Genomic DNA, 142,828 nt, shown 5'->3' with positions numbered 1-142,828 from the left:
ACAATTAACCGACCTTGATGAGTCGCTGCAAAGGCCGCCGCTACGAAGGCTGTGTAGAACGTTTTGCGAATTAAAAGAAATGCTATGAAAGTGAGACGGCGGGGGTTTTTTTGTTTGTTTTTTAAGTACGACACGAACCTTGTAAGGACTCCCATCTCAAATTGTACCAAGCGCTGAAATGATTAAATTATTGCTTAACTCAACATTCTTAGCTCTCAGACAAGCTCACCGTGGTTAACCCCAGGAGACGAATCTCGTTTTTGAGGTTGCCAACCCCCAGGTAGGGCCTGGTGGTCTCCCAGAATTGCAAATGTTCTCCAAGCGAATGTGATCAGTTCCCCTGGAGAAAATAGTTTGCTTTGGATGGTGCCCCAGGCATTTTACCCTACTGTCCACAAAACCCATCCTCCTCGGGGTCAAACCCCAAGCCTTCGGGAATTTCCTAACCTGGAGTTGACAACCCTATTTCTCAGCGAATGAAATTTTATATAAGGAGCCTTCTATTCTACTCACCTTTGGTGTGTGAGGGGAGAAAACCTAAGCTGGAAGGAAGTACATATTTTCATTGCAGGTAGAAAATTAACCTTTATGCTCAATATGCGCAGAAGGACTTAAGCCACGGGGGCAGGTGCATTTCCCCTTCTTCTAGCAAAACTTTCAGGCAGAGAACGATGAAGAATGGGCTCTAGCCATGATTTTCTAACCACTAATTCAGCAACCCGATGATATTTGGCTCTATTATTTCACCATGAGCTGAAAAGTTGGAGGCAGGCTCTCGCCCCCTGGTGGCCAGTTAAAAATTCTGCACAGCAAACACCCTTTGTGTGTGGGGGGGGAGACATTATTATGCGAGGAAATTTTATCATTTTTAATACAGGTCGGGAGGGCTATAAGCCCTAAGCGTCTGAAAACATCAATTTCTTCTTGGAAACAAGCCTTTCCGAATGACTTAGTTGCGTAACTGTGTTTTTCTTAGGGAAACAATATTCATTTTATTTAAAAGGCAGGATTAGGCAGTGAGCGTTAATTACTGCTCATTTTTACAATATCTAACACAGTTATTATTCCTGTTCACATCTGTAGTTTTTACAGTTGCATCGGTGAGTTCACAGCGCTTTGTGCATGTCTTATGCACCGTCGAGTAGCTTGTGACATTCGACAACGCTATGAATTCATTACATCCAAAATGGTGCCTTACCCAGTATAAAATCCCAGGACAGATGGAGTCCCATTTCCTCGCCATGGGAGGATCCAGATCTGAGAGCCAGTTTGGTGTAGCGGTTAAGAGCAGAGGACTCTAATTTGGGAGAACCAGGTTTGATTCCCCTCTCCTCTTCCACATGCGCCTGCTGGGTGATCTTACGCAAGCCGCAGTTCTCTCAGAGCTGTTCTCTCAAGAACAATTCTCTCAGAGCTCTCTCAGCCCCACCTACTTCATAGGGTGTCTCTTGTGGGGAGAGGAAAGGATGGAGATTGTAAGCCACTCTGAGACTCCAAGTAAAGGGCAGGTATAAATCCAATTCTCTTCTTCTCCTCCTCCTCCTCCTCCTCCAGGGTATGTTATTAATTATCATTATTAGATTATTATTTTTAACATTTTCTATGCCTCCTTTCCACATGATGAGGATCCACGAGGCCACAAACAGGAGAAAGATTAAAACATTCCAGCAATGCAAAATACCATTAAAATGATAAAATAATAGTCAAATATATGTAACTCTGGAAAGAGGGCTAATAATGGTTATTGCCAATAAGATCTGTTGATGAGATTTGGCAAAATAACAACAAAAATCCTAAAAGGGAGCCATTTTGTATAACAGCTTGTTGGAAACAATATTTGTGCTGACGGACCCTGCAAAACACACACACACAAAACCCCTTTCCTTTTTTGAGAAAGGGTAACATTGCCTGGCTTTTAGCCCTCTGGTGGGACTCTACCATTAAGAGGGCAAATACCGGTAACTGGATAAATGGGTGACACTGTTCAAAATACAGGTGCTTAAGAAAGCAATAGTCCCTCGGGACTGGCCTTGTACATTAGGCAACGGTTTATTTAAGCCAATTATACTACTGATCTGGGAATAAGAGCTCCAAACTGCTAGCTAAGTGCTTCCAGCAGAATCGAAGAAGAAAATTCGCCAGGCGCAGAATCTCCGAGAGAGCAGATGGCGGGCGATTGCATAACTCCGAAGACATTCGCAAGGAAAGCGTGAATTCCCACAAGCGCTTGTATATTGCTGACCCTGCCGAAGAATCCCACAGAAATTTTTGCTCCACTGAATGAAAGGAGCCTGAGGGGGGAGAGGATCCAAAAGGAAAGGGAGGGGGCATCAGGGAAAAAGAAACCTCCGAAGGGGAGAGAGAACCAAAGATGAAATCAAACGTTATTAAGCTAAAGAGCTATAAAGCTGCCAGGCGGGGATGGCTTTTACTGGAGAGTTTCAGAGACAATTTAATAGCTCCCTGTTGCTTTATTGAATATCTCTTTTGAATAATACACTTTAGGGCAGCTGTGTCCTTGGAGGGAGACGGGCGAGCCAGACCCACCGAGCCACGGGTTCCAATTGCGTCTCGGCCGCCCACTCACTCCCCCTTGCCCACAATATGGGATGATAATGCATGCCTGTATTTATCCATTTGTCTGTCTGAACACAAGCAAGGTTCCCCAAAGTGGGGTTCGTGGGTACCAGGGCTCTCACTGACACCGTTTCTAGACCATGGGTGGGGCCAGGTGGAGCTTCTGATAGGGTTGCCAGCCTCCAGGTGGGTCCTGGAGATCTCCCACTTTTACAATTGATCTCCAGCTGGCAGAGATCAGCTCCCATGGAGAAAATGGCTGCTTTGGAGAGTGGGCTCTAGAGCATTGGACCATGCTGAGGCCCTCCCCTCCCCAAACCCCACCCTCTCCCACCTCCACCCCAAAGCCTCCAGGTATTTTCCAACACAGACCTGGCAATCCTAGCTTTCGCTCAGTAAGATTTCTGATCGGCTATTGGAGATTTCATTCTGAAAAAACATCGGGTTTTTTGCGGCAGCTGCCACCACAGCACATGGCTCTTTACTGCGTGACCGAAGAGAAGCGGGGGCAGCCATTTTGTGGCTGGCTCCGCCTCCACAAGCAACCATTTTCTAGCAGCCGCTTTATGGCTGTGCCCATCTGAAAACACTTGGCAGGCAATAGGAAAGGGGTCGGTGGGCACCACGTTGGTAAGGAGCCACTTTGGTGTAGCGGTTAAGTGTGCCGACTCTAATCTGGGAGAACCGGGTTCGATTCCCCACTCCTCTTCCACACGCAGCCAGCTGGGCGATCTTGTTTCAGTCACAGTTCTCTCAGAGCTGTTCTCTCCAGAGCAGTTTCCTCTGAGCTCTCTCAGCCCCACCTCCCTCACCAGGTGACTGCTGCAGGGAGAGGAAGGAAAGGAGATTGTAAGCCGCTCTGAGACTCTGAGTGAAGGACAGAGTAAAAATCCAATCTCTTCTGTTCTTCTTCTTCAGGAGGCACCTGGAGACCTCCAGCTATTACAGCTGATCTTCAGATAACCGAGATCAGTTCCCCTGGTGAAAATGGCTGCGTTGGAGAGTGGACTCGATGGCATTATATCCTCCTGCTGTCCCTCCCCTCCCCAAACCCCACCCTCCCCAGGCTCAACCCCCAAAACCTCAAAATATTTCCCAACCCAGAGCTGGCAACCAACACTCCCTCTAAGTCAGGGGTGTCAAACATCTGGTCTGGGGGCTGAATCAGGCCCCCGGAAGGCACCTATCAGGCCCCCGAGCAACTGGTTGTCATCTGCTTCCTTCTCCCTCTCTCTTGCTTCCTTCTCCCTCTCTCTTGCTTCCTTCTGCATCTCAGCTTGCTTTGCCAAGCTTGCTCCATCACACAGGAGCTACAGAGCAAAACCTCTATTTTCTTCATTGGCTGAGGCTCCTCCTTTGGGGAGGAAGGGGGGGAGGGAGATCTTGCTTCGCCAGGCTCTCTCAATTGCACAGCAGAGCTACTGAGCCAAGCCTCTCTTACTTCTATTGGCTGAGGCTCCTCCCCCTCCTGGTCCCCTGGGGAAGGAAGGAAATTGCCAGAGCTTCCTTTGCCCAGTCCCCTGGATCCCGTGGGAGAAATACAAGGAAAGCATCTTTAAGACCAATGAGTGCTAATGTTTTAAGCATGTTTTACACTTAAAAAAAATGTTTGTGTTTGTCTGTCTCCTTTATACGGTTTATATCTCCGCGACCTAATCTTAAATAGGTACACACATCGCCCAGCCCGACACGGCCTGGCCCAACAAAGGTCTCATTTATGTCAGATCCGGCCCTCGTAACAAATGAGTTCGACATCCCTGCTCTAAGCTGCGTAGTCTCGTGAGCAAAAATTCTACTTTGTGAGCTCCTGGCGTGAAAGTTGGGAGCTGCTGCATGAAGGAGTTTGCTCTGGGGCCGTTTTCCCTGAGCTGAAACTGAGGCTAAAGAAACTGAGCTAGCTCACATTAACTCAGCTCAGAGGGAACACTGCTGGCAACCTATGGGGAACCGTGTACTAAAATATGGGAGCATGGAAGCACCAAGCACAGTTACTCATAGGGTTGCCAAGTCCAATTTAAGAAATATCTGGGGACTTTGGAGGTGGAGCCAGGAGACTTTGGGGGTGGAGCCAGGAGACTTTGGGGGTGGAGCCAGGAGACATTAGGGGTGGAGCCAAGATCAAGGCTGTGACAAGCATAACTGAACTCCAAAGGGAGTTCTGGCCATCACATTTAAAGGGACGGCACACCTTTTCAATGCCTTCCTTCCATAGGAAATAATGAAGGACGGGGCACCTTCTTTTGGGGCTCATAGAATTGGACCCCCTGGTCCAATCGTTTCGGAACTTGGGGGGGTATTTTGAGGAGAGGCACTAGATGCTATACTGAAAATTTGGTGCCTCTACCTCAAAAAGAAGCCCGCCCCCCCAGAGCCCCAGATACCCGTGGATCAATTCTCCATGATTTTCTACGGGAATAAATCTCCCTAGGGAATAACAGAGTTCCCAGCTGACATTTCCCTCCCCTCCCCCCGCTTTCTGATGACCCTGAAGCGGGGGGAGGGCCTCCAAACCGGGGGATCCCCTGCCCCCACCTGGGGATTGGCAACCCTAGTTACTCAGCATATGGTCGGCGGGTGGCCAGGAAACTGGTTGACTGGCACCATTTCCTTCCCTCCTGGGCTGACGGTTTCTTCTTTCTACCGAGCCTCTTTTCTGCTCCCTTCCCCTTTCCTCTGCCTTTCGGCTGCAGCCTCCCGGCCCTGCCTGCTCTCCTACAATATTTTTTGGCAGATCAGCCCCATCCGGCACCTTCCAAAACGACGTGCCCCCAGGGCCGCCACTTCCCACACGACCCACGAAAGGCGCGCCTTCCCAATTAAGCGAGTTCACCCGCCAGAACTGTCGCTCAAAGGCGCCGAGATGCCCCAGAGCCATCCGAAGTTCTCCAAAGCCGGCTGGAACAAATGAAATCATATATCTGCATAAAGCGAGGGGATGACGCAAGGTCAGAAAAATGGGGAGAGCGTCAGAAGCTGGATGAAAGTCACGCAAGATCTCCCGGCGCTTGACGTCTTCCACCAACCTCCAGCTGACCTTGTTTTCCTTGCGGGATCTCTTGCACAATTCTGGCCCAGTATGGCTAACAAAGGGCGAACCGCAGGGCTTTTTTGGGGGTAGCAGGAACTCCTTTGCATATTAGGCCACACACCCCTGATGTAGCCAATCCACCAAGAGCTTACAGCAGGCCCTGTAAGAAGAGCCCTGTAAGCTCTTGGAGGATTGGCTACGTCAGGGGCAGGCCTCAGATTCAGCAGGAGCTCACAGCAGCACAGCTCCTGAACCTTTCTGAGGGTTCCCCCTCCTCCTCCCCACCTCCCTTGTCCATTGAATAGGAGGTGCAATCCCTGGATTAGGTGAGCAGGCAGCCAGCCAGCCACCAGGAGCTTTGCCAAACCCCCAGCAGCCCTCATTAACCTCTGGAGAAGCCCACACCACCCTTTCTCCACTTCTTATGTTATTTTGGGTGGTGGGTGACTTGCTGGCCTTTTCACTGGGGGGGAGGGCAGGAGAGTCCCAGGAGAGTGAGGTCTGCTTGGGCTGGCTGGATCTCTAGCCAGTCCAAGCAGGCCTCGCTCGCTCGGGGCTCTCCTTTCTTGCGTCGGATTGCTGTTGGCTGTGGGGGGGGAAGGCATATGCTAATCAGTTATGCTAATGAGATCCACCACCTATTTTTTTTTTTTTACAAAATGACCCCTGATCAGGGGTGTGTTAAGGCTGGATCTGTTGAGGCTGGGTGAGTGGGCGTCAACGTGGCAGATGAGGTTCAACGTGGCCAAGTGCAAAGTAATGCACATTGGGGCCAAGAATCCCAGCTACAAATACAAGTTGATGGGGTGTGAACTGGCAGAGACTGACCAAGAGAGAGATAACTCACTGAAAATGTCAAGTCAGTGTGCGATTGCAATAAAAAAGGCCAACGCCATGCTGGGAATTATTAGGAAGGGAAATGAAAACAAATCAACCAGTATCATAATGCCCCTGTATAAATCGATGGTGCGGTCTTATTTGGAATACTGTGTGCAATTCTGGTCACCGCACCTCAAAAAGGATATTATAGCATTGGAAAAAGTGCAGAAAAGGGCAACTAGAATGATTACAGGTTTGGAACACTTTCCCTATGAAGAAAGGTTAAAACGCTTGGGGCTCTTTAGTTTGGAGAAACGTCGACTGCGGGGTGACATGATAGAGGTTTACAAGATTATGCATGGGATGGAGAAGGTAGAGAAAGAAGTACTTTTCTCCCTTTCTCACAATACAAGAACTCGTGGGCATTCAATGAAATTGCTGAGCAGTCGGGTTAGAACAGATAAAAGGAGGTACTTCTTCACCCAAAGGGTGATTAACATGTGGAATTCACTGCCACAGGAGGTGGCGGCGGCTACAAGCATAGCCAGCTTCAAGAGGGGGTTAGGTAAAAATATGGAGCAGAGGTCCATCAGTGGCTATTAGCCACAGTGTGTGTGTATATATATATATAAATTTTTGGCCACTGTGTGATACAGAGTGTTGGACTGGATGGGCCATTGGCCTGATCCAACATGGCTTCTCTTATGTTCTTATGTGTGGCCTAATATGCAAAGAAGTTCCTGCTACACAAAAAGCCTGGGGGGGGATACTGCTGCTTTTCTCAGCCCCTTCTGTCTTCATACACCACCCTCCAGCACGTGCAAAGCCAACAGACCATGCCCTCCCCTCCCCCCCTGATGCAACTCAACGCTTCTGCAAAACACTGTGCTTCATAAGCAAAGCAGAATGACAGATCTTCTTTGCCTTTCCTGCCGCCCAGGTTTGCCCTTGTCAAGTTCCTGTTTACCAAGAGCTGCCTCCGTCAGCCTGCCAGGCCTGGCCGCCGCTCCGCTGGAGCAGACAGGGGTAGCCTCCAGTGTTCCCTCTAAGCCAGGCGTGGCCAAACCTGCTTAACGTAAGAGCCACAGAGAATAAATATCAGATGTTTGAGAGTCACAAGACATGAGCCTCAGATGTTTCAGAGAAGGAAGGCAAATAGATTGGGGGGGAGGGAGAGGTAGAAAGAAAGCAACTTGAACATTAATACCTTCTCCAAGCTGTCAGCTGGCTTGGCTTGGAGAGGTGATTTAAAGAGAGAAATGCCTTCTCCAAGCTGGCCAACGGGGCGGTGGGCTCTTCGAGAGCCACACAGTATGTGTGAAAGACCCACACGTGGCTCCTGAGCCATAGTTTGGCCACCCCTGCTCTGAGCCACGGAGTCTTGCGAGCAAAAATTCTACTTTGTGAGCTACTGGCATTAAAGTTGTGAGCTGCTGCAGAAATTAGTTTGGTCCGGGGCTATTTTTCCTGAGCTAAGACAAAAAGGTGTGAGCCGGAGGCCAAAAATCTGTGAGCTAGCTCACACTAACTCAGTTTAGAGGGAACACTGGTAGCTCACAGTTCACTGCAGGGCAGGACGATAGACCCATTACCAGGCTGCCGCTGCTCCAATCAGGGATGGGTTACAATGCCCCTAGTGGTGGACAAGTGTCTTTGCAAGGCAGGGATGCAGATGCACAACCCAGCTGCCGCTGCTCCAATCAGGGAGGAGTCACAGTGCTTCCTAGTGGTGGACAAGTTCAGGACAGGGATGCAGACCTATTTCCAGGCTGCCAGTGCTCCGATCGGGGAGGAATTACAGCACACCCCAGTGGCTGGCAAGTGTCATTGCAGGCAGGGATGTAGACGCATGATCCGGCTGCTTCTGTTCCAATCAGATATGAGTGACAGTGCCCCCAGTGGGGGACAAGTGTATCTGCAAGGCAGGATGCAGACTTATGTGCCACTGCTCTTGGCAGGGTGGGGCTGTGGCTATGACACCAATAATGGAGGGATTACAGTGCCCCCAGTGGCGGAGAGGAGCCTCTACAGGGCACGAGTGCGGACCCTTTACCAGGCTGCTGTTGCTGAAATAAAGAAGGAAGGGATAATAATCAACCCATGGCGTTGATGACGAAACTCTTTCAATTGCTAAAGACAGAACAGTAGCAAAAGGTGACCGAAATAGAATCAGAAGTCTAAAGGCAACGTTCCAGCGACTGTCACATAAGGCCAAAGAGAACTGCTATAATAACCAGCATAAAGAAATAGAAGAGAACAGCAGAGAAAGGAAGAACAATAGATCTTAAAGCACGGTTAGGCATGCTGAAAGATCAGTGTGGAAATACATTAACCAAACAGGACAATTTAAAAAAAAAAAAAGAATGGGAACAATACACTGAGGAACTATGCAGAAGAGATAAAAGGATGCCGGATTCTTTCCAAGAATAATCTTTTGAAGGAGAACTTTTAAAAAGCTAAAGCAACGCTCAAAGCATTTGGCTGAAACAAATTGCCGGGAGTAGATGGGATATCAAAAGAGCTGTTTTAAGCCACAGAAATGGAGTCCATTAAAATCTTAACAAGAATATGCCAACAAATATGGAAAACAAATCAATGGCCCTTGGACCGGAAATGCTCTACGTACCCTTTTTTTTAAAGGAGATGTCAAAGACTGCAGCAACTATAAGACCATTGTGTTAATTTCTCACATGAGTAAAAGGACACCCAAAATCTTGCAACAAAGACAAGAATGCTAGGAAAAGTGAAGGCAGGAGGAAAAATGGAAGACCCATCAGGACAGATTACCCCCCCCCCCAAAAAAAAAGGAAAAGCAGTAACCACCCAATCTTGCATTGCTCTGTGTCAGAGGTGTCAAACTGATGACCCATGAAAGAAAAAACCTAGGTCTCAATTCAGTCCAGGAGGATGCAGTGCCTTGAACTTCATTATCAGTTGAAATTCAGCAGTCTCTCATTCTAATCTCCCTTTGAAATTCCTTTGTAAGAGAACTGCTACTCTTAGATCAGCAGCTGAATGTCCTGGGAGGTTAAAATGTCCCCCTGCTGGTTGTTGAATGCTGTGGTTTCTAAAGGCAGTCAAAAGAGTAAGAGTCCAAAAGCACCTTAAAGACCAACAAAAGTTGTGGTACGATATGAGCTTTTGTGAGTCACTGCTCATAAGAACATAAGAGAAGCCATGCTGGATCAGGCCAATGACCCACCCAGTCCAACACTCTGTGTCACATAAGAACATAAGAGAAGCCCTGTTGGATCAGGCCAGTGGCCCATCCAGTCCAACACTCTGTCACATAAGAACATAAGAGAAGCCCTGTTGGATCAGGCCAATGGCCCATCCAGTCCAACACTCTGTCACATAAGAACATAAGAGAAGCCCTCTTGGATCAGGCCAAAGGCCCATCCAGTCCAACACTCTGAGTCACATAAGAACATAAGAGAAGCCATGTTGGGTCAGGCCAATGGCCCCTCCAGTCCAACACTCTGAGTCACATAAGAACATATGAGAAGCCCTGTTGGATCAGGCCAGTGGCCCATCCAGTCCAACACTCTGTGTCACACAGTGGCACAAAAATCCAGGTGCTATCAGGAGGTCATCCTCTGGCACTATTCACGGGCATGAATTTGGGGGCTGGTGTTCTAACCACTGCACAATACTGCTTGGAGGAAAAATATAGGTATAAATCACACCATGAAACCCACAGGATTCAGGGACAAAAAACCCCACTCTGTGTTGAAACAGTTAAATGCAGAGGAGACCAACATAATGCATTTAAAGTTAGGGCTGTGGTCACCTGAGTGTAGGGTCGTTAGGTCTGTGTCGGAAAATACCTGGAGACATTTGGGGTGAATCCGGGAGAGGGTGGGGTTTGGGAGGGGCAGAAGAAGAAGAGAAGATATCGGATTTATATCCCGCCCTATGCTCTGAATCTCAGAGCGGTCACAATCTCTTTTACCTCCCCCCTGCCCCACAACAGACACCCTGTGAGGTAGGTGAGGCTGAGAGAGCTCTGACAGAAGCTGCCCTTTTAAGGACAACTCCTACGAGAGCTATGGCGGACCCAAGGCCATTCCAGCAGCTGCAAGTGGAGGAGGGGGGAATCAAACCTGGTCCACACCAAACAGGACCTCAGCACGGTCCAGTGCCCCAGAATCCACCCTCCCAAGCAGCCATTTTCTCCAGGGGAGCTGATCTCTGCCAGCTGGAGCTCAATTGGAAAAGCAGGAGATCTCCAGGCTTCACCTGGAGGCTGGCAACCTTACGAGTGGCACAGTTGCTGGCAGTAGTCTGGAGGGTCTAGAACGGGGTGTGGGGAAAGCCAGCTTGGTCTTCCTGTCATTGCCAGAGCCCTGGAAGTGTGTCTCCTAGACTCCTTCCTCGCTTGCAGTTCTTGGCAGAAGAAGACGAGAATGACAGATCTGCCCGACGGCTTTCCAGGGAAGCAGCGCTGATGAAACAGCGGGATGGGTGTCTGGGCCTTCCTGGAGGCAAACGGGTGTGGATATAAATAGCAACCACACCCGGGACGCTGGGGGAGAGGAACCGGCTTGGCAAAACAGCCTCAGGAAGGTGGGCGTCGCGGCTTGGAGGAAGTCACCAAGCGGCATTACGCTGCATTGGCTTATCCTGTGCAGCAGTGCCTAGCCTGGGGGTGTTGAACTCATTTGTTTTGAGGGCTGGATCTGACAGAAATGAGACCTTGTTGGGCCGGGCCATGTCAGGTTGGGCCGAGCCATGTCAGGTCGGCCCATGTGTGTACCTATTTAAGATTAGGTAGCAGAGATATAAATTTTATAAAGAACACAGACAGACGCAAATATATATATTAAAAAACTCAAAACATGCTTAAAACGTTAGCACTCATTGGTCTTAAAGATGCTTTCTTTGTATTTCTCCCACGGGATCCAGGGAACTGGGCAAAGGAAGCTCTGGCTCTTTCCTTCCTTCCCCAAGCACTGGGGGGGAGCCTCAGCCAATATAAGGAAGAGAGGCTTGGCCCAGTAGCTCTGTTGTGCAATTGAGAGAACTTGGCAAAGCAAACTATCCCCCTCTTCCTCCCCAAGGGAGGAGTCTCAGCCAATGGAGAAAATAGAGACTCTGCTCTGCAGCTCCTGTGTGATTGCGCAAGCCTTCTAAAGCAAGCTGTGATGCAGAAGGAAGCAAGAGAGAGGGAGAAGGAAGCAGATGACAGCCAGTGCTTAGGGGCCTGATAGGAGCCCTCCGGGGGCCTGATTCAGCCCCCAAACTGCATGTTTGACACCCCCGGTCTAGCCCAGGGTGGTTGAACTGGCTCGGGAGCCACATGTGGCTCTTTCACACGTATTGTGTGGCTCTTGATGCCCCCATTGCCCTGTCAGCTGGCTTGGAGAAGGCATTTGTCTCTTTAAATCACTTCTCCAAGCCAAGAATGCATTTAAAGTTAAAGTTGCTTCTTTCCCTCCTTCCTCCCATCTATTTTCCTTCCTTCCTTGCGGCTCTCAGACTTCTGACATTCATCTTTTGCGGCTCTCAGGCATCTGATGTTTATTCCATGCGGCTCTTTCATTAAGCAAGTTTGGCCACTCCTGCTTTAGCTCCAGCGAGAAGAGCGGTTCTCTGGGACAGCAGAAAGATCTCCCCTTTGCCCGCTTCCAACTAGGGAGACACGAGTTGTCAACTTTTGCACTGGGCTCTGCTACTGTGTATTTCTCAGGAGCACAATCCTAGCGGCAGTTGGAGGCGGTGACGCTCATCTCCGCTTTGCAACGAGCAGCGTTGAGGGCCCAGGAGCAGTTCCTTTTGGCAACCGCATGAGCAAATCCAGCATCTTTGGCTTGCCAGCGACACGCTCTGCCTCTGAACTGCCTCTGGCCACAAGCGCGTGGCAAAAGCACGGTACCCAAATAAGCGACGTGCGCTGCCTGACACATATGGTAATCATACGTTCTGCCAGATAGAAATTAAGCATCGATGACATTTACATGAAGAAGAAGAAGACTGCAGATTTATACCCCACCCTTCTCCCTGAATCAGAGACTCACAGCGGCTCACAAGCTTCTATATCTTCTCTCCCCACAACAGACACCCTGTGAGGTAGATGAAGATATTGGATTTATATCCCGCCCTCCACTCCAAAGAGTCTCAGAGGGGCTCACAATCACCTTTCCCTTCCTCCCCCACAACAGACACCCTGTGAGGTAGATGAAGATATTGGATTTATATCCTGCCTTCCACTCCAAAGAGTCTCAGAGGGGCTCACAATCTCCTTTCCCTTCCTCCCCCACAACAGGCACCCTGTGAGGTGGGTGGGGCTGGAGAGGGCTCTCACAGCAGCTGCCCTTTCAAGGACAACCTCTGCCAGAGCTATGGCTGACCCAAGGCCATTCCAGCAGGTGCAAGTGGAGGAGTGGGGAATCAAACCCGGTTCTCCCAGATAAGAGGCCGCACACTTAACCACGACACCAAACTGGCTCTCTGAAGTTTGCATTGCCAGAATAATGCCCCCCCCCCAATTTCTGTCTTCTTCGTTCTCTTGGCCCATACTAGCCTGATCTTGTTTGAACTTGGAAGCTATACATGGTTGGTCCTGGTGAGGGTTTGGATGGGAGACCACCAAGGAAGTCTAGGGTTGCTACGTGGAGGGAGGCAATGGCAAAACACCTCTGAATATCTTTTGCCTTCACCTGGAGGCCTTTTTCCCCCCACCCACCCCCCTCTCTCACACACACACAGACACACACAAAGGAGGAGTACAATCTCCATCTTTGGCACCATGAATGCTGGACGTCATTTTGCGTCTGCATCCACCCTAGCTAGTTAGATTAGATCCTATCTGTATCGCTGTCTAGAATGGAGTTCCCTAAATAAAGGACTCTTTTTAGCCTGAAACTGACAAAAGGCTCAGTGTAACTCTGCAACTCTGCTAGCTGCTGCCACATGTAAGCCTCTTGCACCCTTCAACGGTATACCATACCAGTGAATCTAACACTCTCATGATGGAGTTCGGGCTGGACTCGTACCTTCTGGGGCTATTTCCCCCAGAGACCCCACCCAAGGGAGTGGGCTCTACCACTCAGCTACAGCCCCTCCCTAATTTCTCCTTCACCATAACTGCCGATTCTCCTCTGCGCAGTCCAGTTTCTCGTCTCCCGCGAGCACACCCGGATCTGTTGAAACCCAAAACTCCATTAATCAGAATGTGTGTGTTCTCTTGGGTGAAAAGGATACTTGTGATTTCAACACAGGCCACACACCCTTGGCCAGAGGCCAGGGCAAGACAGATTGTGTGAAAGGTCAAGGTAGTCCCCTGTGCAAGCACCAGTCGTTTCCGACTCTGGGGTGACGTTGCTTTCACAACGTTTTCATGGCAGATTTTTTACAGGGTGGTTTGCCATTGCCTTCCCCAGTCATCTACGCTTTCCCCCCGCAGCAAGCTGGGGACTCATTTTACCGATCTCAAAAGGATGGAAGGCTGAGTCAACCTCGAACCGGCTACCTGAACCAGCTTCCGCTGGAATCGAACTCAGGTCATGAGCAGAGGGCTCCGACTGCAGTACTGCAGCTTTACCACTCTGCGCCACGAGGCTCTTCAGAATGTATTAGAGCACCATGCAAGGAAAAGAAGCAAGGAAGGAATGGTTTTGTTTCAAGTACCGACATAGGTACCCAAGAAGGAGCACAGAAAGGCATTGGTGAAAGCTGGTTGAAGCATCTGGGAGGCAGGGTTGCCAACTCTGAGTTGAGAAATACCTGGAGATTTGGGGGGTGGAGCCTTGTGCAGCAGGTTTGGGGAGGAAGGGACCTTTGTGGGGCAGAATCCCATACAGTCCATGCTTTAGTGCAGCCGATTTAGGGAGGGGAACTGATCTCTGTTATCTGGAGATCAGTTGTGATCTTGGAAGATCTCCAGGCCCTCCCTGGAGACTGGAAACCTCCTTCTGGGTTGCCAGGTCCTCCATGGCCACCAGTGCAGGGGTGGGGGGTAAAGTTGCTAGATCCAGGTTGGGAAACTGCTGGAGATTTGGGGATGGAGCCTGGGGAAGACAGAGACCTCTGTGGGGCACAAGGCCACAGAGTTTCCACCCTCCAAACTCTCCAAACCTGAGAGACAAGCTGTAATTCTGGGGGTCTCCAGGTCCCACAAAGAGGTTGGTCTCCCTCGCTCCCATACGCTGCACCATAACAATGTCGCAATCTGTGTTCTGTTAACAGGGTTGCCAACTACAGGTTGGAAAATTCCTGCATATTCCTGGAGAGCCAGTTTGGTGTAGTGGTTAAGTGTGCGGACTCTTATCTGGGAGAACCGGGTTTGATTCCCCACTCCTCCACTTGCACCTGCTGGAATGGCCTTGGGTCAGCCATAGCTCTGGCAGAGGTTGTCCTTGAAAGGGCAGCTGCTCTGAGAGCCCTCTCCAGCCCCACCCACCTCACAGGGTGTCTGTTGTGGGGGAGGAAGGGAAAGGAGATTGTGAGCCGCTCTGAGACTCTTCGGAGTGGAGGGTGGGATATAAATCCAGTATCTTCATCTACCTCACAGGGTGTCTGTTGTGGGGGAGGAAGGGAAAGGAGATTGTGAGCCGCTCTGAGACTCTTCGGAGTGGAGGGCGGGATATAAATCCAATATCTTCATCTACCTCACAGGGTGTCCGTTGTGGGGGAGGAAGGGAAAGGAGATTGTGAGCCGCTCTGAGACTCTTCGGAGTGGAGGGCGGGATATAAATCCAATATCTTCATCTACCTCACAGGGTGTCTGTTGTGGGGGAGGAAGGGAAAGGAGATTGTGAGCCGCTCTGAGACTCTTTGGAGTGGAGGGTGGGATATAAATCCAATATCTTTTTCTTCTTCTTCTATTTGTGAGCGGTGACTGGGGAAGGTGGGGAGGGACCTCTGTGGGGTACAAGGCCTTAGAGTCCCCCCTCCAAAGCAGCCCTTTCCTCCAGGGGAAACGGATCTTTGTTGTCTGGTGATCGCTGTAATTCTGGCAGAAGTCCAGGTCCGGCCAGGCAGCTAGCAACCTTATCTGCTGTTCCATATGTAAATAAAGCCACAACCACAAAAACACTATAAATGACCAGTGCTTGCTCTTGCTTCTTCCAAGAGAACCCTCCACAATCAGTGAGCTAGATTCAAATCCAGTAGCACCAGGGGTCATTTCATAGAAAAAGAGGTTCCAGAGAAGAAGAAGAAGAGGAATTATAGATTTATACCCCACCCTTCTCTCTGAATCAGAGACTCAGAGCAGCTTACAATCTCCTATATCTTCCCCCCCACCCACAACAGACACCCTGTGAGGTGGGTGGGGCTGAGAGAGCTCTGACAGAAGCTGCCCCTTCAAGGACAACTCCTACGAGAGCTCTGGCTGACCCAGGGCCATTCCAGCAGCTGCAAGTGGAGGAGTGGGGAATCAAACCCGGTTCTCCCAGATTAGAGTCCATTCACTTAACCACTACACCAAACTGGCTCTCTAGAGCTCACCAGTACAACTCATTCACATCTGGCACAGACCCTTTGACATCACCGGAAGGTGGACTCAATTATATCAGCTCAGCATCTACCTTAAAATGAATTATAACTGTCATCATCAAACTTTCTTCTCAGGCGGCCACAGCGGCAGGATGACGATTTTCATTTGTCAGCTGGATATGTTTTGATTATTTTTACATGTTTTTTGTGGGGGAAAATATGAGAAAGTTTGTCAGATCTTAGAGTTACAGCAAAATTCTCACAGGGGGTTTGAACGCTGGAGCCCAGAAGCAAGTATGGGGGGGGGGGGGCGAAGGGTGTGTTAAGAAGGAAAGAGCACATTAAAATTTAAAGGTTCTGGAGCTCTGCTCCTGTGAGCTCCTGCCCAAAATGAGGCCTGAGTAGCACCATAGGAATGGACTAGAATTTCCAGGTGTCAGTTTATGAGAGTCAATGCTCCTTTCGTCAGATCCAAGTCGGATGGGAGATCCCTGGGTCCTTCTATCACAAGTCAGAAGGAGCATTGCAAAGAACAATAAGGCTTCTTTTTTGTAGCAGGAACTCCTTTGCATATTAAGCCACACCTTCCTGATGTAGCCAATCCTCCCGGAGCTTACAGTAGGCCCTATACTAAGAGCCCTGTCAGCTCTAGGAGGATTGGCTACAACCGAGCTGTGTGGACTAATATGCAAAGGAGTTCCTGCTACAAAAAAAAGCCCAGAGAATAAAAATAATTATTGTATTATTGTATTGTGCATAGAATATATATAGACAGAGTACATGGCTGCAGTACAGAGTACAGAACAGAGTACAGTGCAGAGTACATGGCTGCAGGCTATTCACCCTGGTGATACAATCTAATGATATGGGTAGTTTATTGTAGGAAAACGAGCATTCATATATTTCACAGCATCAGGGAGAATATTTCATAGCATCAGGGAGAAAGCCCTAAAATAGGAACGATTCTGATTCACCAATCTGTATGTAGCTGAAGATGAGCAAAGCAGCAAGAAATCTTATTCACAACTCAGCCTTGTAAGCTCTTGGAGGATTGGCTACATCAGGGGCGTGTGGCCTAACAGGCAAAGGAGTCCCTGCTAAAAAGAAGCCCTGCTCTTCTCTTACAATACCCATTAAAGTGCCTTTGACGCCCGGTCAAACCAGTTCAATATGTGTTTCTGCATCTGTTTGTGGCTGGGAGACTGGGTTTTTTTTTATTGTTAATTGTGTGTAGAATAGCTGGGAGATCCTGATTGCCTGGCAGCTTGAAGTTCTAGCTCTTTTAGAGCTATTCGCCACTAGGTGGCGGGCTAGACTTCTTTTTAAGGCAAGAGATGTTTCAGAGGTCTTTTTGCCATTTCCTGCCTCTGCGCCACGACCCTAGGATGCCTTGGAGGCTGCCCTTCGGAATACTAGCTGAGGCTGACCCTGCATAGTTTCCAAGAGATGATGGGATCGGGCTAGCCTAGGGCGACCCAGGTCAGGTAACGTTTGCAAAGAAAGGAGTCAGGATGCAAAGGGACAACACAAAATATATCTACTGTTGAAGAAACACACGGAAGGGAGTGTGTTAGTATATGTCGGCTCAAGCCTGCGGGCACTTTGGAATTGTGACACGGGGTGGTGGGCATGGCCACAAAAAGGGCTGCCACGGAAGAGCCGCTGCAGGAGGCGGAGGCAGCCACCCAAATGGCTGCTTTGGGTTAACTTCAGTCGCACAGTGAAGATCCTAGTGACGTGGGGGGCAGCTGTTCCCAAAGCAACAATTTTACAAATCTGTACAACCAAGCACAAGAACATGAGCATACAAGAGAAGCCCTGTTGGATCAGGCCAATGGCCCATACAGTCCAACACTCTGTGTCACACAGTGGCCAAAACCCAGGGGCCATCAGGAGGCCCACCAGTGAGGCCAGGACACTAGAAGCCCTCCCACTGTTGCCCCCTGCAGAACCAAGAGGACAGAGCACCACTGCCTCAGACTTAAGAACATACGAGAAGCCATGTTGGATCAGGCCAATGGCCCATCCAGTCCAACACTCCGAGTCACCCAGTGGCCAAAGAAACCCAAGTGCCATCAGGAGGTCCACCAGTGGGGCCAGGACACTGGAAGACCTCCCACTGTTGCTCCCCCAAGCTCCAAGAATACAGAGCATCACTGCCCCAGACAGAGTTCCAACAATACGCTGTGGCTAGTAGCCACTGATGGACCTCTGCTCCATATTTTTATCCAATCCCCTCTTGAAGCTGGCTATGCCTCTAGCTGCCACCACCTCCTGTGGCAGTGAAATCCATGTGTGAATCATCCTTTGGGTGAAGAAGGACTTCCTTTTATCCGTTCTCACCCAATCAAATTTCCAGTAGCCAATCAGAAGCCTGCGGGCCAAATCCCCATCTTGCCTCACCCACTGGCTAAAACACTTGGTGGGCACCAAGAAAGATGTTGGCATGCACGGTCTAGCATTGCCAATCCCAGGTGGGGGCAGGGGATCTCCCAGTTTGGAGCCCCCCACTTCAGGGTCATCAGAAAGCGGGGGAGTGGGGAGGCAAATGTCTGCTGGGCACTCCACTATTCCCTATGGAGACTGATTCCCATAGGGTATAATGGAGAATTGATCTATAGGTATCTGGGACTCTGGAGAGGCTGTTTCTTGAGGTGGAGGCATCAAATTTTCAGCTTAACATCCAGTGCCTGTCCCCAAAATACCCTCCAAGTTTCAAAAGGATTGGACCAGGAGGTCCAGTTCTACGAGCCCCCAAAGAAGGTGACCCTATCCTTCATTATTTCCAGTGGAGGGAAGAGGTGTGCGATCCTTTTAAATGTGATGGCCACCATTCTGGGGAATTTGGTGTATCCTGTCACCTTGCCCAGCCACTTTACAAGCAGTTTTGCTTTGTGGTGTTTTTGCCTGAGGTAGAAGAAGAAGAAGAAGAAGAAGAAGAAGAAGAAGAAGAAGACATTGGATTTATATTCTGCCCTCCACTCAAGAGTCTCAGAGCGGCTCACAATCTCCTTTACCTTCCTCCCTAACAACAGACACCCTGTGAGGTGGGTGGGGCTGAGAGGACTCTCCCAGCAGCTGCCCTTTCAAGGACAACCTCTGCCAGAGCTATGGCTGACCCAAGGCCATTCCAGCAGATGCAAGTGGAGGAGTGTAAATCAAACCCGGTTCTCCCAGATAAGAGTCTGCACATTTAACCACTACACCAAACTGACTCTCAGTGAGTAGCCCCACATCCTCTCTCTTTCTACCACATACAAGCTGTGTGAGAAAAGAACTGCCCAATTACCCAGAATTCGGTACACAAAGGATCAAATTCTATCTTGTTGTTTACTGTTCCCATACATGGTTTTGCATAGCTGATCTCCCCATAAACGTATCCACAGATGTGCTGTCTAGAAAGCCATTCTCCAGATCTGTGACAGCCAGCTGGGTTCAGACGCAAACTCTACTTTTCCCATCAACGTACACACAAGCCACAAGCTAAGACGCCCGCAGCCAAAGGACAATCCGAATAATTTCTGCCACCTCGATGCTCAACCAACATTAGGAAGAACTTGCTGACAGTTTGGGTGGTTCCTCAGTGGAACAGGCTTCCTCAAGAGATGGTGGGCTCTCCTCGGGAGGTTTTTCAACAGAGGCTAAGATGGCCATCTGACAGCAATGAAGATCCTGTGATTTTAGGGAGAGGCATTTGTGAGTTTCCTGCATTGTGCAGGGGTTTGGACTAGATGACCCTGGAGGTCCCTTCCAACTATATGATTCTGTTCTATGATTCTATGTAAATAACTAAATGATGATGGTTATTGGGGCTTTTTTCGTAGAGAAAGCCAAGCAGGAACTTATTTAGATATTAGGCCACACCCCTAGATATCACCATTGTTTCTCACAGGGCTTTTTTGTAGGAAAAGCCTAGCAGGAACTCATTTGCATATTAGGTCACACACCTCCTGTTGCCAAGCCAGCCGGAACTGTGTTCCTGTGTGTTCCTGCTAAAAAAAACCCCTGATGACGACGATGATGATATTGGATTTACAACCCACCCTCCACTCTGAATCTCAGAATCTCAGAGTGGCTTACAATCTCCTCTTCCTTCCTTCCCCATAACAGACACCCTGTGACGTGGGTGAGGCTGAGAGAGCTCTCCCAGATGCTGCCCTTTCAAGGACAGCTCTGCAAGAGCTATGGCTGACCCAAGACCATTCCAGCAGCCGCAAGTGGAGGTGTGGGGAGCTATGGCTAACCCAAGGTAATTCCAGCAGCTATGGCTAACTCAAAGCCATTCCAACAGCCGCAAGTGGAGGGGTAAGGAATCAAACCCAGTCCAATCACTTAACCACTACACCAAACTGTGCCACACTGTGTTTACAAGGTGATGGTTCTTACATCCAGTGTCTCTCCTCAAAGAATCACTGTCCTGATTCAAATCTCTTTGCAAAAGTCGTGCCTTCTCAAATGCGCGCGCATGAACGCTAAGGCCCCAGGAAGGCTTCTGCTGTGCGCGCACTGCAACGCCTGAGCTATCTTTCCAGCTGTCAACAGCGGAGCATCGATCAATTATGCCTTAAGTACATTTCTAACCACCAGAACAAAACACCCTCTTTGCTTTTCAATCAGGGGAAGGCGGCAGATTGAAGACAGAAACAACTGTGGCATACAAAAGCTTGCGGCGGTGCGTGAATGTGTGCGCGAGCATGTGTGCGTGTCTGAGAAGCGGATGTGAGACCTGGGAGTGTTACAAGCGGCTCCCTATTTTGGGTGCTGCTGACATGCTGGAGGGGGTGACAAACACAACGCCAGCACAGAACCCTTTGGAAAGAGGCAGTCTCTGAAAGCAGGTGGAGGAATTGCTGATCCGACATCAGCTTTTAATGAGTTGCACACACACACACACACACACGCCGGCACGGCTACAATACACCTAGGGTGCCAGCCTCCAGGTGAGGCCTGGATATCTCCTGCTTTGTCCACAGGTCTCCAGCTGGCAGAGATCAGCTCTCCTGGAGAAAATAACTGCTTGGAAGGGTGGAGTCTATGGCATTGGACCCTGCTGAGGCCCCTCCCCTCCCAAACCCCGCCCTCTCCCAGATCCACCCCCAAAGTCTCCAGGCTTTTTCCAGCACAGACCTGGCAACCCTGCACACACCCCAGACTGAGCTCAGTCACCCCACAATCTCCCTGATTTTACCTGCCCCAGCTCAAACGGCAAGCAGATCAAACTGGGCCTGCTTTGACAAGGGTTGCCAGCCTCCAGGTGGAACCTGGAGATTCCCCTTCAGTACACCTGATCTCCAAGGGACCAAGATTGGTTCCCCTGGAGAAAACTGGCTGTTTTGGAGGGGGGATTTTATGGCATTGGACCCTGTGGAGGTCCCTCCCCTCCCCAAATCCCACAGCTACAAATCCAAAATCTTCAGGTATTTTCCAACTCAAAGGAAGTGGAGAAGATTTGGATCTATATCCCCCTCTTTACTTGGAGTCTCAGAGTGGCTTACCATCTCCTTTCCAGGGCTTTTTAAAAAAGAAAAGGCCCAGCAGGAACTCATTTGCATATTAGATCACACCCCTGATGTCACCATTGTTTCACACAGGGCTCTTTTGTAGAAAAAGGTCCATTAGAAGCTCTTTTGCATATTTGGCCATACCCCCTGATGTCACCATTGTTTCCTGCAGGGCTCTTTTATCGGAAAGCCCAGTAGAAGCTCATTTGCATATTAGGCCACACCCCCTGACGCCACCATTGTTTCATGCAGGGCTCTTTTATAGGAAAGCCCAGTAGAAGCTCATTTGCATATTAGGCCACGCCCTTTGATGTCGTCATTGCTTCACGCAGAGCTCTTTTGTGGGAAAGTCCAGTAGAATCTCATTTGCATATTAGGCCACGCCCCCTGATGTCACCATTGTTTCATGCAGGGCTGTTTTATAGGAAAGCCCAGCAGAAGCTCATTTGCATATTAGGCCACGCCCCTTGATGTCACCATTGTTTCATGCAGGGCTCTTTTGTGGGAAAGTCCAGTAGAAGCTCATTTGTATATTAGGCCACACCCCTGATGTCACCATTGTTTCACGCAGGGCTCTTTCATAGAAAAAGCCCAGCAGGAAATCATTTGCATATTAGGCCACTCCCCCTGACACCAAGCCAGTCAGAACTGCATTCTTGGGCATTCCTGCTAAAAAAAGAAGGTGGTGGTGGGGGGAGAGAAAGCCCTGATCGACGCCAGTGATTACATTTGCAAAAAACGGGGGGTGGGGTGGGAAGAAGGGTTGTTTAAAATAAACCCAGAAGAAAACAGTAAAGAACTGTCACCGAGCAGTCCTGGCTAAGTAGGAATTCGAACCCAGATCTTATCAGTCCAGGTTTGAACATGAATGTTGCTATACCACACTGACTGCATCCCAAGCAGTGCAAACCACAAAGCCACAGCACAGAGCATGTGTGCGTGTGGGGGATGTTATCAATGAACTAGCCAGCACTGACGGGTCATGTAAACGAGCCAAGCTGCATATTGGAAAGGAAGATTAACTCCCTGGACTCCTCCCCCCCCCCCGCCAAGTACCAATGGCTATTGGACCCAGGAAGGGTTTTTCTTTTCATGCTCCCAAATGGTTCCGGATTTCAAGGGGAAGTTGCTTCCAGGTACGTAGTCGAATTTGGAAAAGCACACCACGGTGTGTGAGCCCTCCCTGGATCCATTGCTCGCACTCGCAACCCTTACCGGTTTCATGATTGATGCGAGAGCAAAACACTGGCATGGGAAGCTGCAGAGAGAGACACAGAGAGAAAGAGCTCTACTGAAGAACGGGCACGTATTAGCAGTCGGAGAGCATCTGACTTGCTAAACGAGGGCCCAAAATAGAGCCTTCAGAAGGCGTGCGCCAGCTTTTTATAGCTGCATTGCAATTCATAGAGAAGAAGACGCTTCAGCCGCACTCGGCTCCCTCCCTGCAGGTTCAACAGAGGAGCGCTCTGAAGCTGGGCGGGGTAGGGGGGGATGCCAACTGACCAGATGATGCTGGCCTGGATTGCATGCATGTCTTTCAAGGGCTGGTAAAAAGCTAGCTGCTCCGGTGACCGACCCCAAACACATCAGCATCAAAATCAAGATTAATTTCTGTCCCTCCCTTCTGTCTATAACAGAGGTCCCCAACTTGGGCTTATGGGTACCGTGGTGCTGATGACACCTTTTTTGTTGCCCTCCAAGTGATTTTAGGAACTGGGTGGGGCCAGGGAGGGCGTTGGACCAGCCATGTTGGGGTTGCCAGCCACCAGGTGGGGTCTGGAGATCTCCCACTTTAACAACTGATCTCCAGTTGGCAGAGATTAGCTCCCTGGGAGGAAATGGCTGCTTGGAAGGGTGGAGTCTAGGGCATTGGACCCAGTTGAGGCCCCTCCCCTTCCCAATCCCCACCCCCTCCAGGCTCCACCCCCAAAGTCTCCAGGTATTTTCCCAACACAGACCTGGCAGCCCTAATGAATTCAGAGGCATGAGTCAGGAAGATCCATCCGAGCTATTTTCAGAAATTCTACAAGCTGTCGGATAGCACAGGGTTCATTATTCATGCCCTTTAGAGAGCAAAGGACTGAAACCTTTTTTTTTTTTTTTTTAAGAGCAGAGAAAAGCAAGGCCCAGAAGGGTCATTCTTCATTTCAGATGAAAACAGATTCCAAGGGTGTCAGGTTTAGAATGCAACCAGGCAAGCGGAACTGTTCAAATAACCACCGATCTGGAAGCGTTCGTATCCACAATGCGCTGCTGTGTTTCGGTGCCTCAGATCTGAGACCTTGGGCAAACACAAGCAGGCTGTGGGGGGGAAAAAAATGCTTGGCCCACGAAGACGACATTCGCCCAGTTGATTCCCTCCCAGAAAGACTTTTCCTTTGCCGCCTCCAGAAATTTCCGACAACGCACCACAGTTGCTTGATCAGATAACGCAGGCCAGCTCTCTCTGTTCCAAGATTAAATTTGCAATGCAAAACTCAAGCAGCAGATGAGAAAAAATGAAGCTTGGTACAAACAAATGATTGAGCTTTGGGATAACTAACCTCCCAGGGGAGGCAGACACCTGTGGAAGGACCAGGAAGGTGGGCTAGAAATCAAAGAATCATAGAGTTGGAAGGGACCTCCAGGGTCATCTAGTCCAACCCCCTGTACAGTGCACTCACAAAACTCACAAACACCCCCCCCCCCCCTAAATTCACAGGATCTGCATTGCTGTCAGATGGCCATCTAGCCTCTGTTTCAAAACCTCCAAGGAAGGAGAGCCCACCACCTCCTGAGGAAGCCTGTTCCTCTGAGGAACCGCTCTAACGGTCAGGAAGTTCTTCCTAATGTTGAGCCGGAAACTCTTCTGATTTAATTTCAACCCATTGGTTCTGGTCCTACCTTCTGGGGCCACAGAAAACAATTCCACGCCATCCTCTCTATGACAGCCCTTGAAGTACTTGAAGATGGTGATCAGATCACCTCTCAGCCGCCTCCTCTCCAGGCTAAACATGCCCAACTCCTTCAACCTTTCTTCATAGGACTTGGTCTCCAGACCTCTCACCATCTTCATCGCCCTCCTCTGTCTGGTTTGTATTCCCTCTTGTGTGCGTGTTTGTGCGTAAAGGACCGTCAAGTCATCTCCAACTACGGCAACCCCTTCGAGTTCCCAAGCCAAGAGATGAAGCGAGGTGGTTTGCCATTGCTTGTAACCAGGGCTTTTTCCGTAGCAGGAACTCCTTTGCATATTAAGCCACACACCCCAATGTAGCCAATCCTCCTGGAGCTTACAGTAGGCCCTGTACTAAGAGCTGTGTAAGCTCTTGGAGGATTGGCTACATCAGGGGGTGTGGCCTAATATGTAAAAGAGTTCCTGAAACCAGCAACCCTGGTCTTCCTTGGTGGTTTCCCATCCAAGTACTAATCGGGGAAGATCCTGCTGAGCTTCTGAGATCTGATGAGATCGGGCTAGTCTGGTCAGGGTGTGTTCCCTCTTCCCCAGTGAGAAAGAAACTTCTCTCAGAACTCACTTTCCTGCCCTCTTGCATCTGCTAGCGGAATGGCTCTGCTGTCATTGGGTACTGGGCATGGAACGTCAAAGGAGCAGCACTGATTGGCACCGACCTGTGTCAAGGTGTATACCTGGATGCCGCATTCTCTGTGCTCTCTTCTTCCTGATTCTCCCTTCCCCCAGACGGCATCCCCCGACACACAAAACGACACAGAAAACTTCTCCCTGAGCTAGAACAGCAAGGCTGGGGACTTATTCTTGTGCCATCCATCATTTGGCAGTTGGTGGCCTGGATTGGCGGATGTTGGTCAAACACAGCCCATCGCAGAAGATGTTACTCGTGTGGCATCTGACAAGGATTAGGGAGAACCAGTTCAAATCCCCTTTTCACCCCTGAAACTCACTAGTAGACTTGGACTGCTTGTACTCTTTCAGTTTTGTGTACCTTGCAGGGTATATGACAAAATTGAGAAAAGAACCATAAGAAGTGCCCCGGAGGAACACTGGGATAGAAAAGAGAGACCTTTGTACCTGCAGACCCCATGCAAAGGAGGTGTGAGCTGCCGACCTCCAGGTGAGGACTGGAGAGCATCCAAGCTGGAGTTGGCAACCTGGGAACTTGGAAGCAGGGCTCTCAAAGGGACACCAGATCCAATGATTTCTGTATCTGTGGTGGGAACGGCCAGAACAAGCATGGCCAAAATTGTTTAATATAAGAACTACATAGAATAAACATTAGATGTTTGAGAGCCACAAAGAAGGAAGGAAGGAAGGAAGGAAGGAAGGAAGGAAGGAAGGAAGGGAGGGAGGGAGGGAGGGAGGGAGGGAGGAAGGAAGGAAGGAAGGAAGGAAGGAAGGAAGGAAGGAAGGAAGGAAGGAAGGAAGGAAGGAAGGAAGGAAGGAAGGAAGGAAGGAAGGAAGGAAGGAAGGAAGGAAGGAAGATGGAGGAGGGAGAGATGGAAAGAAAGCAATTTTAACTTTAAATGCATTCTCCAAGTTGCAGGTTGGCTTGGCTTGGTGGAGTGATTTAAAGAGAGAAATGCCTTCTCCAAGCTGGCCAACAGGGCAGTGGAGGCTTTGAGAGACACACAATATGTGTGAAAGAGCCACATGTCGCTCCCGAGCCGCAGTTTGGCCACTCCTGCTCTAAGTTGAGTTAGTGTGAGCTAAGCACACAGATTTTTAGCCTCCAGCTCACACGTTTTTGTCTTAGCTCAGGAAGGATGACCCCAGAGCACACTAATTTATGCAGCAGCTCACAACTTTAATATAAATAGCTCGCAAGGTAGAATTTTTGCTCGCAAGACTCTGCAGCTTAGAGGGAACATTGGTTATAAAATGGGAAATCTACAGGATGCCAGCCTCCAGGTGGGATGAACATGAACATAAGAACATATGAAGCTTCCTTCGACTGAATCAGACCCTGGGTCCATCAAAGTCAGTATTGTCTTCTCAGACTGGCAGCGGCTCTCCAGGTCTCAAGCTGAGGTTTTTCACACCTATTTGCCTGGACCCTTTTTTGGAGATGCCAGGGATTGAACCTGGGACCTTCTGCTTGCCAAGCAGATGCTCTACCACTGAGCCACTGTCCCTCCCCAGAATTACAGCTCATCTCTGGACTATAGAGATCAGTTCTGCTGGAGAAAATGGCTGCTTTGGAGGGTGGGTTCTGTGTCACTGTCCCCCACTGAGGTCCATGTCTTCCCCAGGCTCCATCCTCAAATCTCCAGGAGTATCCCAACCTGGGTCTGGCAAACCTACCCCCCTCCCCTGCCAGCCCTAGGAGATTTCCAGGTGCAACCTGGAGGCTGGCAACCCTAGCTCTCCAGTAGATGAAGATTTCTGGTTTCAGAATTCAGGCTCTTGGAAACACTTGCTCATTTGTGCCCATCGCAAGTTTGCAGCTACACTTCCTTGGTGGAAAAACATGGCGAAGGAACGCCTCTCGCCCAGCGGCCTGCCAACCCGGCTTGCCAAACACAGCTCCGAGCGACGGACAGACCCACGGGAAGAAATGCTGAGGCACGAATCGTTGGGCTGAACGTTTGCCCAATCACGAGCCCCGTCCGAAGCGGAGGAGCACAGCAGTGACAGAGTCCTGGCCCTTATCCACCGGTTGTTCAGGATCATTGGGTTAGGCAGGAACGCAGCTTTGTGGGAGACAGGCAGTAACCATGGCGATGCAGTGCTGGAACACTGAAGGCTCACCATCCAGGTGCGATAATAATCTCTTTCCTTTTCCCGTCCCCTATTAGGCAATCAAATGCAGCAGAGGTTGTGTTTCGTTAGGCTCCTGAACGCGGCAGACGCGGCCGTTTGGACTCCGTGGACTTGGGACTTGGCTTGAAGGTGATACCGCTGCGCAACACAACACTGAAGCCGGTGGGGTGTTCTGGGAGGCCGGCGTTGTGTTTAAATAGAGGCACTTAGCACATCTGCCGGTCTTTGGTCCATGAGGAGCTGGAACATCACCAACCAATGAGTCCAGGTGGATGTGTCATGGTGGTGCTAAAACCAAAAACACATGGAGAAGGAGAAGGCAGAGGGCACCTTTTCAATGTTACCCGTGGCGTCGCATGCAAGACCCACACATTTAAGCAAGGGTCATTTTGTGGAAAAAGAGGTTCTGGAGCTCATTAGCATGACTCATTTGCACATGCCACAACCCGCCCCCCCCCCCTGACGGAAGGCGTGCTAAATTATATCAGCTCAGCCTATTGCCTTCAAATGCATCTTGAATTAGAATTGTCCTAAGCGAATGTTACTCCCCTTATACTTTTTACAGTCACTTTCTCCTGTGTGGCCACAGTGGCACGAGGAAGATTTCCAATCTGTCTGCTTGATATCTTTTGGTTATTTTCCCATTTCTTTGTGAGGGGAAAATATGAGCAAGGTTGTCGAATCTTAAAAGTTAAGCAAGGGTCTCCCAGGGGGTTTGAACAATGAAGCCCAGAAGCAAGTATTTTTTTTTTTGAGGGGGGGTGTTAAGAAAGACACAGAGTGTTGGACTGGATGGGCCATTGGCCTGATCCAACACGGCTTCTCTTATGTTCTTATGTGACACAGAGTGTTGGACTGGATGGGCCACTGGCCTGATCCAACATGGCTTCTCTTATGTTCTTATGTGACACAGAGTGTTGGACTGGATGGGCCACTGGCCTGATCCAACATGGCTTCTCTTACGTTCTTATGTGACTCAGAGTGTTGGACTTAACGGGCCCTTGGGCTGTTCCAACATGGCTTCTCTTACGTTCTTATGTGACTCAGAGTGTTGGACTGAATGGGCCATTGGGCTGATCCAACATGGCTTCTCTTATGTTCTTCTGTGACTCAGAGTGTTGGACTGAATGGGCCATTGGGCTGATCCAACATGGCTTCTCTTATGTTCTTCTGTGACACAGAGTGTTGGACTGGATGGGCCATTGGCCTGATCCAACATGGCTTCTCTTATGTTCTTATGGAAGTCCAGAGTTGCTACGCAGAGGAAAGCAATGGCATACCACCTTGGTGAGCCCTTGCCCTGGATGTTCCAGGCTAGCCGATCTTGGCAGATCTTGGGAACGAAGCAGGGTCTGCCTTGGTTTCTGACCGCTGAGGAATGGGTGACCGCTGAGGAAGTCCAGGGTTGCTGCGCAGAGGCAGGCAACGACAAGCCACCTCTGTCGGGAGCTGGGTAGCCCAGGCTAGCCCCAGCTCGTTAGCACTTGGAAGCTAAGCCGGGTCTGCCTTGGTTCGTACTTGGACAGGAGACCGCCAGGGGAGTGCAAGGTTGCTGTGCAGAGGGAGTGGCAAACTACCTCTGCTGATCCCTTGCTTGAAAATCTTCTGGGGTCACCGTAAGTCGGCAGTACTTTCTGCCGCCACCTGCTAACTGTAGGGAGTGGCCTGTGTCGAGGCAATCGCACTACCTAGAGGTAGTTCAATGAAACCATGCTTTTGCGCGATGTCTGAACTCAGCCCCTGAGGATGGTGGGAAGTTCCATCAAGTCACGGCTGACTTATGTCAACCCAATAGGGGTTTTAAGACAATAGAAGTTCAGAGGTCATTGCCTGCCTCTGCGTAACAACCCTGAACTTCCTTGGTGGTCTCCCATCCAAATATTAGCCCTGCCGGACCCTGCTGAGCTTCTCAGATCTGATGAGATCAGGGTAGCCTGAGCCGTCCAGCTCAGCTAGGAGGAAGCCTCATCTCCCCTCTCCCACAGTCCCCCCCATTCCATCACAGTAATACTCAGTGAACCTTTAATTCTCAGATGGACGGATTAGAACTGGTCCTTGCTGATTTAGCTGTAGCTTATCGATTTACTGATTAAAGCAGGGGTGTCAAACATCTGGCCTGGGGACTGAGTCAGGCCCCCTAAGGGCTCCTATCAGGCCCCTGAGCAACTGGTTGTCATCTGCTTCCTTCTCCCTCTCTCTTGCTTCCTTCTGCATAACAGCTTGCTTTGCAAGGCTTGCTCAGTCACACAGGAGTTACAAAGCAAAGCCTCTATTTTCTCCATTGGCTGAGGCTCCTCCCTTGGGGAGGAAGTGGTGGGGAAGGAAGAGCTTGCTTTGCCAGGCTATCACAATCACACAGCAGAGCTATTGAGCCAAGCCTCTCTTCCTTTTACTGGCTTTTGTGCCTGGCCCCACCTCCTGGTCCTCTGGGGAAGGAAGGAAAGCGCCAGAGTTTCCTTTGTCCTTGGAGCCCATGGGAGAAATATAAAAACCAGTGAGTGCTAATGTTTTAAGACTGTTTTTTTTTTAAAAAATCTTTAATTGTGTTTGTCTGTGTCCTTTATACAGTTTATATCTCTGTTATCTAAACTTACATAGGTACACATATGGCCCGGCCCAACATGGCCCAGCCACACAAGGTCTCATTTATATCAGATTCAGCCCTCATAACAAATGAGTTCGACACCCCAGGATGAAAGCAATTCCAACTGGCAGACAGCCCCAGTTAAAGCTTTGAAAAGATCAGTGGAGGGCAAATGAAACTTTTTGTATACTTCTATGTTTGCCTTAATGGACTTTTAGTGTGCAGATTTATAGACACTGAGCCTGAAATTTCAAGGAGGGAAGGGTGGAAAGAAAGGCTTTTTAACTCTTTCACCACCATCTAGGCTTCCCAACCCCCAGGTCCCAGCGGGGGATCACCTGGTTTTACAAGTTTCCCCCAGTCCCCCAGCCAGCTAGCTGGCGGGGGAAGCCCCACCCCTCACAGCCCCCACAGCTCTAGATCTCCGGCAGTTTTAGGGAATAATGGGGAATTGATCCGCGGATATCAGAGGCTCTAGGGGGGCTGTGTTTTGTGTTAGAGGCACCAAATTTTCAGTATAGCATCTAGTGCCTCTTCTCAAAATACCCCCCAAGTTTCAAAACGATTGGACCAGGGAGTCCAATTCTATGAGCCCCCAAAGAAGGTGCCCCTATCCTTCATTATTTCCTATGGAAGGAAGGCATCTAAAAAGGTGTGCTGTCCCTTTCAATGTGATGGCCAGAACTCCCTTGGAGTGCAATTATGCTTGTCACACCCTTGCTCCTGGCTCTGCCCCCAATGTCTCCTGGCTCCACCCCCAAAGTCTCCTGGCTCCATCCCCAAAGTCCCCAGATAGTTCTTGAATTGGACTTGGCAACCCTACCACCATCGCTATCTGTAAGGTGCTTTTAGTTCTGCTGCAGAGGAAAAACAATGCTATATTTTTAACGCACGCTAAAAGTAACCATTAGGGAAGGGGTCTGCAACAACTTTCTTGAGCCTGGGGGCATCCTTGGAACTCTGGCACAGAGTGGTGGGTGCAAGTGCAAAATGACTGCAGTGGGAGGCGGAGCCATTTGCAAAATGGCTGCCCCAGGAGGTGGAGCCAGGGACAAAATGTCAGGAAGGGAGGTTGTGCATAATAGTAACTCTTCAGCATTTGGGGGAGAAGCTCTGCTTAACCGGATGCTTTTAAAAATGAACATATTGCTTTAAAAAACATTTTCCGGCGTGAGAACTTAAGACTCACAGTGAATACCCCAGTGTTGTGGAAGCAACTGCTGCTGAAGCAATTTAAAAAAAAAAATCTTGGCAGCCAATCAGATCCCCAGTGGCCAATCAGAAGCCATGCTTAGGGTTGCCAAGTCCAATTCAAGAAATATCTGGGGACTTTGGGGGTGGAGCCAGGAGACTTTGGGGTTGGAACCAGGAGATATTATGGGCGGAGCCAGGAGCAAGGGTGTGACAAGCATAAATGAACTCCAAGGGAGTTCTGGCCATCACATTTAAAGGGACGGCACACCTTTTCAATTCCTTCCTTCCATAGGAAATAATGAAAGATACGGCTCCTTTTGGGGCTCATAGAATTGGACCCCCTAGTCCAATCTTTTTGAAACTTGGACGGTATTTTGGGAAGAGGCACTAGATGCTATACTGAAAATCTGGTGCCTCTACCCCAAAAAACAGCCCCCCAGAGCCCCAGATACTCGCAGATCAATTCTCCATGATTTTCTATGGGAATAAATCTCCATAGGGAATAATAGAGTTCCCAGCAGACATTTCCCTCCCCTCCCCCCGCTTTCTGACGACCCTGAAGCGGGGGGGAGGGCCTCCAAACCAGGGGATCCCCTGCCCCCACCTGGGGATTGGCAACCCTAGCCATGCTGGCCAAAAGCTCTACCTTGCCCCACCTACTTTCTAAGGATGTCGGAGGATCTCACAGTGCCCGGGGGCACACTAATGGGGAGCCCTGCGTTAGGGGGTTTCCATGACTGGTCAAGCGACAGTCATAGTAAGTTAAGGCTGTGCTGCTGTGTCCTCCTTCCAAACTAGCTGTTTTTACCAGGGAAGGAAATCTCACACCTCAACACCCATTATGTGGCACCACCTTCCTGAGGAGGGGGTAGGGTTGCCAATCCCCAGGTGGAGGCAGGGGATCCCCTACTTTGGAGGGGCCCCCCCCACTTCAGGGTCATCAGAAAGTGGGCAGGGGGAGGGAAATGTCTGCTGGGCGCTATGGAGACCGATTCCCATAGGGTATAATGGAGAATTGATCCACAGGTATCTGGGGCTCTGGGGCACTGTTTTCTGAGGCAGAGCATCCAGCACATCTCCTCAAAACACCATCCAAGTTTCAAAAAATATTGGACCAGGGGGTCCAATGTTAAGAACCCCCAAAGAAGGTGCCCCTATCCATTATTTCCAATGGAGGAAGGCATTGCTCTCCCTTTAAATGTGATGGCCGGAACTCCCTTTGGAGATCAATGCTTGTCACAGCCTTGCTCCTGGCTCCACCCCCAGTGTCTCCTGGCTCCACCCCCAAAGTTCCCATATATTTCTTGAATTGGATTTGGCAACCCTTGGCATAGATGTGTGTGTGTGGGGGGGAGGATATATTATATATCTACCTGAGTCCAAAGATTAACGACTCCTTTCACCCGCTCGGTTCCCGCATTCAAGGGTGGAAAGATTCGACTCCCTTTCTCAAGGGCCTTCTACGTCCCTTCCCCCAAAACGCTTCTCTTCGCCTCCTCTCTGGAGAATACTCTTTATTTTTATTATTTTTTTAAAAAAACAGTCTAATACAGAGAGCAGGTTTTTCCGGAATTCTTCCTCTTTCTCCCTGGAGCATTTGTGAGCACGCCCTGAAGCAATCTTCCAGCTCCCGATGACAACATCTGGGCAAGATTGACCCAAGCCGGGAGGCCGCCGTCTTGGGGACTCGCACGGGGCAATGAAACACCGTTCTGAGCCAGGGAGCAAAGAGGAGAAGAAGACTGCAGATTTATACCCCGCCCTTCTCTCTGAATCAGAGTCTCAGAGCGGCTCACAATCTCCTTTCCCTTCTTCCCCCACAACAGATACTCTGTGAGGTGGGTGGGGCTGAGAGAGCTCTGACAGAACCTGCCCTTTCAAGGACAACTCCTGTGAGCGCTAGGACTGACCCAAGGCCATTCCAGCAACTGCAAGTGGAAGAGTGGGGAATCAAACCCGGTTCTCCCAGATTAGAGTCCACACACTTAACCACTACACCAAACTCGCTTTCTAGCAAGGGGGGGGGGGGGGGAAGGCAAGGGAAACAAAGAAAGCAAAAACAAGATTAAAAGACCAGACTCCTCTCATCCACTTCCCCCAGCATCCAAGCAAGATGGTGAGGCATTTTTGTTTTTTAAAAATAATAACTGCGTTCTGAACAGGATCCCAAGTCAGGTTCACTCTACCCGGTGGAGTTTTTACGCCGGTGTGGTCACAAAGACCATCTTGGAGGAGTAGACAAGATCGACAATGTAGGCAATGAGGTTGAAGATGGTCAGGAAAGTCACTCCAAGACGATAGTCCCAGGTGCAGGGTTTCGAATTGCATACCTCTGTTCTTTGCAGGTTCTTGAAACCATAGATGGGCCACACAAAGGTGGCCGTGATGTACATCAGCACAGCCAGGACGTTGTAACCTACCATGAACTTCTCCAAGGGGAAAGGCAAAGAAGCGAGACAACGTCCCACGGTGAGGATGATGATGAGTGTCGTGATGATGAAGCAGATGCTGTAGACGGCCACGCACCACTGCAGGCCGGCATAGGACCGGTAGTCTGTCATGGAGAGCATGGAGAAAATAAGACAAGCCACGTAGGCCTCGAACACCTTCAGGAGGCCCGGAACGGTGGCCAGGAAGCCGCTGATCTCGCCGGGTTTGGCTCGGGTGAGTCCCACTTCGACGGCATAAGCGATGAAGCAGAGGATCGACATGGCGGTGGCGGCGCCTTTGTAGCCACACACCCTGCCGGAGCAGTTGTTGTGGATGAAGACCGACGGGTAGACCACGGAGGTGGTGAAGATCATGAGAGCGGCCAGCATGGAGAAGGCGGAGGTGAAGTCGTCCCACGAGATAGGCAGCGACTGGGCCAGGCCGATGAACTCCGCCAAGATGATGAGGACGGTGACGGCGAAGCAGAAACACCAGGTGAACATGCACCAGTCGCCGCTGGAGCCGGAGTAGCTGTGGTGGACGGCGACCAGGCTGAAGGCCGTGCAGGCGAAGAAGATCTCGCAGAAGCGGACGATGCCCAGCGGGGAGATCAGGGAGCGGGGGCTCACCTCAAAAACTGCCATGATGCCCCGGGCACAGCAGCGTCAAACTCCTTGGCACGGGGACGAGAGGGAGACCTAACCGGTTGCGGGAAGAGGAGCCGTAGTGAGGCTGGCTGGGTGTGGGGCACGGAGCTCAGGTGCTGCCCTGTGTGGCGGGAACACCCAGCCGGAGGGGGTACGATTGGCCTTCCTTTGATACCGGGAGGCGTGCCCTGGGGTTGGCACTCGGACACACCCTGGGCTGAGGCCCAGCAATGAAAGCAAAGTCTTTCCACCTGTCTACGAGAGCGGCAGACACGCCCTGTGGGACGCAACTGCCACTGCATTCCTTCTCCGGCGTTGCTCAACCCGGTTGCTCAATTTTTCCAAACTTGGTTGGGGCAGGGGCAGAGTTCCTGGGAATGTGTGGGTCAGAGCGAGAGGATGCACTGACCCCCCCACAAGGAGCATCTATGGGCGCATGCACCTGTGGATGCCCAAAGCCTGAATTTTTATGGGTCTCTCCTTTCAGGGCAGGCAACCTGGCCAGGAACCAAGAGGCAAGCTGATGATTAACCAGGCTTAAGGAGAGTACTTATGGCCCCGCCTGGGGAAGCCCCATCGGTGGATTGTGCGGACGTGTGGTTGCATGGAAATAGGCAATTGGGCGCTGCTGTAGCGAAACCAGGAACACGCGAGAGGCAGATGGGGGGGGGGAGATAAGCGGGGGGGGGGAGCGAGGGTCCGGTTGCCAACCTTTGGGTGAGGCAAGGAACACAAGCAGGAACAAATAAGTGCAAAAATGCAATTCATGCAGTACTTCAATAAATATTTGCAACAAAATCTTGTGTAAATTCAGGGGAGGGGGCTTCGAGCAGGAACTCACAGGAATGCAGTTCTGGCTGGCTTGGTGCCGGAGGATGTGGCCTAATATGCAAATGAGTTCCTGCTGGGCTTTTTCTGCAACAAAGCCCTGTGCGAAACAATGCTGATGTCAGGGGGGGTGGACTATTATGCAAATGAGTTCCTGCTGAACTTTTCCTACAAAAAGCCCTGTGTGAAACAATGGTGATGCCAGGGGGTGTGGCCTAATATGCAAACGAGGTCCTGCCGGGCTTTTTCTACAAAAAAGCCCTGTGTGAGTTAACGGTGATGTCAGGGGTGTGTGGCCTAATATGCAAACGAGTTCCCGCTTAACTTTTTATGCAAAAAAGCCCTGTGTGAGACAATGGTGATGTCAAGGGGTGTGGCCTAATATGCAAATGAGTTCCTGCTGAACTTTTTCTACAACAAAGCCCTGTGCGAAACAATGCTGATGTCGGGGGTGTGTGGCCTATTATGCAAATGAGTTCCTGCTGAACTTTTTCTACAAAAAGCCCTGTGTGAGACAATGGTGATGCCAGGGGGTGTGGCCTAATATGCAAACGAGGTCCTGCCGGGCTTTTTCTACAAAAAAGCCCTGTGAGTTAATGGTGATGTCAGGCGTGTGTGGCCTAATATGCAAACGAGTTCCTGCTTAACCTTTTCTGCAAAAAAGCCCTGTGTGAGACAATGGTGATGTCAAGGGGTGTGGGCTAATATGCAAATGAGTTCCTGCTGAGCTTTTTCTACAAAAAAGTCCTGTGTGAGACAATGGTGATGTCAGGGGGTAACCTACCAATAGGGGGACTGGAGTAATTGACAAGAACTCCCCCCACTACAAACGTTCAAGCCCTGGATTTGTCCCCCCTACCCGTGCCCAATTTCCCGCCAGCTATGCAACCTACCGATTGTGGGTGTTTGTAATTTTGGCAGGTGCGAGAATACAGATGGAATCTGTGTGTAGACCTTGGCTCCGGGCCATTCTCGATACAGTTCAGTCCAAAGGTATTTCCACCTTTTCCAAACAAAGCCTGACAACCTTTCTTTAGGCAATCCAGCCGAGCCCATAATAATCCAATTCAGCAATGACTGAGAAGGCCCCGGCCCGCTGCCCAAAGCTTCCTTTGTTCCCCCGAGCAAACAAGGCGCGACACAATAACCTGAACCGCCAGTGCCAGCAACGTCAAGCAAAGATGGCAGCTCGCGTTGTTATCGTGGAGTGATTGATTTAGCCCAGATTTCTGTTTTGTTCTGTTGCTCAAACTTCATGCCAACAAAAGGATCTCCAAGAGACTTTGCCTCTTCCTGAAAATTCTCTGCAGTTTTTTTTTTAAAAAATAATTGACTTGGAAACTACACAGATTCGGTTCAAATTCCGAGCCCACGGAAGCCAAATTTTGTAAACCGTGAACCATGCGTGCAGATTCATTAAAATACATGTATTTGACAGCCGGCTTCATTTTTGGCATTGAGAAGGGGATGGTGGGAAATGTTGCAAAAGTAGGGTTGTCAATCCCTTGGGGGGGGGTAGAGGATCCCACAGTTTAGAGGCCCTCCCCCCGCTTCAGGGTCATCATCATGCCTAGTAGCCATTGGTGATGAATCTATCTAATCCCCCTTTAAAAAAGACAGCCAGTTAGGTGTAGTGGTTAAGTGGGCAGACTCTTATCTGGGAGAACCGGGTTTGATTCCCCACTCCTCCACTTGCACCTGCTGGAATGATGATGATGATGATTTTGGATTTATATCCCGCCCTCCACTTCGAAGAGTCTCAGAGCGGCTCACAATCTCCTTTACCTTCCTCCCCCAAAACAGACACCCTGTGAGGTGGGTGGGGCTGGAGAGGGCTCTCACAGCAGCTGCCCTTTCAAGGACAACCTCTGCCAGAGCTATGGCTGACCCAAGGCCATTCCAGCAAGTGCAAGTGGAGGAGTGGGCAATCAAACCCGGTTCTCCCAGATAAGAGTCCGCACACTTAACCACTACACCAAACCGGCCTTGGGTCAGCCATAGTTCTCTTATCTGGTAGAACTGGGCTTGATTCCCCACTCCTCCACTTATACCTGCTGGAATGGCCTTGGGTCAGCCATAGCTCTCGCAGGAGTTGTCTTTGAAAGGGCAGCTTCTGTCAGAGCTCTCTCAGCCCCACCCACCTCACAGGGTGTCTGTTGTGGGGGGAGAAGATAAAGGAAGATTGTAAGCCGCTCTGAGACTCTGCTCAGAGAGAAGGGCGGGGTATAAAGCTGCGGTCTTCTTCTTCTTTTAAAGTTGCTTATTCCTGTGGCCGTCACTCCATCCTCTGCATTGGGAGTGTTGCAGAAGACTGATTGTAAGATGGAAGGTGACAGGAAAGTGAGGTTATAGATCAGGAGCATGAGTGGAAACTCTTGGACTTATGGATTCAACCACAGTAGAAACACATATATGGGGGGAAATCTCAACAGATGCACGCTTGCGTCAGCCCGGGATGTTTTTCAGAAGATGCTGCAAGGCACAGAACCTTTTTAAAAGTCTGGTTGGGGAGGAAAAAATGGGGACATGTTAATTAAAAGCAAACCTCTCATTTGGTTTGCATCCAGCCACGCTATAAAGGAAACTTTTCTCGGCAACCACAAAGTTCAGGCAGATCTGATCTCCATTAACTGCATCTGCAAACGCTTTACGGGGCCGGGATACAGGCTGTCTCCTTCCCCCGGAAAGCAATTTGTTCGGAAAAGGTTCTCCATCCTGCGTCAGATCTGACCAAGTACCAGCACCCTACCGGGCAGTCTTGGAGGGAAACGTGAGAACCTTTAGCTGCTCATTAGATGATTCTCGGCTGCTGCAAAACCCCCAAGGTTTTTCTCTTTCTTGAGCCAACAAAGAGAGCACAGGCAAAGCTGCGGGGCGCAAAGGAGGCAAGACGGTCTGGGTGCTTCCTTGAACACAAGAACTGTCCCAATTGGGTAGAAAGCAGGGCTTTGTTTGCAGCAGGAACTCCTTTGCATATTAGGCCACACACCCCAACGTAGCCATTCCTCCAAGAGTTTACAGTAGGTCCCGTAAGAACAGCCCTGTAAGCTCCTGGAGGATTGGCTACAGCAGGGGGGGGGTGTAGCCCAATATGCAAAGGAGTTCCTGCTACAAAAAAAGGCCCTGATTATTCTTCCTTTCCTAGAAGGAAGAAAGCCCTCAAAATCAGTGCTGGGAAACGGCACTAATCAGATTCCACAAGGCCTTTGCGAGATTCAGAGAGAGAGAGACAGAGAGAGATGACTCACCCTATAGGAATCAATGGCCACCCTCGCCGCACAGTCTCTCCCTCTTGGTAAATTGACTTTTCCAACTTCCCCTCCCCAGCACACTCACATTGCATTGCTGTGTATCTGCCCACTGTGTGTCATGTACATTTTCTCCACAACAGCTAACCCATTCTTGTTTCTTTAAAATCAACAAGGCCTCTAATGAAGTGTTCGGTATTGGACGCTGGATCTAGTTACACTCATTTCTCCCCCCCCCCATGGCCCCGTATGACTGGTGACAAGAGTCCGTGACCTCATCTGGGTCAGAAGCGCTCTCCTGAAGCCACCCGCAAAAATTCATTAGTCACCACAGCGAATCCAATCAGAGGACAGTGACAGAGAAATGAGACCGAGGGCAGTGAGGGCAGAAGAAGGCCAAGGCAGCGACGGCACGATCAGGAACGGCTTCTAAACGACTGCCAGCGTTGTTTGTGATGAGCGCCAAAAGTCAGCATGAAAATGGACAGGCTTTTAGACGTCCGCAAACACAAAACGAGGCAAGTGATTTCGGCTCGATGGTTGGCTCTGAAAACAGCGCTGACTTGGAGGTACCCCTTTTGAGGCAGCGGAGAATAAGAAAGAGAAATGTGATTTTATCGAGAAGTGGAAGAACTGCACAAGAACTAGAGCCTACTGAAGACCGTATCCAGGACAGTCACAGAGGTTACGTACAGATTTTTGATCGATAGGCCAGAACTCCAGAAGCCCTCCCACTGTTGCTCCCCCCACCAACCACCAAGAGTACAGAGCATCAGTGCCCCAGACATAAGAGGCATGTTGGATCAAGCCAGTGGCCCATCCAGTCCAACACTCTTTGTCACACAGTGGTCCAAACCCAGGTGGCACCAGGAGATCCACCAGTGGGGCCAGAACTCCAAAAGCCCTCCCAATCTTGCCTCCCAAGCACCAAGAATACAGAGCATCACTGCCCCAGACATAAGAACATAAGAGAAGCTACGTTGGATCAAGCCAGTGGCCCATCCAGTCCAGCACGCTGTGTCACACAGTGGCCAAAACCCAGGTGCCATCAGGAGGCCCACCAGTGTGGCCATAACTTCAGAAGCCCTCCCACTGTGCCCCCCCCAAGCACCAAAAAGACAGAACATCACTGCCGCAGACAGAGTGTTCCATCTATACCTGACCATGGAGCAGGGGTCATGGTGTGTGTAGGGGAACATAATTGGGGGTTGAATGCAGTTGTGAAGAGGGTTGGACCCTGGAGGTGCCTTCCAACTCTATGATCCTATGACCTTGTGGTTAATAAGCCACTGACGGACCTCTTTTCATATGTTTATCCAGTCCCGTCTTGAAGCTGTCTATGCTTGTAGCTGCCACCACTTCCCACAGTAGTGAATCCCACTTGTTAATTACTCTCACTTGGGTTTAGAAGTACCCAAAGAGTAATTAACAGGGGTTTTTTGTAGCAGGAACTCCTTTGTCTATTAGGCCATACACCCCTGATGCAGCCAATCCCCCAAGAGCTCACAAAAAAGAGCCTTGTAAGCTCTTAGAGGATTGGCTACATCAGGAGTGTGTGGCTTAATATGCAAAGGAGCTCCTGCTAGAATTCCACCCCTGGTTCCTGCTACAAAAAAAGTCCTGGTAATTAACATGTTGCATTGCTGGAAGGGAGGCATACAAGCTGACTAAACAGGCTTTCCATTGTTTGTGCATCTGGATCTTCAAAGCAAGAAGGGATCACCATGTATGGTGTCGGAGACGAGCCTGTTCCAACGCTGATTCTCTCCTTGCCTGAGCCCGCTGTTCTTTTGGTCCATATCCAGCAAGATCTATAAAGCCCCGGCTTCATCAAAATCCAGAGACGGAGAGAAATCTTATCTGCTTACAATTAACCGCATCCGCAAACAGCATCTCGACGAGATGGTGACATGGGCTCTTCCCTTCCAACGGAAAGTGGTTTGCACTGGGAAAAAAAGGGCACCCCTCCCCCAGCTTTACAAACAATTAAAACGCTCACGGAAAGCACAGTGAGATCTTGTGAGTTACGTACGAGAAATTAGAGGGTCCTATTCTATGAGCCCTTGAAGAAGGTGCCCCCATCCTTCATTATTCCCAATGGAGGGAAGGCATTTAAAAGGTTTGTGGTCCCTTTCAATGTGATGGCCAGAACTCCCTTTGGAGTTTAATGATGCTTGTCACAACCTTGCTCCTGGCTCCACCCCCAAAGTCCCCAGATATTTCTTGAATGGGACCTGGCAACCCTAGGCTAGTAGAAAGGGGCTTACAGGAAGCCATCTGTGGGCAAAGAGGATAAAGTCACACCTCTCCCATGTTCCCCTTTGGAGATTAAAAAAACACTTTCCTGTGTACCTGTGGGGAGTTCACAATTCCTTTTCAACAGGAGGGAAACGGCTCTCTCACACCCCGACACAGAGCCTGGATGGCAAACAGCCTGTTAATGAAGAGCAGCGCCCAGTCATTTTGATGCCTGCCACACTGAGCTTCCAACCCCTGCCCCCTCTCTAAAGTGCTCATGTTGATAACCGAACTCTTCCACACCCGAATTTTTGGTACAGCTTCAGAAATCCGGTGCTCAGTGGTCATTTCCAGCATGCAATGTTTGCAAGGAGTGCCCCCTCCCTATCTTGAAGGACCGTACAGACACAAGGCCGAAAACCTCTAAGTCGTTCTTTTAATGTGTTAATTGGAGACGGAGAATCCACGCAGAGCAACAGGATCATAGCAGAATTCCTTGAGCGATTCTCCAATATTGCATCAACAAGGGGTAAGGAGCACCCCCTTCCTATCTTGAAGGACCGTACGCACACAAGGCCAAAAACCTCTAAGTCGTTCTTTTAATGTGTTAATTGGAGATGGAGAATCCACCCAGAGCAACAGGATCATAGCAGAATTCCTCGAGCGATTCTCCAATACTGCATCAACAAGGGGTAAGGAGCAACCCCCCCCCCCATCTTGAAGGACCGTACGCACACAAGGCCAAAAACCTCTAAGTCGTTCTTTTAATGTGTTAATTGGAGACGGAGAATCCACCCAGAGCAACAGGATCATAGCAGAATTCCTCGAGCGATTCTCCAATACTGCATCAACAAGGGGTAAGGAGCAACCCCCCCCCCATCTTGAAGGACCGTACGCACACAAGGCCAAAAACCCTCTAAGTTGTTCTTTTAATGTGTTAATTGGAGATAGAGAATCTGCCTCAACAGCAACAGGATCCTAGCAGGAGTCCTCGAGCGATTCTCCAATATTGCATCAACAAGGGGTAAGGAGTGCCCCCTCCACATCTTGAAGGACCGTACGCACACAAGGCCGAAAACCTCTAAGTCGTTCTTTTAATGTGTTAACTGGAGATGGAGAGTCCGCCCAGAGCAACAGGATCATAGCAGAATTCCTCGAGCGATTCTCCAATACTGCATCAACAAGGGGTAAGGAGCACCCCCTTCCTATCTTGAAGGACCGTACGCACACAAGGCCAAAAACCTCTAAGTTGCTTTTTTAATGTGTTAATTGAAGATGGAGAATCCGCCTCAACAGGAACAGGATCCTAGCAGGAGTCCTTGAGCGATTCTCCAATATTGCATCAACAAGGGGTAAGGAGTGCCCCCTCCACATCTTGAAGGACCTTACACACACAAGGCTGAAAAGCTCTAAGTCGTTTTTTTAATGTGTTAATTGGAGACCGAGAGTCTGCCCAAAGCAACAGGATCATAGCAGAATTCCTCGAGCAATTCTCCAATATTGCATCAACAAGAGGTAAGGAGCACCCCCTTCCTATCTTGAATGACCGTACGCACACAAGGCAGAAAACCTCTAAGTCGTTCTTTTAATGTGTTAATTGGAGATGGAGAATCCGCCTCAACAGCAACAGGATCCTAGCAGGAGTCCTCGAGCGATTCTCCAATATTGCATCAACAAGGGGTAAGCAGCGCCCCCTCCCTATCCTGGAGGACCGTACGCACACAAGTCCGAAAAGCTCTAAGTTGTTCTTTTAATGTGTTAATTGTAGATGGAGAATCCGTCCAACAGCAACAGGATCATAGCAGGAGTTCTCGGGCGATTCTCCAATATTGCATCAACACATGGTCAGGTTGAGGAACGCCCCCCTTCCTCTCCAAGACGAGAGATGCGCAAAGGGAGCTCTCCAGTCGGTGAGTCGCTGATTTTTAACCGTTTGGCTGTGGCCGTCTTCCCCTCAGGCAGCTTCACCGATCTGCCCCTTATTCTGAATCCTTTCAAGTCCACGAGAGAAGCCCGAAGAACCGACCCAAGTCCCAAGAGAACATCGGAGGCCGAGAAATAAACTGTAAGGAAGACCGGCGGAAGGGAAAGGTGTCCAGGACTTCGGCTGCCCTTTCAAAGTCAGAGAGGTTACATATGCTCAGAAGGGGCAGGGGCAGAGTTGGGCGGGTGGGGGGGAATGTCTCGTAGGAATTTCGCTCAGGAGGGCAAAAAGAAGTCAGTCCACAGGGTAGGGGAAAGGGCACAAGGCTTTGGGAGTGCTGCCTCCCACAGTTCAAAGGTGACTTTCCGGCTCCCCATTGACGGAGCCCAGTCGCTCGCCGCCTTTACCCAGCGTGTTGCTCTCGTTGAGGCGGCACATGCGATATCGCTCGTAAAGCACGTTGTGAGTGATGTCTTTCAGGTCCTGGAGGTGTGACCTGACAAACAATTAGAGGTTAGAGCCGATTTAGTGAACTACTATCACAGGCCGCTCCACCCCCCTGGCTGACACCTCCCCGTTTTCCTAGCAGGAGCCACCAAACAAGAACTGGGAACCCATGGATCTGTGTGCAAGAATCGCCCTGCTGCTAGGCAAACTAGGCAACCGCCTAGAGTGCTGGGCTTCTGGGGGGCTGCTTTTAGACCCCTGGGGATTTCCCCCCCCCACATCTCAGGAGGCTCCGAGAGGCATGGGTGGTGGGGCTTTCTCCCTGCTTTTGAACCCCTGGGGTGCAAAAGCAGGAAAACGATCTCCCCCACACCTCTCAAGAGACTCCGAGAGGCACAGGTGGCGGGGCAACCCCCAGAGAGCTAGTTTGGTGTAGTGGTTAAGTGTGCGGGCTCTTATTTGGGAGAACCGGGTGTGATTCCCCACTCCTCCACTTGCACCTGCTGGAATGGCCTTGGGTCAGCCATAGCTCTCGCAGGAGTTGTCCTTGAAAGGGCAGCTTCTGCCAGAGCCCTCTCACCCTCACCCACCTCACAGGGTGTCTGTGGTGAGGGAAGAAGATAAAGGAGATTATAAGCCGCTCTAAGTCTCTGATTCAGAGAGAAGAGCGGGATATAAATCTGCAGTCTCCTTCTTTTTCTTCTGCAGCCCGATTTCTCCATTCTATCCTATGGGCCCATTGTATCCTTCATTCTCTCCTACGAGCTACAGAAGAGGTTTTAAACTTTAAACCCCTTCTCTGGGGCTCATGCTGCAGCGGCGGCCGGATCTCCCCATTCTATCCTATGAGGCCCATAGGATAAAATGGAGAGATTTGGCCACAGCGACCCCAGAGAAGGGGAGGGGGCAAGCTGTTAGCCTTGCCTAGGGTGCCCAAGGGTTTGGGCTGGCCCCGTCTGTGGGTTGCTGCTTTATGGGATGAGCCACCAAGGCTACAGCTTGGAGCCTTCCCGGGACACTACCATCTCTTCGGAGTGGCTGGGCCCACCCAGGTTGGAGGCTGGGTCCCCCTTGAGCTGGAAAAGACTGTAGAGCTCAGACTTTTCTTTGGCACCCTCTCTCACTCCTGTTTTCTGACACCCAGGCCTTTTTTTTTTTTTTTGCAGCAGGAACTCCTTTGTCTATTAGGCCACGCCCCCTGATGTAGCCAATCGTCCTGGAGCATACAGTCGGCCCTGTACTAAGAGCCCTCTAAGCTCCTGGAGGATTGGCTACATCAGGGGGGCGTGGCCTCATACGCAAAGGAGCTCCAGCTACAAAAAAAAGCCCTGAAGGGCACCCACCTTTGGAATATCCCCTTCCCAGCCTATGACTCCTCTCGATAATCGCCTAGCTCTGACATTCCCGTTCACTTGCCCTGGCCCCCTGAAGATGGCTTCTGACGATCACTCCATGCTTCTTCGCTTTCAGAAAGCATTCGAGAAGGAAAGCCATCGTGGCTGCCAGGAGATATTGATGTAGGGCTGCCAAACCCCTGGGCCGGGTGGGGGTTCTCCCTCCCCGGAGGTTCCCAACCCACCAGCCCCACATTGGGCCAGCAGAGGGAACCTCCCCCAACGTCTTGGGACGTTCTAGCAATTTGGGAGGGAAAACTCTATGGTACAATAGGTACCGGAGGACTTGGGAGACTCGGCAACCCAATCAGGGCTTTATGGGCAGCAGGAACTCCTTTGCGTATCCGGCCACACCCCCCTGATGTAACCAATCCCCCAAGAGCTTACAGGGCTCTTCTTACAGGGCCTCCTGTAAGCTCCTGGAGGATTGTCTGCATCAGGGATGTGTGGTCTAATAGGCAAAGGAGTTCCTGCTACAAAAAAAGCCCGGGACATAATATTGCTGCAGGACCAGGCCACTCATTCGGAACTCTCTTCTTTTTTCGTTGGCAAGGCTTTCGCTACTCCGAGGGAGTGGAAAAGTGACCCTCTTTGTCCCCCTCTCCTGGGAGTCAGTTCTGAAAAGCTCCCCACCCCCCCATACAAATGCTTGGACATCTCCAAGTCTGTTCTCGTCAGCAGCTCACCGGATCAAGAGGTCGCGCAGGAGAGGAAACTCGCAGTGAGATGGGTTCTCCACTGGAAAAAGAAGAAGACAAGGAAAACAACTGAGCTTCCCTGCTGGAAAACGCCTTGAGCGGCTGCAGAAAAGCGTCAGGAGCAGGGGTGGAATTCTAGCAGGAGCTCCTTTGCATATTAGGCCACACACCGCTGATGTAGCCAATCCTCCAAAAGCTTACAGCAGGGGTCTCCAACCCCAAGGCCGTGGACCGGTACCGGTCCGTGGCCTGTTAGCAACTGGGCCGCGCAGCCCCGCCCCCCCAGGGTGCCTCCTCCTCCCTCCATTTGCACAAGCTTAAGGCCAGGGAAGGGGCAGTGAAGCGCCTCCCCGGCTCTTTTAAAGGCTGATCCCCTCACCGCTCAGCTGCTCAGCGGGGAAAACTATGACAGCAACGTGAGCAAACTGCTGAAAAAGCGGCACCGCCCTTACCTCCTCTCCACTTCCTTCCCACGCCGTGGTGGGTGGGGTAGAGGGCGGCTGAATCCATTGCCTCCACCCTGTGGGCCCCGGTGGGTGGGCCAACCCTGAGGTCCGTCCTGGGCCAAAAAGGTTGGGGGTCACTGGCTTACAGGACTCTTAGTACAGGGCCTACTGTAAGCTCTTGGAGGATTGGCTACATCAGGGATGTGTGGCCTAATATGCAAAGGAGCTCCTGCTACAAAAAAAAGCCCTGGGGGAATTCAGTCTGGGTACTCCTGTGTACAGTTTACTGTTGGCTGGATCCTCGAGTGTCATTTCCCATCGTTTAATGTGTCCTGTTAAAACTCTGCATGGCTTCAGTTCTGTTTTTTAGACCTCTGGTTTGGTTCTAGTACCCGAACCCTAGTTTGTTGCTTATTATACGTCCCGTCTTGTTGATTGTCTTGACTTGCTCTCTGTCATCTGCCTTGATTCCCAGTGAGAAAGGTGGGCTGTAGATAACATGAATAAATAGAGCTCCTTGAATGAAAAGATAAGAATATGGCCCTGCAGGCAAGGAGGAAAGAGGAAGTCTGGCAAGGAGCAAATGGAACACTAGGGGGCAGCAGATTCCTATATTCAGTGAACATATTGTAGCTGGAGAACTGAGACGAAGGTCCTTTCTCACAAACGTTGATGTACATCAGGGATGGCCAAACTTGCTTAATGGTAAGAGCCACATAGAATAAACATCAGATGTTTGAGAGCCACAAGAGAAGGAAAGGAAGGAAGGAAGGAAGGGAAGGAAGGAAGGAAGGAAGGAAGGAAGGAAGGAAGGAAGGGAAGGAAGGAAGGAAGGAAGGAAGGAGTGAAAGAAAGCACTTTAACTTTACATGCATTCTCCAAACTTCGGCTGCTTGCTTGGAGAAGTGATTTAAAGAGAGAAATGCCTTCTCCAAGTCAGCCAAAGGGGGCAGTGGGGGTTTGAGAGCCACACAAAATATGTGAAAGAGCCACCTGTGGCTCCCAAGCCACAGTTTGTGACACCCCTGATGTACATCTTTTAGCAGTTTGGAATGACAGCTGCAGAACCAGCGATGTGAGACAAAGTCATCTGAGCTTATGCTGAGAAAACACGTGGCACCCTGAGATCTGGGTCAGGTCATGCAAGCCTTTCGTTTGGTGTAGTGCTTAAGAACCAGGGACTCTGATCTGGAGAACCGAGTTTGATTCCCCACTCCTCCTCCCCCATGCAGCCAGCCGGGTGACCTTGGTCAGTCCCAGTTCTCTCAGAGCTGTTCTCTCAAGAGCAGTTCTCTCAGAGCTCTCTCAGCCCCACCTGCCTCACATGGTATATGTTATGCGGAGAGGAAAGGAAGGCAATTGTAACCCTCTCCGTGACTGAGTGAAGGGCGGGTATAAATCCAACTCTTCTTCTTTGTTTTGAGCAACCGGAACTACCAGGAAGGTAGTATCTATTTGCGCATTTTGGATTCATCTAAGGAAACGGGGTTTAAATAGTGCAGGGCATTCTGATTTCCGCACGCAGGAGAGCCAGTTTGGTGTAGTGGTTAAGTGTGCAGACTCTTATCTGGGAGAACCGGGTTTGATTCCCCACTCCTCCACTTGCACCTGCTAGCATGACCTTGGGTCAGCCATAGCTCTGGCAGAGGTTGTCCTTGAAAGGGCAGCTGCTGGGAGAGCCCTCTCCAGCCCCGCCCACCTCACAGGGTGTCTGTTGTGGGGGAGGAAGGTAAAGGAGATTGTGAGCCGCTCTGAGACTCTTTGGAGTGGAGGGCGGGATATAAATCCAATATCTTCTTCTTCTTCCTTCGCCCAAGACGGCTCCCCTAGTGAAAAGTGCGCCATGCTTGCTGGGTGCACTGAACACACAAGGTTCCTGGCCTTGAGGCTGGGTATGGCTTGTGCCAGACACTGATGCAGCTGGGCATGCGCCAGAGCCCAGACGCCAGAAGAGTTCTGGGCCAGAGAGGATCAGGCGGGCCCATGTAGCATTCTGTTTCGAACCACGACTAGACTCCAGCAGTTTGCAAAAAGGTCGGGACGAGGACGTCTTTCGCTTTCTTACTCAGTATTGCATGCCAGAAATCGGGGTCATATTGTAGAAAAAAATGTGCCGGAGCTCATTAGCACAACTAACTTGCATATGCAACACACCCCTGTCATCATCAGAAGGTGAACCAAATGATACCAGCTGAGCATCTACCTGAAAATGCTTCATGAATTAGAATTGTCATCATCAAACCTGACTCCCATCATACTTTTCCCAACTTCTTTCTCCTATGTGGCCCCAGTGGCACGATGATGATGATGATATTGGATTTATATCCCGCCCTCCACACCGAAGAGTCTGAGAGCGGCTCACAATCTCCTTTCCCTTCCCCCCCCCCCAACAACAGACACCCTGTGAGGTAGATGAAGATATTGGATTTATATCCTGCCCTCCACTCTGAAGAGTCTCAGAGCGGCTCACAATCTCCTTTACCTCCCCCCCCCCCCCAACAACAGACACCCTGTGAGGTAGATGAAGATATTGGATTTATATCCTGCCCTCCACTCTGAAGAGTCTCAGAGCGCCTCACAATTTCCTTTACCTCCCCCCCCCCCCAACAACAGACACCCTGTGAGGTAGATGAAGATATTGGATTTATATCCTGCCCTCCACTCCAAAGAGTCTCAGAGCGGCTCACAATCTCCTTTACCTCCCCCCCCCCCAACAACAGACACCCTGTGAGGTAGATGAAGATATTGGATTTATATCCTGCCCTCCACTCTGAAGAGTCTCAGAGCGCCTCACAATTTCCTTTACCTCCCCCCCCCCCAACAACAGACACCCTGTGAGGTAGATGATGATATTGGATTTATATCCCGCCCTCCACACCGAAGAGTCTGAGAGCAGCTCACAATCTCCTTTCCCTTCCCCCCCCCCCAACAACAGACACCCTGTGAGGTAGATGAAGATATTGGATTTATATCCCGCCCTCCACTCCAAAGAGTCTCAGAGCGGCTCACAATCTCCTTTACCTCCCCCCCCCCCCAACAACAGACACCCTGTGAGGTAGATGAAGATATTGGATTTATATCCTGCCCTCCACTCTGAAGAGTCTCAGAGCGCCTCACAATTTCCTTTACCTCCCCCCCCCCCAACAACAGACACCCTGTGAGGTAGATGAAGATATTGGATTTATATCCTGCCCTCCACTCTGAAGAGTCTCAGAGCGCCTCACAATTTCCTTTACCTTCCCCCCCCCCCCCCCCAACAACAGACACCCTGTGAGGTAGATGAAGATATTGGATTTATATCCTGCCCTCCACTCTGAAGAGTCTGAGAGCGGCTCACAATCTCCTTTCCCTTCCCCCCCCCCCCAACAACAGACACCCTGTGAGGTAGATGAAGATATTGGATTTATATCCCGCCCTCCACTCCAAAGAGTCTCAGAGCGGCTCACAATTTCCTTTACCTTCCCCCCCCCCCCCAACAACAGACACCCTGTGAGGTAGATGAAGATATTGGATTTATATCCTGCCCTCCACTCTGAAGAGTCTCAGAGCGCCTCACAATTTCCTTTACCTCCCCCCCCCCCAACAACAGACACCCTGTGAGGTAGATGAAGATATTGGATTTATATCCTGCCCTCCACTCTGAAGAGTCTCAGAGCGCCTCACAATTTCCTTTACCTTCCCCCCCCCCCCCCAACAACAGACACCCTGTGAGGTAGATGAAGATATTGGATTTATATCCTGCCCTCCACTCTGAAGAGTCTGAGAGCGGCTCACAATCTCCTTTACCTTCCCCCCCCCCCAACAACAGACACCCTGTGAGGTAGATGAAGATATTGGATTTATATCCTGCCCTCCACTCTGAAGAGTCTCAGAGCGCCTCACAATTTCCTTTACCTCCCCCCCCCCCAACAACAGACACCCTGTGAGGTAGATGAAGATATTGGATTTATATCCCGCCCTCCACACCGAAGAGTCTGAGAGCGGCTCACAATCTCCTTTACCTTCCCCCCCCCCCAACAACAGACACCCTGTGAGGTAGATGAAGATATTGGATTTATATCCTGCCCTCCACTCTGAAGAGTCTGAGAGCGGCTCACAATCTCCTTTACCTCCCCCACCCCCAACAACAGACACCCTGTGAGGTAGATGAAGATATTGGATTTATATCCCGCCCTCCACTCTGAAGAGTCTCAGAGCGGCTCACAATCTCCTTTCCCTTCCTCCCCCACAACAGGACACCCTGTGAGGTGGGTGGGGCTGAGAGGGCTCTCACAGCAGCTGCCCTTTCAAGGACAACCTCTGCCAGAGCTATGGCTGACCCAAGGCCATTCCAGCAGCTGCAAGTGGAGGAGTGGGGAATCAAACCTGTTCTCCCAGATAAGAGTCCGCACACTTAACCACTATGCCAAACTGGCTCTCCCACGATGAAGATTTCCATCTCTCTGCTTGATATGTTTTGGTTATTTCCCCATTTTTTGCGAAGGAAAATATTATAAAGTTCATCAAATCTCAGAGTTCAGCAAAATTCTCCTTGGGGGTTTGAACAATGGAGCCCAGAAGCAAGTGTTGGGGAGGGGAGAGAGAGAAAGAAAAGGCACAATAAAATTTAGAGGGTCTGGAGCTCTGCTCCTGTGAGCTCCTGCTCAAATGAGAGATATATTGTCTATGGTGTGTTATGGTATTAGCAGCCTGAAAAAGCTTTCTCTCTGGATAGCTTATCTCCAGAGCTCATCTTTGGCAGGGGATGGGGGAAAAAATGAGCCCTCCTTTCCTAATTCTGCCTGTCAGATTCTCACCACCCCAATGCGCCACTCCCCCAACCTCTGGCCAGATGCTTTTTTCCAGGTGGGAGCGGCAGAACTCTCCTGGGCCCCATAGATGGGGGCCAAGTGCAGCTGTCAGTGCGGAATGCAGGCGGGGTGCGTGCGGAGGCTGGAAGGCCATTCTCCGCAGGTGCGGAAGACAGAAGCAAAGTCATGGGCCACTACGGGAGTCTCTCTGTCTCTACTGTTCTCCGCCGGGGCAGAGGTGTGTGTGTGTGTGGGAGGGTCCGGCTTTGCCTTCGGTCAACATCCCAAGGAGAGTTACCTTCAATGATCCCCCATTTGGTCTTCCGGCCCAAGACTTTCTTCCCATTCACCTGATGTTCCTTGTCCGCTCCCACCACGGCAAAAGGGATTTTCTCCTAGGGTGGAAGGAAGAGACGGGGTTACCCCAGGCTTTTTGCTAGGTAGAGTTGACAACTTCCACGTATGGGAGCAGAGGTTTTCAGGAACGACAGCTAATCTCCACACGACAGAGATCAGGCGAAAATGGCGGTTTCGGAGGGTGGACAATATGGCCATGTCCTCCACATAGGAAGGAAAGGAAAGGTCCCCTGTGCAAGCCCCAGTCGTTTCCGACTCTGGGGTGACGTCGCTTTCACGTTTTCATGGCAGACTTTTTCTGGGGTGGTTTGCCATTGCCTTCCCCAGTCATCTACCCTTTCCCCAGCAAGCTGGGTATTCATTTGACCGACCTCGGAAGGATGGAAGGCCGAGTCAACTTCGAGCCGGCTACCTGAAAACCCAGCTTCCGCCGGAATCGAACTCAGGTCGTGAGCAGAGAGCTCAGATTGCAGTACTGCAGCTTTACCACTCTGTGCCATGGGGCAACCCGACACACTAGATGCCAGATTTTAATAACGGGCAAAATTACAATAGAAGGTTGATGTTACAGCAACAGCAGCGGCAATGGCTCGCCTAGGTAACTATCCATTTCATTCGCCTTCTTCAGGCTGCAGTACAAGGTAAAGCCTTGAATTCAATAGCGGAATACCCAGTATTTCCTTCACATTTATATTTAGACACACTCCAGCTTTTGCAATTGTTGTATGGAGAGTTGCAGTGGGAGACTCAGAGATCACCAGGGGTTTCCCTTTGTCAGATTCAAAATGTCTCTGTGCTAAGCTCAGCCCAGGCGGGAGCAAGGGATCCCCCAATTTTCCCCATCGGCAGGCGAGAAGCCCCGCCCCTCGCAGCCACGACCCGGTGTGATGTCCCTGGAGCGATGACATCATATGGCAGTGACATCATCACGCCCGGGAGCATTGTGCAACAATGCTCTGGTATTTGGGGCAAAACTTTATGGTAACCATAGAGCTTAAGTCCAAAATCCAGACTGTCTCCACATAATGTCCCCAGACCCCCAGCCCCGAAAAGCTCCCTCTCGCCGCCTGAGAGGTGGTAAGACCTGGGAACCCTATTTCTTTTCTGGACAAGTCACATGGACAACCCCAGCAAATCAGGAATCCAACACCAAACGAGAAGATGTCTGGAGAGGACGCAGTTGACTAGATTTGGCCAGCGAGGGCAACTGAATCCCAGCCAGGCCAACAGTTGCCTCCTTCCCATCCCTTGCCTTTCAACACTGCCAAAAAGTTTGTCACGACAAAGAGCAAGGGATGACTCGCGTGTCGGGCCAAAAAGCAGCTCTACCCAGCTAAGTTCAGAGCCTTCCTCCCTTGCCCAGCTTGGCCTCAATTACCCGTATCTTGTCATTCAAAAGCCGGTCCTCGTCATCGTCAAACTCCTCCTGGGGGTAAACGTGGATGCCGTGAGCCTTCAAGTCCTTTTGGATCTGCAGGGAGGGAACGGTGGTCATCGAGAGGAAGGAAGGCCGGAGAGGCCAGAATTGATCTGTGGGTATCTGGGGCTATGGGAGGGTGGGTTTGTGAGATAGAGGCACCACATTTTCAGCACAGCATTCAGTGCCTATCTTCAAAAGAACCCCCAAGTTTCAAAAAGATTGGAGCAGGGGGTCGAATTCTATGAGCCCCCAAAGAAGGTGCCCCTATCCTTCATTATTTCCAGTGGAGGGAAGGCATTTAAAAGGTGCGCGGTCTCTTTAAATGGGATGGCCAGAACTCCCTTTGGAGTTCAGTCGTGCTTGTCACAACCTTGCTCCTGGCTCCACCCCCAAAGTCTCATGGCTCCACCCCTAAAGTCCCCAGATATTCTTGAATCTGACCTGGCAAAGACTTTAGGCTGGGATGGATTTGGAGGTTACTTTGGGTGTTGGGGTTTTCCACCCCCTATATTATAGTGAGTAGAAAATAAGTTCAAGGTGACTGTTTAAGCCTGAGTTGCACAGATTACCACATGGCACGACTTAACACCTACAGGTTAAATGAGTAGTATCACTTCAGCTGAGGTTGTTGGCACAGCACCCTCACCCGTTGTTTGAACTCTGCCCGCTCCTCCAAGGTCAGAGCGTCTGCTTTGGCAATGACGGGGATCACGTTGGTGACTTGTTCAGCCGGCGCATGAACTCCAAGTCCAACGGACGCCAGCCTGCAGGGGGGAGAGGAGGAGTAAGGAGAAGGAGGAGAGGGAGAAGAGGACGAGGAGGAGAAGTAGAAGAGGACGAGGAGGAGGAGGAGAAGAAGAGAAGAAGAAGAGAGGAGGAGAAAAGAAGTAGAAGAGGAGGAGGAGGAGAAGAGGAGGAGAAGAAGAGAGAAGAAGAGGAGGAGGAGGAGGAGAGAAAAAGAAGTAGAAGAGGAAGAGGAGGAGGAGAAGAAGAGGAGAAGAAGAGAAAAAGAAGAAAAGAAGAAGAGTTAGTGTTATAGCCTGTCCTTTGCTTGGAGTCCCAGAGTGGCTTACAATCTCCGTCCCCCGTCCCCCCCCCCCCCGAACCAGATCTAGGGGGGAGCAGAGTAGACGCTTGGCCCAGACACTTCCAGAGGGGGGGCACCAAATTGTGTATGGAGTCCATTCTATTCTATGAGTCCAAAAGATTGGACTGGGGGGTCCAATTCTATGAGCCCCCCAAACAGGCCCCCCTATCCTTCATTATTTCCAATGGAGGGAAGGCATTTAAAAGGTCCCTTTCAATGAGATGGCCCGGACTCCCTTCGGAGTTCAGTTGTGCTTGCCACACCCTTGCTCCTGACTCCACCCCCAAAAGTCTCCTGGCTCCACCCCCCAACGTCCCCAGATATTTCTTGAGTCGGACTTGGCAACCCGAACGTAATGTCTGCTGCATGTATCGATGCTATGTTAAAATACCCGCACAACCCACGGTCCGCAGGACGAACAAACCTGCGGCAGAAAGCAGAGAGCTGAAACGGCTGACAAAAATACAGATTTAAAAAAATGTAAAAACTAGGGTGCCTTGCACTCTCCCTACAGACCCCCGCAGCCGATTGCTCGTCCTAATCAAAGCTTACTCCATCCCGGAGGCCCCATAAAGTGCTAAACAGAGATTAGTTTAACTGCTCTTGTGAAATCCTGTCTAAAGCCTGAAAAACGGCTAGTTTAGAAACCGGGGGAGGGGGGGATATCCTGATAGGATCAATTAGGATGGATAGGAAAGAGGCCTTCCTCAACGGCTGAAACTTTGGTGTAATCTGAACTGGGCCGCACTGGGTGTGTCCTTTTCAGCGATACGCTAGAAGACAGGCTATCTGTCATTCTCTGAGTGGGCTGGTTTTTGTCTGGCCCGCTCACAAATGTCCCTTTAACATGTGAGCTCAGAGCTGACTCATGCGCCGCTAGCTCAGGCATAAAGGAGCCTGTTGGAAGGGGAGAGGCCTACGCAGGGTCTGCTCTAGGGTTGCCAGCCTCCAGACGAGGAGCGGAGAAAAAGGCAAAAGCCTCCACGTTAACTAGCCTCAAATAAATGTCACAAAATAAATGACTTAGCCACCGATAATAAATAATTTCACATCCGACACGTGAATATTAGTGCATACAGACAAGAACAGCTGCTTCCCCCAATTCCACAGTCATTTTATGATGCCACCATAGCCGTTTCTCCAAGTAAGAGGATTGGGAGGAAAGTAAGTATTCTTAAAAGAGTCCAGCGCTCCAGTTACAGATTTCTTGAATTCAACGCAGCTGGGCAATAATATCCAGTGATGAGGCCGTACTCGTCTCCTCGTTTCACTTAAGCTTCGACGAGCTTGACAAGTTGACCTGCTCAAAGGTGTACCGCTTTGAACATTCGGAAAGATCTCTGCTGTGCAGAATCGTTTCTCTCACAGATGGCAGAAAGAAACGATTTCTTTGTGAGAGAAACGATTCCGCACACCAGAGATGGCTTCGAATGTTTTTTTTTGGGCCACTGTATGACACAGAGTGTTGGACTTCATGGGCCATTGGGCTGATCCAACATGGCTTCTCTTATGTTCTTATGTGACTCAGAGTGCTGGACTTCATGGGCCATTGGGCTGATCCAACATGGTTTCTCTTATGTTCTCATGTGACTCAGAGTGCTGGACTTCATGGGCCATTGGCCTGATCCAAGATGGCTTCTCTTATGTGACACAGAGTGTTGGACTTCATGGGCCATTGGCCTGATCCAACATGGCTTCTCTTATGTGACTCAGAGCGTTGGACTGGATGGGCCATTGGCCTGATCCAACATGGCTTCTCTTATGTTCTTATGTGACTCAGAGTGTTGGACTGGATGGGCATTGGGCTGATCCAACATGGCTTCTTCTTATGTTCTTATGTGACTCAGAGTGTTGGACTGGATGGGCCATTGGCCTGATCCAACATGGCTTCTCTTACAATCTTATATGACTCAAGAGTGTTGGACTTAATGGGCCATCGGGCTGATCCAACATGGCTTCTCTTATGTTCTTATGTGACACAGAGTGTTGGACTGGATGGGCCATTGGCTTGATCCAACATGGCTTCTCTTACGTTCTTATGTGACTCAGAGTGTTGGACTGAATGGGCCATTGGGCTGATCCAACATGGTTTCTCTTATGTTCTTATGTGACTCAGAGTGTTGAACTGAATGGGCCATTGGGCTGATCCAACATGGCTTCTCTTCCGTTCTTACCGGACAGTGCCTTCTACTGAATCAGACCTTTGCTCCAAACAGGTCAGCCTCATCTACTCAAACTGGGAGCTACTCTTCCGGATGTTGAGAGGTCTTTCACCTTTCCCACTGCCTGATTCTTTTACATGGAGAAGCCAGGGACTGAACCTGAGACCTTCTGCATGCCGAACAGATGCTCTACCACTGAGCCACCACTCCTCCCCAATGGCATAGAGTGGGGATTTCCCTTTGCCCAGGGCTGGGTTTTTTTGTAGCAGGAACTCCTTTGACTATTAGGCCACACTGATGTAGCCAATCCTCCAAGAGTTTATAGGGCTCTTAGTGAGGCCACTTTTTTCTAGCGGGAGCTCATCTGCATATTAGGCCATGCCCTCTGATGTAGCCAATCCTCCAAGAGCTTAGAGGGCTCTTAGTACAGGGCCTACTGTAAGCTCCAGAAGGATTGGCTACATCAGGGGGCGTGGTCTAATATGCAAAGGAGCTCCTGCTAGTAAAAGAGCCCTGCTCTTCGTACAGGGCCTCCTGTAAGCTCCAGGAGGACTGGCTACAGCAGAGGGGTGTGGCCTAATATGCAAAGGAGTTCCTGCTACAAAAAAAAAGCCCTGCCTTTGTCTCCTCTTGGCCCTGAGGGGGACGGGTGAAACTGTCTCCCCGCCTTCCTCCCCGAAAACCTTCCGTTCCTCCAGGATTGCTGCAACTTTCTTGCCCCCCCCCCTTCGAAGAGGAAGAGCAGCAGCTGCGAGACAGATGTTCCAAAACGGGGATCGGGCCAGCTGCCCCCACACGTCTCCCCGGGCAGGGCGGAGGGGAAGGGAAGGGAGAGCGAGACGCCTGGCAGCTCCTTTGGAACGGCGAAGGAGACGGGCTCTCGTTTTAATTAAAAATGACAGAGATTCCTGGCAGGTATTGAGGTATGCGAGGCACGAGCCCTTTCCAGCCACCCCTGGCATGCCTCTCCGTGGAAACCCGAAGGCTCAGATGACTAGAAAGGTTCACGGGGCAGGAGGAACCTGGAGCGAAGAGAGGGTCCTGTCTTGAAGTTGGCTTCCAGCTCTGCATCTTCCCTGCAAGGAGGTCTGGGGATATACTTCTGTCTTGCCCTTCCTCCTTGGGGAGGAGCTGTGGCTCAGTGGTAGAGCCTCTGCTAGGCATACAGAAGGTCCCCGGTTCAATCCCCAGCATCTCCAGTTCAAAGGGCCAGACAGGAGGGAATGGGAAAGACCTCTGCCTGAGACCTTGCATAGCTAAGGGGAGGGGTGTGGCTCAGTGGCAGAGCCTCTGCTTGGCATGCAGAAGGTCACAGGTTCAATCCCAGCATCTCCAGTTCAAAGGGCCAGACAGGAGGGAATGGGAAAGACCTCTGCCTGAGACCTTGCATAGCTAAGGGGAGGGGTGTGGCTCAGTGGCAGAGCCTCTGCTTGGCATGCAGAAGGTCACAGGTTCAATCCCAGCATCTCCAGTTCAAAGGGCCAGACAGGAGGGAATGGGAAAGACCTCCGCCTGAGACCTTGCATAGCTAAGGGGAGGGGTGTGGCTCAGTGGCAGAGCCTCCGCTTGGCATGCAGAAGGTCCCAGGTTCAATCCCTGGCCTCTCCATTTCAAAGGACCAGACAGGAGGGGATGGGAAAGACCTCCGTCTGAGACCCTGGAGGGCAGCTGCCAGTCTGAGCAGACAATTCTGGCCTTGGTGGACTAATGGTTTCATTCAGTCGAAGGCAGCTCCATGTGGTTTGTCATTGCATTCCTCTGCATTGGGACCTCAATCTTCCTTGGTGGTCTCCTATCCACGTAGTTACATGGCCAGCAGAAGGCAGCTTCATGTATGTTTGGAAAGACTGGGGGGTTATGGCTCAGTGGGAGAGCCTCTGCTTGGCATGCAGAAGATCCCAGGTTCAATCCCCGGCACCTCCAGTTAAAGGACCACTAGATAATGTAGGCCAGGGGTGGCCAAACTATGATTTGGCAGCCATATGTGGCTCTTTCACACATATCATGTGACTCTCAAAGCTCTCACTGCGCCATTGTCTGGCAGCTTGGAGAATGCATTTAAAGTTGCTTTCTTTCCACCTCTCCCTCCCCATCTATTTCCCTCCCTCCCTCCCTCCCTGGATTGGCTGCATCAGGGGGTGTGGCCAAATATGCAAAGGAGTTCCTGCTACAAAAAAGCCCTGACTTTGGCGGATGCTCTGATTCAGCTTCAGCAAAACCAGCCCTTGCGGCTACAGTGAAAGAGGCCAGCATTCGTGAGTGACGCCTAGTGAAATCTCCAGAGCCCGAAAGAGCAACACTAATGGGATTTATGGAGGTCAGAGAGAGAGGGTTTAATGTCCTTCCTCCCAGTGTCTTGCAGCTGTCTTGAAACATCAGCAGATGGCAGAGAAGAGAAGGCCCCCAACTCACTCGGCAGAGCTGCAATTCCTCAGACGGGAAAGCAGAGAAGTCCCCTTCCGTGACTTACCAGTGCCCTGTAGGTGGCACAAAATACACGCAGGCGTGGACGCGGGTGTCGGGGATCTTCCTCTTGCGGTTGATGACGATCTCTTCCCTCAAGTAGCGCTCGTATTGGTCGTTGATATACTCCAGGATTGGCTGCCAGCTACAGGGGAGAGACAGAGAGCAGTGGCGTGAGATCAGGGAAATGGAGCAGAGGTCCATCAGTGGCTCTTAGCCACAGCGTATTGTTAGAACTCTCTGTCTGGGGCAAGTGATGCTCTGGATTCTTGGTGCTTGGGCGGGGCAACCATGGGAGGGCTTCTAGTGTCCTGATCCCACTGGTGGACCTCTTGATGGCACCTGGGTTTTGGCCACTGTGTGACACAGAGTGTTGGACTGGATGGGCCATTGGCCTGATCCAACATGGCTTCTCTTATGTTTGGGGCAGGGATGCTCCATATTCTTGGTGCTTAGGGGTGGGGGCACAGTGGGAGGGCTTCTAGTGTCCTGGCCCCACTGGTGGACCTCTTGATGGCACCTGCATTTTGGCCACTGTGGGACAGAGTATAGAACTGGATGGGCCATTGGCCTGATCCAACATGGCTTCTCTTATGTTCTTATGTTTGGGGCAGGGATGCTCCATATTCTTGGTGCTTAGGGGTGGGGGCACAGTGGGAGGGCTTCTAGTGTCCTGGCCCCACTGGTGGACCTCTTGATGGCACCTGCATTTTGGCCACTGTGGGACACAGTATAGAACTGGATGGGCCATTGGCCTGATCCAACATGGCTTCTCTTATGTTCTTATGTTTGGGGCAGGGATGCTCCATATTCTTGGTGCTTAGGGGTGGGGGCACAGTGGGAGGGCTTCTAGTGTCCTGGCCCCACTGGTGGACCTCTTGATGGCACCTGCATTTTGGCCACTGTGTGACAGAGTATAGAACTGGATGGGCCATTGGCCTGATCCAACATGGCTTCTCTGATGTTTTCTTAGGGAAAACTTGCGGCCTTGCTGGAAAATCGTTTGGGACAGGCAGTCTAGCATTCAATATGGGAAACTGCCTTCTACTGAATCAGACCCTTGGTCCATCAAGGTAAGAGTTGTCTACGCAGACTGGCAGCCACTCTCCAGGGTCTCCGGCGGAGGTCTTTCACACCACCTGCTGCCAGAACTTTTAACTGGAGATGGCGAGGATTGAACCCAGGACCTTCTGCACGCCATGCAGAGGCTCTTCCACAGAGCCAAGGCCCCTTCCCAGTTCTTTCGCAGCATTCCAGCAATACTCATGGCTTGTCTTCTTCCCACTCTTCCACAGCAAGGGATACAAGTGTCCATGCCTAGAACTCAGCTCTCATGGTGCTTTCCTATATGCCCAGAGTAATGCCAATTGCCACTCTGGGGACAGGAAGGAATTTTCCTCCGGAGTTTTTTAGTCTTCTCTTGGGCGTACAGCAGGAGGTCACCGAGGGAGGGGGAAAGCAATGAATTTCCTGCATTGTGCAGAGGGTCAGACTAGATTACCCTTGAGGTACCCTTCCAGTTTCTATGAATAGCGAAGTCTTTTTTGTTAAGGGGAAGTTGCATTTCCCCAGCACTTGAAGTCACCAGGTGTTGTCCCTAGATAAAGAGCTCCAACCATTGCATTTTATGACAACACAAAATGTGACTGTGTGCACACCCAGGACAGTACCTGTGACGTCATTCACTACACTGCCATCTAGCGAAGGCTGGTTCAAGAACAAGAAGTCACTCATGGCGAGTCCTTTCCCTGGCTTCTGGTCCAACTGATATTCCCACTATGAGTGATTGTAATTGTATCTATATATGCTGGCCATGGGTCGTTAATAAAATATAATCAGATATCCCCACTAATTTCCTCTCTGTGGAGTTACCAACATCTATTCTAGAAGACAGAGTATCACTGCCCCAGGCATAGTCTTCCCTCTATCCAGGGCTTTTTTTGTAGCAGGAACTTCTTTGCATATTAAGACACACACACCCTGGCGTAGCCAATCCTGCAAGAGCTTACAGGGCTCTTAGCACAGGGCCTACTGTAAGCTCCAGGAGGATTGGCTACATCAGGGGTGTGCGGCCTAATATGCAAAGGAGTTCCTGCTACAAAAAAGTCCAGTGCTCTATCACTTGTGGCTAATAGCCACTGATGGACCTCTGCTCCAGATGTTTCTTCAATCGAGGGGTGGAATTCTAGCAGGAGCTCCTTTGCATATTAGGCCACAACCCCTTGATGTAGCCAATCCTCCAAGAGCTTACAAAAAAGAGCCTTGTAAGCTCTTGGAGGATTGGCTACATTAGGGTGTGAGGCCTAATATGCAGAGGAGCTCCTGATAGAATTCCACCCCTGCTTCAATCCCCTCTTGAAGCTGTCTAAGCTTGTAGCTGCCATCGCCTCCTGCAGCAGTGAATACCATGCGTTAATGACTACGGCAGCACGTCACTTTAAAATCTAACAGGGAAGAGGCTGATGCCAGACCTTAGATACTGAGCTCTTCCATACCAGTTTTGATTGTTAATCTGATCCCCGAATCCTGGTGTGTCCGTCACCGTGAGCTTCATCTTCACGCCCTTCTCTTCGACGACTGCCGGGGACAGAGAGCACGCGGTTAGCCTGGGAGCGCTCCCCCAAGTCCAAATCAAGCACAAGCATGGCTTAAGCCAGCTTACTTTTGAATTTAAGGGTACGGTGGCCAACCTCCAGGTTGTGGCTGGAGATCTCCCGCTCTTACAACGGATCTCCAGGAGAGAGAGGTCAAGTCACCTGGAGAAAATGGGCCACTTTGAGAAGTGGACTCTGGGATATTAAACCCCACTGGAATCACATCTCAACCCGAACGACAGAGATCAGTTCCCCTGGAGCAGGGCTGGCCCAACTGGCTTAATGTAAGAGCCACGTAGAATAAATGTCAGACATCTGAGAGCTCCAAGACAGGAAGGAAGAAGAAGAATTGCAGATTTATACCCCGCCCTTCTCCCTGAATCAGAGACTCAGAGCGGCTTACAATCTCCTTCATCTTCTCCCCCCACAACAGACACCCTGTGAGGTGGGTGGGACTGAGAGGGCTCTCACAGCAGCTGCCCTTTCAAGGACAATCTCTGCGAGAGATATGGCTGACCCAAGGCCATTCCAGCAGCTACAAGCGGAGGAGCAGGGAATCAAACCCGGTTCTTCCAGATAAGAGTCCCTGCACTTAACCACTACACCAAAGGAAGGAAGGAAGGAAATAGATGGGAGAGGGAGAGGTGGAAAGAAAGCAACTTTAAATGCATTCTCCAAACTGCCAGCTGGCTTGATTTGGAGAAGTGATTTAAAGAGAGAACTGCCTTCTCCAAGCTGGTCGACAGGGTGGTGGGGGCTTTGAGAGCCACTCAATGTGTGTGAAAGAGCCACAAATTTGGCTACCCCTCGCCTGGCGAAAATGGATGCTTTGGAGGGTGAACTCTATGTCCTCCCCAGGCTCCATCCCCAAACCTTGGAGTTCCTCCACCTACATTTGGCAACCCTACCCCCCCCCATCCCCTGCTGGTGTCCGGGGAGACCCAGCAACCCAAGTTGCCAACCTCCAGGCTGGCAGCTGGAGATCTCCCAGAATTCCAACAGATCTCCTCCAAACGACTGAGACCACTAATTTGTTTATTGAACACTGCTGCTCTGCTTCCCCTGCAGACAATGGCTGCTTATGGAAGGTGGGCTAGATGGCATCACACCCGACCTAGGCCCCTCCCCTCCCTAAACTCCACCCTCTTCAGGCTCTGCCCTCAAATCTCCAGGTATTTCCTAGCCCAGAGTGGGCAGCCGTAAGTGGCATCCAGGTAGGAGAGGACGCAGGGCAGTGGCAGCCCATTCTAGGGATGTGGTGAGGTGGCCGCAGCCCCTGGTTGCTCAAACCAGGAAGACGAAGGCAGAACAAGGATGTGGGCAGCTCCGCTGGGCCTGTGCCAACGTTATGGGGCCTCCCAGAGCTTCCCTTGGTCATTGGCAGCCCAGGCAGAGGCTAACTTTCCACCCATTTCTGTATCCAGTGCAGATCCTGATGGAAGTAAGAAGAAGAAGAAGATATTGGATTTATATCCCGCCCTCCACTCCGAAGAGTCTCAGAGCGGCTCACAATCTCCTTTCCCTTCCTCCCCCACAACAGACACCCTGTGAGGTGGGTGGGGCTGGAGAGGGCTCTCACAGCAGCTGCCCTTTCAAGGACAACCTCTGCCAGAGCTATGGCTGACCCAAGGCCATTCCAGCAGGTGCAAGTGGAGGAGTGGGGAATCAAACCCGGTTCTCCCAGATAAGAGTCTGCACACTTAACCACTACACCAGACTGGTAAGAGAGGAGGAGGCTGCCAGACACGGAGGAATGCATGAAGCTGCCTTCTCCTGAAAAACTGCCTTCCACGAAACCATTTCCTGGTGCCAAAAAGGTTGGGAGCCACTGTTATAAAGGACACAGGCAAACCCAGGGAATGATTTCATGTTTTACTCAAAAAAGGAACTCCTTTGCCTATTAGGCCACATGCCCCTGATGTAGCCAGTCCTCCAAGTGCTCGCAGTAGGCCCTGTATGAAGAGCCCTGGAAACTCTTGAAGCAGGGTAGAGCCAGTTTGGTGTCGTGGTGAAGTGTGCCGACTCTTATCTGGGAGAACCGGGTTTGATTCCTGACTCCTCCACTTACACCTGCTAGCATGGCCTTGGGTCAGCCAGAGCTCTGGCAGAGGTTGTCCTTGAAAGGGCAGCTTTTGTCAGAGCTCTCTCAGCCCCACCCACCTCACAGGGTGTCTGTCGTGGGGGGAAGAAGAGATAGGAGATTGTAAGCCGCTCTGAGTCTCTGATTCAGAGAGATGTTGTTGTTCAGTCGCACAGTCGAGTCCAACTCTTTGCGACCCCCTGGACAAAGTCACACCAGGCCCTCCTCTCTTCCACCATCCTCCGAAGTCTGCTCAAATTCATGTTTGTGACATCAGCAACGCTGTCCAGCCATCTCCTCTTTTGCCGTCCCCTTCTTCTTTTCCCAGCATCAGGGTCTTTGTACAGTGAGTGCTCCCTTCTAATTTGGTGGTCAAAGTATTTGAGCTTCAGCTTCAGTATCTGACCATCCAGGGAACAGTCTGGGTTGATTTCCCTTAGGACTGACTGATTGGATCTTCTTGCAGTCCAAGCAACTCTCAAGAGTCTTCTCCAGCACCACAGCTCGAAAGCATCGATTCTTCTGCGTTCAGAGAGATGGGCGGGGTATAAATCTGCAATTCTTCTTCTTCAGCGGCCCCCAAACTTTTTGGCACCAGGGACCGGGTTCGTGGAATGCAATTTTTCCATGGACCGGGAGCGGGGGGCGGCACTGGTTTTTTTGCCACCCCAGGCCGCCCCCCCACCCACATCCCATCCCTGTCCCCCATGGGGGTCTTTAAATGGGGGGGGGAGAGTGGGGCAGTTTCTGCTACTTCCCCACTAGGTGGCTAGGCGGCAGAAGGCCAATCTGCCTCCCTCTCTCAATTTAAAGACCCGCGCCAATCAGCTGATCAGTGGGGGGGGGTCTATAAATGAGGGGGAGGCTAAGGTCACAGCAGTGCTGCCCTTTCCACCAGCCCGGGACCCAAGTGGACAAAAGAGGCTGCCTCCCTGCCTTGGAGCGAGGCTTCACTGCCTCTGCCTTGCTCTGTGGCCTGGTTGCTAGCAGGCCACGGACTGGTCCCAGTCCATGGACTGGTGGTTGGGAACTCTTTTGTTGGAGGACTGGCTACATCCGAGGGGTGTGGCCTAATATGCAAAGGAGCTCCCGCTACCGAAAAAGCCTTGCTCAAAACACAAGCCTGCTTCAAACATCTAACACTCTTTGTGGAATTTCCTTGAAGTGTCTCTCTGATGGCCCCCCTCCCACTTCCACCATCCTGGGACAATACACAGAGCCATAATGCACAGTCTTGGCCATCCGGCAATAAAGAAGAAGAAGATATTGGATTTATATCCTGCCCTCCACTCCGAAGAGTCTCAGAGCGGCTCACAATCTCCTTCACCTTCCTCCCCCACAACAGACACCCTGTGAGGTAGATGAAGATATTGGATTTATATCCCGCCCTCCACTCTGAAGAGTCTCAGAGCGGCTCACAATCTCCTTTACCTTCCTCCCCACACCCTGTGAAGTAGATGAAGATATTGAATTTATATCCTGCCCTCCACTCCGAAGAGTCTCAGAGCGGCTCACAATCTCCTTCACCTTCCTCCCCCACAACAGACACCCTGTGAGGTAGGTGGGGCTGAGAGAGCTCTGACAGAATCTGCCCTTTCAAGGACAACTCCTGCGAGAGCTATGGCTAACCCAAGGCCATTCCAGCAGGTGCAAGTGGAGGAATGGGAATCAAACCTGGTTCTACCAGGTAAGAGTCCACACACTTAACCACAACACCAAACTGGCTCTTGAAGGTAATAAACTGGTGGCTTGCGGGCCACAGAAGAGCCTTGGATGGGCCAGTTCTGTCCCGTGGGCCGTATGTTGGACACCCCTGGAGGTTCCCTCGGAGTCCTTACCGTGGGTCACAGAGAGCAGCTGCACCGTCTTCGGGATATGTTCCTCGTAACCCGGGCAGGACTTGCGGCTCACCTTGGATTTGAAGAGCGTGTTCACCATGGTGGACTTGCCCAGGCCGCTCTGTCCTGGGGCGCAAAGAAGAAGAGAAGAGGGCCATGTGAGACCATCCTGACGATGGCCAAAGAGGCGGAGGAGCGAACAATTTCTGCGAACAATTTCTACGCAGAAAGGCTGGCTGGCTGGTGGAACAGGGGATTGCTCCGGCCAGTTCATAACAGACATGGAGAAAATGGATGCTTTGGTCAGGGGTGGCCAAACTGTGCCTCTTTCACACGTATTGTGTGGCTCTTGAAGCCCCCACCGCCCTGTCTTGGAGAAGGCATTTTTCTCTTTAAATCGCTTCTCCAAGCTAAGCCAGCTAGCAGTTAAAGTTAAAGTTAAAGTTGCTTTCTTTCCACCTCCCTCTCCCCATTTCCTTCCTTCCCTCCCTCCTTCCTTCCTTCCTGTCTTGTGACCCTCAAACATCCGACACTTGCTAATTTTGCAGCAGGAGCTCCTTTGCATATTAGGCCACACCTCCCTGATGTAGCCAATCCTCCCAGAGCTTACAGAAGGCCCTGTACTTAGAGCCCTGTAAGCTCTCGGAAGATTGGCTACATCAGGGGTACATGGCCTAATATGCAAAGGAGCTCCTGCTACAAAATGAGCCATGCATTTATTCTATGTGGCTCTTATGTTAGCAAGTTTGGCCACCCCTGCCTTTGAGCCTCAAGCTCAGTAGCAGTCAGATCTTGGAGGTTAAGCAGGGTCAGTACTTGGAAGGGAGACCACCAAGGAAGGATCTGCAGAGGAAGGCAGTGGCCAACCACCTCTGCTTCTCTCCCCCCCCCCTTGAAAGCCCCTTGCTGGGGTCGCCTTAAGTCAGCTGTATCTTGAAAGCCCACAGGTTCATTTTTTTAAAAAAATAAATAAATCAAAAAACGCATTCCTGTACATTCCAAGCTCTGCTACGGTTTCCCAAAAAGTCTCCCCCAGGGCAGAAGAGAGAAGGAGGTGAATCTTGGCTGAATTCTGCTTCTTTTCTCATCTGCCTGACGAAGGCTGCTGTTCAAAACATGCATACCTCTACTCCACCCCCCCATTTCCCCTGATGAAGGTTGCTGTGAAATCCAGAACCTTGCAACACATAATTTTATCTCCCTGTTAGGTAAAATGGCATTTATCTTTTTTTGGGAATCAAGTGGAAAATCGAGCGTACTTTTTTCCATCCCCAGCAGCCTTTATCTCATGCATAAGAAGCAAAACAGTGTCAGTTTTTTAATATAGGGTGGGGGAGGAACGCTCTTCTTCCTGGCTGGGGCGCCTTTCCCCTCTTGCTTGTTTACCACGAGCTTTCCCCCAAAGAAGGCTTATCTGGCTTCAAGGGGCTTTCCTCTCCCTTTCACAGGCCCGTCCTGCACACACGCACACCCCCTTTTAAGTTCAAAAAACGTCAAACTTGTCCACATTTGGAGAGGAGAGGGGCGGGGAAAAAAAAAAAGACTTTCCCAGGATTGATTGGAAGCAGATGTGCAGCCTCCAGGAAGAGGTCGGAGGAGTCACAGCTGGAACGGCTTTCGGCTCCCCCCCCCACACCCCGTTCCTGGCTCCCGATTGGCCAGTGCCGCCCCCAATCGCTTTGGCACAGCACGAAGGTTGGACTGGGGGCAGGAGTGCTGGTGGCGGCCGTCCAAGTGGGGGAAACGACACAGCAGGGCCAGGGAAGACCAAAGCTTCCCTTTTGGCCCTCCGCGGCAGGGATCTCCTCATCCTAACGGAGCATGAGTGAAGACTCGTTCATGGCCTGATCCTCAGCACATCTACTAGGGTCCAATTCAATAAATATCTGGGGACTTTGGGGGTGGAGCCAGGAGACTTCAGGGGTGGAGCCAGGAGGCTTTGGGGGTGGAGCCAGGAGCAAGGTTGGGACAAGGAGACTTGAACTCCAAAGGGAGCTCTGGCCATCACATTTAAAGGGACCTCACACCTTTGAAATGCCTTCCTTCCATCAGAGATGTAGGATAGGGGCACCTTCTTTTGGGGCTCGTAGAATTGGACTCCCTGGTCCAAACGTTTTGAAACCTGAGGGATGTTTTGAGGAGAGGAACGTGATGCGATGCTGAAAATTTGGTGCCTCTACCTCAAAAAACAGCCCTTCCGGAGCCCCAGATACCCATGGATCAATTCTCCATTATTCCCTATGGGAATCAGTTTCCATAGGAAATAATGGAGTGACCTGAAGACACCCCCCCCAGTTTCTGATGACCCTGAAGCAAGGGAAGGGCCTCCAAATCAGGGATCCCCTGCCCCCACCTGGGGATTTGTAACCAAACGGGAAAAAACAGTATAGTTGAGAACCTAGAGATTCACCTATTGTTAGACTTCAGAGACTTCTTGAGAGGTTCAAGGTGGGGACTGGCAACCATTGCATCTACTCAGAAGTCCAGCCTACAAAACACAGGGAGGTTTGCTTCCAGGCTTCCCTTTGGGACAAGAAGGACTAGAATCTTGCTTTGTTTTGGATGGAAGATGTATGGTTCCCAGCCTCCAGGTGAGGCCTGGAGATCTCCCGCTAGGGTTGCCAAGTCCGACTCAAGAAATAGCTTGAGGACTTTGGGGGTGGAGCCAGGGGCAAGGGTGTGACAAGCACGATCGAACTCCAAAGGGAGTTCCGGCCATCACATTGAAAGGGGCTGCACACCTTTTAAATCACTTCCCTCCATTTGGAAATGATGGATCGGGGCTTGGGGAGCCCCCAATGAAGGTGTCCCTGTCCTTCATGATTTCTAATAGAGGGAAGGCATTTAAATATAAATCCAATATCTTCTAAAAGGTGCGTGGTCTCTTTAAATACGATGGCCAGAACTCCCTTTGGACTTCAATTAGGCTTTTCACACCCTTGCTTCTGGCTCCACCCCCGAAGTCTCCTGGCTCCGCCCCCAAAGCCCCCAGATATTTCTTGACCTGGCGACCCTATGCTGTGATGATGATGATATTGGATTTATATCCCGCCCTCCACTCCACATTTCAGAGTCTCAGAGCGGCTCACAATCTCCTTTATCTTCCTCCCCCACAACAGACACCCTGTGAGGTGGATGGGGCTGAGAGAGCTCTCCCAGAAGCTGCCCTTTCAAAGACAACTCCCGCGAGAGTTGTGGCTGACCCAAGGCCATTCCAGCAGCTGCAAGTGGAGGAGTGGGGAATCAAACCCGGTTCCCCCAGATAAGAGTCCGCGCACTTAACCACTACACCAAGGCCTGCTGGAAAAATCTCAGGACTCTGTCGTTTTTGCACCTGTCGTCCGGGTTCTTCACAGGCTGGAGAGCTCACAGAGGAGCTCACAGAGGAGATCGGTCGGGCTCCTTGCGTGCTCCTGCTTTTGCCGAGCGCTTAGAAAAAGATTATCCCATAATCCCCCCCTTCTCCTCCTCTACAGATGATGCTGTGGGCCCCAAACTGTATCATCCTTCTTTCTTGGGATTACTTTCTGGCGTTTCCACGCTGGGCCTCCGACTTTTGATCTGGGGATATTTATTGCTGAATTTATCAGAGGGTTAGGCAGCTCTGGAAGGGAGCGCCCCAGACAAAGACTTGGCTGCCGTTCTGGGTTTCAGAGAAAGGAGTCGAGGAGAGGAGAAACGGGCAGTGCAAAAGGGCAGGAAGTTGCTAGGAAAAGGTTCGCAGAGCTCTCACGGCAGGGATTCCCAGAAAGGGCAAAGCACTGCGAGGAGGCCCGAGGTCGAAAGACACTAGGGTTGCCAAGTCCAATTCAAGAAATATCTGGGGACTTTGGGGGTGGAGCCAGGAGACATTAGGAGTGGAGCCAAGATCAAGGCTGTGACAAGCACAATTGAACTCCAAAGGGAGTTCTGGCCCTCACATTTAAAGGGACGGCACACCTTTTCAATTCCTTCCTTCCATAGGAAATAATGGATAGGGGCACCTTCTTTTGGGGCTCATAGAATTGGACCCCCTGCTCCAATCTTTTTGAAACTTGGGGGGTATTTTGGGAAAAGGCACTAGATGCTATACTGAATATTTGGTGCCTCTAACCGAAAAAACAGGCCCCCCCCCCCAGAGCCCCAGATACCCGTAGATCAATTCTCCATGATTTTCTATGGGAATAAATCTCCATAGGGAATAATAGAGTTCCCAGCAGACATTTCCCTCCCCTCCCCCCACTTTCTGATGACCCTGAAGCGGGGGGAGGGTCTCCAAACCGGGGGATCCCCTGCTCCCACCTGGGGATTGGCAACCCTAAAAGACACAGGAGGGTTTGCCAATCCCCGGGTGAGGCAGGGAAACCAGGTTACAAAAAAACCTCCACGAAAACCAGCCTCCAAAGTTATACACAAATCATCACTTCCTGTGTCTTGCTGTATAGAAGAAAAACTCTTTGGAGCGCTGTTCTCCGTGGAGGACTGCTCTATTGAAATAGCACCCCGTTGTTGAGGAATATTGGACATTGATTTGTTTCTAAGTGACTTTGGGCGAGGGTACATGTTCCTTATACACTTTTGTTGTTGATGATTTGTAATAATTTTTTAAACATTTCTTAAATAATTATTGAAGGATGTGATTTGTGTATAATTTTGGAGGCTGGTTTTCGCGGAGGTTTTTTTGTAACCTGGTTTCCCTGCTCCATTATCCGCGTAGCTCTTTCTGGGTTGCTCAATCCCCAGGTGGGGGCAGGGGATCCCCCGGTTTGGAGACCCTCCCCCCGCTTCAGGGTCATCAGAAAGGGGGGGTAGGAAATGTCTGCTGGGCACTCCATTATCCCCTATGGAGACTGATTCCCATAGGGTATAATGGAGAACTGATCTGGGTATCGGGGGGGAAGGGCTGTTTTTGAGGTAGAGGCACCAAATTTTCAGCATAGCATCCAGAGGCCTAATAGGCAAAGGAGCTCCTGCTAGAATTCCACCCCTGACCCTATGAGGTGAGCTAGGCTGAAATGCAATTGGAACTCAATCAGGGCTTTTTTTTTTGTAGCAGGCACTCCTTTACCTATTAGGCTCAACCTCCCTGATGTCGCCAATAAGACAGGAGTGGCCAAGGGTAGCTCTCCAGATGTTTTTTGCCTACAACTCCCATCAGCCCCAGCCATTGGCCAAGCTGGCTGGGGCTGATGGGAGTTGTAGGCAAAAAAAATCTGGAGAGCTACCCTTGGCCACCCCAGCTATAAGAGTTTACAGGAGGCCCTATACACAGAGCCCTGTAAGCTCCAGGAGGATTGGCTACATCAGGGGAGCATGGCCTAATATGCAAAGGAGTGATGGCTGCAAGAAAAAGCCCCGGGAACCCTCATTGTCTCTGTCTTAGTCCAACACTAACCAATATTGGTTCTCGAAGAGCAGGTACCTCTGTGAAGCTTGTGGCATTGGCACGGAGGGGTCCCAATCCTGGAGAAGACACTGGGAGCTTGGAGAAATGTAGACTGAGGGGGCGACATGATCGAGGTTTACAAGAGGATGACCGGATAAAGAAGGTAGAGAAAGAAGTCCTTTTCTCCCTTTCTCACAATACGAGAACTCGTGGGCATTCAATGAAATTGCTGAGCAGTCGAGTTAAAACGGATAAAAGGAAGTCCTTCTTCACCCAAAGGGTGAGTCACACGTGGAATTCACTGCCACAGGAGGTGGTGGCGGCTACAAGCATAGACAGCTTCAAGAGGAGATTGGAGAAACATCTGGAGCAGAGGTCCATCAGTGGCTATTAGCCACATCATATTGATGAAACTGTCTGGGCAAGTGATGCTCTGTATTCTTGGTGCTTGGGCGGGGGGCAACAGTGTGAGGACTTCTAGTGCCCTGGCCCCACTGGTGGACCTCCTGATGGCACCTGGGTTTTTTGGCCACTGTGTGACACAGAATGTTGGACTGGATGGGCCACTGGCCTGATCCAACATGGCTTCTCTTACGTTCTTATGTTCAGCATGCACTGGGCTAGCATGGACGTATGCCTGCCTGTCCGCTTGTCCAGCTGGTTGAGAAACTACAGATGCTTTTTGACGGGAAGCATGCCTTCAATTCTAATCCAGGAAAAAAGGCAACCATGCTCCGGAGATCGAAAGAGCTTGGGAAACGCAACTCCCGGTGCTTCCAGAGGCAGAGAAAAACACCCCTTTCCAGTTCCCACGTGCGCCGCACCCCAGGTTGCTAAGCACCGGCCAGGCTCCTCTCTGCATTCATACATTCAAACATGAGCTCAGTTTTCCGGCTGCAGGCAAAAAAAGCGCTCTCTGCCCAGCTGTCCGTTCTCCAGGGAGGCCTGCATTTTGCGGAGTCAACAGATTTCCCGGACGGCTCCGGAGAGGCCTGCAGGATCTCAAGTGACACAGGCAGAGTGGGAAACGGGGCTCACGCTTCCTGGCCTCACGCCTCCCTTGGGGGCAGAAGCCGCCTGCAAACTGAGCCGCTCTGCTCTGCTGGGGTTCCGAAAGACTACGAATCCTTCCAGTGTGAATGGTATCTGGCCATGCGGTTGGCTTTTTGACACGGGGCCTTCCCCTGGGGATGCCATCTTCCAGGTGGGTTGTTAAACAAAGAGAGAAGTCACCACAGAATTGCAAACAAAACACAACCTCAAGGTTATGATGACAAAATTAGAAGAAGACTGCAGATTTGTACTGTGCCCTTCTCTCTGGATCAGAAACTCAGATCGGCTTACAATCTCCTATATCTTCTCCCCGCCACAACAGACACCCTGTGAGGTGGGTGGGGCTGAGAGAGCTCTCCCAGCAGCTGCCCTTTCAAGGATATTTCTTATAATCTCCTATATCTTCTCCCCGCCACAACAGACATCCTGTGAGGTGGGTGGGGCTGAGAGAGCTCTCCCAGCAGCTGCCCTTTCAAGGACAACAACTACAAAAGCTATGGTTGACCCAAGGCCATTCCAGCAGCTGCAAGTGGAGGAGTGGAGAATCAAACCCGGTTCTCCCAGATAAGAGTTCATACACTTAACCACTACACCAAACTGGCTCTCCAGATTACTAATATTTGCAACAGTATTATCATACATAAAGAGAACGAGTCCCTTGATAACAGTATCATGAAGTACCAATATCTTGAATCCAAACGGACTCGATAACAGTTCCAGAAGATGCAAAGGCATTCAGTTATCGCATATAGCTGAAGTTGGAATTCTCCGGAACAGGTCGTTGACTTCTGCCGCCATACCTGTTTCAGTCCTTTGTCAACACGGGATATTCCTCGATACTTATACAAAGTACACTTTGCAACATTCAAACGTTATCCACAGAGGCCAAACAGTCTCCACAAGATACTCTCAATCAGGGCACGCGCTCTTAAACGGCTCAAGGCCCGTTATCGTCTGTTTGGATTCAAGATATTGATACTTCATGATCCTGTTATTGAGGGACTCGTTCTCTTTAGGGATGGTAATGCTGTTGCCAATATTAGTAATTTTGTCATCATAACCTTGAGGTTGTGTTTTGTTTACAACTCCCAGATGGGATCTGGGAATCCCATCTCCAGATTACAGAGTAGGGTTGCCAGTCTCCAGGTGGGGGCAGGGGATCCCCCCGTTTGGAGACCCTCCCCCTGCTTCAGGGTTGTCAGAAAGCGGGGGGAGGGGAGGGAAATGTCTGCTGGGAACTCTATTATTCCCTATAGAGATTTATTCCCATAGAAAATCATGGAGAATTGATCCATGGGTATCTGGGGCTCTGAGGGGGCTGTTTTTTGGGGGTAGCGGCTCCAAATTTTCAGTATAGCATCTAGTGCCTCTTCCCCAAATACCCCCCAAGTTTCAAAAAGATTGGACCAGGGGGTCCAATTCTATGAGCCCCAAAAGAAGGTGCCCCTATCCTTCATGATTTCCTATGGAAGGAAGGAATTGAAAAGGTGTGCCGTCCCTTTATGGCCAGAACTCCCTTTGGAGTTCGATTATGCTTGTCACAGCCTTGATCTTGGCTCCACCTCCCAAAGTCTCCTGGCTCCACCCCCAAAGTCTCCTGGCTCCACCCCCAAAGTCTCCAGATATTTCTTGAATTGGACTTGGCAACCCGATTACAGAGACCAGTTCCTCTGGAGAAAATGGCTACTTTGGAGGGTGGTGTGTATGGCATCGTACCCCACGGAGGTCCCCGTCTTCCCCAGGTACCATCCCCAAATATCCAGGACTTTCCTAACCTGGAGCTGGCAACCCTACCTCCCATCCCATGTTGGCGGGGCCAGGAGGAACTTAACAAGCCTACCCTCGTGCCTCCTCTCCAGGGTTGTTGTGTGTGCTGAAGAGAACCCCCAGAATCTGAAATCCTGTTCCTGAGCCGTTGGAATTCCGCAGTACAAAACCAGAATTCTGCATCTCTGCATTTTCTGCAGAACTCAAAACGCTCTCGTGCCATTTCACGCTCTTGGGTTGGCCCGGCTGAAGAGTGTGATGTGGCTTCGGTTTAACAGGCAGTCCCCACGTGCGGGGGGGGTGGGAGGAGAAAGGCTTACTGACTGAGAAGGGTCCCTCTGAAAAGGATCTGAGCCCAGGTTTTAGAAGAATTGGATTTAAACCCTACCTTTCTATCGAAGTCTCGGAGAGGCTTACAATCTCCTTCCCTTCCCCTCCCCGCAACAGACACCCTGTGAAGTAGGTGGGGCTGAGAGAGCTCGGAGAGAACTGCTCTTGAGAGAGAACAGCTCCGAGAGAACTGGTGGGCCCAAGGTCACCCAGCTGGCTGCAGGCGGAGAAAGAGTGGGGGATCTTGAACCCGGTTCTCCAGATTAGAGTCCACTGCTCTTAACTACTACAACAAACCGGCTCTCGAATTGAGTACAGCCTCTCCTCTCCTGTCTTCCCACCCTCCATTGCTTGTCTTCCCCAAGGCATTTTATAACAGCGACAAGCAGACCGGGGGTGAGGGGGTGCTTACCTACAACCATGATGTTGAACTCAAACCCCGACTTCATGGTCTTGATTCGCATCTGCTCCAGCACTGCCTCGATCCCCACGTAGCCAAATAGCTCCCGGTCCCCTATCCCAGGGGACGGGGCGTCCAGGGGTGGCGCCCCTCGAGCCAGCTGGTCTTCCATATTAATCCGCAAAGGCTCTGACCTGCTTTCTGAAAGAGGAAGAGAAAAGAGGAGGATCCTGAGCCAGGTATTCCACTTCCTTCCTCGGGCTTTCTCTTCTGCCTGCTCCCTCGTTTCACTTCTGCAATGAGGGCTGGAGGACCCAAAAACTTCCCCAAACCAACTAGTATCATAATTCAGTGTCATGACTTCCCCCAAGGGTAGATCGAGGCGGGCAGCCGTGTTATCTAATGAGGTGTAAATCTCGTTGGTCTTAAAGGTGCTTCTGGATTCGAACTCTGTTCCCCCAAGGGGAGTTATCTACGCAGGGGTCATTTCATAAAAAAAGAGGTGCCGGAGCTCATGAACACAACCTATTTGCATATGCCACACACCCCTGACATCAACGGAAGGTGTACCAAATTCTATCAACAACAACAACCTTTAATGGCATTATACATTAAGTATACAGAAGATAAGGGGTACTTAATACAATTAAAGCAAATCATGCCTTTTTGAAGCCAGTCCCAATTCTATCAGCTCAACATCTACCTTAAAATGCTTCTGGAATTACAACTGTCATCATAAAGTCGCTTGCGGAGAGGGCGGGATAGAAATTTAAAGTAATAAATAATAAATAAGTAATAAATAAATAAATAAAACCTTACTCCCATCATACTTCTAAAATTACTTTCTCCTAGGTGGCCACAGTTTGGCACAATGAAGATTTCCATCTGTCTACTAGACACGTTCTGGTTATTTCCCCATTTTTTTGTAGGGAGAACATATTAGAAAGTTTGAACATATTAACATATGAAGCTGCCTTATACTGAATCAGACCCTTGGTCCATCAAAGTCAGTATTGTCTTCTCAGACTGGCAGCGGCTCTCCAGGGTCTCAAGCTGAGGTTTTTCACACCTATTTGCCTGGACCCTTTTTTGGAGATGCCAGGGATTGAACCTGGGACCATCTGCTTCCCAAGCAGATGCTCTACCACTGAGCCACCATCCCTCCCAAAACAGATCTTTGTTTGTCAGATCTTAGATTTCAGAGAAGTTCTCACAAGGCGGGATTGAACACTGGAGCCCAGAAGCAAGAATTTTTTTTGGGGGGGGGGATTAAGAAAGAAAGAGCCCCATAAAATTTAGAGGTCCTGAAGCTCCGCTCCTGTGAGCTCCTGCCCAAAATGAGGCCTGTATCTATGACTTGGTGAGTTCCTGGAGATCTGAGGGCACCGTCTAGGAGGCAACATGATACCACAGAGTCCACCCTCTCGGGTTGCCAGGTCCAATTCAAGAAATAACTGAGGACTTTGGGGGTGGAGCCAGGAGCAAGGGTGTGACAAGCATCATTGAACTCCAAAGGGAGTTCTGGTCATCACATTTCAAGGGACCGCCCACCTTTTAAATGCCTTCCCTCCGTTGGAAATAATGAAGGATAGGGGCACCTTCTTTGGGGGCTCATAGAATTGAACCCCCAGGTCCAATCTTTTTGAAATTTAGGGGGTATTTTGGGGAGAGGCACTGAACGCTATGCTGAAATGTTGGTGCCTCTACCTCAAAAAACAGCCCCCCCAAGAGCCCTAGATAACCCACAAATCAATTCTCCATGATTTTCGATGGGAATAAATCTCCATAGGGAATAACAGAGTTCCCAGCAGACGTTTCCCTCCCCTCCCCCCACTTTTTGACGACACTTTTTGATGACATTCCCCTCCCCCCACTTCTCAGGAAGCAGTGCTACAAGCTAGGGATGCCAGCCTCCAGGCAGGACCTGGAGATCCTGCAGAATTACAGCTCATCTGTTTCCCTGGAGAAAAGGGATGCTTCGAAAGGTGGACCGTACGGTGCTGTACCCACTGAGGTCTCTGGCCACCCCAGGCTCCATCCCCAAATCTCCAAGAGTTCCTCCAACTTGCCAATCTTAACCTACCTCGATCCTCTTCTGGGTGTCTGGTGGTGGCGGAGAAACAGGCAACCTCTGCCTCTACCGGTGCTTGAAACAGGAGAGGCATTTTTGACAGGCAAACGGCTTGGAGGAACGATTATTTGGGGTTTGCGCCCTCTGCCCCTTCTAAATTGTATTTAGAAGGTTTGTAGGCCAAGTGCTGATCCTAGGGATGCCAGCCTCCAGGTGGGACCTGGAGATCCCTGCACAGATCAGTTCTCCCTGGAGTCAATGGAGGCTTTGGAGGGTGGACTTGGTGGCACGGCACCCCACTGAATTCTCTCTCCTCTTCTGGCTCCATCGTGGCTTCATCTAAGCTACTCAGTATGCATCTTAGGCAGGGATCGGGTCGTTTTGTAGAAACATAGGTGGTGGAGCTCATTAGCATAACTCATTAGCATATGCTGCCTCCCCCACCAATTCAAAGCAACCCAACACAAGAAAGGAGAGCCCCAGGGGGGAGCGGCCTGCTTGGGCTGGCTAGAGATCCAGTCAGCCCAAGCAGGCCTCGCTCGCCTGGGGCTCTCCTGGGAGCCCCCCCCCTTGAGTCTAAAGGCCAGCAAGCCACCCTCTGCCCCAAATCGCATAAGAAGTGGAGAAAGGGTGGTGTGGGCTTCTCCAAGGGTTAAGGAGGGCTGCTAGGGGTGTGGCAAAGCCCCTGGTGGCTGGCTGGTTGCCCACTCTCCTAATCCAGGGATTGTTATGCTGCTGCACCTACTATTCAATGGACAAGGTAGGACCGGAGGAGGAGAAGGCATTTCTCTCTAATTTGCTTCTCAAAGCCAAGCTTGCCAGCAGCTTGGAGAATGCATTTAAAGTGAAAGCTGCTTTTTTCCACCTCTCCCTCCCCCATCTATTTTCCTTCCTTCCTCCCTTCCTTCCTTCAACAGCTGACATTTATTCCATGTGGCTCTTATGATAAGCAAGTTTGGCCACATCTGCTCTAACAGAAACATACTAGTGAACCTGGGAGCCATGTTGTCGCTGAATTGAAGCGAAGGTATGAAATGGACAGCTATTGTTTCCATCCCATGTATCAAATGAAATTGACAGCAGTTAAAAGCTGCAATCCACAGGGAGTATTTGAGCAGGCTGGGGACTGCTGTAATATAGGCAGGCATCGGGTCGTTGGAAAAGGAACAGATTGACTGTTAACTTTGAGAATACATTGTTGAATTCAAAACCAAAAGAAGAAGAAGACTGCAGATTTGTACCCCGCCCTTCTCTCTGAATCAGAGACTCAGAGCGGCTTACAGTCTCCTATATCCTCTCGCCCCACAACAGACACCCTGTGAGGTGGGTGGGGCAGAGAGGGCTCTCACAGCAGCTGCCCTTTCAAGGACAACTCCTACGAGAGCTTCGGCTGACCCAAGGCCATTCCAGCAGGTGCAAGTGGAGGAGCGGGGAATCAAACCCGGTTCTCCCAGGTAAGAGTCTACGCATTTAACCACGACACCAAACTGGATTTTTTTTTGAATAGTTGGGCATATGAAGCTGCCTTCTACTGAATCAGACCCTTGGTCCATCAAAGTCAGTCTTGTCTACTCAGACTGGCAGCAGCTCTCCAGGGTTTCAAGCTGAGGTTTTTCACACCTATTTGCCTGGACCCTTTTTTGGAGATGCCAAGGATTGAACCTGGGACCTTCTGCTTACCAAGCAGATGCTCTACCACTGAGCCACAGTCCCTCCCCATAGTTGGAACTTATGGTAGAATTAATTGTTGAAATCAAAGAATACTAGAGTTGGAAGGGATCCCCAGGTCCTAATTTGCAACACAGGGTTTGTTTTGCCAAGCCACCTGGAGGTTGGCAACCACAGTGAAGGCATCAGGAATGGGTTCGTCTCTTACACGGAGAAGCACAGGTGTGGGATGGGGGCTCAATGAATGGGCAGGGGGCAGTGCCGAATTAAACTCTGTGGAGGCCCTTAGGCAATCGAAATCTCGGGGGCCCCTTGTCAATTATCGAGGCGCCCAAAAAGTCAAAGCACCCACCGCCGCTGCCTGGGGCCCCCTCTGCAGCCTGCAGGCGCCTTCTCAAAAGCCCCTTCGCCAAAGCTGCAGGGGAGAGGCAGAGAGAGGCAAACTTGGTGAGGACGCCAGCAGCAGCCGCACCAGGGAAGTCGGGCAACAGGAAAAAAAAGCCACACGTATAGGAGACAGAAGAAAAGCAACAGCTCCATGTTCAATGCATCTTTTGTCAGTCTCTTATCTTCAAAAAAGCCCCTCAAAATATTGGTTTGCTATTTCAAATTTTAATTATCAAAATAAGTCCGGATTTGCACAATGAAGGCACAAAATACTCCAATACACTTTCCGTATCAGCTTTCAGGCATAACCGGTCTACAATTCTCCTGTTTCGCAACTGCTTTATTCAAGCCACATTTTCCAATACTTTGCTTATATTTCTCAGTTTGGTGTAGTAGTTAAGTGTGCAGACTTTTATCTGGGAGAACAGGGTTTGATTCCCCACTCCTCCACTTGCACCTGCTGGCATGGCCTTGGGTCAGCCATAGCTCTGGCAGAGGTTGTCCTTGAAAGGGCAGCTGCTGTGAGAGCCCTCTCCAGCCCCACCCACCTCATAGGGTGTCTGTTGTGGGGGAGGAAGGGAAAGGAGATTGTGAGCTGCTCTGAGACTCTTTGGAGTGGAGGGCGGGATATAAATCCAATATCTTCATCTACCTCACAGTGTGTCTGTTGTGGGGGAGGAAGGGAAAGGATATTGTGAGCCGCCCTGAGACTCTTCGGAGTGGAGGGCGGGATATAAATCCAATATCTTCATTTACCTCACAGGGTGTCTGTTGTGGGGGAGGAAGGGAAAGGATATTGTGAGCCGCCCTGAGACTCTTCGGAGTGGAGGGCGGGATATAAATCCAATATCTTCATTTACCTCACAGGGTGTCTGTTGTGGGGGAGGAAGGGAAAGGAGATTGTGAGCTGCCCTGAGACTCTTCGGAGTGGAGGGTGGGATATAAATCCAATATCTTCATCTACCTCACAGGGTGTCTGTTGTGGGGCAGGAAGATAAAGGAGATTGTGAGCCGCTCTGAGACTCTTCGGAGTGGAGGGTGGGATATAAATCCAATATCTTCATCTACCTCACAGGGTGTCTGTTGTGGGGGAGGAAGGTAAAGGAGATTGTGAGCCGCTCTGAGACTTTTCGGAGTGGAGGGCGGGATATAAATCCAATATCATCTTCTTCTTCTTCACACTTCTGTCATTCTCATTAAGTTTTCTCCAACCTCCACTGTGATAAAGCAGCTGCGAAACAGGAGAATTGTAGACCGGTTATTCCTGAAAGCTGATACGGAAAGTGTATTAGAGTATTTTGTGCCTACGTTGTGCAAATCCGGACTTATTTTGATAAGTAAAATTTGAAATAGCAAGCCAATATTTTGAGGGGCTTTTGGGAAGATAAGAGACTGACAAGAGGTGTATTCTACGCGGAGCTGTTGCTTTTTTTCTGGCATCAGGCAAGTTGGACAAAGAGCGGCTCAGCGGCCGGCTGCACCTGCAGGTTGGGAGGGCTTCAAGCAGGGGGGAAATGAGACGGGGGGGAGCCAGCTTGGGGCCCCTAAAGGCATGGGGGCCCATAGGCCAGTGTTTCCTTGGCCTAACTGTTAATCCAGCCCTGGCTGGGGGGGTGGGGGTGGGGAGCATCTCAGCCTCAAAAGAGGTTGGAGAGAAAGCCCCCACCCACCCTTTTGCTGGATGCATTCACACCCGCCAGCCTCACACAACATGGGATTGTGCTCTCCGGGAGAGCCACGAAAGAAAAAGGAGAAGTGAATGAAGATTTGCAACACACTGTCTCTCCCCCTCCCCCCCCCTCCCACCTCCCTGGCAACTTCTCCGACAGAGAAAGCCACACCGCAGCCAACCGATCTGAATACACAGCCCCCTTGGGGGGCAGCCTCTGGAGTCTACGCTGGGGGGCTTGGCCCTGTGCCCAGATCTGGGGGGAAGCTCTGCCGAAGTGCTACATTTTCCCAGGATCGGAGAGCCCTCTGGACGGCCTGACCCGCCCACAGAACTGGTGTGATTTGCAGGAAAGATTTGCAGGGGGTGGGCCTCAGGAAGGAAAAGTTAGGCTGTAAAGAAGAAGAAAAAGAAGAAGAAGAATTGCAGATTTATACCCTGCCTTCTCCCTGAATCAGAGTCTCAGAGCGGCTTACAATCTCCTATATCTTCTCCTCCCACAACAGACACCCTGTGAAGGGGTGGGGCTGAGAGGGCTCTCACAGCAGCTGCCCTTTCAAGGACAACCTCTGCCAGAGTTATGGCTGACTGAAGGCTATTCCAACAGCTACAAGTGGAGGAGTGGGGAATCAAACCCGGTTCTCCCAGATAGGAGCCCACACATTTAACCACTACACCAAACTGGCATTTATCAGACTAGGCCAACAAACAATGTGCGGCTCCACAAGAAAGGAAACCAAATGCTCGACCATAGAAACTGTGGTCCGTCTGGGACTCCTTTCGCAGGTACGCCGCTTCTGAACGCAAAGGCTTCACTGAGCCATCGGAGTAGAAAGGCTTCTCTTCCAAAATACACTGAATGTGGCATTCACCAGGCACAAACGGTTCTCTTAACTGCAGCAATTGCGGCAGCGCTGGACCTTACTCTATATTTATTACAAAAAAAACCCTTCACAAATCCGTTACGAGAAGTCCCTTTAAGATTTTTTTGTCATTAAAAAAAATTACAACCTGGAACTAAAGAAGGCAGTTCAGCCGTATTATTTAAGGACAGACGCGGCGTGGTCCGCTCATGCGAACCGCTGCACCAAAGGAAATTGAAGAAGAAGAAGATATTGGATTTATATCCCGCCCTCCACTCTGAAGAGTCTCAGAGCGGCTCACAATCTCGTTTCCCTTCCTCCCCAACAACAGACACTCTCTGAGGTGGGTGGGGCTGGAGAGGGCTCTCACAGCAGCTGCCCTTTCGAGGACAACCTCTGCCAGAGCTATGGCTGACCCAAGGCCATTCCAGCAGGTGCAAGTGGAGGAGTGGGGAATCAAACCCGGGTCTCCCAGATAAGAGTCCGCACTCTTAACCACTACACCAAACTGGCTCTCCAGGCAATTGACCATTGCCTTTTTGTGTTTGTACTGCTTTAGAGCGCTGGGTGAGCTTATAATATATTTTCTCACCTGCCCTTTCTTTGTAAATGTTAAAAACGACTGTTGATGGATTTGATATGGAAAATATTTGTGTTAAGTTTCAGGTTATTTATTGGTAGGGTGCGGCTTTTGCCGCAATTAGGAGAACCGTTTGCGGCCGGCGAATGAAATCTGACTATCGCCCTTACGTTTAGTATATGGAGCACTGGGTGAGTTTGTGTTTCTGGTTTTCATTTTTTTGTAAATAATTCTCGATGTATGTTACGTACTGTGCGAAGTCGTTATTTTTATATTCGTTCCAAAGAAGTGAGTCATCTGTCGGATGAGGGATCTACCGAAACACGCCCCGTTTTTACCTAGGAAGTGTGTCACTTTAGTTCTGAAGTTTATTCCAATTCTGAAGAAAATTGTCTGCACCTGTTGGGTACTTCTGTGCCAAAGGAAAAAAAGGAAGTTTTCATCCATTGTGGACTCCATATCTTAAACCAGGGGTCCTCAAACTACGGCCCGCGGGCCAGATGCGGCCCGCTGAGGACGTTTATGCGGCCCGCCGGGTTATGGCAAAATCAGACCGGAAGTGACGTTCGACCTAAACTCGCGTTAGCAACGCACACTTCCAGCACTGGGCTGAGGCGGCGGAGACAGAGTGTGAGGTGATACCGAGGTGAGGTGAGTTCCCAGGCCGGGGTGTGTGGTGTGGGGAAGGGAGAGAGATGCAGAAGACGGAGAACTGACGGCCTGCGGCCTTGTATAGTAATGGCAGTCCGGCCCTCCAACGGTCTGAGGGACAGTGAACTGGCCCCCTATTTAAAAAGTTTGAGGACCCCTGTCTTAAACAAACAAAGACTGAATTCGCAATATTGTTTAATTGGTATTTGATACATTGTTGCGATTGTAACTGTTAACTAACTTAGAAGTAGTTTTTGTCACATGATACCCAACTGGGGATTGGTAATCCTATTGGAAGGTGGACTCTATGGTATTCTGCCTCATAGAAGTCTGTCCCTTTACCCTTTACCAAGCCCCGCCCTACTCAGGCTCCACCCCCAGGAATTTCCCAATGCAGACCTGGGAATCCTACCAAAGATTGTTAAGAAATGGACTCTAGTAACCATGTGGACATGCTCTCCTTGATCAACATGTACATGCAGTGGGGAAGAAAGTCAACTAATGTATGACACGGAAGAGTTCCTGGTTCCAGGGTCACCTCTTGGTTTCCAAAATACAACAGAGAGCGATGGAAAGGGCAGGGGAGGCCCTTAGAGATGGCTAGCCTGTGACCCCCCCTTCCTTCAATGTTATGAAGGAGAGGCCATTTGTAATGCAAATGCGCCTTCTCGCCAACCAAGTGAGGAATCCAAACAGATTTTTCAAAACAGCTGTTTGAAATCTCATGGTGGTGGGAAAATCCTGCCTGCTAACTTTTTTGTTGTGCGCGGAAGAGCGTTTTGAGATTCCGTCATTTTGCAATTCAAGATCTCTTTTCTCCATACGTCACGTGACACAGTTTGGGTTATTTGCAACAACGTCCCTGTTCAGATACTGGGTGTTTTTACATTCAGTTTGATCCAGAGTTTTAGAGTCTTCAAATCGCCTGCCACCATTCCGCTTTAATTATTTTCCTTTTACGTTCAAGCATTTCAATTTGGAGGGACGGGGGTGTCTCTTATCAGAGGGCAGCCGGAACACCAGTGCTTAGTTAAATGTATATGCTTGCTTGGAAATTGTATCAGCACTGCAAAAACAATACAAATTTAAATTACTAGATGAGGCAAGCAATGATATGTAAAAATTTCAAGTGCTGTCAGTTCTCATGCAAATTACTGCACCTTGTGGTGGCTTTTGGAAGAGTCTTTTAAAACACATAAAAACTTCTACAATACAAGTTTGAAACGCCTGTGGAGAAAAGACCAGATCAAAACTAGTGTCGAAAAAAACGTCGCAGCAGCAGCTCCAAAACGCATTTCACCGAAACAAATGTAGATGCTTCGGGCAGCAACGGATGCAACAAAACAGTTGTGAGAACGTTAGGTAATGTAAAAGGTGAGTTTCCAGTGCGGCGATAGAGTCACAAACTGTCAGTGTAAAAACACCCACTGCTTCCCCCCACTCCCTCCGGCTCTTAAAAAAACATCTTGTCTTCCTTTGTCACATCCTGCCTTGGTAGCCTGGAGTTCTTCTGACTCAGGGCGTGTCTTAAGGAAACGCGGCAGAACAGTTCCTCTTTTCTTAAGAAATAAAAACACACCCTTCTCAGCACTGGTAATGCTCAGTCTTGCAGGAGACCCAGGCAGCGTTTCTGATAGGGTGGCTGCGTCTCAAACACCCCAACCCCCACTGGATCAGTAGGGGAGGGCTGTGGGGATTCAAGGAGGGCTGACCACTCAGATTTGTACTGGGAACATCCCTGGTGCCTCCTTGCTAAAAGGATCCCAGGTTGCCCCACTGGGAAATACCTGAGTGGAGAGCCAGTTTGGTGTAGTGGTTAAGTGTACGGACTCTAATCTAGAAGAACCGGGTTTGATTCCCCACTCCTCCGCTTGCATCTGCTGGAATGGCCTTGGGTCGGCCATAGCTCTGGCAGAGGTTGTCCTTTAAAGGGCAGCTGCTGTGAGAGCCCTCTCCAGCCCCACCCACCTCACAGGTTGTCTGTTGTGGGGGAGGAAGGGAAAGGAGATTGTGAGCCGCTCTGAGACTCTTCAGAGTGGAGGGCGGGATATAAATCCAATATCTTCTTCAATATCTTCTTCAGAGTATAAAGACCCACCTTGGACAGGCAAGAGCAGTCTGTGTGGCGCAGCGATTTAGAGCGTGGACCAGGAGAGCTGGGTTCAAATCCTCACTGGGCTGTGAAGCTCCCTGTGTGTTTTGGGGCCAGCTTTCCGAGAGCTGATGTGAGTCAGGATAAGGATGTAAGAAGAGAACTGCTGGATCAGACCAGCGACGGTCCATCTAGTCCACTATCCTGTCTCACACAGGGACCAACCAGTTCTTCTGTAGGGGTAACAACAGGGCACGGAGGCCGAGGCCTTCATAAGAACATGAGAAGAGCCCTGCTGGATCAGACCAGTGAGGGTCCTTCTAGTCCAACATCCTGTCCCACACAATGGCCAATCAGTTCCTCTGAAGAGCCAACAACAGGGCAGAGAGGCCAAGGCCTTAATAAGAACATAAGAACAGCTCTGCTGAATCAGACCAGTGAAGGCCCATTTAGTCCAGTCTCCTGTCTCACACAGGGGCCAGCCAGTTCCTCTGGAGGGCCAACAAGAGGGCACAGAGGCCGAGGCCTTTCCCTGATGTTGCCTCCTGGCTCTGGCCTTCAGAGGTTTAGTGCTTCTGAACAGGGAGGTTCCCTTTAGTCACAGTGGCTAGTAGCCACTGATGGCCGTATCTTCCATGAATCTGTCCAAACCTGTTTTGAAACTGTCATATCTGTGGCCCTCACTACATCCTCTGGCACAAATTCCACATTCCAATCGCTCGTTGTGTAAAGGAGTATTTCCTTTTTGTCTGTCCTGAACCTACTGCCCCACCAGCTTCATCGGATGCCCTCGAGTTCTAGTATTTGGGGAGAGGGAGAAAAAAAAAATCTTTTGTCAACTCTCTCCACCCCGTACATTATTCTATTAACCTCTATCTGGCCTTCACTCTGACCTGGACGACCCAGGCTATCCCAATCTTGCCAGATCTTGGAAGCAAAGGAGGATGGGCACTGCCTGGTATTTGGAAGGGCAACCTTCAAGGAATACCAGGGTTGGGACGCAGAGGCGGGCAATGGCCAAGCACCTTTGAAGGCCTCCTGGCTTCAAAACTCCAGAAGTCGACTGCAACTGCACTAGGGTGGCCAAGTCCAATTCAAGAAATATCTGGGGACATTGGGGGTGGAGCCAGGAGCAAGGGTGTGACAAGCATCATGGAACTCCAAAGGGAGTTCTGGCCATTACATTTCAAGGGACCGCACACCTCTTCCCTCCGTTGGAAATAATGAAGGACGGGGGCACCTTCTTTGGGGACTCACAGAATTGGACTTCTTGGTCCAATCCTTTTGAAACTCGGAGGGCATTTGGGGGAGAATCACTGGATGTTATGCTGAATATTTGGTGCCTCTACCTCAAAACACAGCCCACCCCCCAGAGCCCCAGATACCCGCAGATCAATTCACCATTATACCCTATGGGGATTGGTCTCCATAGGGAATAATGGAGTGCCCAGCAGACATTTCCCTCTCCTCCCCCCACTTTCTGATGACCCTGAAGTGGGGAGAGGGCCTCCAAACTGGGGGCTCCCCTGCCCCCACCTGGGGATTGGCAACCCTAGACAGACAATATTATACCTGCTCTCCGCCATCACTTTTCCCTCTTGGACATGCCACTTCTAAAAACTTGGAGGCTGTGAGTCCACGGAGGGAAGCTCAGATACTTGTGAGTGATTTCCCCCAAAACCGTTTCCCGGAAGGAAAACCGGGGGCTGGTCCCTAAAAACCAGGGCCGTCTGTCAATGGCAAACAACAGGGCTTTTATTTTTTTGAGCAGGAACGCAGTTCCGGCTGGCTTAGCGTCAGGGGGTGTGGCCTAAAATGCAAATGAGTCCCTTTCCTACCAAAAAGCTCTGTGTAAAACAAATGGCGATGTCAGGGGTGTGGCCTAATACGCAAATGAGTTTCTGCTGGGCTTTTCCTACAGTGAATACCCTGGTCAACAGGGACAGTTGGCAGTTAAGCAACTGTTCCTGAAGGCATGTGACGCTCATGTCCTCCCCAAAGGAGACCCAAACAGTTGGCAGCGACCTGCTTTCGGGACGCTAGACAGAAGGGCAGCTTGTGGGCAAGTTCCTTTGCCCGGCACAACTTGTTTCCACAGCAGCAGACGGCCGGGTTGAATCCACCCTGTCTGGTCTGCGCCAAGAGAAAATCCTGGAGTGGGTGTGTGTGTGTGCGTGTGGGGGGGGGGGAGGAGTTCGCAACTCCACAGCCAGGCAGAGATGGCAGAGAGCCCCCCCTCGCCCCCCCGCTGGCGGCCACTTGACGAAAAACGTCAGGGCCAGATTCGGAGGCCCCAATGCCAACAGCAGCTGGTTTGTTTCGACAGGCAGGCGGGAAGTCATTGTTTGAGGGGGGGGGGGAGTAGAAACGCCATAGAAGGAGTCTTGCAGGGAAAGATCCGGCCAGGAGGCCCTTTGCCCTTAATCCCAGGCGTGTGGGGGAAACTGCTTGTGGTTAGTGAGTGGCCAGAAGGAAAGGTCTCCCGCGCCGTTGCCGTTTATGCCGCAACTTGCTGAGCGCCAGAAGTAGCAAACGGCACTGTCTTCTCCCAAGGTAAAGTCTTTGTACCTTTCAGCCAACTATCCACAGTGCTTTTGCTGCACCGTTGGTCTAAGGAGCTTGCAGCAGGGGGGTGTGATTCCCCCTTTTCTTCCAAAGTCACCACAGCAATTCATGGCGGAGTGGGGCGTCGAGATGCCAGACTCCAGGGGGGACCTGGGGATCCCCCAGAATTACAGCTCATCTCCAGACTACAGATGTAAGTTCCCCTGAAGATAAATGGATACTTTGGTGCAGGGGTGGCCAAACTGCAGCTTGGGAGCCACATGTGGCTCTTTTGCACATACTGCGTGGCTCTCAAAGCCCCCACCGCCCCATTGGCCAGCTTGGAGAAGGCGTTTGTCTCTTTAAATCACTTTGCCAAGCCAGCTGGTGGCTTGGAGAAAGCATTTAAAGTTAACGTTGCTTTCTTTCTTTCCACCTCTCCTTCCTTCCTTCCTTCCTTCCTTCCTTCCTGTCTCACAGCTCTCAAACATCTGATATTCATTCTATGTGGCTCTTATGTTAAGCAAGTTTGGTCACCTCTGCTTTGGCGGGTGGACTCTGCGGCCTTGTACCCCACTGCAATCCCTGTCTTCCCTAGGCTCCACCCCCAAATCTCCCAGTGTTTCTCAAGCTAAATCTGGCAACCCTACTTCCCCATCCCCTGTCAGTGGCCAAAGGGGGACCCCGCAAGCCTAGGCAGAGATCCGGTTTAAGATCACTCCACTCTGAGCCGAATGATGTCTAAATGGTGACTAGGGATGGTGGCTCAGTGGTAGAGAAGCAGAAGGTCCCAGGTTCAATCCCTGGCATCTCCAACTAAAAATGGTCCAGTCAAATAGGTGTGAAAAACCTCAGCTTGAGACCCTGGAGAGCTGCCAGTCTGAGTAGACAATACTGACTTCGATGGACCCAGGGTCTGATTCAGTAGAAGGCAGCTTCATATGTTCATATATATATATATGTGTGTGTTCATAAATGCACCCTGCCTCTCCAATGCCAACTACTTCCTCATGCCATGTTTTCAGCAAGCACTGCTGAATCCTGGGATGGTTTTTCTCCCTGTCCCATAAGGCTAGAACTCAGGATGGCCTAGACCAGGGGTAGGGAACGTTGGCTCTCCAGATATTTTTTGCCTATAACTCCCATCAGCCCCAGCCAGCATGGCCAATGGCTGGTGCTGATGGGAGTTGTAGGCAAAACACATCCCTACCCCTGGCCTAGACCAACCAAATCAGCACTGGGTTTGGAAGGAAGGAAAAAAAGTGGACAGATGTCCTTCTACAACGCGAGCCCGAGAAAGTCACAGCTGCATGATTTGGAGATAACCGCCAACTTTGAAATAGAGAAGTAACCAAGTAGGCAGGTCTACAGCCACTCAATGGAACCTCCATTTGCAGAGGCAGTACACCTTGCTTTTTTTTTAAATTAAAAACGTACATCCTGCACCACACTTGAGGCAGCTCACTGCAAATGTTCAGACCCCCAACTCAAAAACACAGCCTACTAGTTGGTGTTTTCAATCAGGAGTGGGGAGACCCAGGTTCGAATCCACAGCCAGGCAGAGGCAAACGAGTGATTTAGCTTATTGGGAATGTCCCTGGTGGACTTCTGCCTGGGAAAGCTACCAGTGGCTGGAAGCAAACTGAGCCTGGACTCCTTGGCTTAGCTTATGTCCCCATCCACCCCACCCTTCAGCCATGAAGTTTGCTTGGTGACCTTGGGGCCAGTCTGTCTGTATCTGTCTCCATCTCTCTATCTCCATCTCTTTCTCTCCATGTCTCTGTCTCTCTCTCAACCTAATATACCTCTCTGGGCTGTTGTGAAGATAAGACAGTGGAAAATCTTATCTTGGGGTTGGACTAGATGGCCCTGGAGGTCCCTTCCGACTCTATGATTCTCTGAAAGGAGAACCACATACGTTGTTCCGAGCTCCTTGAAGGATGGGCAAGAGAAAAACGAAATGGAGATTTGAAGGAGGGTAAGAATTGACCGAAGGGTCGTGGCTCAGAAGCATAGCACCTGTTTTCCGAGCAGAAAGCCCCCCCCCCCCCAATTCAATCTCCTGTCAAAAGGAGCATGAAAGACCTTTCACTTCCTGTGACCCTGGAGAACCATTGCCAATTGGAGCAGACAAGACTGGGCTAGAAGGGTCGCAGGTCTGGCTCCAGATTGGTGAGTATCGCATGTCCTTTCGGAGAGGGTCGAATGTGCCCAAAGTCCCTTGCCTGTACACACTGCGGGGGCACCTGTTTCCTCCCAGATAGAAATGAAGCAGGGAGACCCGTGTACTTAAACACACCTTCTCCTGCGTCTCCGCCAGTCAAGGACGCCACCTTATCAGACGGCAGGGGAAAAAGAGGCTTTAAGAGGGAGCTCAAAGAACTTCCCTGTTTCCACGGAACTCTTGCAAACCACAACCCTCCAAAGGGGGCCAGCGCTTCCATCCCCCACATTGCTGAGGAAGCCTGAGGCCGAGAGGCGGAATTCAGGCCAATGATTACGAAAACAGACTTAAGGTGCGTTCACACGGCAACTGGTTGCTTGCAACTGGATTTTGTTCTTCTCTTACACAGTAAAAATCCAGTTGCAAAGCGTGTTATTTGGTGTGTGTGTGTGTGAACACACCATTTGTTTCACCAGTGGGCTCCCATGCTCCTCCAAAGGGCTGGCCCGACATGGCCTGGCGCCCTAGGCAAAGTTAACTTCTGGCGTCCCCCCTCCCTGCACTAATAACATCACCAAGTCACATGGGGCCCCCAATTTGGTGCCCCCAGAAGGCTGGCGCCCCTAGGCAATCACCTAGTTTGCCTAGTGGAAGGCCTGCCCTGCTCCTCCAGATGAAAACATTCCCCGGAATGCAGAAAGCTAGCCTGTCAGGAAAGGGGGTGTGAATCTGCCCTTCTCCCTGCGATGCTAGTTTTCCTTCAGCGAGGACCATTAAGGCAAGTGCGTGCGCTGAGCCACTTGCTGTCGTATGTGATGGAGGACAAGCCATGGACCGATTCCCCGCACTGCTAAGAACCTAGACCAGGGGTGGCCAAACTTGCTTAACATAAGAGCTACATAGAATAAGCATCAGATGTTTGAGAGCCGCAAGACATGAACATCAGATGTTTGAGAGCAGGCAGGCAGGGAGGAAAATAGATGAAGAGAAGGGAGGTGGAAAGAAAGCAACTTTTAACTTTAAACGCATTCTCCAAGGTGCTGGCGATTTAAAGAGACAAATGCCTTCTCCAAGGCAGTGCGGGCTTCAAGAACCACACAAAATGTATGAAAGAGTCACATGTGACTCCCGAGCCACAGTTTGGCCACCCGACCTAGACCTTTCATGCGCCACTGTGGGACTGAAGGTGCAATCTTTAGCAGAGCGATTTCAGCAGGCTTAGCTCTGCTCTGGATTGCACCGCTCAGCGCAGGGTCCCCCGTCATGGATTCTCCGCTCCGTGGGGCCGCCTCGAACCACTGACTCTCTCTCTCTCAGCCATGGTTCCTCCAATTCTATGGTCAGAAGAAGGACTCGCCATTCACCAGCACTGCTGCAAGCACAAACAGGGATAACCCCTTCCATTAGCAAAAGATTTTCTAAATCACTGACAGACCTCAGCGTTAACTGCCGTCCTGCTCATTCAACAGGGCAGGCTGAGAAATAGCCAAGCGTGGAGCAAAACGATCGCCAAAAAGGACCGGTTGCCCAGCAGGTCCATACCCTGCCTCTGGCAATGCCAGCCCACACAGACAAGCGGTCACCTTACAGGTGAAGAGCGAGAAAATGGAAAAAGGATGTCCACCTACCGAGGCTTCATGAAGTGGGGATGAAGAGCGCCTCCAAAACCAGGGACACGCCCCTCGCAAAGGCGCCTGCACCACCCAACCAGCCCCTCTCGCTGCACCCCAGCGCCACCGTGCATGCCGCACTTGGGTACCACACCCCTGCAAGGATGCTGCTGAGCATCCCTGCCCCACCCACTCAAAGCCCCACCCCACGAGGGCCCCTCTTGCCTGGAGGACCGGGATCGCCTCCCGGAGGATTGAGGACAAAGAGGGATGCTGCAGTGGTGGAGAGAGATGCGCCGGCTCTCTTCTCCAGCTCTTTGTCTGCCGGCTCCCAGCCTCCCCCTCCTTCTCGGGCTGGAGGGGCTCTGCACACACCCCCTCGCCAGAGTCCTACCTCTTCTCTCAGCCCTGAAGAAGGAGAAGAAGGATGCCAGCCGAGGGGTGCCCCCTGCACCCCGATTCCATGTGCGAGGTGCCCGCAAGCCTCTCCAGCTCCCGGTGCCTCATATCCTAACAGTGCTAGAGAAAGCGGAGCCCCCTCCCCTCCGCCAGCTCCCCTGTTGGGATCAAACAAGGGAAACGGTTAAGGACGGGCTGCCTCGAACACATGACCGGAATGGTAATTGTCTCCCCCTCTCTCCCTCCCCTTTCTGGGATTCTCCCCCCTCCCCCCAAATCAGGAACACAAGCCCCATTGAAGAAGTTGGCCCAACGGCAGGCAGCCTCTCCCGCGTGTTCGGCAGCTTTGGACAAGAGAGAAGCATCGTGCAAGATCGCAGGGGCTGTTTTGGGGTGTCTCGGTGCAGGCGGGAGAGGCTGGGTTCAGAAATGCTTGGGGCGCCTAACCCAAAGCGGAGACGGAGCCCACAAAATCAGGAGACGGTGGCTGGGGAGGGCGGCCACGAAAGAGCTAGAAAAGACCCTGAAGTGCGAAGATGCAGGGCTGGAGACCAAGAGAATTCATGTCAGAGGATTCGGTGTTACCATGGACGGGCGTGCAAGAAAAGCTGAACACGGAAAGCTGAAAGCTGGGCAATACAGAAAGCGGAAAGGAGGAAAGTGGATTCATTCGGAACGTGGTTTTTGGAGGAGTTTTATGGGCCGTCGACAAGACAATGCTGTGGGTTCGAGATCCGATCGAGCCTGAACGCTCCCTGGTAGCTAAAACGACTACACTGAGGCTGTCATGTTTTGATCACATTTCTGAGAAGACAAAAGTCACTGGAAAAGGCAACCAGGCAAGGAAAAGCAGAAGGCAGAAGGAAAAGAACGATTCAACATGAGATGGGTGGACTCCATAAAGGAAGCCACAAGGGCCCTCCCTCCGTTTGCAAGACCGGAGCAAGGCTGTTAACGGGAGGATCAGGGGTGGGATTCTAGCAGGAGCTCCTTTGCATATTAGGCCACACACCCCGGATGTAGCCAATCCTCCCAAGAGCTTTCCAAAAAGAGCCTTGGCAAGCTCTTGGAGGATTGGCCACATCAAGGGGTGTGGCCTAATATGCAAATGAGCTCCTGCTAGAATCCCGCCCCTGGATAGGATGCTGTGGGGGTCATTAATTCACAGGCAAAGACAATAACACTAGGCAAAGACACTAATGGTAAGAAAAGTGGAAGGCCACAGGAAAAGAGGAAGACCCAATACGAGATGAATTGACCCAGTTAAGGAAGCCCCGAGGGCCTCTGAGCGAGGCTGTTAATGAGAGGAATTTTTGGAGAACATGAATTCATAGGGTCAAAGCAGTTTGGAAACAGGAGCTCTCCAGTCCACACCTGGAGATTGGCAACCCCACATCCTTATATTTCTTATTTTGTTATTTCCTTCATTTATACCCACTTTTCTCCCACAGCGGGAACCCAAAGTGGCTGACATGATTCTGCTTGCCTCCATTTTATATTCACAACAACCCTGTGAGGTAGGTTAAAAGAAGAAGAAGAGGAAGAAGGAGATATTGGATTTATACCCCACCCTTCACTCTGAATCTCAGAGCAGCTTACAGACACCCTGTGAGGTAGGTGGAGCTGAGAGAGCTCTGACAGAACTGTCCTTTCAAGGATAGCTCTGCAAGAGCTATGGTTAACCCAAGGCCATTCCAGCAGCTGCAAATGGAGGAGGGGGGGATCAAACCTGGTTCTCCCAGATTAGAGTCCGCACACTTAACCACTACACCAAGCTGGTAGAGTAGGTGAGACACCCAAGGTCCTCCAGCCTGCTTCCATGGCAGCGTAGAGATCCGAATCTAGGTCTCCCAACGATGACAGCCCAACATTCTAACCGCTACACCACAATGGCTCTTTTGCAAAGAGTCTCTTGACCCCCAAAATTCACTTCTCTCGCAAGAACGTTCTTTACTCCTGAACCCTCCTGCTGCAGTCGCTTCGGCGAGAATGTTTGTGAACATTCCGTAGCTAAGAAAGCCAGCAAATGTCCCAATGACAGCTCAGCCAACAGCTAAAGCGAGGTTTGCAGGCATCCAGCAGGGTTTTTGGGGAGAAAAAAAATCAAAAAAAGATTTCTTTTCTCTTGCATCACAGAAGCGGCCAGCGTCCCAGGCTTCCTGGGAATACGGCCATTGCTCTCAATTATGTGAGGAGAAAACAGATTTGGGGAGAAAGGGGTGGGGAGGAGGTCTTGGCTCCGGAACAGAACGGGCAAACGGTTCTGAGATGCTCTCGGATGGCGGCTTTACAATATAGGGGACCTTCCTCCGAATTTGGCAAAGTTAACAGCCTTGAACATCCATGACCGTAAAGGGCAAATGAGAGGTTTTCTGTTTGTAGAGAAAGAACCGGAACGCGCCGGAATACAGGCCTGCTGTTAGAGTGCAACTCTGTCCTCCTTGAAGAAACCCAAACTTCCCATTAGGGGAATGTTGTGTCTGCCGTTCGTCCTGGAAGGTACAGCACTGGCCAGGATTGGACCTGACTAGGAAGAAGATTGTTCCAGGGAATGTATATAACAGGGGACCCGGCCCCACCATATTTTCTTTGTGATGGACTTGCTAATAAAGCATGTTGCCATCTGAGCGTCTCCGACTTCAGTACATTACAGGGAACAAGTTCCTAGTCCTCAAGGTTAGGGTTGCCAGCTCCCAGCTGGGAGATACCTGGAGATTGGGGGCGGAGCCTGGGGAGGGGTGGGGTTTGGGGAAGGGAGCGATGGGGAACTCAGCCTTCAGGCGGGACATGAATTACAGCTGATTTCTGGATGGCAGAAGATCAGCTCCCCTGGAGAAAATGGCTGCTTTGGAGGGTGGACTTTGGGGCATTGCGCCCCACTGAGGTCCCTGGACTCCCCAGCCTCCACCCCCAAATCTCCAGGAGTTTCCTAAACTGGATCTGGCAACCCTGCCCCCATGTCTTCTGTCAGGGGCTGGGGAAGCAGCGGCCAAACTGTGGCTCGGGAGCCACATGTGGCTCTTTCACACATACTGTGCGGCTCTTGAAGCCCCCACCACCTCTTTGGCCAGCTTGGAGAAGGCACTTCTCTCTTTAAATCACTTCACCTAGCCAACCAGCAGCTTGGAGAATGCATTTAAAGTAAAAGTTGCTTTCTTCCTCTCCATCTATTTTCCTTCCTTCCTTCCTTCCTTGCTCCCTTATCTTCCTTCCTTCCTCCCTCCCTCCCCTTCCTCCCTCGCTCCCTTCTCTTCCTTCCTTCCTCCCTCGCTTCCTTCTCTTCCTTTGGTGTAGTGGTTCAGTGTGCGGACTCTTATCTGGGAGAACCGGGTTTGATTCCCCACTCCTCCACTTGCACCTGCTAGCATGGCCTTGGGTCAGCCATAGCTCTGGCAGAGGTTGTCCTTGAAAGGGCAGCTGCTGTGAGAGCTCTCTCAGCCCCACCCACCTCACAGGGTGTCTGTTGTGGGGGAGGAAGGTAAAGGAGATTGTGAGCCGCTCTGAGACTCTTCGGAGTGGAGGGTGGGATATAAATCCAACATCTTCTTCTTCTTCTTCTTCTCCCTCCCTTCCTTTGACATTCATGTCTTGCGGCTCTCAAACATCTGACATTTCTTCTATGTTGCTCTTACGTTAAGCAAGCTTGGGCACCCCTGGGCTGTGGGGACTTGGCAACCCTAGGGAGAGACTTCAGTAAAGTACAATTCCCGAGAATCCACCCTGGAGAGCAGCCATTTTCTATAGTTAGCCGTCCATAGATCAGCTGTAATTCCGGGAGATCTCCAGGCCCCACCTGGAGGCTGGCAACTCGGTGTGCTAGCCCAGGGTCTACAATGACTCCATCTCTGCAGGGCAGGAAGGAGCTGTCAACAGCAGCCTGATCAGGGATTTTTTGTTTTTGCAGCAGGAGCTCCTTTGCATATCAGGCCACACCCCCTGATGTAGCCAATCCTCCAAGAGCTTACAGGGCTCTTCGTACAAGGCCTACTGGAAGCTCTTGGGAGGATTGGCTACGTCCCACGGGAGCCACAAGTAAGCACAATGTCATTTCTTGCGGCCCCCACATTGCGAGAGAAACCCCACAGAAGCGGACGGTCCCAAAGACGTTTACCTCTCACGGCACGGCACGGCGGCCCTCTGTCCAGGCACCGGAGCAAACCCAGAGACGTCCAGAGCAAAACCCGCCGGCTTCTGCTTCGTGTGTCCCCGGGGAGGGGCCACTGCAAGGGTGGCACAACTGACTCGACACTTCCTGCCCTGTGGGTTCTTCTTCCTACCGAGAGTGCTGAGCCGTACGTTGTCGAGAAAACACGAGACCGCAGTGGCAGTCTGGGTGTTTGAGGGTTGTGGGCATTGGTTGGAAGCTGCCCCCCCTGCACACGGGGTCAGGCCAAGGCCAGGAGTGGCTCTACTGCTTCTGCCGCCCTTCCTTGAGAGTCTCCCAAACCGTGGGGTCTCCAGAGACGGAGGTGTGTGCGTGCCCCTGCGCTCCAGGAAGCAGTTGCGAGAGGGTGATAAATTCAGGTGCTCCAGAGATGAACGGGGAAAGCTGCCTTACAGCGAATTGGTCCATCGAAGTCAGTGTTGTCTACTCAGACCGGCAGCCGCTCTTCAAGGTCTCAGGCAGAGGTCTTCCATTCCACCTGCTGCCCGGTCCTTTTAACTGGAGACGCCGGGGATTGAACCTGGGACCTTCTGCATGCCAAGCAGACACTCTGCCATTGAGCCACAAGCTCTTCCCCTGAAGTTGCCTTCTACAGAATCAGACCCTCTGTCCATCAAGGCCTGTTGGCCTGATCAGGACTTCTTTTGTAGCAGGAATTCCTTTGCATATTAGGCCACACACCACTGATGTAGCCAATCCTCCAAGAGCTTACAGGAGTCTTTTTGCAGGGCCTACTGTAAGCTTCAGAAGGATTGGCTACATCAGGTGGGTGTGGCCTAATATGCAAAGGCGTTCCTACTACAAAAAAAAAACCTTGATCCAACATGGCTTCTCTTATGTTCTTAACTCCCAGAATTACAACTGGTCTCCAGGTTACAGGAATCAGTTCCCCGGGGGAAGGGGGGGAATGGCTGTTTTGAAAGGTGGACTCGAGGGTATGATACCCCACTGAGGTCCCTCTCCTCCCCAAACCCCACCCTTCCCAGGCTCCACCCCTCCCCAAAACTCTAGGAATTCCCCAACCCAGAGCTAGCAACCCTATTCACAAGCCTTGGAGAAGCCACTCTCAAAACTATGGGCTCCAGCTGTGGTCCCAATTTGCTAAACCCCAATCCACCTCTGCCTTGAAGCTACTGAGCATGTGTTGTGCAAAACAAAGGAATGAAGGTCATATTTCTTCAACCTGTCCCCTCGCTCTCTGAGATCCATTGTATTTATATGCAATATGAAGATGCATGTCCACTTCTGCATGTGCAGAGCTCTGGAGAGACTGGATTCACTGACCCCTCCTCTCTCTTTCTCCTTCTCCCCCTTTGTCCTCTCACTTCCTCGACATGGCCTTCCATGACCTCCTCCACTTCCCTCACTTTCTCAACATGGCCTTCCATGGAGACACCTGTCTCTGCAGGTCGCCCCTGGAGAGACAATGACCTCATACTCCCACACATGACTGAAAAAGGGTAGATTCAAAAGAGACAGAGGAGGGGGGGAAATAGGGGAAGCGGTGAGAGCAGATGGAAAGACGAGAGGAGGAGTGGGCTATCACCCTCCATCCTGAAAGATCATCCATTCATTTGCTCAGAAGGATCAGCAGGACTTGGCTTCAGGCTGAACGCCGGGCTCCAGATGCCGCTGTGCAACTCTGCTACCAGGAAGGGAAGGAAAAAGCTCACGCCTTCAGTCTGTTGGCCGAGAGCTCCGCTTTCTCCTGGCCTTTGGCAGAGGGTGGCAGCTAGGCAAAGGGCTCCTGCGCTCAACTATCAGATCGTCACAGGCACCTAGAGGACAATTTCTTCTTTTCTAGACACAGCAAACGCCCCAGTCTTTCAGAGCTTCTCACTCACAATAATGCACTTCCTAATATGGACACGGGCTCTGCGACCAAGGCCTGCAACAAACGAAGGTGCCAACTCTGTCCCTATATCCATTCTGACAACACTATCATCAGACCTAACCACTGGAGTGAGTGCATATAGAGCATTCCTGGACATTGCGGGGCGGGGCGGGGCGGGGGGTGGTGCTACATCACTCTAAGTGTGTATAGTTGTTATCTCCTTGAATAGGATTTCTCTCTTTGTCTAACCTGGCAGGTGCCCTCCAACTTCCCCTCCTCTCTGTCTTCTCACTCACCTCACATGGCCTTCCGTGACCCTCTCCTCTTCTCTCACTTCCTCAACATGGCCTTCCACAGAGACACCTGTCCCTGCAGCTCCTTCCTGTAGATGCAGCGTCCTCTTCCTCCCACACACATGATGCCAGACAAGCTGACCATTAGTGATAAGGAAAGCACTCCTTAGATTAAATTTCTCTTTCTCTTCCTTCGCCTGCAGACTGATTATGAACTGGATCTACTTGAATCAATGTAGGTTTACTTTCTTTTTGCAGAAGAAGAAGAAGAAAGGATTATTGGTCTCATCCAGCAGGGCTCTTCTGGTGTTCTTATCAGGGGAAGGTCTTGGCCTCTCTGCCCTGTTGTTGGCCCTCCAGAGGAACTGTCTGGCCCCTGTGTAAGACAGGAGGCTGGACTAGATGGACCATTGGTCTGATCCAGCAGGGCTCTTCTGGCGTTCTTATCAGGGGAAGGTCTTGGCCTCTCTGCCCTGTTGTTGGCCCTCCAGAGGAACTGTCTGGCCCCTGTGTAAGACAGGAGGCTGGACTAGATGGACCATTGGTCTGATCCAGCAGGGCTCTTCTGGCGTTCTTATCAGGGGAAGGTCTTGGCCTCTCTGCCCTGTTGTTGGCCCTCCAGAGGAACTGTCTGGCCCCTGTGTAAGACAGGAGGCTGGACTAGATGGACCATTGGTCTGATCCAGCAGGGCTCTTCTGGCGTTCTTATCAGGGGAAGGTCTTGGCCTCTCTGCCCTGTTGTTGGCCCTCCAGAGGAACTGTCTGGCCCCTGTGTGAGACAGGAGGCTGGACTAGATGGACCATTGGTCTGATCCAGCAGGGCTCTTCTGGCGTTCTTATCAGGGAAGGTCTTGGCCTCTCTGCCCTGTTGTTGGCCCTCCAGAGGAACTGTCTGGCTCCTGTGTGAGACAGGCGGCTGGACTAGATGGGCTACAAAGCTCATCCAGCAGGACTCCTCCGATGTTCTTATGCAGGCCTCGGCCTCCATGCCCTATTGTTGGTCCTCCAGAGGAACTGGTTGGCCACGGTGTGAGACAGGAGGCTGGACTAGATGGACCAGTGGTCTGATCCACCAGGGCTCTTCTGATGTTCTTAAAATCAAGAGTGCTCCCCTGCACAAAAACAACAAGGTGGCAGCTTCTGGATCCTACCCTGCACCACCTTTTGCTTGCTCGTGTCACACTGCCCACCCCCTCGCAGATGGCACACAGGCACCCCCACCTTCCATCTGACAAAATAGCTCCCTTCCAAGGGGCCTTCCTTTGCCAGGGGACACCTGCTTCCTGCGAACAGATGGGCACAGCGGGCAGAGGAACTCTTCCGCCTTGGGTGTTTCTTCTCTGCAGGCTCGAGATCTTACTTGCTTTCCTGTTCCCCAATAAGGATGGAAATCATTGCAAACCGCAGAGCAAAGCCGGGTTCATCCCAGGAATCGCAGGGCACCCTCGATTGTGGCTGGGGTTACCAACTCCAGCCTGGGAATTTCGGGAAGAATTGGGGCAGGAGATGTGGAAGAGGGATTGTACACAGAATCGATGATACATCAAAATGTTGGCCCTAGGAAACTGCCGTTTTATCCAGGGGAACTGATCTCTGTTGTCTGGGAGGGGCGGTGGCTCAGTGGTAGAACGTCTGCTGGGTAAGCAGAAGGTCCCGGTTCAATCCCCGGCATCTCCAACTAAAAAGGATCCAGGCAAATAGGCGTGAAAAACGTCAGCTTGAGACCCTGGAGAGCAGCTGCCAGTCTGAGTAGACAGTTCTGGAGGGAGGGACAGTTGCTCAGCGGTAGAGCATCTGCTTGGTAAGCAGAAGGTCCCAGGTTCAATCCCCGGAATCTCCAACTAAAAAACATCCAGGCAAGTAGCTGTGAAAAACCTCAGTTTGAGACCCTGGAGAGCTGCTGCCAGTCTGAGTAGACAATGCTGACTTTGATGGACCCAGGGGGGTCTGATTCAGTAGAAGGCAGCTTCATATGTTCATATGAGCTGGAATTCCAAGTCCCACCTGAAGAATAACAAACCCAGCTTGCAGCCCCTACAATGCCATGTCCTTGTGACAGTGGCCACATTCTTAAGATTGTCAAAGGACTTGTTAATTCATTACAGTTTTATCTACGGTTGTCAATTCCCAACTGAGTTATATAAACACCCCCCCTCCCAAAAAAACCTGTGGAAAATTAACAAATAAATATTGAAGGGACGTTTATAAATGTAAACCAATTATTCAAAAACCCATGTTACTAGATACATATCACTTAGCAAGATACAAAAGTGGTGTCTATTTTGTAACATGTGTTTTTGAATAATTGGTTTACATTTATAAACGTCCCTTCAATATTTATTCGTTAATTTTCCAGGTTTTTTTTGTGTTTATATAATTTGTTCTGTACTGTGGTACTCTAGGCTCTACTGCCCAATCCCCAGTTGAGGGCAAGGGATCCCCTGGTTTGGAGGCCTTCTCTTCCCACCCCCGCTTCAGGGCATTCAGAAAGCGGGAGGGGGGGAGGGAAATGTCTGCTGGGCACTCCGTTATATCTTATAGAGACTGATTCCTATAGGGTATAATGGAGAATTGATCTACAGGTATCTGGGGCTCGGGGGGGGGGCTTTCTTTGAGGTAGAGACACCAAATTTTCAGCATAGCATCCAGTGCCTCTCCTCAAAATAGGTGTCAAATTTCAAAAAGATTGGACCAGGGGATCCAATTCTATGAGCCTCAAAAGAAGGTGCCCCTATCCTTCATTATTTCTGAATGGAGGGAAAGCATTTTAAAAGGTGTGCAGTCCTTTTAAATGTGATGGCCAGAACTCCCTTTGGAGTTCAGTCGTGCTTGTCACACCCTTGCTCCTGGCTCCACCCCCAAAGTCTCCTGGCTCCACCTCCAAAGTCCCCAGATATTTACTGAGTCTGCCCTGGCAACCCTAGTTTTATCCCCCGCCCATCTTTCAACAATTCAGAACAGACAGACTTATTCAGCGTCCCATCTTGACCTGTGAGGTTGGTCAGGCTGAGAGAGTACCTGGCCCAAAGTCACCCAAGCATGCTTCCATGGCACAAGCGAGGATTCGCACCAGGATCTCTTGGATGCTAGCCCGAAAATCTTAACCACTACTTCACACTGGCACCAACACACCTAGCAGGTGCAATGAAGAACATCTGCAGCGCTATCGGTTTCCAGTGGCTTTTTACAGAATGCAAGCCTAGTTCTCTGCCCCAAGGCACACACAAATTTAAAATATGCCTTAAGGGAGACGGCTACAAGAAGTGAAGCAGACCGGGGTAGAAACAGGCGAGGAAGATGTGGATTTATTGTATAGAACCGAAGCCACAACTGATTCCAAGCCTCCCCGACAGCCGATATAGGAACACCCCACACTTTCTTCTCTGCAAAACCAGCCACAAATTGGCAGGCCTCTCAGGATAATGTACACACTAATCTAAACAGCGTTAATTAATTAATCTTGTGTGCGTTCCCCAGAGCAAAGCGATTAGCCCGCTTATCTCCTGCCTCTTACCTTCTCTCTCTTTCGGCATCCTCCCTTTTCCCTAGGGCTGCCCTAACACCAGTCATAGGGACCGGCCTTCCCGTCTGTTGCCGGCTGAACTTTAGAGGAAAGGACCGGTAGGTGGGGAGAGACAGCTGGCGAGGCGAGATCAAAGCACAAATGATGATGCGGCGGTTGCTAGGCAGCGGTGATGTCACAAAGGGGTTCCTTTAGAGGGAGTCTACCTAGCTTCTATTGACTGAGTCCGTGCACCTCAGCGTTGTCCCTTGACTCTTCTGCCGTGCGTGGGGATAGCTCTAGGGTTGCCATCTCTGGGTTGAAAAACACTTGGAGATTTGGGGAAGGAGGGGTTTGGGGGAGGGGAGGGACTTCGGTGGCGTGCAATTAGAGTTGCCAAGTCCAATTCATGAAATATCTGGGGACTTGGGGGGTGGAGCCAGGATATTTTGGGGGTGGGGCCAGGAGACATGGAGGATGGAGCCAGGAGCAAGGGTGTGACAAGCATCATTGAACTCCAAAGGGAGTCCTGGCCATCCCATTTCAAGGGACCGCACACCTTTTAAATGCCTTCCCTCCACTTGAAATAATGAAGGATAGGGGCACTTTCTTTGGGGGCTCATAGAATTGGAACCCGCAGTCCAATCCTTTTGAAACTTGGAAGGTATTTTGGGGAGAGGCACTGGATGCTATGCTGAAAATTTGGTGTTTCTACCTCACAAATCAGCCTCCCAGAGCCCCGGATACCTGCAGATCAATTCTCCATTGTACCTTATGGAAATTGGTCTCCATAGGGTACAATGGAATGCCTAGCAGACATTTCCCTCCCCCCCACTTTCTGATGACCTTGAAGTGGGTGGAGGGCCTCCAAACTGGGGCATTCCCTGCCGCCACCTGGGGATTGACAACCCTGGGTGCAATGCCATAGACTCCACCCTCCAAAGCGGTCATTTTCTCTGATTGCTGGTAATTCTGGGAGATCCCCAGCCCATATCTGGAGGCTGGCAACCTTAGACTGCCCACATGCCGGGGCGGGGGGGGGGGGGGTTTACTGCAGAACAATATGCAAAGAGCTGCTAGAAGGCAGACAGTTTGGTTTCAGCATCACTCAGATTACTGACGTGTGGTTCTCTCTCGTTGCACCGAAATCCATATATGGTTCTCTTCTCTTTTGTCCTTCTAACAACCCGGTGGGGGTATATCAGACAGAGGAAGAGAAAGAAAGCGCTCCTGAGACCAAAGTCACACAAGTGAACTTCATAATTGAGTGTGGATTTGAACCCAAGCCCTAGTCCAGCATTCTTATTTGTTAAGTTTTCCCCCTCATGTGTGAAAGCAACTTGGGAGTGATATGGGAGGAAAGGGCTTCGGTTTTCCTCTCCCCCCCCCCCTCCTTCTCCTTCTTGGTAAACAGGGTTGCCAGCAATGGGTTGGGAAATACCTGGTGATTTGGGGGTGGGGCCTGGGGAGGGCGAGGTTAGGGAAGGGGCCTCAGCAGACTATATTGCCATCGAGTTTCCCCTCCAAAGCAGCCATTTTCTTCAACGAAACTGACCTTGGTAGGGTTGCTAGCCCCCGGGTCCAGGCGGGGTTTCCCCCACTTTTGTGGGATCCTTCCCGCCCACCAGTGCCCCAAAGTGAGGCATGATGACATCAGTTGGAAGTGACATCATCACACTGCTGATGTCACACGGCGATGCTCTAAGTTTGAGGCAAAACTCTATGGTCAATTTGGACTTACAACCATAGAGTTTTGCCTAAGGCCTAGAGCACTGCTGTGTGATGTTGGCGGCACGATGATGTCACTTCCTGTTGTTGTCATCCTGCCATATGCATGCTGGATGACAGGTAAGACCTGACAACCACAGATCTTGGTCATCAGGAGATCAGTTGTAATAGTGGGAGATCTCCAGGTGACACCAGGAAGTTGGCAACCCCAAGAAATAGCCATCATTTAATATAAACACAGAAGGACCCATGATAAACAATGCTTTATTTAGAATCACAGAGTTGGAGGGGACCTCCAGGGTGAGCTAGTCCAGCAGCCTGCACAATGCAGGAAACCCACAAACACCTCCCCCTAAATTCACAGGATCTGCATTGCGGTCAGATGTCCATCTAGCCTCTGCTGAAAAACCTCCAAGGAAGGAGAGCCCACCACCTCCTGAGGAAGCCTGTTCCACTGAGGAACCGCTCTAATGGTCAGGAAGTTCTTCCTAATGTTGAGCCAGAAACTCTTTAGATTTATTTTCAACCTATTGATCCTGGTCCTACCTTCTGGGGCCACAGAAAACAATTCCACACCATCCTCTGTTTCTTTTTGTAAAAGTTCCTTGTCTCTGCTTGGAAGCCACCAGTCCCCCACTGTGCCAGAAACAGTCCCAAAGACACCCTGCATATGCTCAGAAACTCTATTCTCTAACTACTTTGCAGCGAGTTCAGAGGCACGCCAGATGGGGTCAGAATTGCAGATGTCAAATCTATAGCTGGGAAGGAGTTGCCCAAACTCTTTCTTGGCCCCGGGGCAAATTCGTCGGCCTGTCTGTCAAAGCACCAAAACGTGCATCTGGATTCACGAGTCATCTTCCTTTATGCTTATCGTTCCAGAAAATCGTGGGCATGTACTCAGGGCCTCTCCTTCCGCAGACGGATGATTAATGGGCGACTTGAGAAATCCCACAGAGTGCGGGGTTTATGAGCGCTGGCCGACACGGTCTCCTAATCGATCAAACGCTCCTTTCCGTGTCATCCTCGAAGCAAAATTGCTGACGAACACGTCAAAGCCACAAGATCTCTCCGGATGACCGAGAAAATCACAAACAATGCTGAGGAAGAACGTCCCCTTCCTGTCAGGATGTTTCTTTTATTTCCCTTATTTCATTTATACCTACTGGAGACACAACCGATCCGACTTCACCGTATCTCCTCCATTCTCTCAAAACAACAACCCTGCAAGGTAGGTCGGTCTGAGCATATGCCCAAAGTCAGCAGGAGAGCTTCTGTGATAGATGAAGTTCAGAGGTTGGGTCCCCCAAGGTTTTCTTTACAGTGACATTTGGTCAGCTTGAAGGGCTGTCACAAAGAGGACGGTGTGGAGTTGTTTTCTGCGGCCTCAGAAAGTTGGACCCGAAGCAACGGGTTGAAATTAAATCAAAAGAGTTTCCGGCTCAACATTAGGAAGAACTTCCTGACTGTTAGAGCGATTCCTCAGTGGAACAGGCTTCCTTGGGAGGCAGTGGGCTCGCCTTCCTTGGAGGTTTTGAAACAGAGGCTAGATGATCACCTGACAACAATGCTGATCCTGTAAACTTGGGCAGATCCTGATCTCCAACTGATCTCCAGCCAGGGCCAGCTCGGCCACTAGGCAAACTAGGGGACTGCCTAGGGTGCCGGCCTTCTGGGGGCACTGAATCGGGTGCCCGCGTATGACTTGGTGACTGTATATTTTTGAAAAAAGCTATCATGAAGGTAGAATGCCAGCAGGGGGGTGGGGACTTTCCAGTGTTTTGCACTGAGTGCCACATGTATGACTATCTGCCCACAGGACAGAGATCTTGGGTGTGTGCTCGAAGCAAGGAGCTCCTGGTCCTCAGGGAACGAGTTCGTACCCTTGAGGCTGAGGTGACTGACCTGGAGAAGCAGAGGCAGTCAGTTAGGCACTTGGGGAAGACTCTCGGGGGCGTATTAGATGAGCCCCGCTCTGAACGTGGCAGCCCCGTTGCTGCCAGGGAGCATGAGGGTCGATAGGAAACACGGCACCGTGCTGAGGATAAGGGGAATGCGCCCTCAGAAGGGACCTCTTCTTCAGTTGGTGAGCGGGAATCCTTTCACGCCAAGGAACCATCCCTGGGCGGGGAGAGAGGAGGGGTCTTGGTAGTTGGTGATTCGATCCTTAGGCAAGTAGACAGCTGGGTGGCAAAACCGCATACTGACCGTATGGTGACTTGCCTGCCTGGTGCGAAGGTAGCAGACATTAGGTGTGTTGTAGATAGGCTGATAGACAGTGCTGGGGAGGAGCCTGTGGTCGTGGTGCATGTTGGCACCAACGATGTGGGGAAATGCAGTTGTGAGGTCCTGGAGAAAAAATTTAGGCTGCTAGGCGGGAGACTTAAGGCCAGGACCTCCAAGGTAGCCTTCTCAGAAGTGCTACCTGTTCCACGTGCAGGGCTGGAGAGACAGGCACAAATTAGAAGTCTCAATGTGTGGATGAGACGATGGTGTGAGGAGGAAGGGTTTAAGCTTCTTAGGCACTGGGATGCTTTCTGGAACAAGTGGGAGCTGCACAAAAGAGACGGTCTCCACTTGTCCCCAGATGGAACCAGGCTAGTGGTGCTTAAAATCGGGGAAAGCCGACAGGAGATGAAATGTCTCTGGTTCGGGAGGACTCATCTCAAAGAGATGAAGGGTTAGCTGTTACTTTTCTACCGGGTAATGGATCAGAGTTGTCCACTGAGATGGTGACAAACAGTATGGACTGTCTGCCAAAGTCTCGAGGTGGCAGGAGGAAGGTTGCGGGCCTAGGTTGCCTGGGAAATTATAGATGTTTGTATGCAAATGCAAGAAGTGTTCGAAGTAAAATTGGTGAGTTGGAATGTTTAGTGTTGGGGGAAAACATAGACATTGTGGGAATTTCAGAAACTTGGTGGAATGAGGAGAATCAGTGGGGCACGGTGATTCCTGGATATAAGTTATATCGGAAGGATAGGGAGGGAAGGGTTGGAGGTGGGATGACTGTATGTCAAAGAGGGCATACGATCCAGCAAGACTGAGGTAGAATCAGATTCCCTTCTAGAAATGCTTTGGGTTGAAATAGAGGGCCCAAAAGGAAATTTAACTATGGGAGTTTATCGCCCACCAAATCAAGATAGAGGACGATTATAATATGATGGAAGGATTAAAGATAGCGGCTAAATGTAAAAACTGTGTTGTCATAGGTGATTTTAACTACCCGCAGATTGATTGGTTCAATATGTGTTCTGGTCGAGAGAAAGAGATTGAGTTTCTTGATGCTCTCAATGACTGTGCTATGGAGCAGATGGTCTCAGAACCTACCAGGAGTGGGGCGATCCTGGATTTGGTCCTAAGTAATGCTCAAGACTTGGTGAGAGATGTAAAAGTGATTGCACCACTTGGGAGCAGTGACCATAACGTTATTGATTTCACCGTTTGTATAAATAGAGAATTGCCCCAAAAGACCGGCACAACCACGTTTAACTTTAAAAGGGGTAAATCCTCTGAGATGAGGAAGCATGTGAAGAGGAAACTGAAAGGAAAGGTAAATACAGTCAAAACCCTTGGGGAAGCTTGGAGGCTATCCCTACAATCCTAGAAGCTCAGATAAAATATATATCACAAGTTAGGAAAGGCACAAACAGCTATAAGAAAAGGCCTGAATGGTTAACAAACAAAGTAATGGAAGCTGTAAAAGGTAAGAAGGACTCCTTTAAGCGGTGGAAAGCTAGTCCAAGTGAGATTAATAAAAGGGAACACAGGCTGTGGCAAATCAAATGCAAGACTGTAATCAGGCAGGCAAAAAGGGACTATGAGGAGTAGATTGCAAAAAACATAAAGACCAACAATAAAAATTTCTTCAAATATATTAGAAGTAGGAAACCAGCCAGGGAGGCAGTGGGGCCCTTGGATGACCAAGGGGTAAAAGGGTTATTGAAGGACGATAGGGAAATGGCTGAGAAGCTGAATGCATTTTTTGCTTCCGTCTTCACTGTGGAAGATGAGAAGTGTTTGCCCGCTCCAGAACCACTAATTTTGGAAGGGGTGTGGAAAGACCTGAGTCAGATTGAGGTGACAAGAGAGGAGGTCCTACAACTGATGGACGAATTAAAAACTAATAAGTCACCAGGTCCGGATGGCATACATCCAAGAGTTCTGAAAGAACTCGAAGTTGAACTTGTGGATCTCCTGACAAAAATCTGTAATCTTTCATTGAAATCTGCCTCCGTTCCTGAGGACTGGAAGGTAGCAAATGTCACCCCCATCTTTAAAAAGGGTTCCAGAGGAGATCCGGGAAATTACAGGCCAGTCAGTTTGACTTCAATACCGGGAAAGTTGGTAGAAACCATTATCAAGGACAGAATGAGTAGGCACATTGATGAACACGGGTTATTGAGGAAGACTCAGCATGTAAGGGAAGATCTTGCCTCACTAACCTGTTACATTTCTTTGAGGGGGTGAACAAACATGTGGACAAAGGAGACCCAATAGATGTTGTTTACCTTGACTTCCAGAAAGTTTCTGATAAAGTTCCTCATCAAAGGCTCCTTAGAAAGCTTGAGAGTCATGGAGTAAAAGGACAGGTCCTCTTGTGGATCAAAAACTGGCCAATTAATAGGAAGCAGAGAGTGAGTATAAATGGGCAGTCTTCACAGTGGAGGACGGTAAGCAGTGGGGTGCCGCAGGGCTCGGTACTGGGTCCCATGCTCTTTAACTTGTTCATAAATGATTTGGAGTTGGGAGTGAGCAGTGAAGAGGCCAAGTTTGCAGACGACACTAAATTGTTCAGGGTGGTGAGAACCAGAGAGGATTGTGAGGAACTCCAAAAGGATCTGTTGAGGCTGGGTGAGTGGGCGTCAACATGGCAGATGAGGTTCAGTGTGGCCAAGTGCAAAGTAATGCACATTGAGGCCAAGAATCCCAGCTACAAATACAAGTTGATGGGGTGTGAACTGGCAGAGACTGACCAAGAGAGAGATATTGGGGTTGTGGTAGATAACTCACTGAAAATGTCAAGACAGTGTGCGATTGCAATAAAAAAGGCCAACGCCATGCTGGGAATTATTAGGAAGGGAATTGAAAACAAATCAGTCTGTATCATAATGCTCCTGTATAAATCGATGGTGCGGTCTCATTTGAAATACTGTGTGCAATTCTGGTCACCGCACCTCAAAAAGGATATTATAGCATTGGAAAAAGTCCAGAAAAGGGCAACTAGAATGATTAAAGGGCTGGAACACTTTCCCTATGAAGAAAGGTTAAAACGCTTGGGGCTCTTTAGCTTGGAGAAACGTTGACTGCGGGGTGACATGATAGAGGTTTACAAGATAATGCATGGGATGGAGAAAGTAGAGAAAGAAGTACTTTTCTCCCTTTCTCACAATACAAGAACTCATGGGCATTCGATGAAATTGCTGAGCAGTCAGGTTAAAACAGATAAAAGGAAGTATTTCTTCACCCAAAGGGTGATTAACATGTGGCATTCACTGCCACAGGAGGTGGTGGTGGCTACAAGCATAGACAGCTTCAAGAGGGGTTTAGATAAAAATACGGAGCAGAGGTCCATCAGTGGCTATTAGCCACAGTGTGTATATGTGTGTGTGTGTGTGTGTGTGTGTGTGTATAAATTTTTGTGGCCACTGTGTGACATAGAGTGTTGGACTGGATGGGCCATTGGCCTGATCCAACATGGCTTCTCTTATGTTCTTATTATCATTGCGGGGGGGGGGGGGGGCACCAGAATCTAGCCTTGCCTAGTGTTCAGACAGTCTAGGGCAGGTTTGGTCAAACTTGCTTAATGTAAGAGCCACACAGAATAAACATCAGATATTTGAGAGAGGAAGGGAGGGAGGGAGGGAGGGAGGGAGGGAGGGAGGGAGGGAGGAAGGAAGGAAGGAAGGAAGGAAGGAAGGAAGGAAGGAAGGAAGGAAGGAAGGAAGGAAGGAAGGAAGGAAGGAAGGAAGGAAGGAAGGAAGGAAGGAAGGAAGGAAGGAAGGAAGGAAGGAAGGAAGGAAGGAAGGAAGGAGATGGGGGAGGAGTGAGGGAGAGGTGGAAAGAAAGCAACTTTAACTTTAAACGTATTCTCCAAGACTCCATCTGGCTTGGCTTGGAGAAGTGATTTAAAGAGACAATCTGGCCAACGGGGCCGTGGGGACTTGGAGAGCCACACAATATGTGTAAAAGAGCCACATGTGGCTCCTGAGTCACAGTTTGGCCAGCCCTGGTCTAGGGCCAGCCCCGTCTCCGGAGGGCAGAGATCAGCTCCACTGGAGAAAATGGCTGCTTTGAAAGGTAGACTCTAAAGTCCAGCAGGAACTCATTTGCATATTAGGCCACACCCCTGGCATCACCATTGTTTAACACCAGGCTTTTTGTAGAAAAAGCCCAGTAGGAACTGGGCCAGAACTGCGTTCCTGCTCAAAAAAGAGCCCTCGGTAACCCTATCTGTTGTTCATCTGTTAAAACACACACACACACAATTTTAAAGCGGAGGAGGGAAGGATTCCTCTTCAGGTTTTCCCAAGGAATGAGTTTGGAAAGACACCACTGTTAAGATAAACTGCCCCCCCTTACCTTGAGTGATTTCACAGCTGTTCCGACTGATGCTTAGGTAGGTGTTAAACATCTTAAAGTACATCTTGGCTTCTTGCCACCCCCTATTTTTGCAGGGCGGAGTTGGGGGGGGGGAAACCAGGGAAAGGATCAGACAGTGCCAAAAGACTTCAGAACTTGTCTCCAAGCCAAGGAAACGAGGGAAATAAAGAACAGAATAGGAGGGGGGGGAGGTAAAGGGAGCAGAAAGGCCAACATCATAGCTGGCAGAGATACAAAATCATTGTTATGTTCAAAAACTATGGCCCTGCCTTGGGATCTGCTAGCAAAAAGACATGTGCCCTAACCTGCCTTTCCTCGGCAAAGTTATGATAAAGGCCTCTTTGGGGTGAAGGGATGCTAGCTCTGCATGAGAAGAAGAAGAAGACTGAAGATTTATACCCCACTCTTCGCTCTGAATAAGAGACTCAGAGCAGCTTACAATCTCCTCTATCTTCTCCCCCCCACAACAGACACCCTGTGAGGTGGGTGGGGCTGAGAGGGCTCTCACAGCAGCTGCCCTTTGAAGGACAACCTCTGCCAGAGCTATGGCTGACCCAAGGCCATTCCAGCAGGTGTGAGTGGAGGAGTGGGGAATCAAACCTGGTTCTCCCAGATAAGAGGCCGCACACTTAATCACTACACCAAACTGGGGAGGGATTTCTGCAGGGCAAAGTGCCATAGAGTCCACCCTCCAAAGCAGCCATTTTCTCCAGGGGGACCAACCTCTATTGCCTGGAAATCAGTTAGAACAGAGGGGAGATCTCCAGGCCCAATCTGGAGGCTGGCAACCATCTTTGGTTCTGAGGGCAGCAATCCTTGATATTTTTTTTGCAGTGAGCAGAAGGCAATCTGGCTGACTGTTGTTGGCCGGGAGGACATTCACCTTTTTGTGGGTAAATAGGTTTTGCAAGATAACTCGAATCATTTCTAGAATTAATTCATTCGACGGAGCGTTATCCGTTGCTCGAGTGCCAGTCTTGAATTCCAGTCTGAGCGGCACACATTGGCGCAAGTGTACTTCAGGTCAATCACGGGGTCCTGTCATTATCTTCCTGGAGATTGGCAACAGCACATGGCTAATATGTTGGGGCTACTTTGGAAGATCAGGGTTCAGATCCCCACTGTGCCTTGAAGTTTGCTTGGGCCCATTGCTCTCAGTCTCCATCTAACCTGCTGTGAGGATGGAAGGAGGAACAGAGAATCGTGCGTGCCACCTGGACTTCCCCAGAGACAGGGCAGGTTAAAACATATTATATAGCCAGTTGTGAGGATAAAATGGAGGCGAGGAGAATGAAGAAGAAGATATCGGATTTATATCCCGCCCTTCACTCTGAATCCCAGAGCGGCTCACAATCTCCTATATCTTCTCACCCCACAACAGACACCCTGTGAGGTGGGTGGGGCTGAGAGGGGTCTCACAGCAGCTGCCCTTTCAAGGACAACCTCTGCAGAGCTATAGCTAACCCAAGGCCATTCCAGCTGGTGCAAATGGAGAAGTGGGGGAATCAAACCTGGTTCTCCCAGATAAGGGTCCGCACACTTCACCACCATACCAAGCAAGCTGTTTTGGGTCCCCACTAGGGAGAAAGGTGTAAAGTAAGTAAATAAAACAGGTTTACTCTCCCCTCTGAGGCCAATCCACCCAAATGGAGAGGGAAAGGTAATCAGCTCAATTTTAGCTGATCAGCAGCTAGGGTTGGCAAGTCTCCTGTGTCTGCATGTCGGGGACTTTTTCCGCATGTGTGCAATGTACACAGTACAATATCACCACTCAGAAGTGACGTATCATGCCAGGCATGTAGCGCAGGGGGATGCTCGAGGATTTTGCTGAAAACTCTATGGTTTCACGTGGATATGCTCTAGCAATTTGAGGTAAACTCGACGGTATCATGGAACTTTCCCCCAAATCACTAGAGCATCCCCACGTGAAACCAAAGAGTTCTCTGCAAATTCCTGGAGGGTCCCCCCAGGACATGTCCAGCGTGATATGTCACTTCCGGGCACTGCACACACCGTGCATCCCCCAGTGGCCTCCTCCCCCCTGCTGGTGGGTTGGGACCTGCCAAAGTGTGGGATCCCCACCACCGGCGGGAACTTGGCAGCCCTATCAGCAGCAGTGGTCGAAAAGCTAGGATTGTCTCTGAGAATTCCAACTGATCTCCAGATAGCAGAGATCAGTTCCTGAGGAGAAAATGACTGTTCTGGAAGGTGAAATCTCTGGTATTATATGCAGCTGAGGTCCCTCCCCTTCCCAAATCCTCCTTTCCCCAGGATGTGCCCCCAAGTCTCCTGGAATTTCTCATCTTGGAGCTGGTAACCCTAAGAGAAGCAGTCAGGTGAAGGGGGCACCAACTTCCTGCAAGGGTCTCTGTGAGGGGCTCGGTCGGTTCCCAGCAATGCTGATTGCTGACCCCACTCATAAATGTAGAGTAGAACTTCCCGTGCACGCCCAGCAATTTAGGGTGGGGGTAGGGAATTATTCTTTTCGTAATCCCAACCAGACTTCCTGTTTCTGAATATTCAATAATGATAATAGGGATTTCAACAGGAACTAATTTGTTACAACTTATTGCGAGTTATCTCGCGAGTGTATCAGCACAGCTGCCGCCACACGAATTGGTTGTCTGAATCCCCCACCCCCCACCCCACAGGAGTGGCAACAGCACATTCCAAACTCTCCCTGCCCCCCCCCCCAAAAAAAAACAAAACCAGAGAAGAGAGATGATACACCCGGATGTGACGGGAAAGCAAGACTGAAAACAGAGAAGCACTTTGTATTCCTTCTGCCTCAGTTATGAGTAAGTTTTGGAAAGCAAACTTCCCTCATCACCAGTCATGGAGCGAGAGCTCTCTCACTCGTAAACTATGAGGAGAAACTGTGGCTGACCCCAAGGGAAAGGATCACTCATGGCAGGCATAGCAAATGCATGCGGGGAATGTCCCAACCCACCCCCCCTCCCACAGACACACACTGAAAACTGAGCCAATGTTCTCTGAGGAGAAAGGCAGCCAGGGGGAAGGGTGTGGTGGGCACTTGAGGGGAAAATAATGACAGGCCGAGGGGGAAAACCAACACTCTGGTGCACTCGTACACACACGCACGCGCGCACACACATAGTTTCTCGGTAAGCTAGAACACACAGCACAGGATAGCTCAGCTGAATGGTTCCTTCCTGCAGGGGAAACAGCTGGGCCTGAGGGGTTTAAAGCAACAAGTTTTCAAAGGAAACCTCTTTTCCTAGATGCTATAGGAATCCCAGGGGCTGGCCATGGAGTCCTGCACACAGCAAAGGATTTGAGGCCATGTCACAGGGGACACACTCCGTTTGACGGGTCTGATTACCCCATACGCAATCTAAGACACAATTTTTCATACAATGCTGTAAAAAAGAGAAGGGGAGAGGCCAGTATGGATCACGACTACAGTGTGGTGCGAGGGAGGATAGTTCACTCTTCCCAATGTACTGTTTCCCTAATCAAAATGCCCCGCTGGGCTGTTTTAAGCCTATACGGGGCAAAAATGGGTACAAGAGATTCTGAAGATCATTTTTCCATATTGTAACGCAACAGGGAGGGGCTGGATTCTTGATCGGGAAACAGCTCAAGGTTCCCCAGCCCCGATCTGTATGATTACTTTCTACGACTTCATTTACACATCTGGGGATTTGATCACAAATCTCTATTGATCCACGTCGTTTGAGCCTAAGAATGTGGCAGGCAGTGAGGTCTAGTGGGTAAGAGGTTTAGAGTAGGGCCTGAGAGAGCTGTGGTCAAATCCCCACATGGCAGTGAAGCTTGCTGGGTGATCCTGAGCCTATCCCTTTCTCTCAGCCTAACCTACCTCACAACGTTCTTGTGAGGATAGAAGAAAGGAGGGAAAAACCATGTATGCTGAGGGAAGAACCCCATATGCTGCCTTGAGGAAGGGTGGAGGGAAAAGATTCTAGATAGATTGGTAATTTACTCTAGAGGCAGATGGATGGATGGATGGATGGATGGATGGATGGATGGATGGATGGATGGATGGATGGATGGATGGATGGATGGACGGACAGACGGATAGATAGACAGAGAGACAGACAGACGGATAGATGATAGATAGATAGATAGATAGATAGATAGACAGACAGACAGACAGACAGACAGACAGACAGAGACAGAGACAGAGATAGAGAGACAGAGAGATAGAGAGAGGGGGAGAGAGGGAGAGAGAAAATACTTTAGATGGATAATTCTAGATTATCTAGATATCAATAGATACATTGATGGATAATTCTAAATTATCTGTCTAGATATCAATAGATATGTAGATGGATAATTCTAGATTATCTATCTAGATAACAACAGACAGACAGGCAGACAAACAGATAATTCACTCTTCTCACAGTGGTTTGGATGGGCAGTTCTGCATTATATTTTCCAAGGGCAGCCTATAGACGTATTACTATCAAGCTTGTTTTTAACTAGGACCAGCGGACAAACTACAAATGCGGTCACCGTTTCTGGAAGACGTCCACCCCAGAGTTCTGTTCCATTAATGCTCGTCGTCCAGTTTTTAGAGGCACGGGAGCTGAGCCAGGAAAAAATAAACAGCAGCGACGTCCACCCTTGGGCAAGGACGGGTCCTGGGTGAAACAGTCCATCTCCATCCATACCACAAGACCTCAGGGATTAAGCGTCTTCACAGCCTGAAGACATCAGCTCTCTAGCAACCCTGCTGGGTTACTGCCAAAAGCCAGGACCACAAGGGACTGACGCCATCCTTGTAGGGGGGCGGTTCAGCCAACTTCCTTGCTACATCTGGGGAAAGGCAAGGAACAGATGGTGACGGATGGAGGCTGGTAATTCAAGGAAATGCGGGTGACTGTTTCCCTCTTTAGGTAGGCTTGGTGCCAAGTGCAGAGGTGGAATTCTAGCAGGAGCTCCTTTGCCTATTAGGTCACACACCCCTGATGGAGCCAATCCTCCAAGAGCTTACAAACAAGAGCCTTGTAAGCTTTTGGAGGATTGGCTACGTCAGGGGTGTGTGGCCCAATATGCAAAGGAGCAGCTAGAATTCTGCCCCTGGCCAAGTGTATCTTTCAAAGGTGTTGCAAGATAGGGTTCCCCCGCACTCCCGCTACGCTGTTCAACATGCATGTAATTAAAAATTGACTGCCTAGGGCAAAGTAGGATGTAAGAAAGCAAAACCGGCTTTGCAAAGTTGTGATTCGGGAGAAAGGCCGAGGCATAGTTACAAGGCGGAGGGAAAGTGTCTCTGAGCTTGTCCTGAGTGTTTTCTTCTCATTATAAGGAAATCAACAGCCCGTCTCCATCATTTTGTGTTCCCCTTCCTCCAAGGAGCCACACTGGGTTCTTCCTCCCTTCCGAACTTTATTCACACAACAGCCCTCCGAGGTAGGGGAGATTGAGTGAGAAAGAGAGAAGAGAAGAGATTGTCTCCAGGTCAACCCCCGAGCATGGATTTTAACCCAGCTCTCCTAGACCCTACTCCAACTCTCTAACCACTATACTACACAGTCTTCCCAAGCAGCTGAAATTAGAAATATGGTTTCTGGCAAAAATGAAATGGCAGTTAAGAGACTGTGCTCTGAGTCAAGAAGCCCGGGTTTCAAGCCTTGCTTGCCACACACTTACTTGGTGACCATTCTTCCGTGATGAAGTTCCCTGGGGAATCCTGAACCGGTCACTCTTTCTCCCTAGCCTACCTTTCAAGGGTGATCTAAAACGAGTAATGGAGAGCCACTTATACCACCCTAAGATCCTTGGAGCTACAGCAGGAAAGAAAATAGACTACGTAGAAAGAGGAACAATGGAATATCTGTTAGTAGTCAGCCTAGTACTTAGTTTGGCCCTGAAAATGAAATATGAAGCATATAATAATAAATTGGACAAGCTGATGTATGGAAACACATAAATCACACAGGAATAGTCCTCAGGTGCAAAGATCAGGTGCGGGTCTCTGTTGAGGAACGCTTTTTACTCGCACACAATGCACAGAACAATCCTAAATGTCTATTTCCTCCTCCCCAGGTAGTGGAAATGAACTGGACATTGAATGACATCTGCCCAAAGGCACGCTGAGCCCTTTGCAGTATAAAACAAGATGAGCAAAAGCCTCCAGGGACGGGTGGCTAGTTGTTAGTGATACCCTTTTAGCTTATTTTGAAAGCCTGGCAACAAAGAAGGGAGATGAACTCTGGGGCAGCAGCGAGCATTTCAGACTATGACGTATCCCCACTCAAACCATGCAAAATTCACTGATGGATCAAGGGACATCCAACTTTTCTCAAAAGCCAAAGGAGGGGGAGACCACAGGCTCTGAGACTTTAGCGGAAGGACAATAGAAAAATGCCACAGGTATGGTGCATTCACACTGCGCTAAATCATGCGTTTTGCATCCAGGTTTTTACTGTGTAAGAATAGCAAAAATCTAGATGTAAAACACATTACTTAGTGTAGTGTGAATACACCAGTAGAGTGAAAATGTGTGTACCTCTTTCTCACCTCTCTTCCTGCACCTCCCAAAACTCCTCCCAAGGTCGGTCGGTCGGTCTGTCTATCTATCTCTATGTCTGTGTCTGTCTGTCTGTCTGTCTGTCTGTCTGTCTGTCTGTCTATCTATCTATCTATCTATCTATCTATCTATCTATCTATCTATCTATCTATCTATCTATCTATCTATCTATCTATCTATCTATCTATCATCTCTCTCTATCAATCTATCATCTCTCTCTCTCTATCTATCTATCTAGCTTAGCTCTCTATCTATCAATCATCTGTCTGTCTGTCTGTCTGTCTGTCTGTCTGTCTGTCTGTCTATCTATCTATCTATCTATCTATCTATCTATCTATCTATCTATCTATCTATCTATCTATCTATCTATCTATCTATCTATCTATCTGGCTTATATTCTGCCCATTCCCATAATAAGTGGATCACAACATGAACTGAAGGACAATAAAAACCTACAATTTCAATTTAAAAACAATACAATAAAATTTGAGGAGCAGGCCTTCATGACAAATCTCACTTTGATTTTATTAGCCACCTACCTTCCTTCAACAAGGTCTTCCTTTCCAATTCCTTCTTCTCAGAAGAGGCCTCTGGAGTTCTGGTCGTCAAAGTGACGGGCTCTCCCTTGATGCAAGAAGCAGGTTTTGGGGTCTGAACTTTGGATGCCTCTTGGCCGGGTACGGAGTCAACCCTCTTCGCTGTGGCACTGCTGTGTTCTCTTGGACCAGCTGTAGCTGGGGTCCCTTGGGCAGGGCCCACCGGTGGGGCCCCTAGAAAGGATGGCTGGGAAGCGGCTTGCCCTACTTGAGGTGGCGGGACGAGTCGGTAGGAAGTAGACTGAGGCAGGGATGCTGAATTTGCTGCTCCGGGAAGCCGTCTCGCAGAGGGTGACGCGAAACCAGAGCTCACAAGAACAGCTCTATCCTCTTTGGTTATCTCTGCGAGCTGCCGAGGCAAGCCGGGGCTGGCACTGAGGTTGACGTGGATTTGTGCCCTTGGCAAAGGCTTGGGCGCCGAGTCATGAGCGGGTGCCAGAACGGCAGCCTCGGCTGGCTTCTCCATCAAACCATCCAAGCTGATGGGGAACTTCTGCAACTTGACCGTCTGCCTGGCAGCCGGGGCAGGAGGGGTCATGTGTGCCAGCTGGCTGATCTCCAAAGGCGGGACAGGAGACTCCTTTTTCGTGCCGGTCTTTAACAGAGGTGTGATGCAGTTTTGGTTACCGGAGTTCTGTGGGGTAGTGGAGTCAGGGGTTATGGTTGGGCAGAGGATGGGGATAGCCCCCGGATCTTCGGCGATATGCAGGTCCAGCGACGGCAACGAGCCACGATTGGCGGTCGCCTTGGAGACTGGCTGGACGGGCCGGTCCGCCCCGGCATGGAAGACGTTGCCATGTGAGAAGAATTTCTTGAGCATGGGACTGGGCAGCTGGGAGACCCCGATGCCGGCCGACTCGGACTGTGGGGTCATATTCGGAAGGCTTTTGATCGGTGTCGAGCACTCCAAGCTGGAGGACGAGCTGTGGAGGCTCTCGTTGTCGCTGCCCGGCCCGAAGGACGAGGAGAATCCATTGGGGTTCAGACGGGTTTGGAACGAGGAGACTCGGGTGAGGTGGCTCCCGTTGGCCCGAGCCAGGTGGACGGTGCCTCGGTTGAACGAGAGGCTGCTGCTGATCCTGGTCTTGAGGACGGGGCTTTGAGCTGGGCTGGGATCTGAGCTGAGGCTGACGCGGGACTGGTAGCTGGGCTGGATGGGGCCTCCTGCCCGCCTTCCTTCTCCATTGCCCGTGGCTATGATGACACCAGGGAGGCTGGGACCGAGGGGGGAGTGAGGTGGGGAGGAAGGAGGGAAAGCTGGGACGTCTTCAGCCTCTTCCATATCGAAGGATCTCTTTAGGGCTGTAGAAGGAAGGAGAGAAACAAAGGAAGAATAGAGTTAGGTTTAGAAAAATGCAGGGCATATAAACCTGGGTAGCCCAAGCTAGCCTGATTTCATCGGATTGCAGAAGCTAAGCTTGGTGGGCCCCAGTTAGTACTTGGATGGGAGACCTCCGAGGAAGCCTAGGGTTGCTATGCAGAGGCAGGCAATGGCAAGTCCACTTCTGATCATCTCTTGCCTTGACCTGGGCGGCCCAGGCTAGCCTGATCTTGTCAGATCTTAGAAGCTAAGCGGAGTTGGCGTTGGTCAGTATTTGGGTGGGAGGGAGCCCACCAAGGAAGTCCAGGGTTGCCACGCAGAGGCAGGCAATGACAAGGCAACGGCAAACCCACCTCGGTTTGCCTCTGCCCTGACTTGGATGGTCCAGGTTGGCCTGATCTCATCGGATCTCAGAAGCTAAGCAAGGGTCAGCCCTGCTTAGTCCTTGGATAGGTAGACCACAAGGTTGTTAAACAGAGGCAGGCAATGGCAAACTACCTGTGTTATTCTCCTGCCTGGGAAACCCTACGGTTCTGGGGTCACCATAAGTTGGGGGTGGCTTGACGGCTCACGATTATTAACCTTGACCTGGATGGTCCAGGCTAGTCTGATCTTGTTAGATCGCGGAAGCTCAGCCGGGTCAACCGTGGTTAGTACTTGGATAGGAGACCACTAGGGAAGTCCAGGGTTGCTACATAGAGGCAAGCAACGGCAAACCCCCTCTAAAAATATGCCTTCTCTCGGAGTGGTAGCACCAGTGCTTAGCTATCACCTGTCCTGCTTCTCACCCTGAACTGGATGGCCCAAGCTAGCCCAGCCTCATCAGGTCTCAGAAGCTAAGCAGGGTCGGCCCTGGCTAATACTTGGATGGGAGACCACCGAGGAAGTCCAGGGTCACTATGCAGAGGCAGGCAATGGCAAACCAACTCTGAATGTCTCTTGCCCTGACCTTTATGGCCCAGGGTAGCCTGATATCAGATCTTGGTAGCTAAACAGGGTCAGCCCTGGTTAGTACTACGATAGGAGACCACCAGGGAAGTCCAGGGTTGCTAAACCACCTCTTGCCATTGCCTTGAAGTCGCCATACACCAGCTGAGTCTTGCTGGCAAAAAAAGTTCCAAGAACTCATGAGCTCTCGGTGAAAGTAATGAACAGTGGGTTTAGAACAGATCAAAGGAAGTACTGCAGCTAAAGAATCATTCATGTGGAATTCACTCCTGCAGGAAGGGGGGGCAGCTACAAGCATCAACAGCTTCAAGAGGGGACTGGAGAAACATTTAGAGCAGAGATCCATCAGTGGCTCTTAGCCATGAGGTAGAGATAGAATATTCTGTCTGGGGCAGTGAGAGCCTGTATTCTTGGTGCTTGGGGGGACTACAGTGGGAGGGCTTCTGGCCCTACTGGTGGACCTCCTGATGGTCCCTTGGTTTTGCCTACTGGGTGACATGGAGTGTTGGACTGGATGGGCCACTGGCCTGATCCAACATGTCTTCTCTTGTGTTCTCTTATGTCTGTGACAGTAATGCTCTGTATTCTTGGTGCTTGGGGGGCAACAGTGGGAGGGCTTCTGGAGTTCTGGCCCCACTGGTGGACCTCCTGATGGCACCTGGGTTTTGGCCACTGTGTGACAGAGAGTGTTGGACTGGATGGGCCATTGGCCTGATCCAAGATAGCTTCTCTGAGGCAGTGATACTGTTTTCCTGGTGCTTTGGGGGGGGGGGGCACAGTGGGAGGACTTCAGGAGTTTTGGCCCTGCTGGAGGACCTTCTGAGGGCATCTAGGTTTTGGCCACTGTGTGACACAGAGCATTGGACTGGACAGGCTGTTGGCCTGATCCAACATGGCTTCTCTCACGTTCTTAGGACTCTCAAAAGCATAAATTCCCCAAATCGTGTTGGTTTCCATTGTGCTACTGGACTAGGGCTTCCAAACCCCCGGTCTGGACAGGGGTTTCCCCGCCCAGGAGGTTCCCAGTGGGGGGAACCTCCCCCAATGTCGCCGGCGCAATGGCATCACCCGAAAGTGACATCATCGTGCCAGCAATGTTGCACTGCGGCCACTCTAAGCGTTTCCGCGGAAACTCTATGGGTTTCCTGGACACTCTAGCCATTTGGGAGGGGAAAACTCTATGGTACAATTCCCCTCCCAAACGGCTAAAGCATCTGGGAAAACCATAGAGTTTCCCCAGAAATGCCTAGAGTGGCTGCCATGTGATGTAACCGGCGCAATGACGTCACTTGCAGGTGACGTCAGCACACTGCGCACATTGCGCACGAGAAAAGCCCCCCCCCTGAGACTCCAAGGGACTTGGCAACCCTATACTGAACTCAAATCTAGTGGCGGGGAGGTGGTGGAAACTGGGATTCTTTCAGGGGCGAGATGGATTCACACGGCTGGGATCTGTCACTGCTAAAGGCCCCTTTTGAGACCTCTGTGGGTGGCAGCTCATCCCAGCAAACGTCTCTTTTCCTGTTTTGGCCTTCGGTGCAACAACAGCAACAAAAAATGGAGAAGAAAGGAAGAGACAGTTTGGCTCCCACTCCCTGCCTCCACAGAACGGAGGGTTTGTGTTCGAGAGCTCCCCGTAGGGAAACTCGACTCAGCTCCCGAGGCCTCTAATCTCCCACATCTAATTGTCTGGCGTGTTTTATCTCTGGCGATACGGTATCCATATCATCTGCTTCAAACGGTTCCCCCTTGGGGAGGCAAAACAGTAACCGCTTTATTTCTCCAAGGCGGGTGTGTAAAGGGATCTCGCCCGTGGCATCCCCGAGTAATCAGATCTTGCTCCCTGGACCGCTTCCCCCCTCCTCAGCCTGCTACAGTTTAACCAGGGGCTTCTGGGGCAAAGGAAAGTTCGTGAGAGAGGAGAGGCCAGGAATGTGAGCTGGAACGGGCCAGGGCTCCAGCCCCTTCCATCTATTGGACCTCCCCTCCCCTCAAAATCCTCTTTCACTTCAAATTAATCTTCTGAGTTTCGAAGATAAGGACAGCCACTTTCTCCTCCACCCTGTATTTCTGCTTTTGGCCTTAGAAGGAAAGCGTGGGCTTTGATCTATAACAGAGAGAGAGCCTGTGTGCTTCCAAAGTATCCTTCGGTTAACTCTTTACGATCGTAAGACTCCAGTGCTGACCCTTATTCATCTTTCCCCATGGATTATTCCACATGATTCAGATCTTACGGAGTGTGCCAAAAAAAAAAGACAGTGAGAAAGAACAAAGCACAGTGTTCCGGACATGCTTGCAGGCGAGGAAGAGGGTAGGAGATCTAGCCATATGTTGCTCGAGCAAGTGAGCTAATCTGCACAGTAAAGGGGAAGAAAAGTGCTGAATGCTCCCTGACACAGTGCAGGTGGGTGTTCACGGTGTCCACTGTCTTTCCCCTGTATCGGTCCTGCCTTTCCTCTGTCTCATTACATTAGGAGGTGTTCTGAAGATCCCAGAAGTCACCAGCATCATGTCTCCAGGAAGCACCTGTGCCTCCATTGTAAGACGATGCTTGGCCTTCAACCACTCAAGGTTTTCTGGGACTGGCTTGAGAAGACAACGGCAGCCATTTTGGGGTGGCGCCCATTGTCCGTTCTCAACATTCCAAGCATGCCCATAGGCTGGGACCTTCGAAATAGCTTCTGTTCCCACCAGATAATTTGCTAGTATCTGGCTTAGGAGACAGGCTTTCCACCAGATGTTCCAAACCTCAGCCTTCTATGGATACAAACAGCGCATTACATTTTCTTTCCTGATAATTGTACAAGACCTTTTCTTTTGAGTTACCACATCTAGCTATTCCGGTCACTCTGTCAACAGGAGGAATAGCATCGTGAGGGAGAAGGAATGTTGAACCTCTCCCTATGGTTGCCAGGTTGGTGTCGGAAAATACCTGGAGGCTTTGGGGGTGGATCCAGGAGAGGACGGGGCTTGGGGTGGGGAGGGGCCTCAGCATGGTCCAATGCCATAGCGACCACCTTCCAAGCAGCCATTTTCTCCAGGGGTACCGCAACAAAAAATGCAAGCTAGTGGCCAATTTACTAAGAAGTATATAGAAACCAGTCCAAATGTCCAAAACATGTATATACAAGTCCCAAAGTAGTGTGGTGACAAGCCAACCGATTAAGTACTTGTTTCTTTCCAGTCTTCATCAGACCTGGGACCACTAACAAAAGAAAATATTATACAAAAATATCAGAAGGACATTCAGACACCACCAACCCTCTTCCAGTGAAAAAATATATCATACTTACATATTGATTCAATTATATAGATTTTTTTACACAATTTTCAAAAAAGAGGGACGCAGAGCGTCTCCAGCAGCAATTCCACATCGGCTACAGCTCAGCATGTGGCTTCTTGCGCACCCTAATGGTGCAACTAACGTGTTCAAAAAGGCAAACATCTCATTCACAGCTGCCATTGCACAAACCTCTTAAAGGTAAAGTAACATATTTCTAATGCAACATGCTCAAAGACACAAACACCACAAACTATATCACAGCAGTTACAACATACTAAATATTCCATACAAAGAATGTCAAATCCCATAATATTTTCTTTTGTTAGTGGTCCCAGGTCTGATGAAGACTGGAAAGAAACAAGTATTTAATCGATTGGCTTGTCACCACACTACTTTGGGACTTGTATAGGGTTGCCAATCCCCAGGTGGTGGCAGGGGATCCCCCGGTTTGGAGACCCTCCCCCCGCTTCAGGGTCATCAGAAAGCGGGGGGAGGGGAGGGAAATGTCTGCTGGGAACTCTGTTATTCCCTATGGAGATTTATTCCCATAGAAAATCATGGAGAATTGATCTGCGGGTATCTGGGGCTCTGGGGGGGGGCTGTTTTTTGGGATAGAGGCATCAAATTTTCAATATAGCATCTAGTGCCTCTCTCCAAAATAGCCCCCAAGTTTCAAAAAGATTGGACCAGGGGGTCCAATTCTATGAGCCCCAAAAGAAGGTGCCCCTATCCTTCATTATTTCCTATGGAAGGAAGGAATTGAAAAGGTGTGCCGTTCCTTTAAATGTGATGGCCAGAACTCCCTTTGGAGTTAGATTATGCTTGTCACAGCCTTGATCTTGGCTCCACCCCTAATGTCTCCTGGCTCCACCCCCCAAAGTCCCCAGATATTTCTTGAATTGGACTTGGCAACCCTAGACTTGTGTATACATGTTTTGGACATTTGGACTGATTTCTATATACTTCTTAGTAAATTGGTCACTAGCTTGCTTTTTTGTTGTTGTTGTGTTATCCATTATAGTGACCTCTCTCGGATTGTATTCTATTTTCTCCAGGGGAGCTGATCTCTGCCAGCTGGAGATCAGTCATAAAAGTGGCAGATCTCCCGGCCCACCTGGAGGCTAACAGCACAAACACAAAGGAAACACGGTCAAGGTTAAGAAAACACAAGATAGCACTGGGGAGCTATCAATAACTGCACTTCACGCTACTCGCTGATGGTTATCGACATTATCTTCGTTTACAGTAAGGCTCACACCCCAGTGGAAGATTGCACGGAGGGCTGTGATTCATGGACTTTCGGTTATCTCACAAGACATTGTTATTAAGAAGCACTTTTGGACTTTGAATGAACAAGTTGTGAAAAATTACTTCCAGTTTAAAGTTTATGGTCTGTTAAGCTATATTAATATAAGATGAAGTTCAGCAAGTAGCGCGGGGTGGAGTTATTGCTACACGGTGTTATTTTGTGTTTACCCCACCGGGAGGCTGGCCACACTAGCCTCTCCCCTTCTCCTTTTCCCCACTTGAAAAGTCACGCCTGAAGCTGCTAGCATGAGACCAGTGGTTCCCCAACCATTTTGAGCCTATAGGCGCCTCTGGAACTCCAACACAGCATGGTGGGCACAGCCGCAAAATGGCTGCCACGGTGGGCGCAGCCAGCCACAAAACGGCTGTCTGCAAAATGACTGCCACAGTAGGCGGAGCCAGCCACAAAATGGCAGCTACTGAGGCCTACCTTCCATCATGCAGTCGGTGCTGTGGTGGCAACTGCTGCCCAAGCAACCTTATCTGAAAATCAGCACAGCCAATCAAAATCTTCAGCCGGCCAATTAGAAGCCTGGCTGCACGAAAGCTCCACCCACTGTTAAAAACAAGAACTGGCAGGTACCTGAAAAGGTATTGGTGGGTATTTAGATGCCCACAAGCACCATACTGGGGAACCCTGCCCTGGATTTTTCCCTAGGGTGGTTCTTGAAATGCCAGCATCCTGCAGAGAGCCCAAGGCTATTCCAGGCATCGTCCCACCCCAGTGACACGGCCAAAGCACGGTGCTCCAGAATAGCTTTTTGCCCAGGCTGTTTGAACTCCTGGATGGGAGGCTGGGTGGGGAATGCAGTGGACTATTTGAGGTACAAGGTGTATATAAATACATCAGTGCCCTAAAGGTGTGTTTGAGAAAACCTGGGTCAGAACGTAGTCATCAAATTATCCAAGGAGGGCGCTTGGAGTAAAAAACCATCGCGCGTTTTGCACCCAGGTTCACACCGAGACTCGGTTCGCACGTGACCCAAAGCCGCAGCTTCAGCAAAAGTGCGGAGGGAGCCGTCCCTGCCCAAGCAATGAAGCCGGCATTTGTGGAAGCAGTGCAGACCTGCAACCCAAAAGAGTATCAAGAAGTGGGGTGCCCACGAGGACTTGCAGAGGGCTCCTCATCTGCCCCTCTCCCCCCAGTCTCCTCTTTCTCTTCCTTGCAAGCCCCTGTAGCTTCTCCCCCTTCTCTTGCTTCCGTCTCTCCTTCCCATCCCCCAGCCAACCTATCTTCATCGGCCCCCTCGTCAGCTTTCCCTCCCCCCTTCCCGAGTTGTGTGTTGCCAGCTGCCAGGGTGAAGCCAGCTATATGGCAAGAAATCCACAGGGACTTGTGAGGAGCACCTCACTTTTCCCTTTGTCCCCCTCCTCTCCACTATTTCCTCCTTCCCTCTACCTAGCAGCCCCCCCCCCCAACACGTATCCTCACCTTTCCCTGCTTTCTTCTCTTCTTCCCCACTCCTCCACTTGCACCTGCTGGAATGGCCTTGGGTCAGCCATAGCTCTGGCAGAGGTTGTCCTTGAAAGGGCAGCTGCTGTGAGAGCCCTCTCCAGCCCCACCCACCTCACAGGGTGACTGTTGTGGGGGAGGAAGGGAAAGGAGATTGTGAGCCTCTCTGAGACTCTTCGGAGTGGAAGGCGGGATATAAATCCAATATCTTCTTCATCTTCTTCCCACTCACTGACCAACCCACCTTTTCTCTGCCCCCTGCATCCCCAGCAAGGATTATTATGTATTGACTTTGTTTCTACTCCCACCTTCTTCCGCAGTGCGGACTCAAGCTAAGTTAGTGTGAGCTAGCTCACAGTTTTTTTAGCCTCCAGCTCACTCATTTTTGTCTCGGCTCAGAAAGGAAGGCCCCAGAAGGACCTAATTTAGGCAGGAGCCAGGTCACTCGCTCACAACTCTATTGCCAGATCCAAGTGGACAGCCATGTTGGCCTGGACCTATAGAAGAAAGCAGGAGTCAAGTCGCACCTTTAAGACCAATGAAGTTTTATTCAGAATGGAGGCTTTTGCAAGCATGCCGATTTCTTCAGACGAGGGGGACAGGGTACAGTGGGCTGAAATACACGTAGCTGAATGACGTCAAAAAGAATGATGTGAAACCTCATTCTAGAATGACGTTAAAAAGTAAATTAGGTGGGCAAGAACTAGAAAATGCACGCCCTTTCGTTTCACCTAGACTTGCAGCAACAGAAATGAGCAGACAACTTTTATTACCTTTTATTGCTATCCAGACCAAATGGTGTTCCGGTTTATTACAGTATTTCGCCATTCGATCCTAGCTTTGCACCAGTTTACACTCTGAACCCACCAGCTACATGTATTTCAGCCCACCGTAGCCTATCCCCTTGTCTGAAGAAGTCTGCATGCGTACGAAAGCTTCCGTTCTGAATAAAACTTTGCTTAACTTGAACGCCGGTCGCTCACAAAGCAGCATTTTTGCTCGCAAGACTCCACAGCTGAGAGGCATTGCTCAAGGGTGTCTCGCGTCATTCTCCTGTCCTCCATTTTATCCTCACAACCATCAGCTAAAAGCCTTTCTGTCTTAAACGAAGCCTCCAGAAGGGCCACGGCGTACACCCCTGGCGCTTTCTGCAGCTCGCAGAACCACTGGGACATCAAGCTTGTGTCCTCTGGGCCGACCTAGCCCTCTTGCTACTGGTCTGCTTTGAGGCGTCAAGCGTTCCTGCCCTAGAGGATGCCCCATTTAATGACCACCACCTGGGTTAAACGCTGGAGGGGTTTTGGGGCTGGCAGGTCTGCGAGGGTCACAGAGATAAAGGGAGGTGTGGGGGCGGGGGGAAGTGCGCACTGCAACCGGTTCTTTCCCTGCTCGCTTGTGGCTCTCTGGAGGTGAAAGTGGATCTCCCAAGTAATGAGAAAACAAGATGAGATTACACCTGGAAGGAAGGACTCAGGGAGGTGTTTCCTAGGGGAAACAAGCAGGCAGGAGAATCTGTTCCAACAGGCCCCTTCCCGTCCAATTGCTGCCTGCGTCTGGAATGCGTGCCATCTCCCCCCTGGAAGCCACCTCCTGAGCAGGGGACAGAAAGGACCTCCTCGATATCGAAGGGCAAGCAAGATTCTCAGATTCCATCACGCCAGACTCGCACCGAAGTTTTCTCCGGTTTTCTTCCTCCTCGCCAATATCAAGAAACGTAATTTGGCTTAAAGCTCACGGACCCCGAAAGGCGGAGAGAACAAAGCACCCCTCCTGCAGATAGGAGTGAACTGCGATCTAAGGACGTGAACAACTTTTTTGTAAAACTTCCCTACCTGCTCACCTGGAGGCCGTTTGTACTTTGCTATGGGCTATACGGGCAATTGGCTATTTATAAACCTCAATTGCCTTCTGCATGGTGGCTTCACAGAGAGAAACAGATGCCGCTGGGGTCAGAGAGCTTCACAGAAAACCAAGATTGCTGTTGCAAAAGTTTCGATGTAGTGGTTAAGTGCGTGGACTCTTATCTGGGAGAACAAGGTTCGATTCCCCACTCCTCCACTTGCAGCTGCTGGAATGGCCTTGGGTCAGCCATAGCTTTTGCAGGAGTTGTCCTTGAAAGGGCAGCTGCTGTGAGAGCCCTCCCAGCCCCACCCACCTCACAGGGTGCCTGTTGTGGGGGAAGGAGATAAAGGAGACTGTAAGTTGCTCTGAGACTCTGATTCAGAGAGAACAGTGAAGTATAAATCTGCAGTCTTCTTTCTTCTTCTTCTCCTCCTCCTCCATTTCCCCAAGCACACAAAGCCGGACATCACCTGAATGCTGGCCACTGATGGAAAAATATCAACTGCCAGAATTCTCGTGTCCCTGGTGCCATTTCTTTGCTTCCAAAGGAGTCTTCCCTGAGAAGGTTTTGGAGATCAGAACTAGGTTGTATTGCAGGTATGAAAGGTTGCCTGAAGGATCTTGTTTGGGTATCATTTGATGTTTGCAGAGGGTCATTCGAGCAGACCCAGGCACGGGTGGGCATGTGGAAAAAGTCAAGGACAAAAGGAGAGGAGGAGGCTGAGAGGTGATAGGATCACCATCTTCGAGTCCTTGAAGGGCTGTCATAGAGAGGAGGGTATGGGATTGTTTTCTGTGGCCCCGGAAGGTAGAACCAGAACCAACGGGTTGGAATTAAATCAAAAGAGTTTCCGGCTCCACATTAGGAAGAACTTCCTGACCGTTAGAGCGGTTCCTCAGCGGAACAGGCTTCCTCGGGAGGTGGTGGGCTCTCCTTCCTTGGAGGTTTTCAAACAGAGGCTGGATGGCCACCTGACAGCAATGAAGATCCTGTTAATTTAGGGGGAGGTATTGGTGAGTTTCCTGCATTGTGCACGGGGTTGGATTCGATGACCCTGGAGGTCCCTTCCGACTATGAAAAGGCACAGATGGCATTATTTCGGCAAACCTCTCTCCTTAGATAAAAGAGATTGTGACCGCTGTGAGACTCTGACATTCAGGGTAGAGGGCGGGATATAAATCCAATATCATCTCCTTCTTCTTCAAAGCAAAGGACTCAGGTCTACATTCCTATTCTACAGTGTCTGCCAAAGGGAGTTTGGACGATGGAGAGCTTATACCCTGAACCTCTTGTTGGACTTTAACGGGCTCCTGGATTTGAAGCTACCTGTTCAGCTGCAGAACAAAGTTGGAGTTCAGCGGCACCTTTAAGACCAACCAAGTTTTATTCAAGGGAGACACTTTTGTGCCCCAAGCACAAAGCGTGCCTGCACGTGAAAACTTATACCATGGACAAAACCTGGTTGGACTTAAAGGTGCCCCTGGACTCCAACTTTGTTCTGCAGTTGAACAGGTAGCTTCAAATCCAGGAGCCCATTAAAGTCCAACAAGAGGTTCAGGGTATAAGCTCTCCATCGTCCAAACTCCCTTTGGCAGACACTGTAGAATAGGAATGTAGACCTGAGTCCTTTGCTCTGAAGAAGAAGGAGAAGAAGAAGGAGATGATATTGGATTTATATCCCACCCAATACTCTGAATCTCAGAGTGGTCACAATCTCCTTTACCTTCCACCCCCACAACAGACACCCTGTGAGGTGGGTGGGGCTGGAGAGGGCTCTCACAGCAGCTGCCCTTTCAAGGACAACCTCTGCCAGAGCTATGGCTGACCCAAGGCCATTCCAGCAGGTGCAAGTGGAGGAGTGGGGAATCAAACCCGGTTCTCCCAGATAAGAGTCCGCACACTTAACCACTACACCAAACTGGCTCTGAGGTGGGTGGAGCTGAGAGGGCTCTCCCAGAAGCTGCCCTTTCAAGGACAACTCCTGCAAGAGCTATGGCTAACCTAAGGCCATTCCAGCAGCTGCAAGTGGGGGAGTGGGGAATCAAACCCGGTTCTCTCAGATAAGAGTCCGCACACTTAACCACTGCACCAAACTTGTGGGAGAGGTGATGAAGGAGTGTTGACTCCATATGAACATATATGAACATATGAAGCTGCCTTCTACCGAATCAGACCCTGGGTCCATCAAAGTCAGTATTGCCTACTCAGACTGGCAGCGGCTCTCCAGGGTCTCAAGCTGAGGTTTTTCACGCCTATTTGCCTGGATCCTTTTTAGTTGGATTGAACCTGGGACCGTCTGCTTACCAAGCAGATGCTCTATCACTGAGCCACCATCCCTCCAGAAAGCTTACACTCTGGAACTACTGCTGGTCTCAAAGGTGCTACCAAGCTCGATTCTATCTCCTTGGAGAGGAAAGATTTATGTTCGGACTGCCGGGACCCGCACATAACCCGGTCACAATCTACAATCTACATTGTAATCTGCAACTGGTCCATCTACCCCGATGACTCCTTTTCTCCCTGGTCAGCGCCTTGGTTTTTGTTTTAAACCTCTTGAAAAGATTTGTCCTCAACAAGCATTGTGAACCTCTCCCTGTTGACTCACCCGATAAGTCCAAAGAAAGGAGTCCGATCTTTGTGGCAGCGATGACGGGGGTTGGTTTGAACCCCAAGCCCCCTGAGCAACAGCCTGGGGAAGGGGACAAGCATTTCCTGAAAGAGGGACTCATTGCAATGACACAGTGGATGACACATTGACTGAGGCTTACAAGATGATGCATGGGATAAAGAAGGTAGAGAAAGAAAGATTTGTCTCCCTTTCTCACAATACAAGGACTCTTGGGCACTCAATGAAACTGCTGAGCAGTCAGGTTAGAACAGATAAAAGGAAGTCCTTCTTCACCCAAAGGGTGACTCACACATGGAATTCACCGCCACAAGAGGTGGTGACAGCTGCCAGCATAGACAGCTTCAAGAGGGGATTGGATAAACATACGGAGTAGAGGTCCATCAGTGGCTATTAGCCACAGCACATTGTTGGAACTCTCTGTCTGGGGCAAGTGATGCTATGTATACTTGGTGCTGGGGGGGGCAACAGTGGGAGGGCTTCTAGTGTCCTGGCCCCACTGATAGACCTCCTGATGGCACTTTTTTTTTGCCACTGTGTGACACAGAGTGTTGGACTGGATAGGCCATTGGCCTGATCCAACATGGCTTCTCTTCTGTTCTTATGTGACACAGAGTGTTGGACTGGATGGGCCATTGGGCTGATCCAACATAGCTTCTCTTATGTTCTTATGTGACTCAGAGTGCTGGACTTCATGGGCCATTGGGCTGATCCAACATGGCTTCTCTTATGTTCTTATGTGACTCAGAGTGCTGGACTTCATGGGCCATTGGGCTGATCCAACAGGGCTTCTCTTATGTTCTTATGTGACTCAGAGTGCTGGACTTCATGGGCCATTGGGCTGATCCAACATGGCTTCTCTTATGTTCTTATGTGACACAGAGTGTTGGACTGGATGGGCCATTGGCCTGATCCAACATGGCTTCTCTTCTGTCCTTATGTGACACAGAGTGTTGGACTGGATGGGCCATTGGTCTGACCCAACATGGCTTCTCTTGGGTTCCTATGACACAGAGGCAAAAGGGAAGGCTGCTGGGTCTCAGGGATTTACCTCCAGTTTCTGGGTTCAAGCCTTCTCCTAGGAACACTAGGAGCAGAACCTCAGGGGCAAGAGGGCAGAAGGTAAGAAGAAGAAGAAGAATTGCAGATTTATATCCCGCCCTTCTCCCTGAATCAGAGACTCAGAGCGGCTTACAATCTCCTATGTCTTCTCCCCTCACAACAGACACCCTGTGAGGTGGGTGGGGCTGGAGAGGGCTCTCACAGCAGCTGCCCTTTCAAGGACAACCTCTGCCAGAGCTATGGCTGACCCAAGGCCATTCCAGCAGGTGCAAGTGGAGGAGTGGGGAATCAAACCTGGTTCTCCCAGATAAGAGTCCGCACACTTAACCACTACACCAAACTGGTAAAAGGGAAAGGTTCATCTCTACCTGGCTTGAGAACTCCGGCCACTAATTCTGGCCCCATCAAGCTCCACCCTGAACCAGTCCTCTGCCATCCCACCACAACCTAGGAGCTACGCCCCTTATTTTTCAGGCTCTGCCCCCGTCCCCTCAGGGGCTGGCTTTAGGGGACCTGGCAACCTGGAGAAAGAAAAAGAAGGCAACTGAGCAGAAACTATCTGCGTTGGAGTAGGAACAAGCAACTGAAGATTCTTTTCAATGGCGTTGAGTGGCAACGGTCAAGGAGTCTCTATTCAGCAGCAGTGAGGGGCTAATAGCAAAGGACTCCATTGAACTAGAGTGAGGTGACAATGTCAAAGAAGAAGAAGAATTGCAGATTTATACCCCGCCCTTCTCTCTGAATCAGAGACTCCGAGCGGCTTACAATCGCCTATATCTTCTCCCCCCACAACAGACACCCTGTGAGGTGGGTGGGGCTGAGAGAGCTCTGACAGAAGCTGCCCTTTCAAGGACAACTCCTGTGAGAGCTATGGCTGACTCAAGGCCATTCCAGCAGCTGCAAGTGGAGGAGGGGGGGAATCAAACCCGGTTCTCCCAGATAAGAGTCCGCACACTTCACCACTACACCAAAGTGGCTCTCAAAGGGCTCTCTACTGAGCAGCAGTGAGGGGCTAAAAGCAAAGGACTCCATTCAACTATAGTTCAGGGGTGGCCAACGGTAGCTCTCCAGATGTTTTTTGCCTACAACTCCCATCAGCCCCGGCCAGCATGGCAAATGGCTGGGGCTGATGGGAGTTGTAGGCAAAAAACTTCTGGAGAGCTACCGTTGGCCACCCCTGAACTATAGTAAGGGAGGAATGGCAAAGGGCTCTCTATTCAGTGGCAGTTGAGGGCTATTGGCAAAGACCACGGCAAAGGGCGCATTTCTTGGTCCCCTTCGTCTCCCCCCAAAACTTTCCCTCATCGAATGCTAAGGATTGTTAAATATCAAGTAGAATCCCTGGCCAGATAACAGATATTGAAATCCAATATCTCAATCAAATATTAATCACTGCAACCTAAGACTGCTACATGTCATTTCCTGGCACCACGTATTTGCGGAATTCAGCTCGAGCATTGCAGCATTTGGGGGAATCTCGAATAAAGAGTGGCGATCCCATTCGTAAAGGAAAATGCATGGAATGAAACCGGCCCTCACTCTAATTCCATAGGACCCAATCCAGAACCAGTTTTGCCCGGATGGAAACACCCAGGGATTTTTCTGTAGTAGGAACTCCTTTGCCTATTAGGCCACATACCCCTGATGCAGCCAATCCTCCAAGAGCTTACAGTAGGCCTTGGACTAAGAGTCCTGTAAGCCCAACCCAAACCTGACAATTGGGGTCCAAATCCACTGCCATGGGACTAGGCCTCTGTGCCACAGGGGCTACGGCATTGCCCATACCCTAAACCCCTTCCCTCTTAGAATCATAGAGTTGGAAGGGACCTCCAGGGTCATCTAGTCCAACCCCCTGCACAATGCAGGAAACTCACAAACGCCTCCCCCTAAATTCACAGGATCGTCATTGCTGTCAGATGGCCATCTAGCCTCTGTTTAAAAACCTCCGAGGAAGGAGAGCCCACCACGTCCTCCAGCAGTGTCCCTCCCAAACTCCAAAGTGTCTATCACAGAGAGGGTATCATTTACAGCCTCTCCCCCCCAGGGTTGGAAGAGGCCTTCATTCCTGCCCTCTGCCCCTCGTTGCCCTCAGAGGTCTCACCCCCAGCAACTCCACCGCTGACCTCTGAACCAGGCCCAAAGCGAGTGACGCCCAACGCTTCATCACTGTCAGCCAGGAATCAAAGCTTGGCCCAAGGGGCAGAAAGGAGGCCTGCAGCTGGACGGAGCCGCCAGACACCCCTTCCCTGGGCAGCTCCAGACGGCTGCTGTTCGCCAGATAGATGCGTTCAGTTATGTATGCGGGCCGGTTTTTAAAACCGATGATCCCGTTCAGATCACTGGGGTCCGCTCTTTGCAAAGGCAAACTTTGAAAGAAAGACATGGAAGAGATTCGCCTACGGTTGTCAGGTCTGTGTTGGAAATCACCTGGAGGTTTTGGGGGTGGATCTGGGAGAGGGCGGGGTTTGGGGAGGGAAGAAGGAGGAGAAGGAGAAGAAGGAGGAGGAGGAGAAGATGATGATATTGGATTTATATCCTGCCCTATACTCTGAATCTCAGAGTCTCAGAGCGGCCTTCAATCTTCTTTACCTTCCTCCCCCACAACAGACACCCTGTGAGGTGGGTGAGGCTGGAGAGGGCTCTCACAGCAGCTGCCCTTTCAAGGACAGAGTCTCAGAACAACCTACAATCTCCTTTACCTTCCTCCCCCACAACAGACACTCTGTGAGGTGGGTGGGGCTGAGAGGGCTCTCACAGCAGCTGCCCTTTCAAGGACAACCTCTGCCAGAGCTATGGCTGACCCAAGGCCATTCCAGCAAGTGCAAGTGGAAGAGTGGGGAATCAAACCCGGTTCTCCCAGATAAGAGTCTGTGCACTTAACCACTACACCAAACTGGCTCTCTGGGCCTCAGCATGGTCCAATGCTCTAGAGCCCACTCTCCAAAGCAGCCGTTTTCTCCAGGGGAACTGATCTCTGCCAGCTGGAGATCAGTTGTAAAAGTGGGAGATCTCCAGGCTCCACCTGGAGGCTGGCAACCCTAGATTTGCCCCACCACTTAAAGCATTTCCTGGGTTTGCCATTGCGGCCGGTGTAAAGAGGCTTAGCGAGTCTTCCTGTTTTCGGCTACAAAACCACAGGAGGTGCTGGATTAGGACCGTGAAGACCTGAGTTCAAATCCACACACCGTTATAACACTTTGGTGGGGGGGGAGTTTGGGGCAGTCCCACTTTTGCACCCTGATCTAGCCCCGCAATGTTGATGTGGAGGTAAAGTAGAACACGGCATATATTATCCTGAGCGAGAAAGAACGCCCTTGTAGAAATTTTTTTAAAACAGTGTGGTTTCTCCAGTTTTAGTGTTAATCTGACCTCCACCTAAGACCCTGGAGAGCGGCTGCCAGTCTGAGTAGACAATCCTGACTTTGATGGACTGAGGCTTGGATTCAGTAGGAGGCAGCTTCCTGTTTGTTTGGGGAGGGGCTATGGCTCAGTGGCAGAGCATCTGCTTGGCACGCAGAAGGTCCCAGGTTCAATCCCTGGCATCTCCAGCTGAAAGGACCAGTCAGCAGGTGATGGGAAAGACCTCAGCCTGAGACCCCAGAGAGCTGCTGCCAGACTGAGTAGACAATACTGACCCCCAGGTCTGATTCAGTCGAAGGCAGCATCCTGTGCGGTCGTGTGTGTGAGACCTGGTCCAAAGCTTCGGCACCTATTTTGCAACGGAGGTGGCAGTTTGCAGAATCGCTGCAGGCTCAGAAACCAAAGTTGGACAATTGTGCCCTGCAATAACGCCCAGGTTCCCGACCTCCATGTGAGGCCTGGAGATCTCCTTCTTTTACAACTGATCTCCAGCTGGCAGAGATCAGCTCCCCTGGAGAAAACGGCTGCTTGGAAGGGTGGAGTCTAGGGCATTGGACCATGCTGAGGCCTCGCCCCTCCCCAATCCCCGCCCTCTCCCGGATCCACTCCCAAAGTCTCCAGGTAATTTCCAACCCAAACCTGGCAACCCTACAACCAACGTTGCCCCTCCAAAACCAGATGCAGGGCCCGATCTTGGCCAAACTCTGAGCCAGCTTGGTCAGTGCAACTCTGGAACGTTCAAATTACTTCTCCAGGCTGCTAGCCCAAAGGTGAATGTCCATAATTACAGGGGGCTCACACATTCCTTGGTGCGCAAGACGAGAATTCCTCTTCCTTCCCTCGCTCTCCTTCGCCCCGCTTGAAAACTGCCTGCCCCTAGGGTTGCCAATCCCCAGTTGGGGGCAGGGGATCCCCCAGTTTGGAGGCCCTACCCCCGCTTCAGGGTCATCGGAAAGCAGCAGGGTGGGAGAACATCAGCTGGGCACTCCATGATCCCCTAGGGAGACTGCTTCCATAGGGTATAAGAGAGAATTGATCTGCAGGTATCTGGGGCTCTGTGGGACCTGTTTTTTGAGGTAGAAGCACCACATTTTCAGCATAGCATCCGGTCCCTCTCTTCAAAACACCGTCCGAGTTTCAAAAGGATTGGACCAGGGGGTCCAAGTCTATGAGCCCCCGAAGAAGGTGCCCCTATCCTTCATTATTTCTAGGTGCGCAGTCCTTTTCAATGTGATGGCCAGAACACCCTTTGGAGTTCAATTGTGCTTGTCAAAACCTTGCTCCTGGCTCCGCCCCCCCAAGTCTCCTGGCTCCACTTCCAAAGTCCCCCGATATTTCTTGAATTGGACCTGGCAAGCCTCGCTCCGTCTGACAATTTCACAAAAGAATGGCTGCAGGTGCCCCCCCCCCCCCGCATCACAGTCCCTGGGTCCCCTCTCAAAAGGGGGCTTGTTCTCAAACTCTCCTGAATCGTGCAGTTCCCTGGGAGCCCAAACACAGCCTCTGCCTGGGCAAAATGGTCTCCGCCAGCGTGTCTCTCTCGGGCCGTCCTGCTCAGAAACTTTCCTTAATTACAATCTGCAAAATGCTGAAGTGGAGATCCTGCCCTCCCCCCCCCCCGCCCCAGCTGGTAATTGAAGACTCCCCCCCCCCCCCAATCTTCCCCCTTCCTGTCTTTGCAGAGACAAGCTGGCAATTGTCGGCTCTGGCTGCCTCCTTTTTCTCTCGGCGGCCCTTTTTGGAGATGGGGGGGGGGGCGTGAAAACTGTACTTTTACGTTATGGAAGGGTGGAAGGAATTGCCTGTATTTCGGCCCAACGCATGTCCAAAATAGCTGGGCTCCCAAGCAGCCTGCTGCAAAAGACACCAGTTTTGCTAGCTGCAACCAGCCAGCCTGGGTTTAGTGGGAGGTTCGAGGGATGCCAGCCGCTTGGCGGGAGCTGGGGGTCCCCTGGAATTGGGGAATGGGACAAAAAAAAATCCAACTTCAAGTCTAGACTGCCCGGGTCAGAACCTGCTGAGAGTGAGAGGGGGGAAAGATCTTGGGGTGGGAGTGGAGAACTCAATAAAAGCGTCAACCCAGGGTGCTTAGGGCTGTGAAGCTCCCTGGAGGGGCAGGGGTTCTTCCACTTGGGAGGTGCCCAACCTGATGGTCCACATCACTCACAACGGTGCGTGCCGGACGTTCTAGGAGCTTCTGGGAAAACTCTATCATTTCCCCGTGTGCTCTAGCAATTTGGGAGGGAAACTCTATGGTACCATAGAATCTCCCTCCCAAATTGGTAGAACGTCCAGGGAAACCATGGAGTTTTCCTGGAAGCTCCTAGAGCGGCCGGCACTTGACGTCTGCGGTGTGATGACGTCACTTGCAATGAAATCACTGCGCCAGAGGCCGCAGGGGACTTGGTAACCCTAAGTGTGCTGCAGTGGTGAAAAAGGGAAATTGTGTTAGAGATTATTAGGAAAGGGGCTGAGAATAAAACAGCCGTACTGTAATCAATGTTCCCTCTAAGCTGCAGAGTCTTGGGAGCAAAAATTCTGTTTTGTGAGCTACTGGCGTTAAAGTTGTGAGCTGCTGCATAAATTAGAGTGCTCTGGGGTCATCCTTCCTGAGCTAAGACAAAAACGTGTGAGCTGGAGGCTAAAAATCTGTGAGCTAGCTCACGCTAACTCAACTTAGAGGGAACTGACTGTAATGCCCCTATCTAGATCTCTGGTGTGGCCTCATTTGGATTGCTGTTTCAGTTCTGGTCCCCAGGTCTCCTAAAGGACATAGCAGAGCTGGGAGGGAAAGTATGGAGGAGGAGGACAACCCAGATGACTGAGTGGTTGGAGCGCCTTCCCGAGGAGGAAAAGTTGAGGAGTCTGGGACTTTTCAGCTCAGAAAAGAAACAGCTAAGGAAGGACATGACAGAGGTTGACAAAATTACGCAAGGAACGGAAACTGTCGACCAAGAGAAAATTTGCTCCCTCTCCCAAAATCCTAGAACTCGGAGGGCATCCAATGAAGCTGAAGGAAAGCAGAATGCAGGACGGATAAAAGGAAATGCCGCTTTACACAGAGAGGGATTAAAGTGTGGAATTCGCTGCCAGAGGATGCAATGATGGCCATGGGAAGAAACAGCTTTCACAGGGGATTAGATAGATTCACGAAGGAGAAGTCTGTCGGCCATGCTGATTAAGGGGAATCTCAGAGCCAGGAGGCAGCATCAGGGGAAGGCCTCGGCCTCCATGCCTTGTTGTTGTCCCTCCAGAGGAACTGGTTTGGCCAGTGTGTGAGACGGGATGCTGGACTAGATGGACCACTGGTCTGATCCAGCAGGGCTCTTCTGATGTTCTTATCAGGGGAAGGCCTCGGCCTCTATGCCCTGTTGTTGGCCCTCCAGAGGAACAGTCTGGCCCCTGTGTGAGACAGGCGGCTGGACTAGATGGACCACTGGTCTGATCCAGCAAGGCTCTTCTGATATTCTTAAGAAGGCCTCAGCCTCTCTGCCCTGCTGTTGGCCCGCCAGAGGAACCGATTGGCCACTGTGTGAGACAGGATGCTGGACTAGATAGACCACTGGTCTGATCCAGCAGGGCTCTTCTGATGTCCTTAAGAAGGCCTCGGCCTCCATGCCCTGTTGTTGGCCCTCCAGAGGAACCAATTGGCCACTGTGTGAGACAGGAGGCTGGACTAGACGGACCACTGCTCTGATTCAGCAGGGCTCGTATATGCTTTATTACAGCTCATCTCCAGGCTATGGAGACCAGTTCACCTGGAAAAATTGGATGCTTTGGAGGGTGGGCGGTATGGCGTTGTCCCCCCCCTGAGGTCCCTGTCCTCCCCAGGCTCCATCCCCAAATCTCCAGGAGTTCCCCCACCTGGATCTGGCAACCCTTATCCCCCTGCTGGTGGTGGTGGGGGGGAGAGACTTGCCAATCCTATATGGACACTTTCCCTCTATTTGCCTCCAGTGCTCAGTCATTTTGCTACTGGCTCTTCCGATAGCAAACCCGCCCCCCCTGCCAGAAGCACAACACCAGCAGGGAATTCAAGATGAAGGTCAAATATCCAAGAAGTTCAAATTTCTGGGAACTCCCCCTCCACAGAGACCCAGTTGCTTCTTCCGGGTATCGAGAAAGCGAGAGCCTTTCCCAGCTGTTTCCTCCCCACCCAGCAGCCGGTGTTCAAAGGTACGCTGCCTCTGAGCCTGGAGGTTTTATTAGTTCTCCTAACAGCATTCCACGAATGGGGGAGGGGCTGGGGCTCAGGGGAAGAAAGTCTGCTTGGCATGCAGAAGGTCCCGGGTTCTAATCCTGGGCTCGCTTTTTGCACGCCGGGAATCTTAACATGGCTTGCGTGGGAGAAATTTTGGGTGGATTTCACCCTATTGTGTTTTAGAGGATCCCATTTTGGTATTTGCATCTTGGGAAAGGGGGGGGGGCAGATCTCTGTAGTTTGATTCGTAAGGTTGCCAGGTTCCTGTTGGAAAATACCTGGAGACTTTGGGGTTGGGTCCGGGAGAGGGCGGGGTTTGGGAAGGGGAGGGGCCTCAGCAGGACCCAATGCCTTAGAGCCCACCCTTCGAAACATCGATTTTCTCCAGGGGAATTGACCTCTGCCAGCTGGAGATCCCTTGGAAAAGTGGGGAGATCTCCAGGCCCCACCTGGAGACGGGCAACCCTATCATAACAATTTTCCAGCGCTCATAGGAACCCATGCTCACATCTTGCTCACATCTTGTCAGGAACTGTGAAAAACGGGGGGGGGGAGTCTATTTGCCTTCGTTTCAAACTGTGGTTGCCCCCTCAAATTCCACCTTTCAAAGTACACATTCGAAAGGGCCCTTGGCGTATCAAAAGCCCCCTCCTCCCTTTATGCAAAGGGCTTAAAGTACACAGAGTCCCAAGGGTGCAGTAGAAACCCTCTCCTCGTCTATGTGCATACATACCGCACCCCTGTATGCATACAGCCGGGTGGGAGGTTTGGACCCCACCCTTCTGCCTTGGTCATGCCCAAACCCAAGGGTCCCATGCTAATAAAAGTGGCAGGAAGAAAAAGAAGACGAAGACTGCAGATTTATACCCTGCCTTTCTCTCTGAATCAGAGACTCAGAGCGGCTCACAATCTCCTGCATCTTCTCCCCCCACAACAGACACCCTGTGAGGTGAGTGGGGCTGAGAGAGCTCTCACAGTAGCTGCCCTTTCAAGGACAACCTCTGCCAGAGCTATAGCTGACCCAAGGCCATTCCAGCAGCTGCAAGTGGTGGAGTGGGGAATCAAACCCGGTTCTCCCATATAAGAGTCCGTGCACTTCACCACTACAACAAACTGGCTCTCTTGATCGGAGACAGAGTTGACTTGAGATTAGCCAGTTGAACCCGGACCCTGCAGAAGTTTCCACTCAGTGCAGAGGATTCCTCCACCTCCGAGGCAGTGGCAGAAGGTTCCGCTGTCTGCAGCACTCACCTAGGGTTGCCAGCCTCTAGGCAGGGCCTGGAGATCTCACACGATTACAAGTGATCTCCAGATGTTCCCCTGGAGGAAAGGGCTGCTTGAGAGGGTGGACTCTCTACCCTGCTGAGGCCCCTCCCCTCCCCTCCCAAAACCCCACCCTCCACCTCCAGATATCTAGGTATTTCCTACCCCAGAGCTGGCAACCTTAATTCACCCCAGGGAACTAACCCCTATGTCAGCCATGGATTATACGAACTAATAATGAAGCAGGAGAGTGCCTCTGGGCTTGTGCAGAGAGTATTCCTCCTTAATTTTTTTACCACGGATGTAGTACCACCAAACAGAGCTGCGTCAGTAAAAACAGGTCTCTTCCTCACAGAGCTCGCCATTAAAGAGCCAAGCGGCCCATGACTGAAACTGCAGAAGCACTACTTGACGTTAAAATACAGAGGTCATGGCAGGGATCCCAGCAATGGAGAAGAGCTGCCTTCCTTCTTCCTTCCTGTGCTGTTTCCCTGACCCAAAACACCATGTCCAGGGCGGCTTGTAGATCCAGGAAAGAAAAAGATGGGCGCCCAAACCGCCTCTGTCTCTTCCTCAGGGGTGGAATTCTAGCAGGAGCCTCTTTGCATATTAGGCCAGTGTAACAAATCCTCCAAGAGCTTACAAAAAAAGAACTTTGTAAGCTCTTGGAGGATTGGCTACATCCGGGGGTGTGGCCTAATATGCAAAGGAGCTCCTGCTAGAATTCCACCCCAGCTCTTCCTCCTTTCTGGGTCCTAAAACAACCTGGAGGATATTTCTTATCAAAGAAACAGCATAGAGGGGAAGGGGTTTTATTTTTATTTTTTAAAAAATTCTCCAGTGGCATGGGCATAATCCATACTGCATGCTGTTGGCAGCCTCAACTCTTCTGCGATTCCTTTAAACTGGGGGGTGGGAAGGGAGGCAAACAACACACAAGTAGACCCCTCAAAAGACAACTGACGTATGAATACTGTCTTTTTTCTTAAAAGGTCAAACAACAGAGTACCTTTTTTTCCCCTTACGAAGACAAGCAACGAACAGGCACTGTCTTCCACCCCCCTCTAAAAAAGACAAACAAAATATTGGTACTGTCTCTCTTTTCCCCTAAGAAGACACACAACATATAGATACTGTCTTTTATCCCTAAAAAAAGACAAACATAACCAGGGTACTGTCTAGGGTTGCCAAGTCCAATTCAAGAAATATCTGGGGACTTTGGGGGTGGAGCCAGGAGACTTTGGGGGTGGAGCCAAGATCAAGGCTGTGACAAGCATCATTGAACTCCAAAGGGAGTTCTGGCCATCACATTTAAAGGTACAGCACACCTTTTCAATGCCTTCCTTCCATAGGAAATAATGGATAGGGGCACCTTCTTTTGGGGCTCATAGAATTGGACCCCCTGGTCCAATCTTTTTGAAACTTGGTGGGTATTTTGGGGAGAGGCACTAGATGCTATACTGAAAATTTGGTGCCTCCACCTCAAAAAACAGCCCCACCCCCAGAGCCCCAGATACCCGCGGATCAATTCTCCATGATTTTCTATGGAATAAATCTCCATAGGGAATCCCAGCAGACATTTCCCTCCCCTCCCCTCCCCCCGCTTTCTGACGACCCTGAAGCGGGGGGGGGGGGAGGGCCTCCAAACCGGGGGATCCCCTGCCCCCACCTGGGGGTTGGCAACCCTAGTACTGTCGTTCTCCCCTAAAAGACAAACAACACACAGGTACTACTGTCGGTTTTTTTTTCTTAAAGAGACAAACAACAAATGAGTACTATCCCTAAAATGAAAGAAAGGAAAGCACAAACATCATATGGGTACAGCATTCCCCCCCCCCCCCGAAAAAGACAAGCAACTAATGTGTACTGTCTTTTTGTTTAAGAAGAGGAACGACAAACAGGCCCTGTCTCTCCCCCCCTCCCCAACTAAAAACAACTGCTGTTGAGGAAGGGGATATTTGTAAGGAAGAAACAGCCCTTCGCCGTATCAGAGCTCCCTTGTGACAACTTCTTAGGGCCAAATAAGACAAGCGGCGTTTCAATTTGCTGAATTCCTGGGACGCAGGTAGTACAGAGCAACGAGGCTATCAAAGCCAAAGGCTTCAAGAGATGTGTATCCACCCTGCCCTTTAGAAACAATTCAAATTCTGGCAACCCAAATTCTGCACCAAGAAAAAACTAAATCTGATTCTGCAGCTGAGCTCCTCCACCATACATCCTTTATCCTACTCACCAGCTTGCAGTTGCAACGCCTCTCGAAAGTTTTTACCCTGAAAATTGTCTTGGTCCCTAAGGTGCTCCTGGATTCGAATCCGGCTCCTCTACTGCAGACTAACACGGCCACCCGCAGAGACCCCCTTCACTCCTTTGCATAATTTATGCCGATTTTTGCAAGCCTGGGGGAGGGATCAGAAGGGATGTGGGATCCCACAGTCCCTCTCCCCACCATTCGTCTTGTTCAGGCCCCTTGGATTCATCATGACCCCAGACCTCGCTGTGCATTCATGAGGACTAGAAACTTGCCCTTGGAGAGTCACAGAAGCTGAATCTGGCATCCAGGGCTGTTTTTTCTTGCTGCTCTGGATTCACGGTCCTTGCGCAGCCCCTTACTGTGAGTTTGCAAAGAGATTTCTCTTTGATGAGAGATTTATGCAAATCTAGTAGACTCTTACCCCGGAAACACAGGTTCCAGCCTGTCAGGAGTTGGTTAATTTCTCAGATTGACACATCCCATCCACCCTTAAAGATCTGGATGCCTTCTCCTTCTCCTTCTTGTCAAAGTCTGCACTACAGCCATCCCTCTCCTCTAGCTCAGAGCCCAGGCTCTCAAGGAGGCACCACTGTTGAGCTGAGTTAGCGTGAGCTAGCTCACAGAGTTTTAGCCTCCAGCTCAAACACTTTTGTCCTAGCTCAGGGGAAATGGCCCCCAGAGCAAACTAACGTGTCCAGGAGCTCCCAACTTTAATGCCAGTAGCTCACAGTGTGCCCTCTTAGCTGAATTAGCGTGAGCTAGCTCACAGATTTTCAGTCTCCAGCTCACACATTTTTGTCTTAGCTCAGGGAAAACGGCCCCAGAGCAAACTTACGTGTCCAGGAGCTCCCAACTTTAATGCCAGTAGCTCCCAAACAGTGTGCCCTCTTAGCTGAGTTAGCGTGAGCCAGCCCACAGGTTTTTAGCTTCCAGCTCACACCTTTCCGGAAGGATGGCCCCAGAGCACACCAATTGATGCCGCAGCTCCCAACTTGAATGCCAGGAGCTCACCAAGTAGAATTTTTGCTCACTAGATTCTGCAGCTTAGAGGGAACATTGCTAGGCACTGCCTCGAGGCATTTTAAACGGGGGGAGGGAGGGGGGTTGGAAGCGTCTGCCAGAGAAGCTACACTGACTCCTGGGGGGGGGGGGTGGAACTTCGCCCTCCAAAAGACCCATTCCCGTTCGCTCACCTTCAAAGTCAGAGAGGATCCCGTCCAGATGTTCCTTGACAGACAGCTGGGACATCTTGGGTTGAAGGGGGGGGGGGGTGTCTGCCCTTCGGGACCAGGGGGGCCGGCCCAGGGTGGGGTGGGGGCTCAGCTCAGCTTTGTTTCCCCCCCCTCTCTGGATCTTGAGCTGTTTTGTTTTTTTGTCTTTTGCAGGAAGAAAGAAAACAGGGTTTGGGACGGGCTGGAAGCAGGAGGGGAACAAAGGAGCGCAAACAAAAAAAAAAAGCCAAACCCAATCACAACACAAAAGTTCTTTAAAAGTCACATCGCCCCCCCCCCCTCCCTCACCTCCAGATCTTGCGCTTCTGCCTGCAAGAGGAGGAAAGGCGCTGGCTTTCCTTCCTCTCGTCCCCGCCCCCCCCCCCCCGCCAAACCAGACAACAAGAACCCACCCTACCTCAGCTCACTCCCCCACCCGAGCTAAGCCTTTTGCAGGGCCCGCATTGGCTGAACCCGCTTTGCCTGTCCTTTTCTTGTAGGGAAAGAGGAGCCGAGGGGAGGAGAGAGAAAGGGGAGAAGGGAGAAGGCGGGCGGGGGGGGGGGGGACGAAAGTCAAAGCAGCTTTTGGCAGGCGGGGAAAAGTGGGGTGGGGGGAGGCCTGCCAGCACACAGGAACAGGCAGCTGTTACGGGGTGGGGGGTGGTTTCCTCTGACTCCTTCCTGCAAAGTTTTATCATCCCTGTTGGGGCTGCCCTGCCCAGCTCCAAAGACTCCGAGAAGATTGTCATTGTTCTCTCTTTTCCTGGCTCAGCTACTCTGCTTTCGGGAGCACGGCCCACGCCGAGCGGGCCGAGCTTTCCCCTGGGGTTGCCAGCCTCCCGGTGAGGCCGGGATTTCTCCCGTTCTGGAGAAATTCTCCCGGAGAAAAACGGGATTGGAGGGGAAATAGGGTTGTTCAATCCTCAGGTGGGGGCAGGGGGTGCCCCGGTTTGGAGGCCCTCCCCACACTTCAGGGTCATCAGAAAGTGGGGGAGAAGGGAAATGTCTGCCGGGCACTCCATTATTCCCCATGGAGACCATTTCCCATAGGGGATAATGGAGAATTGATCCCCGGGTATCTGGGGCTCGAAGGGGGTTGTGGTTTTTTTTGAGGTTTAGGCACCAAATTTGCAGCATAGCATTTGATGCCTCTCCTCAAAACACCCTCCAAGTTTCAAAAGGATTGGACTTGAGGGTCCAATTCTATGAGCCCCCAAAGAAGATGCCCCTATCTTTCATGATTTCCAATGGAGGGAAGGCATTGAAAAGGCTTGCGGTCCTTTTCAATGAGATGGCCAGAGCTCCCGTTGGAGTTCCATGATGCTTGTCACACCCTGGCTCTTGGCTCCACCCCCAGTGTCACCTGGCTCCACCCCCAAAGCCCCCAGGTATTTCTTGAATTGGTCTTGACAACCCTAAGGCAAGTAACATCTGAGTGCCTCTCTTTCTCCTCTTCTGGATCTAAAAACCACCCCAGAGGGACCACATCGCCTCCAAATTGAGGCCAACCTCCAAAGGTTGCCAGCTCTGTGGTGGAAAATTCCTGGAGATTTGGGGGGGCGGAGCCTGGGAAGGGTGGGGTTTGGGGAGGGGAAGGACCTCAGTGGAGTACAATACCCTAGAGTCCACCCTTCCAAGCAGCCTTTTCCCTCCAGAGGCCAGCTGTAATTTGGGGAGATCTCCAGCCCCCACCTGGAGTTTGGCAACCTCCCCCACGCTCCTGCTCTCTGGGAGAAAATCACGCCGAGCTGCAGAACCAAGTCGGATCCTTGCCCTCCCATCTGGATGAAATACGGAGAAGACGTTTCCATCGCCACAGTCTTCAAGTATGCTTGTTCACAAACTGGAGCCAAAAGATATTTTAGCATAAACAACACAAGGTTTGGCACAACTACGCCAGGCTCATAA

General features: G+C 50.7%; 2 protein-coding genes across 2 annotated transcripts; both read right to left on the bottom strand.

Annotated features, from left to right (window-relative positions):
* Nucleotides 1–33,019: 33,019 nt before the first annotated feature.
* LOC132588404 (myeloid-associated differentiation marker homolog) lies at nucleotides 33,020–34,013 on the bottom strand. Its single transcript, XM_060260783.1, has one exon. It carries the CDS (start codon nucleotides 33,926–33,928, stop codon nucleotides 33,053–33,055), a length of 876 nt encoding a protein of 291 aa, XP_060116766.1. The 5' UTR covers nucleotides 33,929–34,013; the 3' UTR covers nucleotides 33,020–33,052.
* A 6,984-nt stretch (nucleotides 34,014–40,997) lies between these two features.
* On the bottom strand, nucleotides 40,998–141,160 carry SEPTIN12 (septin 12). Its single transcript, XM_060260515.1, is given in 12 exon segments — nucleotides 40,998–42,665; nucleotides 44,697–44,748; nucleotides 50,243–50,339; nucleotides 51,680–51,772; nucleotides 52,368–52,441; nucleotides 52,444–52,483; nucleotides 57,440–57,578; nucleotides 59,929–60,010; nucleotides 63,946–64,071; nucleotides 72,873–73,061; nucleotides 114,734–116,092; nucleotides 140,903–141,160. Coding segments are annotated over 12 exon segments (2,451 nt in total). The 5' UTR covers nucleotides 140,958–141,160; the 3' UTR covers nucleotides 40,998–42,520.
* Between the last annotated feature and the right edge of the window lie 1,668 nt (nucleotides 141,161–142,828).

Source organism: Heteronotia binoei, chromosome 20 (assembly GCF_032191835.1).
Source record: "Heteronotia binoei isolate CCM8104 ecotype False Entrance Well chromosome 20, APGP_CSIRO_Hbin_v1, whole genome shotgun sequence".
Lineage (NCBI taxonomy): Eukaryota > Metazoa > Chordata > Lepidosauria > Squamata > Gekkonidae > Heteronotia > Heteronotia binoei.
This window is presented reverse-complemented; position numbering and strand designations above follow the sequence as displayed.

Coding starts and splice junctions, on each gene's coding strand:
- LOC132588404 (XM_060260783.1), bottom strand. CDS start 33,928: ATGGCAGTTTTTGAGGTGAGCCCCCGCTCCCTGATCTCCCCGCTGGGC.